The sequence below is a fragment of the Amyelois transitella genome, chromosome 23 (genome assembly GCF_032362555.1).
Source record: "Amyelois transitella isolate CPQ chromosome 23, ilAmyTran1.1, whole genome shotgun sequence".
NCBI classification, from domain to species: domain Eukaryota; kingdom Metazoa; phylum Arthropoda; class Insecta; order Lepidoptera; family Pyralidae; genus Amyelois; species Amyelois transitella.
In genome coordinates this window covers 5825313-5969491 of record NC_083526.1, presented here as the reverse complement: position 1 = coordinate 5969491, position 144179 = coordinate 5825313, and the positions used below count along the sequence as shown (strand labels likewise).

The 144179-nt window shown below is 36.1% G+C and overlaps 6 protein-coding genes across 9 annotated transcripts; 3 read left to right on the top strand and 3 right to left on the bottom strand.

Annotated features, from left to right (window-relative positions):
- Nucleotides 1-24322: 24322 nt before the first annotated feature.
- On the bottom strand, nt 24323-25515 carry LOC106130675 (uncharacterized). The gene is made up of 2 exons (XM_013329573.2): nt 25356-25515; nt 24323-24732 (listed from the first exon to the last, which is right to left on the bottom strand). Exons 1-2 carry the CDS (start codon nt 25513-25515, stop codon nt 24323-24325), a joined length of 570 nt encoding a protein of 189 aa, XP_013185027.2.
- Nucleotides 25516-26672: 1157 nt separating this feature from the next.
- On the top strand, nt 26673-32083 carry LOC106130785 (serine/threonine-protein phosphatase PP2A 65 kDa regulatory subunit). The gene is made up of 6 exons (XM_013329712.2): nt 26673-27057; nt 27785-28019; nt 28398-28584; nt 29056-29210; nt 29771-29888; nt 30401-32083. The coding sequence occupies exons 1-6, from the start codon at nt 26832-26834 to the stop codon at nt 31250-31252; spliced, it is 1773 nt and encodes a 590-aa protein (XP_013185166.1). The 5' UTR covers nt 26673-26831; the 3' UTR covers nt 31253-32083.
- A 1159-nt stretch (nt 32084-33242) lies between these two features.
- Nucleotides 33243-43043, bottom strand: LOC106130757 (V-type proton ATPase subunit B). Its single transcript, XM_013329679.2, has 11 exons — nt 42871-43043; nt 41230-41348; nt 40695-40824; nt 40346-40477; nt 39169-39293; nt 38496-38726; nt 37873-37975; nt 36966-37120; nt 35796-35933; nt 34775-34903; nt 33243-34107 (listed from the first exon to the last, which is right to left on the bottom strand). The coding sequence occupies exons 1-11, from the start codon at nt 42950-42952 to the stop codon at nt 33970-33972; spliced, it is 1482 nt and encodes a 493-aa protein (XP_013185133.1). The 5' UTR covers nt 42953-43043; the 3' UTR covers nt 33243-33969.
- Nucleotides 43044-46463: 3420 nt separating this feature from the next.
- Nucleotides 46464-68828, top strand: LOC106130725 (4-hydroxybutyrate coenzyme A transferase). Its single transcript, XM_013329628.2, has 10 exons — nt 46464-46870; nt 50696-50858; nt 59172-59310; nt 60470-60560; nt 61429-61617; nt 62026-62152; nt 62788-62876; nt 64299-64418; nt 64921-65067; nt 66139-68828. The coding sequence occupies exons 1-10, from the start codon at nt 46684-46686 to the stop codon at nt 66321-66323; spliced, it is 1437 nt and encodes a 478-aa protein (XP_013185082.1). The 5' UTR covers nt 46464-46683; the 3' UTR covers nt 66324-68828.
- A 1045-nt stretch (nt 68829-69873) lies between these two features.
- On the top strand, nt 69874-96261 carry LOC106130726 (casein kinase I). 4 transcript variants are annotated; one of them, XM_013329630.2, is made up of 9 exons: nt 69874-70190; nt 79490-79596; nt 86161-86282; nt 86806-87000; nt 88722-88821; nt 90181-90283; nt 90849-90935; nt 91262-91441; nt 91975-92944. In XM_013329630.2, the coding sequence occupies exons 1-9, from the start codon at nt 70059-70061 to the stop codon at nt 92074-92076; spliced, it is 1128 nt and encodes a 375-aa protein (XP_013185084.1). In that variant the 5' UTR covers nt 69874-70058; the 3' UTR covers nt 92077-92944. The 4 variants fall into 4 exon arrangements, with proteins under 4 accessions (XP_013185084.1, XP_013185085.1, XP_013185086.1 ...); XM_013329631.2 differs by lacking the exon at nt 69874-70190 and adding an exon at nt 71911-72181 and having other exon boundaries at nt 91975-92942; XM_013329632.2 differs by lacking the exons at nt 69874-70190; nt 91975-92944 and adding exons at nt 77212-77571; nt 93041-96261.
- A 7202-nt stretch (nt 96262-103463) lies between these two features.
- LOC106130674 (probable sodium/potassium/calcium exchanger CG1090) lies at nt 103464-140486 on the bottom strand. Its single transcript, XM_013329572.2, has 16 exons — nt 140405-140486; nt 118353-118509; nt 117533-117684; nt 116062-116160; nt 114988-115129; nt 114223-114333; nt 111331-111508; nt 110780-110932; nt 109366-109463; nt 108686-108789; nt 107372-107515; nt 106270-106354; nt 105606-105770; nt 104811-104913; nt 104147-104277; nt 103464-103663 (listed from the first exon to the last, which is right to left on the bottom strand). Exons 1-16 carry the CDS (start codon nt 140414-140416, stop codon nt 103464-103466), a joined length of 2034 nt encoding a protein of 677 aa, XP_013185026.1. The 5' UTR covers nt 140417-140486.
- Nucleotides 140487-144179: the final 3693 nt, after the last annotated feature.

Sequence of the window (144179 nt, the reverse complement as noted above, 5' to 3'; positions counted from 1 at the left end):
CAAGTATTGCAAGTTCTGAATCATCACGAGGACATTTATTTCTGCATTCTGTAATATGTAACACATATATAAAATCACACGTCTTCCCCGGAGTGTTGTCTACCCCGCAAGGGATATAGACGCGATCATATGTATGTACCTATGTATACTCGCAAACATTAATCACTCTACAAAGCCATTCAACTACTTGCGCCAGCGCATCTCAAACGCAACGTGCAACAAGCGTGTCTGCCTGTCTGTTAACAAAAGTTCAACATTAGTCAAAATCAATAAGTCTGAAATTGCATCATACATAACTCAGTGGTTAAATTACGGGACATCTTGGCAAGCCTTTTGATTTGCGCCGCTTCTGTGCCATTGACGGTTTATGTTTAGAAATGACGTTAAAATAATTTAAGCGTCTACATGTTAGCGTTATTAAAATTGAGCAAAAAACAAAGCACATTTATAGTACGTGGCCCTTTATATTTTAATTTTCAATATTTGTTGTTATAGGGTCCCGTTTTTTTTTAGGTACTGAACCAAAAAAGAATTATTTCTCTTTTAGTTTCTTTCACCCTTTGCGAGACTGTTGGCTCTGTCTACCCCGTATGGGATAAAGACATGTATATATGTATGTTTATTTCTCCTGACATTTGGCAGGGGTGAAAATGTTCTTGTTTGTTCTTTACATAACACCTCGATATAAATGACTTTAGACACATTACTGGCAGTATGATCTGTTAGAACTCGAAGACTCACCTGTTGAAGAATGTCACTTGCATCCACTATTTCTATGTGACTATTGTGATTACAGAATAACTAATTTTGCCACTGTATATATCTATACTAATATTATAAAGCTGAACAGTTTGTTTGTTTGTTTGAACGCGCTAATCTCATGAAGTACTGGTTCGAATTTAAGTTCTGTTTGCGTTGAATAGATCATTTATCGAGGAAGGCTTAAGACTATATAACATCACGCTGCAATTATAAGGGGCAAAGAAATAATGGAAAATGTGAAAAAACGGGGAAAATTAATCATCCTTGAGGGCTTCAATGATGCCCAAAATAACTGTTCCACTCGTACGTAGTCGCGGGCACAGCTAGTGAATATATATTAACTCAACAATAAAACTTTTTTCTCATAATTTCCATGTTACGTTGCAATGCAATTGCCGGGAGTTGAACCCGGGACCTCCGGTGTCACAGACAAGCGCTCTACCGCTGCGCCACTCAGGCCGTCAAGATTTAAGTTCTATGTTGATTTAAATTAGAATGTAATTTTCGAAATCGCACAAAAACAGGAAAAAGCGTAGTTTCACATTATACGAGGAAAAACGGGTTAATATTTGGATAAATTGGTCAACCCTACACAACTACATAATTTGCTAAGAACATGAATCAAAATGTCCCACACGCGGTCTAGCCATCTTCAAAGACAGATTCCAAGAAACTAGTATTACTACAATCATAGATGAAAACTAAATGGAAGATACGGCATTATGTTTCTTTAAATTTTTTTAAATAGGATTGTCTAATAAACTTGTGATTTTTCCTTGTAGGCGATGGGCTAGCAACCTGTCACTATTAGTATCTCAATTCCATTATAAAGCCATGCAGCTGAACGTGGCCTTTCGGTTTTTCATGACTGTTAACTCTGTCTACCCTGCAGGGGATATAGATGAGGCGAAGGCGACGAGGCGAGGAAAAAGGCGGGATTTTATGTTCGTAAATAAAAAAACTGTCAAGCATTTAAACAAAGAAATACCACTTGACATATCTACTTCTTTTTCATCTCAGACGCGCACTTACTAATAATAGAAAGGGCTTTACGATTTATTATTTTTACGCACGCCTGTTGGCGGAACATGTAGTTTGATTATGATTAATTAATCTAACTATTCCGCTTCAAAGCAGGTCAATGGTCTTCGTAGAATAGGTATGACAAGTATTTAAGTGGATTATGATCTTTTTTTTTTTAGAATAAATACTTTATTACAAATGATTATGATCGAATCGATCGGCTTAATGCTAGGAGCTTTATCTACCAGTCAACCATAGGGTCTAACCGAGAACTTTATGTGGGGTCAAACTTAATAAATATATTTATCTATAAGATCCTATAAGATTTAATACCGAACCCAATACAAATAAAGAAAAGTCTTTTTTTCAGGGGTAATTTGGCAACTTTTCACTGCATCTTTTTCCCAACAACCATAAACGTGGCCTCCTAGGCTTGTTACTATTGTCTCTGTCTACCCCGTAAGGAATAAAGACGTAGCTGTCAATTTATATGTATAGGTTTGTTCGTTTTGTATGTACGCTGCCACAAACAGATGCGCTTCCCGCAACAAATATAACGGTAACCTCTGTGGCGCAGCGGTAGTGCGCTTGTCTATGACACCGGAGGTCCCGGGTTCGAATCCCGGCCAGGGCATGATGAGAAAAGAACTTTTTCTGATAGACGTGGGTCTTAGATGTTTATCTATATAAGTATTTATTATAAAATATAGTATCGTTGAGTTAGTATCCCGTAACACAAGTCTCGAACTTACTTCGAGGCTGACTCAATCAATGTAATTTGTCCCGTATATATTTATTATTATTTATTTAATAACAACGTAACAATACGAATTTTCTTTCTCGGTGTGACGTCGCGAACGATATTTCATTGATTACATTTCAGAAACGGGGGTCATTCCGCTTGATTTGACGATGTTTCTATATGATATGAGATCTGTTTGTATGGTTCAGAAGTTGTTGTTTGTTTTACCAAGGGTTTCGGAAAGGTCAGGAACATAATCTGACCTTTTTACAATTTATAAAAGTGTACGTTATCAAGAAAATTGTGAACCAATACATTAAAATTTTAAGCAAACACTCGCTATATGTATGTAAAGTCAAGTCATTATGATGTAAGTGAAAAACCGCACCATTTAACTTTCTTATAATCCCGGCACCAATAAAAATTTTAGTACCACTCCATCTCGTTCCCATAAATGTCGTTAACGGCGACTAAAGGATAGGCTTATTAACTTGGGATTCTTCTTTTGGGCGATGAGCTAACAACTTGTCACTATTTGAATCCCAATTCTATCATTAAGCCAAACAGCTGAACGCGGTCTATCAATTCAAGATTTTTGGCTCTGTCTACCCCGCAAGGGATATAGACGTGATTATATGTATGTATTTATCTCGCCTACATATGACGCAGTCCCTCAAATGTGTTATATACGTATGAGTGAAGTACCTACCTATGCAAAATCAATCAAGTAGGTATGACGCAAAAAATCTTGGCTAAAAGGGACTAATATTAACCCGGTGACAGGTTGACGGATGTCCCCAGTATCAACCGGGCCAGGGTTGGGCAAACATAACCCAACTAACCAAATAAATATCAAAAGGGCCGACGCAAATATGAAGAAATCCTGTATTTTATACATTCGCTCCCTTATTTACTCAACCTTGGACCTTCTATGGGATTTATTTGTCGAAGTATTTCGTAAATATTAATATATGTATCCAGAGCCGGATTAACCTTAAGGCAGAGTAGGCAACTGCCTAGGGGCCCAGCATCGACAGGGGCCTCGCCCACTGCACTGCATTCCGAAAATATTTTTTTTTGAATTGAACGAAAATGATAATTAACAAAACTTTTCTTTCTTTTTCAACACCTGTAACACTTTATACATACAGAACCATCTAGTATCTAATATAAGAACTAATATAATCCTTCGAATCGCAACTAACTGGACTTCATGTACGTTGGGGGAATCCCCGATTTGTTGGGTGCGTTCTGTAAGCTTCCGTAGCGTGGTAATAATTTGTAGTGTAATAGTTCCGAAACTTTCAAAATACCTATAACCTACGTATCTTTAATTACAATATGTGATATGAGTTCTGCGATTGCAAGGTAAATTTTAAAAAGTTTATGTGTTCTCCGTATTTGAAGACTTACGATTTTCACATACACAAAACCAAAAGTATTTAAAACAAAAGTGTTCCCGCTATTTCGGCATTCATAGAAAGGATTATGAATTCTAAATGGTGTGAAGAAAGAAACAGAGCACATATATCTTTTATACCTACTAAAAATGAGCTTCTGATTTATAGTTATTTAAAAATTTACTGCGATAAACCTTCTGCCAGTTTTATTGGAGAGAAAAAATTGTTAAAAAGTGCAAAAAAAATATAGTTTTTGGCCAGTAAAAAATAAAAAATAAATTAGTAAAATGTAACTTAGGTAATTTTTTATTGTTCCCTACTAAAATACTATATTTATGTGCAAGGTACTATATTTTTAAAAGCTTTTCTTAAAAAATACTATATTTTGACACTAAAATGTTGGCAACCCTAGTAGAAGGCAAAAAAAATACATCACATGATTATCAGTCAGAATAGGTAAAGAAAAGGGGCCCGAAAATGGTAGTGCCTACAGGCCCATGACAGGGTTAATCCGGCTCTGTATGTATCTATAAACTTTTTGCCGTGCCGTGCCGTGTGGTTCTCGACACCAATAGAACAAAAAAGAATAGGACCACTCCATCTCTTTCCCATGGATGTCGTAAAAGGCGACTAAGGGATAGCCGTGTTAAATTGGGATTCTTCTTTTAGGCGATGGACTAGCAACCTGTCACTATTTGAATCTCAATTCTGCCTAGTTGAACATGGCCTATCAGTCTTTTCAAGACTGTCTCTGTCTACCCCGCAAGGGATGTAGACGTGATTTTATGTATGTATGTATAACATTTTTCCCTCTGAATTAGTTGACACTTTTACATTATACATATGTGTCTATTTTATTAAAAGCAATGCAAGTATGAAGTAATAATAATTCACTCAGTCTTAGGCCTTCTATGTGTTCAGTTTCCATAGATATAAGTACAATAATAACAACGCAATAATACAATACAGGATAATACAAGATCACATGGATCCTGGAGTGGGTGAGTCAGTCAGAAACGACTCCCATCTGACCTCCGCAACCTTTGCAGGGGAACCTTAACCGATCGATCATGGTTACACATCCAGTTGCCTGAATGGGCTGGTTTCCCCGTGATTTTTCCCTCACCGTAAGAGCATAAGTTAGTGTTGAAACTAATGTGCGTAACTTCGAAAATAGTCATATGTACCTACATGACTTAGCTGGGATTGGAACCTGCGCCTTTTTGCGTATCTCACATTTTAACCGGTCACTTACCGATTCGACAACCGACGCTCAAATTGTGCATTCATTTATTTGACACTAGCTGTTGCCCGCGACTTCGTCCGCGTAAATATCGAATTTTTCCGCGTAAACTTATTTGCAGGCAAACTCATGCCTTGAGTTCATTTAAATGACGATAAATTTTTTTTTTTTAGGAACCGGTTTTGATGAAACAAGCTTTAAATGTTTTTTTGAGTTAAAACAAAGCAATTGGTGAAAGTTTTAAGTATATCGGTTCAGTATTATCGAAGATAAGAGTGATCATACATACACACAGACAGACAGACAGACAATAAAATCAAAAAAAATATATATTTGCTTTCTATTATTCATTCTAAGTGTCTTCCTCTCGTCCATTTCAATCAAAAATACTAAATGTACAGACAAAATATTTTTATTTGACATTATTGTCTACATGTTTCATCCTTTCTCCTAAACTTCGCCAATTAAATACGTCATTAGTTACTCCGTCCGCTCCGCAATATGTTACGGTCGTTAAAATGACAGACACAACCATTTTATTGAGCACCTAACCTGTTTATTATAATTGCCAGACATTAGTTAGAGATTTCTCATATTTATAACAATTTACACCTGTCATTGTGCTATCTTTTTTGGCGGCAAACTAACAACACTTCACGTCTTTATCCACCACTGGATAAACAGAGCCAACTGTCTCTTGAAGACTGAAAGCCCACATTCAGGTGATGGCTTTATGACTCAGCTAATAATGATGAAATTGAGAATAAAAGAATTATTAGACATTCCCTTAATTGACTGTCCAAGTGCTATCTTAAAATTTGGTGTTATACTAAAGGCGTTATACGGCTTTATAATCCTTTCGGTAGACAGAGCCATTATCTGGAATTAGGGTGTCAAGTAATTTAAGCACTATACTTCACCGTGTGAAATAAAGGGGCAGTTAAAGAATTAATATAGGCTGACGTGTTTCAAACACTGAAAATGACATAGATATATTGAATGACCCTTACGTGTAACCTGTAGGTTTGTCAAACGATATTGCACCTTAATGGTTGAGAATAAGGTTCGGAAAGAGATTGTGAATTTTTTTTATTAAGTTGGCACTTTATTGCTGAGAACTATCACGTTGCTATCTGTAAGGCTTGTCTCCCATTATGACACAAAAAATTCTTATTTTTAGGTTTATTAACTGAATTTATGGTAAATATACTTTTTCATGACTATACATACATATCTACACATATGATATACAAGTAAACAGTCTTGAAAAGACTGAAATGCCTCGTTCAGCTATTTAGCTTTAAGATAGAATTGAGATACAAATAGTGACAGGTTGCTAGCCCATCGCCTAAAAGAAGAATCCCAAGTTTATAAGCCTATCCCTTAGTCGCCTTTAACGACCTCCATGGAAAAGAGATGGAGTGGTCCAATTCTTTTTTATATTGGTGCCGGGAACCACACGGCATGACTATCCTTATGGATTATTTCGAAAAAAGAATCTAAAAGGAGATCTCATCTAACATAGGGATTTCAAGTTCTTCTTATCTATGGTTGCTTTGTTTGTTTCGTCACCATAACACGCGCATTGCACCGATATGACTTTTTGGAAAACATTTTTGTTATAAATGTTCTTTCTGTAATTATTTAATAATTGTATTTTTGATTTTTATGAATATTATCAAAATTAAAAGACCTTATCGGACGTACCTTAACTAAATAAAGGTGTACTGGCAAAAGGTGTACCCGAAACCGCCGAGCTTGCATGAATAGCTTTAAGAACGAAACGAAAGAAGTATGTGGGGATCGGAGCAAATGAAAATGTGTAATCTCTGCCTACCCCTCCGGAAAAGTAGCGTGATTTTACGTATGTATATATGAAAACAACAACTTGCTACGACACTTACCTACTTCTTTCGTTTCGTACGCATAGCAAGTGAAAATGTGTAGTCTCTGCCTACCCCTCCGGAAAAGGAGCATGATTTCACGTTTGTATGTATGAAAACAACAGCTGTTAAAATATATACCTATACCTACAACAAATTGTCGGTGTATAATCTCTCAATGTGCGACAGACCTTACAGCGTCGGATACAAAAAACCGGACGATACATCACTCCGGTCGCCGGCGCCGACATATTTACGGCGCATCCTACAAATTACGAAAGATCTCATTATTTGGTGTGGTCCCTTTGTGTCTACACTTAATATTTGCATAATAGAGTCACCCATACTTCAACAAGTACCGGGAATTATACGGCAATAGGACCACTTCATTTATTACCCACGGAAGTCTTACAAGGCGTTTAAGGGAAAAGGCCATTCATCTAGTGCAGCTTTCACCATGATCCATTATGAGTTTGGTTGCCATGCAAAAGTTGCCAAGTTCAGATGGGAGTCGTTACGTGCCTTATCCAATTCAGGAACAACTAGTAAAAAGTCACACCCTAGTATCTTTCTCCAGAAATGTGAAGATGTAGCCGAGATAAACACCAAGTGGAAGAAATAAAATAACAGCAACACATAAGGGTATGACTCCATTTTGAGTAAGTGCCGTGTGGTTCCCGGCACTAATACAGAAAAGAATAGGACCACTCCATCTCTTTCCCATGGATGTCGTAAAAGGCGACTAAGGGATGGGCTTACAAACTTGGGATTCTTTTTTAGGCGATGGGCTAGCAACCTGTCACTATTCGAATCTCAATTCTATCATTAAGCCAAATAGCTGAACGTGGCCATTCAGTCTTTTCAAGACTGTTGGCTCTGTCTACCCCGCAAGGGACAAAGACGTGACCATATGTATGTATGTATGTTGAGTAACGTACGGTGGACTCAGGAGATAAACCTCGCCTTGATTGGAGGCCTAGATATATCCTTAGTGGTGTCGTACTACGTACTAGTATAAACTAACGTATACTTGTAAACTACTTGTACTGTACTCGTGTACCCGATCCTTATAAAGTAGACTAGTAGTAGGTAGTACCGAAATCTTTGCTGTAAGAAGCGACCAAAGAATAAAAACATCGCTATGAACTAGGATACACTGTTAAATTACTCTCTATACCTTTCTTTCTGACAAGCTTTTGGGTGGGGCTCCCCTCCCGCGGGAATTTCAATAATCAAAAGTAGCCTATGTTATTCCTGAAGGTCTATTCTATGTCTGTATCAAATTTCGTGAAAATCAGTCTAGAAGTTATTGAATTTATTCGTTACACATACACACATGGTCACGCCTATATATCCCCTGTGGGGTAGACGGAGCCAATACTCTTGAAATGACTGATCGGCCATTCGTTACAAACATACAAATCTTTATTCTTTATTATAAGTGAGGATTAAGACATAGAAATCATGTTATAAGACTACATATAAATCTCCAAATTCTATTAATAAATGGAACTAACCCGTGGACACAGAAGGAAACACATTTTCTTCTATCCGTTTCCTGAAATCGGACTCTTTTGATGTATATATCCATTCCATAAGATTTACCATCTGATGGCTGATTTAATATCAAAACTATTAAGTAACCGCTGCTAAGATTAATTAAGCTTTGGGAAATGGCTTTATTTTTGAAAGACAAAATTAAAATTAGATGGTATAGTGTGGTATTACCAAAGAAATATATTTATTTTGTTTTCTACATACATACATATGGTCACGTCTATATCCCTTGCGGGGTAGACAGAGCCAACAGTCTTGAAAAGACTGAATGGCCACGTTCAGCTATTTGGCTTAGCGATAGAATTGAGATCCAACTAGTGACAGGTTGCTAGCCCATCGCCTAAAAATGAATCCCAAGTTTGTAAGCCTATCCCTTAGTCGCTGTTTACGACATCCATAGTTGGAGTGGTCCTATTCTTTTTTGTATTGGTGCCGGGAGCCACACGGCACAGTCATATATAGTCACTATGTAAATCTCAATTCAAATATTAAGCCATACAGCTGAACATGACCTTACAGTTTTTTAAGACAGTTGGCTCTGTCTTCCGTAAGGGATTATAATGTATGAATCCAAACAATCAAGCATTTTCATATATATAAACATACATACATAAAATCACGCCTTGTTCCCAGAAAGGTAGGCAGAGACTACATCATTCGACTTGCCGCGATCACTGCATACTTCTCTCGCTTCATCCACATTCATAACTCTCTTCATGCCCGCTCGGCGGTTTCGGGTACTCTTGACCTGACCCTTTGCCAGGACGTCCCTAATCTGATCAAGATACGTTCGTCTAGGCCTTGCCACTCCGACCTAACTAAACTACATACATACATACATATAATCACGTCTATATCCCTTGCTCGTCTATAGATAGAGCTAACAGTCTTGTAAAGACTGATAGGCCACGTTCAGCTATTTGGCTTTAAGATAGAATTGAGATTCTAATAGTGACGGGTTGCTAGCCCATCGCCTAAAAGAAGAATTTCAAGTTTATAAGCCTACTCCTTAGTCGTCTTTTACGACATCCATGAGAAAGAGATGGGGTGGTCCTATTCTTTATTCTATTTGGTGCCGGGAACCATACGGCACTAAACACACCTAGCTAAACTAAGCGTTTTCAAACTAGTTATTTTCACAAAATGAGGACATTATTCCTAATTTCCTTTCTAACATATATCATGTGGACAGTATCTGAACATCCATCATTACAGACGTTAAAAGGTCCGTATCAAAGGAAATGGCGGATGATAAGGTTTCAAGTTACATGTATGTACATGTGTGAGCTCCTTTCGTAATGTACTTTGTTAGCTCTGCTTGTAAAAGGGGGTTCGAAATTACATTAAGACTCCCCAATAGGCGTGTTTGAACCTCGATTCATCATCTAACTTAAAAACTGACTGACTGACTGTCAAAGAATGCACAGCCAACGCCGCTTGGTCTAGATATTGTATATTTTAGGTTCCATACGTCTTAGGGTGCACTTAGAGAGGATTTCCCGAAATTCCCACGAGAACGGGAATTAACGGTGTTTTTCGTTTCACACGGGCGTCTTCTATTTAAGACTTAAAGCTGAATTATCGGGACTATCAGCTCTGTCTAGCCCGTGAGAAATAAAAAAGTGAAGCAAGGAAAAATGGTATCTCATTTGTTATCATCAATCTATGAGTAAGTATTCTTGACCTTAAAACACAATACATAATAGGTACGTTGCCAATTAGTGATGCCGAAGTATCGATAGTTCTAATATCGATAAATCGTATCTCTAAATACCTAATCTTCTTTTATTGATGCTTTATGGTAAAAAAAAACAAATGGATGTCTTAAAAGGCGACTAAGGTATAAGCTTCTAAACTTTGAATTCTTCTTTTAGACGATGAGCTAGTAACCTGTCACTATTTGAATCTCAATTCTATCATGCCAAACAAATGAACGTGGCCTATCAGTCTTTGCAAGATTGTTGGCTCTGTCTACCCCGTTAGGGAAAAAGACGTGATTATACATATGTTATGTAGTTAGGTATGTATAATATATTATTTTATGACTATCGATATCATATCATCACTGATAATATGACATAACTAGTATCCACTATACAAATACATATATATCTACTTTCGTTAGTTACCAAACTACATTACCCAACACAAAATGGACGCACTGACAAACAGACAAGACTCCGTTTCCCTCATTAACGTGATGTATGTCGCTACCATATATCACAGTGTCGGCTTTTACGAAATGATAATTATAGGCCGAAAAACGAAAGCGTAATGGTGTAGAAAACAGTTTTTGGCTACTTTTAGGCGAAGGGCTAGTTACTTGACACTTCCTAAATCTTAAAGCTGAACGTGACTTCAAACTAGGGTTGCCATCTCTAAAATTTGGAAAACCGGACAAGACGCGAAAGCCGGACATGTTAACAAGATCTTTTAAACATTTACAATGCAATAAAAGACATTTGATTATTAAACAACAAATCAGAACATTTTTATAGTTTAGATCTACAGCAATGTTTTTTTATTTATTTTTTATTTATTAATATTTTAAAACCCGGTCTACAAATAAAACCTTCCCCGGACGCTCCCCGGATGCCCTCTATACTAGGACAAATCCGGGGAAACCCGGACGGATGGCAACCCTACTTCAAACTAATATTACAAATGCAGAAGTAAGTACCTACTTACTATGTTCCCGTGGGATTTAAAAAAAAAACTGTACTCTTTTGTAGTTAGGTGGTTCTTCCAAATTCGTGGCGTTCAGCTGTATAGCTTAATGATGGAATCGAGATTCAAATAGTGACAGGTTACTAGCCCATCGCCGACAAGAAGAATCACAAGTCTTTCGGCTCTCCCTTAGTCGGGTTTAACAACATTCATTCTTCAAAGCTTCTTTATTAAAACCAGTTCGGAATTGTCACTATATATATATGTATCTATGATTAATAGAGTAATATAAGTATTATGTAACATGTCCGTGTGGTTTCCGGCACCTATAGAAAAAAGAATTGGACCACTCCTATCTCTCTCCCATGGATGTCGTAAAAGACTAGGACTAAGGGCTAGGCTTACAAACTTGGGATTCTTCTTTTAGGCGATGGGATGGCAACCTGTCACTATTTGAATCTCAATTCTATCACTAAGCCAAACAGCTGAACGTGGTCTATCAGTCTTTTCGGGACTGTTCGCTCTGTCTACTCCGCATGGGATGTGGACGTGATTATATATGTATGTATGTATATAACATGTCACACCTCAATCTCGGTGAAGTAGTGAATACTTCTTTTGCTTATAATACTAAATTCTTTTTACAATTTTTTATCTGTTCCACGTGTAGTGAACTTATGACAAAGTTCAAAGATCGATCCACAATACTGAGGACAATAAAAAATGGCCGAGCATTGGATTATATGTCATCATATCAACCTATATGGTGAGATTATCATAAATCTGCCATTGGGAGCCGTCGACCCGTGCGCGGGAGCCCTAAACTTGGTTGTTATAACGCGTGAATTATTATAGTTGAATTTAGGGATTATGTGTTGTTTGTCGTGAATATTGGTTCCGTATTAGAAGCTTTACGAAGTCCCAACCTAACTATACTTACATGATGTGCCGTGTGGTTCCGGGCAACAATAAAAAAAAGAATAGAACCACTCCATCTCGTTCCCATGGATGTCGTAAAGGCGACTAAGGGATAGCCTTTAAACATCTCTGACATTATTTCCTTCCTAAAGAAACCATGGCAACACTTGCTATGGCGTACATAAAGAAGGTTGCCTACGGAGTAGTCCTATTCTTTTTTTGCACATTTGTCTATTTTGAAATTTCGCACGTAAAGAGTTGGAAATACTAGGGCGGGCATATGGGTCCTTTTATCTCGGAAAAACGACTATTCCCGAGGGATTCGCGATTAATTGCTGTGTCAGTAACAGTTTTCTCCCGTGCCATCCAACCGCTTTCTTTGTTAGAAGAAAGATTGCGATATCAATTGTTCTACATTGTTACGGTATGTTGAATTTATAATTTGAAATTGTTGTTTGTGTCTATGTTTTTGTCTAGCTTGTCAATTCCTAAAAAATAAATCTGCTGGTGTCATTTTTGTTACAATAAAACTCCTGGTTATTTATTCAAATCTCGTTTATTTCTAACAGGTTATGGGCCCAGCACCTTAATCTGATTTTATTTATAATTATTCAGTAAAATAAATAAAGTGAAATTCGGTCGCCGGTCTCTAAAGAGATACGACATATTACAGCCGCCGTTGTCAAATTTTTTGTGGATGTTGTTTCACAAAATGGCTTCAAATGCTATGACTCTTATTGAAAAATTAGTTGGACGAGACAACTATAATACATGGAGATTTGCCGTGCAAACATATTTGCAACATGAAGATCTTTGGTGTTGTATCGAGAATGAAAATGTAGATCCGAAGCTCGACCTGAAAGCAAAAGCAAAAATTATATTATTAGTTGACTCGGTAAATTACATACACATTCAAGAGGCAAAAACGGCAAAAGAGGTGTGGACAAACTTACAAAAAGCGTTTGACGATAATGGGTTGACACGGCGTGTAGGGCTGCTGAAAGATTTGATAACCACGAGTTTGGATAATTGTCAGAATATAGAAGACTATATTAACAAAATAATGACGACGGCACATAAACTACGAAATATTTCGTTTGAGGTCAATGATGAGTGGTTGGGCACATTACTTCTAGCTGGTTTGCCCGAGCAATATAAACCCATGATTATGGCTCTCGAAAGTTCCGGTGTGCCCATTACAGCAGATTCCGTAAAGACTAAGCTCTTGCAGGAGATAAAGAGCTCCGAGTCTATAGCATTATATGCTGGCAAGAATAATAAAAACAAGCCAAAAATATCGGGAAATACATGGAAAGTTGGCAAAGGTCCACGTTGTTTTAAATGCAATAAATATGGACATATAAGTAAGAATTGCAGAACTAAAACGAAGGATTTTGGTAAGGAGACAGAAAAAGAAACTGGATATGTCGCAGTATTCTCAGCTACAACAAAGAAAAACGACGGTAATAGTTGGTTTGTCGATTCCGGAGCATCCATGCATCTTACCATGAGGCAGGACTGGCTGTATGCTGAATCGTCACCCCCGATTACAAGCATCCGTATCGCTAATGATAAATTGCTCACCGTGAAAAGTTGTGGAAATATTAATCTGTCTGTTACAAATAGCAAAGGGAAGAGGCAAACTATACAAGTAACAAATGTGTTATACGTACCAGAGTTAGCAAGTAATCTTCTCTCCGTAAGCCAACTTATAAAGAAGGGGTGTTCCGTACAGTTTGATAACAATGGCTGTAAAATACTCAATAATTGCAAAGAAGAAGTAGTAACTTGTGAGTTAATTAATAACATGTACAGGTTTAATGTGAATAGCCCATCAGCTTATAAATGTATTGGTCATGATGACAGTTACTTATGGCATCAAAGGATGGCACATCTTAATTTTTCTGATTTGAATAAACTCACCGAGTGTGCAGAAGGCATAACAATGAGTAAGAATAATTTGAATAAGGTGTGTGAATACTGTCAAGAAGGAAAACAGTCCAGGCTGCCGTTTCCTAAAGTAGGCTCCCGAGCAACAAAGCCGCTGGAGCTAATACATTCCGATCTATGTGGGCCTATAGAAGTGAAGTCAGTTGGCGGAGCTCAATACTTTGTTACCTTTGTGGACGACTTTACCAGGAAAGTATTTGTTTATTTTCTTAATAGCAAGTCTGAAGTCTTTAGTAAGTTCAAGAATTTCAAAGTATTGGTAGAAAATCAGCTTGATCTTAAAATAAAAAGAATGAGAACAGATAATGGGAGAGAGTATCTAAGTAATGAATTCCAAGATTACATTCAAAATTCAGGCATAATACATGAAACTTCTAATCCATATACCCCTCAGCAAAATGGGTTAGCGGAACGTATGAACCGTACTTTAATAGAGAGAGCTCGTTGCATGTTACTGAATGCTAATTTACAGAAATACTATTGGGCAGAAGCAGTAGCAGCAGCAGCATACATTACCAATCGATGTCCAACAAGATCTATTTCATACGTTACCCCTGAAGAAAAATGGTCCGGGAAGAAGCCTAATTTGAAACACATGAGAATTTTTGGATGTGAAGTAATGGTACATGTACCTGACTCTAAACGTAAGAAACTGGATAGCAAGGCAAGTAAAATGATTTTTGTTGGTTATTCAGATACTACTAAAGGATATAGATTATTAGATACTAAAGCAAGAAAGATACTTATAAGTAGAGATGTTGTATTTATGGAAAACTCGATACAAAGAAAATTCATTACGGTTCCGCTGTCTGAAAGTGAAAATAGTACTACAGTTAAAGAAAATAATGATAGTATACCGACAGAAACTTTAGAAAGTAATGAAATAAGTAAGTTATCAGAAACTTCATCTGATGATAATGATGAGTCGTTCTTTTCAAATGATGATTCCATGTATGTACCTGAAAGAGAAATAAATACAACTGAGATTAGTAATATAACAACTAGATCTAAAAGTAAAAATATTAAACAACATGAATCTAATACTTACATTTGTCAAGGTGATGACCAACAAGATGACACACCAAGAACATACCGAGAAGCAGTGTCATCTTCAGAAAAAGAAAAAGAAAAATGGGAAAATTCTATTAAAGAAGAACTGAAAGCACACGAAGTTAATGAAACATGGGAGTTGGTGAAGAAACCTGATGGTGCAAAAATTATTGGTTGTAAGTGGGTTTTTAGAATAAAAGATAATACTTCTCCACCAATCTACAAATCAAGATTATGGGCTATGGGATGTTCACAAAGATATGACATAGATTACAAGGAAACGTTTTCACCAACTGTCAGATATGATTCCGTTAGAGTGTTGCTTTCTAAAGTATGTCAAGATAATCTAAAAATGATACAGTTTGACATCAAAACAGCTTTTCTCTATGGTGATATAACTGAAAATATATATATGTCCCCACCTGAAGGTTTAGACGTACCTGAAGGAGTTGTATGTAAACTTAAAAGGTCTTTATATGGCCTAAAACAAGCACCTAGGTGCTGGAATCATAAATTTGATTCAGTATTAAAGAAGTTCGGTTTCACTAATAGTCATTCTGATAAATGTGTTTACACTGGCAACTTTGATGGGACTGAAGTATATTTATTATTATATGTAGATGACGGATTAATAATTTGTAAAGAGGAAATAATATTAGAAAAAGTTATCCATGATTTAAAGGAGAACTTTATAGTAAAAGTATGTGAAGTTAAGAATTTTGTTGGACTTCAAATAGACAGAGGAGAAGACTACATATTCTTACATCAATCCAAATATGTTGAAAAATTACTTAGCAAGTTTAATATGAGTGAAGCCAATGGAAACAGTATACCAGTAGACCCAAACACGAAGTTAGAAAAAAATACATCAGATGTAGATAAGAAAATACCATATAGAGAAGCAGTTGGGTCTTTGATGCATTTGGCTATAGTTAGTCGACCTGATATCATGTTTGGTGTGAGTTTATTAAGTCGATTTCTTGATTGTTATGACCATAGTCACTGGAATGCTGTGAAAAAGATATTTAAATATTTAAAAGAGACTAAGACATATGGTCTATGTTTTAAACCAAGTAAACAAAATGTAGTAGAATGTTACAGCGATGCTGATTTTGCAAATGATACAGAAACAAGAAAGTCTATGACGGGATATGTTTTCATCAAAAATGGTGCTGCTGTAACATGGGCGAGTCAGCGTCAACAAAGCGTAGCACTGTCAACGACAGAAGCGGAATTTATGGCTGCGTGTTGTGCAACGAAAGAAATTATTTGGTTAAAGAGGCTTTTGTTAGATATAAATGAGTATAGGCAGGATTGTTTTGTTCTTAACATAGATAATCAAAGTGCAATTTCTGTCATTAAAAATGAGAATTATCATAAACGTTGCAAACACATAGATATAAAATATAAATTTGTTAAAGAAAAATATGAAGCAAAAATTATTGATTTGAATTATATATGTAGTTCTGAACAAAGTGCTGATATATTTACGAAAGCGTTAACAAAAGTTAGATATCAGTATCTTAGAAATAAATTAGGAATTGGTCAGATGTTGTAAAAATTGTTTTAAGTCTATTGTTTTAACATATGTGTGTACTATTATTGTATTACATATTTATGAAGGTTAAGGACCGCAACAATTTGGAGAGAGTGTTGAATTTATAATTTGAAATTGTTGTTTGTGTCTATGTTTTTGTCTAGCTTGTCAATTCCTAAAAAATAAATCTGCTGGTGTCATTTTTGTTACAATAAAACTCCTGGTTATTTATTCAAATCTCGTTTATTTCTAACACGGTACGTATCAATTTGCCGTGTGGTTCCCGGCACCAATACAAAAAAGAATAGGACCATTACGTAGGCAACCTTCTTTATGTACGCCATAGCAAGTGTTGCCATGGTTTCTTTAGGAAGGAAATAATGTCAGAGATGTGTGGTTCCCGGCACCAATACAAAAAAGACTAGGACCACTCCATCTCTTTCCCATGGATGTCGTAAAAGGTTATGGGCTAGCAACCTGTCACTAGTTGAATCTCAATTCTATCATTAAGCCAAATAGCTGAACGTGGCCATTCAGTCTTTTCAAGAGTGTTGGCTCTGTCTAGCCCACAAGGGATATAGACATGACCATATGTATGTATGTATGTATTGTATAATAATGTATAAAGACGAAGTGTGTGTAACACTTAACCTTTTTTCACGACAAACTCCTGACAAACTTTGTGATTAGTTCCACAGTGTAGCGGGAACTTTGCACGTTACTCAAGCGCAGTCAGGAGTCACCGCTAGTGAGAATTTCCCGACGATTAAGAAGGCTATTCATTATATTCTTGCTCGTTTAGTTTCGATCGTACTAGTACTAGCGTGCGATTCGCCCGCGTTTTTTTTTTGTTAAACGCAAATATTATACTTACAGTATGTTTATGTGTGTCAAATTTCTCAAGACCAAGTTTGTAGAGGAGGCTTTCAAACTTATAATTAGTATGAAATAGCTATAACCCTCGACTACGTATGCTATTTAAGATATCCACTAAATGGAAAACCATTTGGTTGCATTTATCATATTTTCTTAGTAATTTTTCTATATGTTTTACACGATTTGAATTTTATGCGTTAAATATAATATATTTTTATTCTCTCGAGTGTAGTTAGACATATATCCCCAATTCATTTCGCAAAACTGAAACAAATTATAAACCAATTTCCTAAATCCCAAATGATTTCCCCCAACCAGGCTTATCAGTGTTGCCAGATGATAAATTCTCCCTCCCAAGACAACCAGTAATAGGCTGTCATTCTAACAAATGATCGGAAAGCGAAATATATCGTTTGCGCCCGCCCTAAACTGGTAAAACACGCATAAGCTTTTAATATCATTGCGTGCCATTAATATTGAATATTTTCGTCGCAGCGACACACATTTGGCACATTTGCTCGTATGGTAGGTAGGTACTAAATAACTTCATCGTATTGCAAATATTTCACATATAAGTACATGAATATAACTCCTTTGTCTCTCGTGGTTTAGTTAGAATAAAATGTCACGAAAAGATTGAATTGATTTTCATGATTTTCAAATAGTGTGTGGCGACATCTCTACGCTATAAGTCACAAAAACAAAATCAAGCTACGCTATCTGTCAAAAACAGCAAAAAGTCTAAATCGCGCAAGCAAAGATTTTACGGATTGGAGCATACCTATATACAACCACCAAAACGAATTCCCCAGGTATAACGCCTAGCCTGGCGGAAGATCTTCCCTTTGGTGGCGGTCGAGCCGAATCATTGCTCCCTTTACAAATAGCAACCCTTAGCAGATTCGACTATCTCTACTTATTATGTAGTTGTTACTTATTATACTTATAAAGAGAAGCATACACACATACATGTAGTCTCATTTATATCGCTGGCGAGGTAGACAGAGCCGGTTTGATTGACAGCTCACCATTTTACGTTTTTCGGCATTATCTTAATACGTCGCATTAAGATGGCACGTATACAATGTTTTTTTCTTGGACTGGCGTAGAATGTTTGAAATGTTATTGTCTTGTTTCATTTGTCCAGAACCAGCTTTTAAAATCCCCCCTGGAATAGGGATAGCGTAAAAACTTTTACTTTTTTCTTTGATCTTAATAATTACCCAGGTTCAACTTCTCCACTATTTTGGGGTAATTTTCTCATCAAAAAAATTCAAGCTAAACCAATCTTATAAAAAAAATAATAAGTATTTAATATTAAAATATATATTATTTTAATTGCAAAATTACGTTCATAACTAAACCAATTTCCTTCGCACCCGCCCAGAAATCTCATTTCACTTTATGTACAGTATAATTTTAACACGTCTCCTTTACAGCGGCGGCTATTACTCCGTAATCGGCATGGAATTACAAACTTAATTACGTGAAGTATAAGGAATTTCACGAATGCTTCGAAAATTCCTTGTTACGGAAAATCTACGATTATTTTTTCTGTGATTGCTCTGAATCAGTTCCTAGTTCAGTTTCTATACTGTTTCCTTTAACATATTGATTACAAAATAAAACGGTCATACATACATCACGACTTGTGCTACTCCTAAGACGTCATAAAGTAAGCAGAGAATACATCCCTGCTATCAATATTTTTCTAACATACATACATATGGTCACGTCTATATACCATGCGGGGTAGACAGAGCTAACAGTCTTGAAAAGACTGAATGGCCACGTTCAGCTATTTGGCTTAATGATATAATTGAGATTCAAATATTGACAGTTTGCTAGCCCATCGCCTAAAAAAGAATCCCAAATATGTAAGCCTATCCCTTAGTCGCCTTTTACGACATCCATGGGAAAGAGATAGAGTGGTCCTATTATTTTTTGCCGTGTGCCGAGTGCCGGGAACCACACAGCACTAAATATACTCGTAGCAGTAAAATGAACTGAAATATGTACAAGATACAAAACGTAATCATTCCATCAAATATTTAAATGAAAAGAATTTTAATTATTTTCCCCTCGAATTTTTTGTTTTTCTACGACTGAGTAAACGTCTCAATATCCGTTTCATTGACCTTGCAATCTCAGCAAAGTAAATAGACCCGTTTGGCCGAAACGCTGAATCAACTTCTGCGTACAAAGATTTACGTTGGACCCTAGTCATCTAATTGTAGAGCAACATTCCAATTTTCTATTACATTTTTGTGCACATTATGAGAGTTCATACATTCATATAATTACGTCTATATCCCTTGCAGGGTAGACAGAGCCAGCAGTCTTGAAATGCTGATAGGCCACGTTCAGCTGTTAGGCTTTTTAGAATAGAATAGATTTATTTTCAAAATTGGATAAAATGTATCATTTGTAGACATCACATCACTTAAATCTAATTATTACTACCTACTTGTGTAGAAAAGCGCATGGGTAGAAGAAGCGGCGGAACAAACTACACTGCAGCAATTTCACCAAACGTCAATTAACAAATATAGATCTCTCAATTCATTGTTAAGATTAAGTATACAAACAATAAAAACTGATAGAATAAGGAGATTTTATTAATATATAATTAAATTACCCACTTTTTATGCCGACAGTCCTTACTCCGTCAAAAGATTTGTCGGTTGCTCTTATCAATATTGGGGAAAAAACGGCAAAGCAAGTGAAATTTTCCCCGAAACGCCAATTTTCGGGCCCAAGAATTCCTAATAATTTTCCGCCATTCGGTTTACGCGGTTTTATCGACATCACTTTCCATTACTCTGTTTAACCTCTGATCCAAAAAGATGGGTTATGCATTTGAAAGGGGTTGGAGCGATTATATTGCAGTATATTTTTTCTAAAGGCTTTAATAATATGCTACGCAGAAATACAAGAATGTTTAGGTAGGGTCCCACAGGGTATGCAAACATGAAACTTCACCAAAATCTGCATATTTCTTTCGCATGATACATACATAGGTACATTCATTACTTTCTTCATAAAAACTCGTGGATTTCGGGTAGGCACATATAAATATTGTAGGTACGCCAATATCCCGTTAATTTCTGTCAATTTCTAGTAATCCTTTGGTTGTGTACTTGAGAGATTTTTTATTTTTATTAACATATACAAGACAGATAACAATCCCAAATAAGAGTGACAATGCTTAGGTCGAGACTGTTATCCACGACATGTGTGCCTAAAAGCTGAAAGTTTGAAAAAAATATATATTATTATGTAGGTACCCAAAATAAGTAGATATTTTTTTCTATATAGATATTCTAGATAGATAAAATGAATTTCAAACATGCTGTGAATGGGTTATTTCTTCTGCAGATCAATACTCGTAATGGGTCATCCTAATTTGATATTTAATGTATGTATATGTATTTATAATGTATTTTGTATGTATTTTATGTGTCTTGTATGTCCGCCTTTTGAACATTTTTGTGCAATATAGTTTTAAATAAATAAATAGACCAAAAAAGAAACCGACACGCCGAGTTTAAATATCTAGAACCAACAGTTTGGGTAGTGCGTTGATTTGTCAGGCAATCAGACAGTCAGACAGTCCACTTTTATGAAATATCTAGATAATTAAATAAAAAATAGACAATGAGCATTCGTCCACGATTCAGATTTAAAAGATCAATATTATAGCATACTAGAGGCCGCCCGCGACTTCGTCCGCATGGAAACCCTATCAATCCCGCGGGAACTCTGGGATAAAAAGTAGCCTATGTGTTATTCTGGGTCTTCAGCTACCTACATACCAAATTTCATGGTAATCGGTTCAGTAGTTTTTGCGTGAAAGAGTAACAAACATCCATATATCCATACAAACTTTCGCCTTTATAATAGTAGTAGGATCAATATACTAGCACCTAGGTCATAACTGAAAATCAGCGTATTGCTTCTACAGCAATAAATTCGTTGTTGTGACCTTTTTGTATTGCTGCAACTCACACCCTATTAATTTGTATTTCATATAAAATCGTGTGTAGCAAATCAAATAAATGAATTATCTATCTATATATCTATCTATTTGTAAATTTACGTCCGATGAAAATGCTGCAGCATAGTTTGTTCCGCCGCTTCATTCTACACATGCGCTTTGGAAGCGGTAGTAGATATAGACATTTAAGTGCTGTGACGTCAATAAGTAATAACTCGTATCCAATTTTGAAAAGAAATCTATTCTATTAACATTACCAAGACTTGACTGTAAATAAAGTAAAACAATTCTACATGAATTGTGTGTAAAGTAGTAAATCTAAACGACACGATAGCCATTTGGGTGTTGGTTACAAAAAGTGCCATCTCGATATCACAAATGGACGCGCGGGAGTGTGCAGGTGTGACTATAAGGCTTCAGTCAGATGCGATGACTTTTCTCGCATGCGCCTAATAATAATACACTAGAGGCCGCCCGCGACTTCATCCGCGTGGAATCATTCCTGCGGGGAGTCCGGTAGCCTATATGTTATTCTGGGTCTTCATCTACCTACATACCAAATTTCATCGTAATCGGTTATGTAGTTTTTGCGTGTAAGAGTAACAAACATCCATACTGACATCCTGACATACTTGACAAACTTTCGCATTTATAATATTAGTAGGATTTCTTTAGGTACGGAAATAAAGGTAAACCTGAAATGTATTTTAATATATAAATGCGTTTGTTAAATAAAGGAAAGTTAATAGCAAATATAATTACATTACGATATCGGTTGTTCATTCTTAATCAAGTATCAAGATCGTTTACCTTTATTTTATTAGACTTAAGTTTCTTTCTCTAGATTTAAGACTTAAGTCTCTCTAGTCCCTAAGGAATAAATACATGAAACATGTATAACTATGTATTCCCATCTCTATGTGCTGTACGGATTGAGATGATTTACAGTAATATAGTTTTATCAAAGAACAATGCCGCATGCGCTACTTTTATATGTGAACGAGCCCTTATCCGTCTGTCGCAACTCTATCTTTGTTCACTACTTCCCGCCAAGGCTCAGACTCAGATTTTAACGGCTTAGGAAATACTTACTCCATTACTGTGGTTACTCATAGATATACTTCTTCTTCCTCCTGGCTTTAGTCCGATTGCACCCTAATAACTCTAGAGATAGTCCAGGTCCAGTTTGCCTATTGATCCTGGATTTGGTGAGTCAGGTTTTTACAAGAAGTGACTCTTATCTGACCTTTTTCGGAATTTTGATTCAATACCACTTATAAGCGAAACAAATCTGCCAATAACCCTTACCTGACTTACTCAATCCAGGATCGTCCTTAATTATAGGTGCACATCTCCAGTGGTCAGGGCACCACTTTTTGTCCTTTGGTAGGTGCTAAGTATTAAGATGTCCGGTGAACCAGACCATATAAAAATATCGATTAGTCTCTCAGAATAATCATGATAGGACCTGACTGTATCTTCATTAATAAATAATAAGTCTTTAATATATACTCATACATATTATTATGTACACAAGCCAATGCCTTTGGTGCACCAATACAAAAAAAGAATAGGACCACTCCATCTCTTTCCCATGGATGTCGTAAAAGGCGGCTAAGGGATAGGCTTACAAACTTGGGATTCTTTTTTTAGGCGATGGGCTAGCAACCTGTCACTATTTGAATCTCAATTCTTTCATTAAGCTAAATAGCTGAACGTGGCCATTCAGTCTTTTCAAGACTGTTGGCTCTGTGTACCCCGCAAGGGATATAGACGTGACCATATGTATGTATGTATGCCAATGCCTTTCTTTATATCATGTCGTGGGCCTACTGGAAAAAAATTTTATAGAAATAACAAGTGTCCTTGTACAAAGTTTCTCCTTAGTCTAAGTTCTAGTCGTATTTTCCTTGACGTCCACAAATATACAAATAAATAGGTACCCCTCGTATTTCGTGTAGTCGGCTAACACAATTGTTGTGTGGTAAAGTAAAAGCCGACTCCCCCGGGAGGTCCTCACATTAAGCCACTCTGTGCAGAGACGCTTCGTTTCCCACTGATTGATTTGTATTGTTTTACTTTAGGCTGCCTACATACATACCTACATATAGCCACGTCTATATCCCCTGCGAGATAAAGGAGCCTACAGTCTTGAAAAAACTGAAATGCAACGTTCAGTTGCATTGCATTGAGATTTAAATAGCGACAGCTTGCTAGCCCGTCGCCTACAAGAGGAATCACAAGTTCATAAACATATCCATTAGTCGCCTTTTAAGACATCCACGGGAAAGAAAAGGACTTATTCTTTTTTTATTAGTGCCGGAAACCACACGGCGCACGAAAAACAACCAGAAAATCTTTATAAAATAATATTTTGCGTGTGACCTTTTCTTTTCTAATTGTTGTGCCCGGCAAGTATATCTTAGTAAGTATATTATAAGTTATGGAATGCATTAAATATTTAAGTATTTTACTACTCTGTCTACCCCGAAAGGGATAAAGACGTGCTTATTTGTATGTATTACCTACTAGCGGCTCACAGCGAAGACTAATTGTACACATTGTACAGTCAGCACCAAGTTAGATACTTTTCATGAAACTCTTTGACGCGAATTTGCAATGAATTAGGGTATGCTCAGGTGCCGTTGACTGTACCAATAAACAAAACAAAACTCCATGCACACATTTTTATTTAATAAACGTTAACAAATGCACATCTACCTCCTCGGCGGTGGCTCGTAATGGTACAGCCTGTACGCAAAGTACTCCATAACGGCTAACGCTATTGGATAAAAGATGGGGTGACCAGCATTAGTCGCTCCAAAATACGCCAAAAACCCCGCCAAAGCCGTATAATAACCCCAATCTCTCGAATTCTGGACAGAGAAATGTACCAGAGAGATTATATTGGCCGCTACCATTAAATTACCCAAATGCGGATTGTCCTTTCCGCTCACTGCAAGTAACATTGGAATTAATCCGGACGCCAAGTGAATGGCTACCAGGGAATCGTTGCCAGTTAGAGGCCCCCTGTACATGTCCGCCATGAGACAGGGCAGGGCGAGGTAACGCGTCGCTTTGACACTCAATTTGTAGGCTGCGCTGACATCGCTCCCAAATGCCGAACCTGAGAAGGGAAACTTTACGTTAATTATAAAATTTATAGAGAAATACAGAACTTAAGGGAGCCTGTATAGATTTTGAGTCAAGAAAGAATGCGCTGTTAGAGAACAAACTCGAGAGCGCGCTACATGGGCAGAGTGCGCTACTCCTCCCATGATTTGGCTGGTATAAAAGGAAGGTTTGGGTATGGGTTTTGTGGGACAGTGGGAATCTTATAAATAAAATTCTCGTGTCAAAATGTTCGTTCCCATTCTCCTCCGAAACAGCTTGACCGATTTTCATTGAAGTTTTGTGAGTATATTGAGTAGGTCTGAGAATAGGCCAACATCTATTTTTTAAACCCCTTAGTAATAAAGGTTATCCACCCTTAACATATTTTTTTAACTTGAAATTACTTAAAAATTGTTTATATGGCAAAACAACGTTTGCCGGGACAGCTACTAGCAGTATAGTATAAATAAATACCTACTTATAAAACTTATTGAATTGATAGATACATACACTATACACAGGTTCTCTTACTACCATAGAGTAGATCCCAACAACAACGCCAGAAGAAAGATGATAATTCTTACAACCAATAAACAAAAAGAAAGTATTAAACGCTTATAACGTCCAAAACATTACTTTGAAAGTTAATTAGTCCAAGAAGTCCGTGTATGAAGAAATTGGCGTGCATTCCTGGATGTATGAAAGACCTTGACGACCATCGGCTGATCCCTCTTCCCGCCACACAGCACAGTATAATATGCGCAAGCGACGCTTCAAGGTTTTCATCCTGACCCATATCACATCAGCATCAATAAAATTAAATTAAAAAATCATCTCGAAAATTATTAGCAAAAAAACAATGTTTTCCGTGGCATTATCCACTGACACATGTCTTTTATTTTTCATGATTCAAGAAGCAGGTAGGTATACCTTTTTCTCCCGCCTGGTATTGTAGTAAAAGTAAAAGAGCCTTAGTGTAAGCAATATTTAGTCTTCCTTCAATCCGCCAGCCTTCTGGGCACTTTACCTCAACACTTCGATCTGCCGGGACTTGCATTTTTGAAAATAAGTGTTAGTTTTATATTTGGGACTATTTATAGATTTATCTTTCAGTTTTCTTTAATTATTACTAATTCAGAAAGTTTTATTTAGAATTATTTTAGTTTTATGAAGGTGGTTTGAATATTTTAATAAATTAGATAAACCATCCGCTAATATAATACACGTATATTAATTATCTACACATATATATTGGTTGGCATTTCGCTATAAAAAATTATGCGGTTGCAATAAAAATTATTAAATAGGTATGTTTCTTTAGTCTTTTTATTGTTCTCCAATCTCAACTCGCACTATCAAACCATACGCAAGCAAAAATCCTGAGTACCAAGACTTTGAAAATTAAAAAAATAAACCATAGAGAAGTGTAGCCAACTTAGCGCTGTCGACACAAAAATTAGGGCTTTTTGGCGTCAGAGACCAAAATTCACAGTTTAATTTCAAAAATAATTAATAAGAAAATTATACAATTAAAAACAGTATAATTAATTAGTTTAAATAGTAAAAAAAATATTTTTAATTTAATTATTGTGTGTGCAAGGTTAATAATAATTAAAAATAATTTGTATTTTCTTATTGTACTTTTATGGGTCCTGTAACAACAATCTATCATCATTTTTAAATGGTTAAAGATAACAAGCAGTTTTGAATTGATTGTGCCAAAAGCGGAATAAGCAGAAGAGGCCATTAAAAGCACGTTGTTTACTTTAATTACTACCAATTTTTTACAAACCTCGACGGATGATCTTTTCTTTTTGCTCGTCAAAAACTTACAATATCATGCCTATAATGAGAGGCTTTTTTTATTTAAAAATCTTGGCAATTTGGCGCTATGTCTGTGTTCTAAGGTAGCGCCTTTTCATAAGAGACAGTTGGCAATAGTACCATAGAGTAAAAAATAATAAAAAAAGTAAATATCGTTGCTGTTGCTGCCATTTTGTGGGATTCTTTTGATTATAACTTGCGTTTTTTAGAAAAAATTGCCTGAAAATCGCAGTGTTTCGTGAAATCTAAGATTTTTAGTTGCATTTTATAATCAACACACAGTAAAATATGGCAGCAAGCGACTCCGGGACAGATGAGTCACTGTATCCCATTGCGGTACTTATTGACGAACTGAAGAACGAAGATGTCCAACTTCGCCTCAATTCCATCAAGAAACTGTCCACAATCGCCCTTGCACTGGGTGTGGAGCGTACCAGGTCCGAACTGATCCCGTTTCTGACCGAAACCATCTATGATGAAGACGAAGTATTGCTGGCTCTGGCAGAACAGTTCGGTAAGTTTTACCTCATTTTGCGCTATTGTAAGGCTTTAACGTTTTTCACAGTATTTCATTATTTCACAGATTTTCATACCATATACCGGTAACTTTATGTTAGTACATTTTACATAAAAAAACACTTCATGTAAGATTGAAGGTTACAATTCAGCAAAGATCCATTTCTCAATGATTTATAATAAATACAGACTTAGTCAGTCTTCGACCCCTTTTGTCCACTCCTACTATCTATGTATTAAAATTTTAGTAAGCTTTGTATTTTTATCTCACACAATATATTACTATCTATCAATACAATTCACCTGTATGACAAATTCATAATCTTTCAATTATCCTGACAATACAAAATGTATTTCAATTATAGCTTTTGTGTTCATATCCATACTAATAATGATTTATATTTTTGTATGTTATGAACATAAAAAATATAACTCCCTGCATCTCAAAAACAAATGGACTGAGTTTTATGAAATTAGACAGTTTTAAATTTCCCACAGGAGCAAAGCCCCTCACAAAAGCTAGGTATATTTATATGATCTGCTAATAAGGCTCTTCAATTAATTATTTTTTAACTTACACTTTAATTTTATACAAACTAATATTATAGTACCTACATCATAGAATAATTTTTTCAATTAGTATTGAACATAGTAAAAATATTTTCTTGCCACTTCACCACCTTATTATTGTTCTTAATTTTTTTATATTATTTTGTTATTCACAGGAAACTTCATCAACTTGGTTGGTGGTGGTGAATATGCCCACTGCCTACTCCCTCCCCTCGAGTCCCTGGCTACGGTCGAGGAGACCGTGGTGCGGGACAAGGCCGTGACATCTCTCCGAGCTGTGGCCGCGCACCACACTCCTCAGGCTCTGGAGCAGCATTTTGTTCCGTTGGTGCAGCGCCTGGCCGGTGGTGATTGGTTTACTTCTAGAGCCTCGGCTTGCGGACTCTTCAGGTAAAATTGCTTTATTGCAAAAATATATTTAAAGTTATTATTGCTTACACTATTTTACTATAATAGATAGTCACTTACTTCATCTGTCTTATTGGTATAAAAAAATTGCTTAAATTTTATAATGTAGTTTGCCTTAGCCCTGCTATTTTTAGAATTTAATCAGTTAAGGAAATTAATTTATTGTAAATGTCTTTTTGGCCTGATCTCAATGTATAAATAATTTTTAAAACACAAAATCACAAGTTTGTATCTTGTATTATAGGATCATTTTCCCATCTTAACCTGACCGAGACAGTTTTAAGTTAGCACTATACCAAAAGCCATTGGAATGACAGATTATCAACAGGTTGAATACTAACTTCTCTTCTACGATTCTAGCGTCTGCTACCCCCGCGTATCGGCGCCGGTCAAGGCTGAACTGCGCCAACATTTCTGCTCGCTGTGTCAAGACGACACGCCTATGGTGCGCCGCGCGGCCGCTTACAAGCTGGGAGAGTTCGCGAGGGTCGTCGAAGTGGAGTATGTGAAGAGCGATCTGATACCAATGTTCGTTAATTTGGCACAGGTAATACTTGTAACGAATATCTAATATATTTAAACGAACAATTCTTGTATATATATAATCAGGATCTCGGAAACGGCTCCAACGATTTTCATGAAAGTTACAGATTAGGGGCTTTTCGGCTCAAGGAATCGATTTATCAAGGTCCTAGGTTCGAGAAAAGCTCGGTTCCCAAGATGTATAAACATTTTCAAAACTGCGTTTTAAGAAACTATATCAGCGATCTCTGGTAGACCGAGCAAAGCTCGGTGAACCGGGTACTTGCTAATCATACTACTTGTCTTTTGTTCCTAAGGCATCCTCTCTAAAGATAGCTCATCAAGTGACTCCCATCTGAACTGCACAACCTTTTAGGGGAACCTTTTTTCTTTACTCTAATAGACACCGGATTATTTATGTGTTTGTTATGCAAATGCGTTTACAACATCAAGGGAAGTGATTATTTGACATAGTTTTTAATATTGTCCATTCCAGGATGAACAAGACTCGGTGCGCCTGCTAGCAGCGGAGGCCTGCGCTGCCGTGGCCGCCCTGCTGCCTCGCGAGGACATGGAGCAGCTCGTGATGCCCACCGTGAGGGCCAGCGCTGGGGACACATCATGGAGAGTCCGATACATGGTGGTCGACAAGTGAGTGAATTTACTGCTATGTTAACTAAATACCGCGCGGGAGGTCACCCATGCGATGGACCGACCGAATAAAGTCTATGATTGGCGGTTCACTTAACGAGTGCAGCGGGATGACTTCCAGCAGGGAGAAATGGCGTGACATCGTAAGGCGCACATTGGCGCCCGCCTCCAACACTACATGATGACCACGACCACTCTGTCAAGAGTGACACGACTAAGAAGAAGTAACTAAATATAGATAAGACAATTGATTCTGTAGAGTCATGATGAAGGGGGATGGAGAAGGTTGCTTCTAATCTTGTCACCACTGTAGCTGGGGACACGTCCTGGAGGGTCCAATACATGGTGGTCGACAAGTGAGTAGATATTTTACTGCTAACTAAATATAAATAACACTATCGCCTTAAAGAATAATCCCAAGCATATAAGACATGCTGACAACACATATTTTATTTCACCACTTTCTGTGTTCTATATTCATATAATGTATTATCCTCTTATATAGAATGATTTTAATCTTTCTTAATACTAAGGCACTAAAAATATGTATTTAATAACAGGTTTGTGGAGCTCCAACAAGCCGTGGGCCCCGAACTGACTCGCACTGATCTGGCGCAGATCTTCCAGGCTCTGTTGAAGGACACAGAGGCGGAAGTGAGGGCCGCCGCCGCCGGGAAAGTAAGTCTTCAAACTATAAACATATAATATCTCTTGCAGGGTTACAGTCAACAGTTTCGTAAAGAATGAAAGGCCACGTTCAGCTGTATGGCTCCATGATGGAATTCAAATAGTGACAGTTTGATGGCCCATCGCCTATAAGAGGAATCCCAAGTTTATAGGCCTGTCACTTAGTTGCCTTTTACGACATCCATGAGAAAGATATGTGAGTGGTTCTATTCTAAAGTGCCAGAAACTACACTGCACATAATAAATATACCAATAAACCTCATAGCGGTAATCCCGGGTACATGCTACACTAGATGATGCAATTTTCCCTTAATCGCCTTTAACGACATCTATGGGCACGTGGAGAGGTACTATTTCTAAAGAGTCGGAAACCAAACGACACCATTCGAAAATTAGAAATTATCTCAAAATTCTATTAAAAAATCATTCTCGAAATGAGATTTATCGAACTCTTTAAGCACATTCTTCTTCTATATCATTAATATGTCCTGTTTACTCTTCAGGTGAAAGACTTCTGCAAGAATCTGGACAAGGCGCACCAAGAGCACATTATAATGACAATGATCCTCCCGCAAATCAAGGATTTAGTCTGCGATCCCAACCAACACGTCAAATCTGCCCTCGCTTCAGTCATCATGGGCCTAAGTCCTATCGTAGGCCGGCAGAACACTATTGAGCATTTATTGCCATTATTCCTCACACAGTTGAAAGACGAATGCCCAGAAGTGAGACTGAATATAATTTCAAACCTGGAATGTGTCAACGAAGTCATCGGAATACAACAATTAGTCCAATCCCTCTTGCCAGCGATCGTCGAACTAGCTGAAGACACAAAATGGCGTGTACGCTTAGCTATCATCGAACATATGCCTCTATTAGCCGGACAACTTGGACAGGAATTCTTTGACGAGAAACTGACAGGATTGTGCATGTCTTGGCTCATCGATCACGTTTACGCAATCCGTGAAGCTGCAACGCTCAATTTGAAGAAGTTGGTCGAGCAGTACGGATCCCAATGGGCTGAAACCAACGTTATTCCTAAAGTACTGGCCATGTCGCGTGAACAGAACTATTTACACCGCATGACTTATTTATTCTGCATAAATGTTCTATCAGAAGTGTGCGGCAAAGATGTGACCACTAGAGTTTTGCTACCAACCGTTTTGTCTATGGCCGATGACAATGTTGCCAACGTAAGATTCAACGTGGCCAAGACGTTGCAGAAAATGGCGCCTTTCCTAGACCCGGCCGTGATCCAGCCTCAAGTGAAACCTGTTTTGGAGAAACTCAATGTGGATCCAGATGTGGACGTAAAATATTTCGCCTCCGAAGCGATTGCGGGCATAGCTGGTTAATTGCCATTAAAATAAAATATATTATCTACTTAATTAATATTTGCTAGGAACGTACTAGTTACTTTGTGTTAGAATTGTGTTGGAAAGTTGAGGTGTTATAGAAACTGCGGCTAATTTGTAAGTTCATGTCATCTTGTGGCACTGTAAAAAAATGTTGCCATCTTTGTTTCATAAAAATAAATATCTGTTCAAAATGTTGACCATCCAAGAGATAAGTAAGATTGGACTTTTTAATTTTCCAACACAATACTTTAACAGACTACCTAGCATGTTTTTAGTTCTAAAATCAAATAACAAAATTATCCTAAAAACTTAACACCCTTACATGAGCAAATTTGCTAGCATTTGAAATTATGAAATTACAGTAATTATATTTATTAAGGTTTGTAGTGCTATCAGTAAGAGCTCTATTAAAACGCACGAGGTGCAAAAATACTTGTATTTTGGGTACCGATACCACTGCCTTTCGTGATACTGAAACCATACTAGTATCAAAAAATACCGCTACTAATTAATACCAACAATGGAAAAGGCGAAATGACACCTCATGCGCAAAAGGGGTCGATACATCTTAAGGTTTAGTATCGGTACCCGAATAGTTAAAAGGAAAGTACCGGTACTTGAACTGACCAGGGTTATCCCTGTATCAAGCCCCGACCACTTGTGGTCATAATCTTGGAACCCAGTATTTTTTGTAGTGCTTTTACTATTAGAGCTACTGGTCACACTGTATGTAATTAGTGAACCGAATAAGTCGGTGTCGTAGTTATAATTTCATTCCGAAAACTTGATAATTTGTACCTCGTAATGTGAATAAAATATGAAAATCCATGACTTGACTTTTATTTACACGCTGACTATGATACATAATACACCATATTGACTAACTACACACCATTATAACCATAATTTATCTGGTTATGAAAGTCTTGTTCCACGCTTTTACGAGCTGTACAAGGTTTCTTCGCACCGGGGCATTTACGAACAAATAAAGCATTATGTTTATATTATAAACCTATATTTTAACCATATTCAAAGCCATCTCTTCCCTCTTTAAAGGGCAAAAGCGTGAAAAATGTCAACGTATGTATACAGGGTGACTTTTAATTTAACTGTTAAGTGTACTCATCTAAAGGATAATAAAATATATAATAATAAAAATATTGGTTCATATTTCAGAAAGTACGATTAAAAATAAAAGTATTAAAATCCACGATCCTAAATACGTAATATCACCCCGGTCGGCGGGAAAGCGACGCGTAAGATTCAGAGGTCAAGGATACAATTCATTCAGCTGAGCGATCTTGACAACTCTGTACTTTACTTGATCTTGATACTAGAAAAAAAAATTTTTTTCAGAAATTTTTTACATGTTTAGTTTTAATTTCTTTTTGTAGTATTGGTCTTTAATAATGCGTGTGACGTAGTTTTGAGGGTTTTTTAAATGTGAAAATGATGACGTTTAATTTAAATAAAAATAGGCTCAAACGGCTCAGAAGCATGGGTATAGTCTATGTTTAAAAGGATGCAGTTGTTTTAAATGTCACCCTGTATATTATCCTATGCTCGCTTATCAACAATACACTGATGCATCACGACATTATCATGCTCTACAGCGGTTTTTGTGAGTACTCAGAGAAGTTAAATCTATAGTAGGTAGGGCTATCTACTTAGGGCTCACATTTGGCGTCTTTCAAGCGTCGGTTCGGTTGTATTGCTAGCGCTTACGTTTACTACTGTTTTACCTCTGAGCTACCGAACCCGCGATCCAATTTACACGGTTTACACCCGCATCTGCTGCCGGGAAATCAATTTTTCACGGGAGAAAGGATTATTGCCAATTTCATAGTAGTGCATTTAATATTGAAAATAAAAAAGGTGGCAGATTGAGAAGTTTAGGCACATTTACCGCTACTTCGACGCAGCAACGACATTAGAAAACGATAAGTGCGAGGGAACTCTTACTAGAAATAGAAAAATAAAAATCAAATTAACTTTCTATACTTTATTTCCATTGAAAACAACAGTATCCTAATTTCACTTTTTTCACGGATAACTAGCGTTGAAGTGAATAGGAAATAATTTGGAATGTAACACACGTTACGGGGCAGGCGTCTACATGTTTATTTACATTATATATTTATTAGTATAACTGCTTTTTTAAATATCCATTAAGCGAATCATCACGTAAACGTACTTCTGTTAGATTACATACTTTGAACACATCTCAACAATTTGTGCAGAAAATAAATAATAAAATTTCAAAGTGGACGAAGCACCAAAAGAAAGATTGCATTAATTCAGAATATATTTAATTCTACCATTCAGGCTAAATCACACTATTTTGTAACTGGGAAATTATATACAAGACGGCAACATTTTCTTTGCAGAATCTTACCATAGACAACTTTAATAGCAACACGATTGTTTATAATTTTGTAACTTGATCGTAATACATGTAATACACATTACAATAAACTATTAACAACTTTTATTATAATAATAAACAATATTTTATTTATCTTACAAATTACCGCGGCTCGATGTTCTTAGATGTAAAAATGCAATTAATGCTACAATAGATAAATAAAAAAAAAAGAATTCAAAATTCAAGTTTGGAACGTCGAGCGGCGGGAAGCGTGAGTTGTTACTACGAAAACTCGCTCTTATTTTATCGATTGTCGATTTTTTTGCGAGTTCCGTTTCACGCGTGGGGTCTAATGGCGCGAATCCCTGGGGTAGAATTCGGCGAGGGTGGAAGCCGGGATACGTTTGAGCATCTCCTTGGGGAAGATACGGAGCAGCTGCCAGCCGATGTCGAGCGATTCGAAGATTGTGCGGTTCTCGTAGCTTCCCTGGTGGGTGCATAATATTTTAAATAAATATATGGATTATAATAAAAATATTTTTTTAATCTGACGTTTTGGGCCCAGAAGTGAGGATTATGGAGACCATCAATGACTAATTAATTTCACACATATATATTCACGTATGCATCCCTTACGTAGAATGCATATATAAAACACGCCTATTTCCCGAAAGGGTAGGCAGAGACTACATCTTTCCACCTGCCACGATCCATGCATACTTCTTCTTCATCCACATACATAACTGTCTTCATGCAAGCTCATCGGATTCAGGTAATCTTGACCTAACCTTTTGCCAGAACGTCGTCGCATGAGAAGATTAAATATCTACTACATACATGCATACATTATGTTCACGTCTATATCGGGGGGGCAGACAGAGCCCACAGTCTTGAAAAGACCGAATGGCCATGTTCAGTTATTTGACTTAATGATAGAATTGAGATTCAAATAGTGACAGGTTGCTAGCCCATCGCCTAAAAAAGAATCCCAAGTTTGTAAGCTATCCCTTAGTCGCCTTTTACGACATCCATGGGAACGACATGGAGTGGTCCTATTCTTTTTTGTTGTGGTGCCGGGAACCACACGGCACTGCCGGGAACCACATTGCACATCACACAGTGTGTGTTATTTTTTTATATTTCATATTATTTACCTGCGTGATGAAGTTCTTCTCGAACTTGGTGAGGAACTCCAGGTAGAGGAGATCGTCGGGCGTGAGCGCCTCCTCGCCAACGACGGCTTTCATCGCCTGCACGTCTTTGCCGATGGCGTAACACGCGTACTGAAAAAAAAAAGATATGTATAATTTGATGGACTAGATCATGTACTCTCTTCCCTGGATGGGGTAAGCAGACTACATCATTGTTGTCTCTGCATACGTCTATTCTATTTCAGCCTGTTCCCATCCAAAGCTGAAAGTAGGTAATCTTACCATACTCCTATTGCTCCATCAAAATTAATTTCTATTTCATGTCAGCTCTTTAGTTTAAGTTACTTTTGACCTGACCTTAACACAGATTTGATCAAGGTACATTCTCGCCAAGGTCATTTAGTGAACTTACAATATAGCGTCTGGTTCTTCTCATTATTTGGAACGAGAATCAGTAACCAAGTACCCTTTTTCAAATATGCGCGTTATCTACTAAACAAATCTTCTTGAAATTTAGCATATACATATATAATTATAAATAAATATAAATATACACGGGACAAATTACACAGATTGAGTAAGCCTCGAAGTGAGTTCGAGACTTGTGTTACGAAATACTAACACGACTATAATAAATACTTGTATAGTTATACCCAAGACCCAGGCCAATCAGAAAATCCTCGAAGTAAGTTTGAGACTTGTGTTACGAGATACTAACTCAACGATACTATATTTTTATAACAAATACTTACATAGATAAACATCCAAGACCCAGGCCAATCAGAAAAATTTCTTTTCTCATCATGCCCTGGCCGGGATTCGAACCCGGAACCTCCGGTATCACAGAGACAAGCGTACTACCGCTGCGCTACAGAGGCCGTCAATTAAGTGTCTAAAAAAGGAATAGGTTACTTTTCAACCCGGTAACAACTACAATATCCGTGGAATATTCGAAAAACCTGTACTCTTTTCTTCTATCTCTCTCTCTCTTCTCTAAATTTCTAAATATTGTAAGACACGTTACCAGCTGGTTGGAGACGTCGGAGTGGTCCTTGCGGGTCATGCCCTCGCCGATGGCGGACTTCATCAGACGCGACAGCGACGGCAGCACGTTCACCGGCGGGTAGATCTGTCTGTTGTGCAGCTGGCGGTCCACGTAGATCTGGAATGTTGATAGAAACATGTTAAGACACTGATATTAAACGTTTGAAATTTGGAATTTGAGCAGTTATAATTATATAATGACGAGGAGAATAAATGTTTTAAGATTGAATATTAATGCAATGTTCCAAATTTAAAATACTATAACAATTTTTGTTTGTTGTTTGTAAATTCTTTATTGTACATAACAAATTATAAGTAATACATAAAAAACATAAAAAATAACGACGTACAAGGGCGGACTTATCCCTGTGAGGGATTTCTTCCAGTCAACCAGGTATTTCAAAGAAATATATTATGTAAAGGGATAGTAGCTGCAGCTAGGTACAATGACAAAAAGGTAAAAAATTTTTTTATTCTAGAATTAAAGCATTTTTTTGTTTGTTATTTCTTCATCCTATGTTCTCGATCAATCTTTATTATAATCAATAATTTGGTTCAGTAGTACTGGGAAGTATGTCTTTTTCAGTACTTCTATGTGTAATTAACTTTCTTTTTTGAAATTTCTTTTAAATTCAACCTATTTGGATTTACTTGATCGATCTTTTAATAACCAGCCCTCTTTAATGTCTCTTCTTTTCCGGGGAGTATATTGACTTATAAAAATATGGACTTGGATTGAAATTCCAATCATAGATTGACGATGAGACACACATCATCATTTCTCCTGGAGAGGTCAGTATAATCATCACTTCTCATTTGGAGAGGAAAGCAGATGCAGCATGTATACTTATTTTGTTTCATCTCTTCATACAAGTCTTCAGTTTTCAAATTCAAAATTCAAAATTTTTATTCACTATTATAGGATACTTCATATCGCTTAATAATTGTCAAAACCTTTGGTTTCACAACATTGGTTGACGTCAAATAAACAACTTAAAAACTAAGTTTACTGCCGCTTCCAAGGCCAAGTCAGCGCAGAAGAAGCGGTAACAAACTGCACTGCAGCATTTTCATCGGATGTCAATTTACAAATATATCTAAATCGTGGACGAATGCACATTGTCTACAACTAACTCTTTCTCAAACTCACCTGTCCCTCGGTAATGTACCCGGTCAAATCGGGAATGGGGTGAGTGATGTCGTCGTTGGGCATCGTCAGGATGGGGATCTGAGTGATGGAGCCGTTCCTGCCCTCCACGCGGCCGGCGCGCTCGTAGATCGTCGCCAAATCCGTGTACATGTAACCTGAACGGGGAGAATTGTAATTAATTTTGTGGTCATTGAAAAAAAAAAGGGTTTATTTTTGTACTGTTCTGTTTTGGGTTTAAAAAAAATTGATTATTTTTGTATTGTTCTGTTATGGGTTATTATATTTACATTCATATAAGCGCTTATACCCCTTGCGGGGCAGACAGAACAAGCAGTCTTGAAAGACTGATAAGCCACGTTCAGCTGTTAGATTTAAAGATAAAATTTAGATTCAAATAATGACAGGTTGCTAGCCTATCGCATAAACGAAGTATCCCAAGTTAAATAAACCTATCCCTTAGTCGCCTTTAAAGACATCGATGGAAAGGGATGGAGTGGTCCTATTATTTTTTTTATATTGGTGCAAAAAACCACACTGTACATTATTTTATATTATCTTAAATTAAATAAATAAATATATATCATAGTTTCATACATATACACATCCAGTTCCCTGAATGTGCATGTTTCCTCACGATGTTTTCTCTCGCCGTAAGAGCATCGGTTAGTATTCAAACTAAAGTACGTAACTTCGAAAATAGTCATTGATACATTGCCGAGGTGGGATTTGAACCTGTGCCTTTCTGCGAATCACACATTTTAACCGGGCACCTTACCGATTCGACCACCGATACTCTAAACCGCATCAAAATCCGTTGCGTAATTTTAAAGATTTAAGCATACAGACAAACAGACTAAAATAGCGACTTTGTTTTATACTATGTAGTGATGTCAAGAGTTCTTATAACCTGGGAAACCACGTCGACCAGGCACTTCCTCGCGGGCGGCGGACACCTCACGCAGAGCTTCAGCGTACGAGGACATGTCGGTCAGGATGACCAGCACGTGTTTCTGTTCACGAAAAAAATGAACATATTAAATGTTATGTCAAAATACTAGTTCAAGGTAAGGTAAATTAAAAAAATGGTCAGAATTACAGTTTAACGGTCAAGATATTATTATGATTGAAATTGCTATGTTCGTGATATGGTCAAAAGGTGTCTTTAAGGTCAAAATCATACTATACGGTCACTTAAGGGTTGAAATGACACTATGATCAAAATACGGTCAAAGTTTAACTTTATGGTTAAACTGACACTATATGGTCACAAAATGGTCAAATTGTCACAAGATGTTTGACTTTTTGAAGAAGAAGAACAGAATAGATTCATTTTCAAAATTGAATACAAGGTACCACTTATTGACGTCACACAACTTAAATCTAATTATAACTACTACCGCTTCCAAAGCGCATGTGTAGAAGAAGCGGCGGAACAAACTACACTGCAGCATTTTCATCGGACGTCAATTTACAAATATAGATCTCTTAAATCTAAATCGTGGACATTGTCTACATTTTTCTGAGACAAACCTCGCACTGGTACGCCAAGAACTCAGCTGCGGTGAGAGCCAAGCGGGGAGTGATGATCCTCTCGATGGTGGGATCGTTGGCCAGGTTCAGGAACAGGCACACGTTCTCCATGGAGCCGTTCTCCTCGAAGTCCTGCTTGAAGAACCTGGCGGTCTCCATGTTGACGCCCATGGCGGCGAACACTATGGCGAAGTTGTCCTCGTGGTCGTCCAAAACGGACTTGCCCGGGACCTGGTTTAAAACAAAATTACATTACCTACATATAATCACGTCTATATCCCTTGCGGGGTAGACAGAGCCAACAGTCTTCAAAAGACTGATAGGCCACGTTCAGCTATTTTGCTTTAAGATAGAAGTGAGATTCAAATAGTGACAGGTTGCTAGCCCATCGCCTAAAAGAAGAATCCCAAGTATATAAGCCTACCCCTTAGTCGCCTTTTACGACATCCACGGTAGAGAGATGGAGTGGTCCTATTCTTTATTCTTTTAGTGCCGGGAACCACACGGCACAAAAAAAATTGATGATAAATATTAGTGATACTAGAGGCCGCCCGCGACTTAGTCTGCGTGGAATCAAGCCCGCGGGAACTCCAGGATAAGAAGTAGCCTATAGGCTCCTCTCCAAAGTGGGAAGGATGTATCCAGTACTAATGCCAGGAGTTAGAAGTATTACCTTGACCAGACCAGCTTGTCTACATATCTGAGCGGCAATCTCGTTGTGCGGCAGACCGGCTGCGGAGAAGATGGGGATCTTCTGGCCTCTAGCGATGGAGTTCATCACGTCAATGGCGGATATACCTGGGAATTTGACATGAATTTATTATACATACATAAAATCACGCCTCTTTCCCGGTGGGGTAGGCAGAGACTACCTCTTTCCACTTGCCACGATCTCTGCATATTTCCTTCGCTTCATCCACATTCATAACGCTCTTCATGCAAACTCGGCGGTTTCGGGTACTTTTGACCTTATTATAGCTGCTATTTTATCGATAAAGCAGTATTTGGTTGATTTCAAAGATGATGTTAATTTTAATGATATGTAAAAAAATTGGACAAACATATATGCTAAAACACTATCTAATATTACAAACCAGAATGATTGTTTTTTTTTACGCTCTCCCATCTAAACTGGATGATTATGATGAAATTTAGTATTGTAGTAGTATAATTATCTCAGGTTAAACACAAGGTTTTTTTTCTGGAAATTCTTACGGGAACAGGCATTATAAACTACAACAGGCGAGCATGGCCTTTCAGTCTTTTCAAGAACGTAGGCTCTGCCTACGCCGTAGGGATAGAGACGTGACTATATGTATCTACATGGACGTAGATGCAGGAAAAGCTAGTTATCTAAATGTGACTTAACAATATCATTTTCCCATAGAAACAGTGATTAAAGTCAAAGATTTTGACATCAGCTGATCAATCTTAATATGATAGATATGAGATAAAATTATTCATAGATAAAAAAGTGTAACTGAGATAAAAAATGAGGGACTCGAAAGAGCAGCTGAACTGCAGAAAGTATTCCTCAAATGAAAAATTTGACTACTTTTATATAGTATATTTAATATTTATATTTATCCTACTAATATTATAAATAAGTTTCTGAGTATGTCAGGATGTCAGTATAAATATAAATAAATATATTACGATGAAATTTGGTATGTGGGTAGCTAAAGACCCAGAATCACACATAGGCTACTTTTTATCCCAGAGTTTTCGCGGGATTGATAGGGTTTCCATGCGGACGAAGTCACGGGCGGCTTCTAATAATTTAATATTTCGATTTCTATAGACAACTATTCAAGATTAGAACCTGATGAAGAATATTAAAAACATCTCACCAGTCTGGATCATCTCCTCTGGGTAGATACGAGACCACGGATTGATGGGCTGTCCCTGGATGTCGAAGAAGTCCTCGGCCAAGATCGGGGGCCCCTTGTCGATTGGCTTCCCGGAGCCGTTGAAGACACGACCTTTTATGAAAAAAAGCGATTTCCTAATTAATTGTTAAGTAAATTTTTAAATGCATTTTGTGGTCTGAACTTTAATTACTCAAATGAGGTAAAGGATTACCACGTGAACCCACAAACTGACTGAGTATTTTAAAATTCCATACCCGAAAGCACTTTCAATCCAATACACGCCTGGCGTGTTATACATCTACACACCAAGTGTGTTACCAGCACTCACCCAACATATCCTCAGACACAGGCGTGCGCAGAATGTCGCCTGTGAACTCGCACAGCGTGTGTTTGGCGTCGATACCGGAAGTACCTTCGAACACCTGGACGACGGCTTTGGAGCCGCTGACCTCGAGCACCTGGGGAAAATTTAGTTTTTTTTTTTATTTATTCCCCAAAATCAAAGATATAGGTAGTTATCAAATATGTATTTTGGACTTTGCTCAAAGCTTCAGTAGTTGCGTGAAAATTTCCAGAAGAAGTAGCCTATATCACTCCTGAAAATAAATTTCCAAATCTACAAATTTCATCAGTACAGGTCCAGAATTTTTGAATTCATTTATTGAAAACAAAAATTACAAATCTTTTTAATATTAGATAGGTAAATAAAATCTTTATTGCACCATAAAAGTAAAACATACAAAACAGAGATTTATGCATATACAAAATATTATTGCTCCAGATTTCTCTAAGAAATTGATCAGATTTATTCAGAAAATTTTAGATTTATTTTTTAATTATTCAGTACAAAATGGTGAAATTACCTGTCCTGAACGGATAGTGCCATCGGCAAGCTTTAGCTGGACAATCTCGTAGTATTTGGGGAATTTCACCTCGTCCAAGATGACCAGTGGTCCGTTCACACCGGACACTGTCTTGTAAGCTGTGAACAAATTAAATTATATGAGTTTTTTTATTGTTTAAGTAATATTTTGTAGGTAATTTGGGAAATTAAGCTGTTTGGTTTCCTTCCACCCTCAGGTGACTGGAAGAGATTGCATTAGCGATAAGTCTGCCTTTGTATCATCTCTGCCTCTTTTGTACCATTTTGTATAGTTTTACTCTTATGATGCAATTATCTATCTTTTATCATATAAAAAATGCATGTGAGTTATTAGTGCCATACATTTGCTATCTTTTTTATAATTAGTGTCCTGCCTAGTTTAGTTATGTCCTTAGGACATTGAGTAAGTCATGACAATGTTTCGCTATCAGTGTATATGTTTATAATAGTAATAAAGGCAGGATCGTCTGGCTCTCTTCATGGCTCTTTCTATAAACATTTAAAATATTATATGACAGGACTTACTATTACCTATTTGCTAAATAGTTTGATATTTTTTAATATTGACAAGTTTAAATTAAGTAAAAGTTACTAAGGGGCTAGTTGGATCAGTGAGATTTGTCCCATATAATATATTTATTTATTTGTCAAATTAAAGTTGGACATATATATTTTTTAATTCTTCATATAGGTACCAAACTTCTTTTATGCATGGAGTTGTCAGATTTGATGGTAACTAGGTCATGCATATAATATTATTTATTATTCTATATTATCATAATTATTTCTATCTTATCATAATTGTGTTCTACGGCTACATTTTAACTGTAAGTATATTAATCTACTGAACAAAATTTAAGAAGTATGCAGAGATCTTGGCAAGTGTGTAGATGTAGTGTTTGCTTGTGTCCTTTTTCCTAGATGGATATTCAGGCTTGTAGTTTAGAAATTTTACATTTTTTTAAATAGGTAGATTTATTTTAGTATAGTTTACAAATTGTAATAGTCATATTTTGTCAACTATATTCACCAAATAAATATTATACTGAGGCACAGAGTTTACAGTACATGAGTGTATGTATGTATTTAGTAAATTTTAAAAAACATGGTACACCAAAGAAATTAATCAAAATGCATGAAATATTCATAAGGAAGAATCAATACTATATCCAATAAACAGATACACATGAATCTTCAATGTAGATTTAGAATAAGATTATATTATTATTATCTGTCAAAATCATACCGTCATGAAGTCATATGACCTCTTACTTGAAAAAATAAGTTGACTGAGTTTTTGATGTAGCTTTATTCTTAGCAGGTTTTATGGTTCGATAGGATAAAACTGGACTTAATAGGCTTATAAAGTGGCTAAAATTATATAAACTTGTAATCTTATTGGACAGAACACGGGCGTAGCTCGTAATTTTGGCATATAAATCATCCAAGGTAATATTGGTACAAGCAATAAAACAAGCAGATTATAGACATTTTGAGATTACAGATTGGAAAGGGCTACTACAAACAAATAGACATAAAAATGGTCATAGGAAAAATACAGCAAAATCGATATTTTCTGACATGTAACTGACGTTCAATAAAAATAATTAAAACAACTTACTCAAACGAGGCTGTGAAATAAAGTCACGGGAAACTGCCAAGGCATGCTCCCTGTTGGCCTGGGAAGCTGACATCGTCGACATTTTCGGATTCACTTTTTGGGCAGCCCGTTCAATAAAATACCAAACTACGCTGCCTCCTCGCCCGAAAACTGACGAATGGATGTTTTGTCTATGGTCCTTCACGTGCCGTCACGTGACCCATCACAAGAAAATTGTTGCCATTGTGTTTTATTTTTCTACCATATAGTAAACTAGGTACTAACAGCATCATATTCATTGATCTAATATATTTGACATAGGGCTCGTGCAGGGTGCCGCTGACTTCGTCCGACCTAGGTCTGATCTGACTGAACGTGTGTAATTAAACGACGCTAGTCGAGAAAGTCATTCGATTGAGATTTCGTGATTCCTTTACATACTTACATTAAATTATAGTCACGTCTATTTCCCTTGCGGGGTAAACATCCAATATTCTTGAAAAGACTGAACAACGTTTCTGGGCAGGTTAATACTTCTTCACTTGCCATTTTTCTGAGCTCTTCTTATCCCATAACCTGTTCCGCTTCTATGTCTATTTCTTTATGTAGGAACTTAGTCCTTCCATTATCTTACTTATTAATTTTTTGCTTTCCATTATTTTTAACTCGCATTCAGTTGCCTAAATGTATCGGTTACCTATGTATCGGTATATAAAGAGACTCAAAACGCTCGGAATCGGAAATTGCATATATTTTAAATCTACCTTTTATTTTAATTCTCCGTAAGATGGCAAGTTTTACATATCGTTTACACTTTATGAAAAAGTACTCAGAACCACAATCTAAAAAGAGATATTGCTAGTAATAATAAATGTAAGGTTTTAATTTCCATGTCTTTATTTATTTATACAATTTCGAAAGAAATAACTATGTTATTAGAAGATATATAATTCAAATTCAAAAATTTTATTAATTATTATAGGATACTTCATACTGTCATATCTTTTGGTATTACAACTTGGTTGACGTCAAATAAATTATTTAAAACTAAGTTTACTGCCGCTTCCAAAACGTCAGTGCAGATGAAGCGGTAACAAACTGCACAACAGCATTTTCTTGAACAACATCAACTTCACAACTTAGAATAGAAATGTGGACGAGAGAATAAAAGTGAACTGAGTCCGAGCGCAACTAAACACAAGGCAAATTTAAAATGAAATTCAAATTTTTATTACTCGTATCATTTAGCATTTGCATTAAATATACTACGGAATCCTTTTTCGTGACATATTTTACTAGTCAAGACTACCTACATAAAATTTATATTTTGATCTACATTTAGAGTTAGAAGTTAGAAATAAAATGATTTCGAGATTTGCCGCGGTTTCGTTGTGCCACATACAACTCGCTAGACAGGCTCAAATCTGCTCGGCTGCCCCATTTCAAAACCTAGTAAGTATTTTCGACAAAATTTTATAGGAACATGTTTTGTGTTAGCCGTTGTGAACTACTAAGTATCTTACCAGAAATTAATATGCAGGACAAAGAGAGGTATCATACCATTCATAGTATAAGCGTTTTTCTTTTTAAAGTTTTATATTACATGTTTTATAAAAAAAAACATCTTGAGACAAAAACAAGAATGACATTCTAGACCATAAAAACTATATCAAAACCTAGTAACAGCCCAGGTTTTAGATGGTAAGGTTTTAGTGATAACCCGAATTTTGGGGTACATGTCTTTCGATTCGTGTCTTCCAGCATGAGACTCGATTTCGTGACAGATGGCATGAAGGTAGTTGTTGTGGTCTCGTCTACATGCTGCTTGGACTTCAGCAGACAGTTTGTTAATAGTCCTCATGTCTGCTCCCTGAGCTTTCTTCCGACGTCTCTCTTCAACAAGAGCAAGAGTACCTTCGGTCATCCAGTGTTGCCGCTTGTGGGCCTTTGATTGCGTTTTAGACTCTGTTGCTGCCTGCTGGATAAGCTGTTTGGCCTTTTCCCACATGACGTTTGGGTTTGGCGTACCGTGTTTTGTTTCTACCCATTCCGTCCACTTATTCTCGATGGTGAAAGTGAATTTCTCTATATCTGTGACTTCAATCCTTTTTTGTTTACAAGGAGTTCTGGCATATTTGAGTTTTAATCGCATTTTCATGATCAAAAGTTCATGATCCGAGCCGCAGCAGGCACCGGGCATTGAGGACGGATGTGCGCCAACGCGATTGGATAAGGATGTAGTCTATCTGATTGCGATGTCCAGTAGGCGATGTCCAAGTATACAATCTACGAGGATGGTGCGGGAATAGATTGTTGGCCACTACCAGGTTATTTTCATCTGCGAACTGCTTAAATTTCCACCTCTCTCATTTCTCATACCAAGTCCAAAATTCCCTACTGAGTCACTGTGTTGTCGGGCGTTAGCACCAATTTTTGCATTAAAATCACCCAAAATAATAAGTAGCTCTCTGTTGGGTATTTTTTCAATGGTAATCTGCAACTGAGTATAGAACCTCTCAATATCTTGCTCTGTAGATCGGCTAGTAGGGGCATATATTTGGACGATGTTCAAGTTGACAGGTAGAGCTTTAAGTTTCATAGAGATTATGCGATCGCTTACCGGTTCGTAACCAAGTACGCAAGCAAAACAAGGCTTTAGCTCCATTAGCTACATATTTGGCTCCAACAGCTGCCCGACGCTTCGTAGGACCTGCAGGCAAGGCTCTTTTGGCCATCAACAAAGGTCTTCAAAGGTTTTCTCCATTAGCAGATCCCCTGATCCAAGGTTATGCGTTGGGTGGTTCCGGCTGGTGTATCTTTGTATACAACATTGGAGCTGATACCGAGGAGAGTGTGCTGTGGCAGCTTTTTGGCCCGTTTGGTGCCGTCCAAAGTGTTATTATAAGAGATTAAGAATTAAAAATAATATGGCGCCTGCCGGCAGCGGGGGAGAGAAGAGGTCGGGTCGAAAGTAGCGAACAGAGAATAGATATTTTAGAAACAAAAATATTGACGAAGTTCATTCTTAGTAAAAAGCCTCTTTATTATTCTAGTAACACAAGTTTTTATGTCTTACTAATTAATTAATTATTAATAATTCTTGTCCCTATTGGCCATTTCAGAACCTAGTATGTATATTTAACCATTTCAATAAACTAGTAAGTCTGTCCACTTACTAAGTTTTTGGAATGGTTTTGCGACTTACTATGTTTTGAAGTGGTTAATCGCATAAAGTTGATGCTCTTACTAGGTTTGAGACACCTTGAAACTTTTTATTGAAGCGTGCTATCGATACAGGTGTTTTTGCAATATATTGAGCCTTACTAGGTTATCGCATTAGGCTAAAAAACGAAATTTACCTTTATTGAAGACTTACTAGGTTTTGAAATGGGGCAGCCGTGCTAGTATTAAATTCCTTGTATTATTTAATTATTCAGTATACATAATATCTACCGACTACTAGCTAGTGGGTCGCTAGGTACTACGCTGAGCTGAGAGATGATGACGATGACGCCGTTGTTGACTTGTTTGATGCATGGCGGAGAAGGAAAGAAGGAGAGGGGGGGGGGGGGACGAAACGAATGATGACGTCTGCTGGTTTGACGTTTGATGTCAAAAGAAAATAGTTTGTCTCTAGCGGTGGGCGTGACTGGTGTATTGTTTACTAAAATTTTTACATATTTATATTAAATTTTATAAATATAAGGGTTTAATGTGTGTGATGAACATTTGAAGAATTAATAGTGCTTGATCAACTTTCGTAGTCATTAAGTGTAATTTGTCCATAAAGTCTCAACTTTTACCAAAATAAATTAGAATTTATTATCATTCAAAATGTCTGTCGGTAAAATTTTGCCTCATGTCTCACCGCTTAGTCGATTGGGTCGATTAAACGCTGCTATATCAAGTTCAAAAGTCAAAAGAACCTACTTTACTTACACCCAGGAGTTATCGCAGCCCTTGGATAGAAAACCCGATTACGCTTCGGCGACTGAGGTCTTTGAGAAATGCTTGAAATCTGGTACGTATCATTAGATTTTACGTGTAATATTTTACTTTCAGCTTCTTTCTAATTTAAAAGGTTCTGTATAGTTGGTTCAGCTGCTGATCAATTTATTAACTACATAATCCGTATGTATGTAGGAAACTTGGTACTATTAAAAAATATTTTAATTTACACTGCTTAACATCTTCTGACGTGGTACCAATAAATTTACTAATGTAAGGTAAATTCCCTACATTACCATATGTACATAAATCTTTTTTTCTAATAGGAATCTGAGTTGCATATAATGCACACTGCATCCCAGATGTATAAATAAGATAGAATAGATAGGAACAAACAAATCAAACTATTATGGACTATTATCTATTTGTCTATGATATGCAACTTGGGCGGCAATCAATTACAATGGTCTAAAGTTCAGGTTGTACAATGTAGGTATGTTGTTTTAAACTTTATTTGCCAAACAGTAAAGTTCAAAGTTGAGATTGTTTATTTTGGAATTATAAGCTTGCTCAACTATGTTATTTTGATATATTCCTGCATTCCTTTGTATGTTGAATATGTAATGGTATTTTATGTTTTATTAGTGTTGCCTGTGCCATCTTCTGTAAATTTTTAACACCTTTACCTTCCCCATTACCTCACATAGGTACATCAATAATTACATACATACCATCCATCACCCTGGTTTCCCATTCAGGTAGGCAGCAGGCAGAGACTGGATTTCCACTTGCAACAAGCCCTTCAGTCCTGCTTACTCCAAATTACTCTTTTCATACTTATATATACATTTGCTCACAGTTGATGAACACAAAATAAATATCCATTTGGTGATAATATCTTTATCACCAAATGGATATTTATTACTGTCAAAAAGACAAAATCTGAAGACATTATCAAAAGTTTCGCCTTCACTTTTGGACTTTTCACTTTGTTCAGTTGAAACATGGTGGCACTGAACACTTCTAAAACCATTTAGTTTATGATCATTTAAACATCACCGGTACCAAATTAAAAAAAAAAAATTATTACAGAAACAGTACAGACTTTGACTTTTGCTTTTTTATGTTCACAGATTTAATAAAAAAAATAAGTAAACTACTCACATTAAGTATACTAATTTTAGCCATAAATCAGTTTGTTAATATCCATAAGATATCTGTACACAGTGGTTTGTTTCTTACAACCACTTTTTTATTTGAATGTTCTTTCAAACCACACAACATGTTTACAATTTATTCCCTGAGTTTTATACGCACAAAATATTCACCATGAGAACCTGGTACAGGTCACTAGTTGAGTAAAAACAAAAATTATTACATGGTCAATAAAAAAAAGAACACAATATGTTTCGCCCAAGTATTTTTGGACATACATATACCTATAAGATAACATTGAGTCATTGGCAATTGGCAAGTTGCCCAACTACTTCTCTTGATATAAACTTGTTTGTAAAAATATGTCTCTATAGTATAATCCCTCATATACCATAGTAACAAGAAAATTAGGTTTTATGAATTAAAATAGTAAGTAAATTCTTTATTGTTCATTCAATAGAGCATGTAAAAACATGCCATGGCTGGCATATCTCTGAGTTGAAACTCTTCCAATCAACCTTAAATTTATTTAAACGCATACAAAATTTAGGCAAGGGTGATTCCATTAAAATATTTTATTATTATAAATACATACATACATAAAATCACACTGTTTTGCTGGAGTGGTAGGCAGAGGTCTCATCTCTCCTATGGTTACTATCTCTGCTTCTTTCGCTTTATCCACATTCATAACTCTCTTCATGCACGCTCGGCAGTTTCAGGTACTCTTGACCTAACTCTATTTTAAGAGTTAATTTTTTTTATAACTGGGTGGGGTTTTGAAATATTTATGTTTTAATACATACCTACATGGGATAATCCTGTAATACCTAGCAGTGTTTTAAGGAATTAGTACAATTGTATATACATATGTACAATTGACCTTGGTATGATATTGTATTGACACTTGCACCTGTTTAATATTGATACATACAAAGTATATAACATAATATATTTCTAGCTATCAAGGAAAGGAGAATTGTACTCAATTATAATTATTAATAAAATTAATAATTATTAAAAAAGCCATGCCTATGGTTTCCGGCACTTAAGAATAGGTCCACTTCCTCTCTTTTCCATGGATGTCGTAAATAATATGATGTCGTATACTAATAATATGAAATAGCATAACAAGATAGTGAAATGTTGGGTGTGTTCATTTTTTTTGCTATTAAGTAATATTTCTGTCATCCATAAACAAGCAAAAAAAATACAAGCACATTATCTATACCGGGTTTTTTTATTTTATTATTTACGTTTAATATGTTTTGGTTACTTTATCATATTATGAATATTTATGAAGTCTTATAAATACACAGATAAACAGACATGTAAATTACGTATTAAATTTGTTGTTTGAACAAACCCTGTTTACAACTTCGATATTTCATACAAGTTATTTTTTTACGTCTTCAAAATAAGTGGTTCTCAGTTCGACCTGTATGTATATTTGTCCTCGATTATTTATTTAGATCGCGCAATCAAAGTTTCTGCAGATTAGGCTTAGATTAAATAAAATTTATTAACTTAACATCATCTAAACAAAAGTCGTGTTTTGGAACCGCTGTTAGATGCTTTATTTATTTATTTTGTATCTCAATTCTATCATTAAGCCAGAGAAAAATTTTTTGTTAGTTAGGAACTTAAATAGAAAGTACATACATCTACAGTAAGTACCCACTACTACTACAAACGTCATGAAAATGTTGTTACAAAGATACAAGAAATTACATATACATATGTACATAGATAATAATCACGTCTACATAGACAGAGCCAACAGTCAGACTGATAGGGCACGTTCAGCTATTTGGCTTTAAGATAGAATTGTGATTCAAATAGTGATAAGGTTTATCCACCCTTAAATTTTTTTTTTTAACTAGAAGTTACTTAAAAATTATTTATGTAGGTATATGGCAAAACGACGTTTGCCGGAACAACTAAGTTATCATATCATCTTCAAAGGTCAGTAGCAATAGCAACTATCGAGTCACGGAGATCAGATTCATTTGACACCAATTGTACTTTATTTTGTTTTTTTTTTTTCTTAAAAACACTCATTAATTGTATCGATAATGGTTATATGAACTGAAAAAAAAACATGTTATTTTTTTTTTGTCATTCCAATGTAATGATTTTGCTCCGTAAAGGGTCGTACAAACATATTGATAACGTTATCTCAACATTGGGTTAACGCCATTCTTGTGTGATAAAACGAAATGTTTTATTTATTTTCTACAGTTTCCAAATAGTTGTTAAAGTTTTTACAAAATCTATTTTAAGTGGATTCTGCACTAAAGAGTATCTCATCTACCAAGAACACATCACAACTTTAGAATATTTATATGTATTACGTAGTATGTTAATTTTGACTAATTGTTGTAATAACATTTTTAACAGTTCCTCCATGTTCAGTTCAGAGACGTGAGTCGTCAGGTGTTTATTTACACTAAGCGATACCCGTCTGACCTGCGCTACTTTTGCTGGGAAACGTAATCCATATTGGAACATATTAAATGCTGGTTATGTATAAGTCTATTCCTTTAGTGGCCATTTACGACTTCCGTGGGTATGGGAGGGAGTGCTCCTAATATATTTAAGTGCCGGAAAACACACTCGCCTTTTACGACATCTATGCCAATAGTCCTATTCTGAAGTGTCCAGTACCACAAGGCACATTCTACCCTCATTATTTTAAAGAGTTTTTTTTGTATTACATTGCCACTTAACAATTCTTTTCCAGGTCAAACGGTATTCTCCCAGGGCGCCGCGGCGACACCAGCGCCGCTCCTGGACGCCATGACGGCGGTCGGGAAAGCCAAGTCTCTCCGGGATATAAAAGTAGTCCACATGCATACGGAGAAGGAAGCCGCCTATGCCGCTCCAGAGTGCAAGGACATATTCAGGTTTTTTTTTATATACGGGACAAATTACACAGATTGAGTCAGCCTCGAAGTTAGTTCGAGACTTGTGTTACGAGATACTAACTCAACGATACTATATTTTATAATAAATACTTATATAGATAAACATCCAAGACCCAGGCCAATCACAAAAAGTTCTTTTCTCATCATGCCCCGGCCGGGATTCGAACCCGGGACCCCCGGTGTCACAGACAAGCGTACTACCGCTGCGCCACAGAGGCCGTTGGTTTTAAAAAATGGGAGGAAATCCTTAAATGGACTAGCTGGAGTAGGGAGATGCCACGAGGGAGACTGGACTGTGACGTTAGGTTTCGCTTTGTACAGAATAGACCGTGCTTTACCTCTAGTCTTGCATTCTTCATTCGTGTTCCTGATAAGTATGTAGAGAGTACAATAATACATATTTAGTTATGTCTATACCCCATGCGGGGTAGACAGAGCCAACAGTCTCGAAGACTGAAGCTGAAGCTGTATGGCTTCATGATGGAATTGAGATTCAAATAGTGTAATCCCAAGTTTATAACCTGTCATTTAGTCGCCTTTCACTGTAATAATAATTATGAAGAAAAAATAAAATATAAGTAAATGTGCTGGGTTAGGTTACTAAGTAATATCGCAAATAGTAGACGGTAGTTAGTAGTGCGTTCTTTCTCACGTAGAGGATGAATTTCAACAGGACCAACCATGTGGTCTTCTGATAACGTTTCTGATCTGTTTTCAAGGTAGTTACTCTATCAGTTTGAAGCGCTATGTGTACTCCCCCAAACAGGGGCGTATTTTAAGATTGCGCGCTCCGGGCTCCTGCAGCTTTCCGTCCCATCAAGGAATGAAAGAAAACAAAAAAAAAGTTATCGATTTGATATTTTACATTTTTTTTCTGTGGACAAAATTTTTGACAAATTCGTTTATTACATCGTCATAATCAATTTTATTTGTTAAATCGGCTTCGATGTTCAAAATTGCCAAATTATTAAGCCGTTCTTCGATAAGACGCGATCTTAAATAGTTTTTTAACCGTTTGAGTACCGAAAATGAGCGTTCTGCACTACAATTCGTTACTGCAGTACAAAGAAATATGCGCAACGCAATTTCAATGTAAGGAAACGCCACTTTCAGATCCTTTTTATTAATTAATAAGTTTAGTTCGCGTAAACTTGTTTCAGTTTCTTGTCCCTGAGACGGCAAAAAATTCTTTAATAGTATGCATTTATCCTTTAAATCATCCGCAAGATCAGTAGGATAAGACTTTTGGAGTGATAATGCGTTCAATTTAATTTCCGCCTCAGATAGTGTAATTAAATTGGATAGAAATGCAAATTTTGCGGTTACAGCGTCATAGGATGTTTTACGCCTCCTTAACTCGCCCAACAATTGGTCGCATATTGGCAAAAAAGTATTCACTTTGAAATAGTCCCGTCCTTGTAAAATTACTTCTCCTTCGCGTTGCTCATCGTCTCGTTTTTTTCTTTTTGTTATCCTTTTCCGGCTATCTTTGTAATCTTCAGTACACTTTTCTTTTCCAGCTTTTTCAAATGCATCGAATAATTCGCGTTGATTTTTCACAAAAGTAATCAGGGAATCGTAAAGGTTGGAGACTACCTCAACGTTTGTGTCCACACCTTGCAAAACTTTAGAAACGGTATTAAATTGTTTTAGAACTGATCCCCAGAATTCCGATAATATCGCTGTTTCTAAGGAATTCAGTTGAGCCAATAAACCTGTAGCTTCATTTTTGATTAAGGCTTTTTGTTGCGAAGAGTTACTTTTTATTGTTTCCAGAGCTTTAATTATTATTTGTTCCCAATTTTTATTCAGGCTCGAGCAAGCATCATCTCTTGCCGACCACCGCGTATGTGACAAACTTTTAACGGTTGCATTTTCAGGTTCCGTTAAAAATGTTTGCAATATTTTTGTACGTTCCGTTGATCCTGTAAAAAATACGTACAGATTTTGCAGTACTCCAAAAAACTTTGTAGCTTCTGGGCAACACTCAGCTGCTGAGGATCCGATCAAATTTAAGGAATGTGCGGCGCAAGGTATATATGTTGCATACTGGCATTTTTCTTTAATCTTTGCCTGCAGGCCGTTATACTGCCCCGACATGTTGCTTGCATTATCATAAGACTGACCTCTACAATTGGCAATATCGATATTTAGTTTGTCAAAAGTCTTCAAAATTGCTTGCAACATGTCTTCTGCTTTGTGACCAGTATTTGGCAGAAAGCAAAGGAAACGTTCAACTGGTTCTGCATTATCTTGAACAAATCGCACAATTAAAGAAAGTTGATCTTCATGGGTTATGTCCGGAGTAGAATCAACACTAAAAGAAAAGTATTTGGCTTTTTGTAGTTGCTCAATTATTGTTTCGGTAACTTTGTCAGCCATAATTTTAATAATTTTTTCATATGTTGCAAATGATAAGTAAGAGGTGCTGCCCTTTTTAGAACTTCTAGAAATTAACTTGCTTTTAGAACTTCTAGAAATTAACTTGCGCAAGGCGACTTAGGCTAAATACTAAAATTATTTTTTTTGCTTCAGACTTGCTTCAGACATAAAATAAAAAAACCGAGGCGGAAAAAAATAGACGGTTCAACCGGTTCAGGAAAGAACAAGGGGCGGCTTGCATACTTCAATTAATTTCGAATTTCTCCAGACATGATATCCACGCACAAGACAAGGGGCGGCTTTCATACTTTAATTGAATTTCAAATTTCTTCAGACATTAAATCAACATGTGGAAAGGTGGCTCAGGGGCGTTCTAGGCTTAAGTCTGAAAATATTTTTTTTATTTTTTCAAACTTCCAAACCAAAGCCCTAGCCCTGGGCCGCCCCTCGCGGCCTGCCGCCCCGGGCTATAACCCTTCTGGCCCTAGGGTAAATACACCCCTGCCCCCAAATCAACTATGATTTCAGCGAGTTCGCAAGAGTATCGATTTTTTTTTCATCTCTTTTTTTCTCTAAGGATTTCACCATTACGTCGCCAATAAAGTTAAATCCATATGATTCTATTTATGTAAGCATTATCTCAAGCGCAAAGTCCGCTAAAAGGTCATCAGACCCAACACTTGACCAGGCGCCACGTCGAGCATAGAGTAGCCTAGCTACGGAGAACAAGAATCATACTCACACATTTTCTGTCTTAATTTTTCCTCTTTATAGAAACTGCGGTCGTTATGCGGTCTGTGATTATTCTTCTTCCTCCTGGCGTTAGTCCCGGTTATAATATCCTTACTTTTATTTATTTTCTAGCTGTTGCCCGCGACTTCGTCCGCGTAAATTTCTAAATTTCAAATTCTTCCGTGTAAACTTAAATTTCAATTTTTCAATTTCAAACTCATGCCTTGAGTTCATTCAAATGACGATAACTTTTTTTTAGTGAACCGATTTTGATGAAACAAACTTTAAATGTTTTGTTCTGAGTTAAAACAAAGCAATTTGTGAAAGTTTTAAGTAAATCGGTTCAGTACTTTCGGTGATAAGCGTGATTACACATACAGACAGACAGACAAAAAAAAAATTTGTTTTCTATTATTCATTCAAAGTGTCCCTCTATCCATTTCAGTCAAAAATACTAAATGTTCAGACAAAATATTTTTATTGTTTTATTTTATGTATAGATTTATGTAGGTACACAAAATTATATAACAGTAGCATTTTATACAGTAATTCGAGTACAAAGGTGCTACTTATTTCAATTGAAATCTCTTCCAGTAGACCCGTGAGAGAATAGATGAATTTGATGAATTAAACTCATATTGGATCATGGTTATTATATGATGGTTATAATACTATTATTATATAAAATAATGAAAAAGTCAGATAATTACGTGAAGCGACTGCCGTCTTATCTCCGCTACTCATTTGAAAATGAAAAAATAAACAATAAGACATAATTAATAATGTTTAATGACTGTGTGAAATTTTGTTATAATGATTAATTATAAATTAATGTTTTATTGATTCATGATAGTTCAATGATTTGTGATAATTTTCCGTAGTTAGCTTATTAAGTAATGATAATTTAATGCTGATAAGATGTAAAGTTATTTTTATGTTATTCCCCGTGAAACTTCTTAGCCTTATTCTTGTGTATTTTTGATAAATTACCCACTACAAGCAACGTTCTTTGGCTCATTGATAGATTTGAGATTCAAATAGTGACATTTCAAAAGTCAAAAGGTCAAAAGTGCCCGAAACCGCCGAGCTTGCATGAAGAGAGTTATGAATGTGGATGAAGCAAAGGAAGTATGCAGGGATCGTGGCAAGTGGAAAGAGGTAGTCTCTGCCTACCCCTCCGGGAAAGAGGCGTGAGTTTATGTATGTATGTATGTATAGTGACATTTCAATAGTGGTATTCAAATATGACTGTCACATCTCATATTTGTTCGCTCATATTTAAATACATACGGATTATGCAACCAACAATGCTACAAACACAAACAAATATACATACATATATATGGTCACGTCTATATACCATGCGGGGTAGACAAAGCCAACAGCCTTGAAAAGACTGATAGGCCACGCTCAGCTATTTGGCTTAATGATAGAATTGAGATTCAAATAGTGACAGGTTTCTAGCCCATCGCCTAAAAAAAGAATCCCAAGTTTGTAAGCCTATCCCTTAGTCGCTTTTTACGACATCCATAGGAAAGAGATGGAGTGGTCCTAGTCTTTTTTGTACTGGTGCCGGGAACCACACGGCATCAAAACAAATATAACAATAACAAATCCTTAAAACTAACAAAGGCGTGCTGTAGCAAGTCGAAATGGTCGTAACTCATACATACTATACTCATACTTATACATGCACATCACATAAATTATGAAAGAAGGATGGACACTTTAACAGTCTAGAGAACAGATTCTTTCTAGTCCGTTTTCCTCAATTCACAATACCATTCTAAATGAAAAATACCGCCAGCAAAAGCAATGAGATAAACGTATGCACACGACTTTACAAGTTGTATGAGGCATACCTATCTACCATAAAAAAATCTTGGGCAACTATCAATTTGAAGCCCCTTAGATGAACGCTAAAATAAAAACCTTTTTTTAAACTTTTTAAACCGGATTTTAATTTAATTATTAACCAATAATATAAAATAATTAATACACAAATCATGCCTCTTCCTGGAGCAGAACAGAGCCATCTTTCCATAGTTTGTTTTTTTAAGCAAAATAGGCTTAAAATATTTTAAGTTATATGGAAAAAGAATAGAATGAATACATACATATAAACGTTGACTGGTAGATAATGCTTCTAGCATTAAGTCCGCCAATTGTGCTATACATTTGTATCTTGTGCAATGAAGTTTAAAAAAATAAATAAATAAACATAAATTCACGCGTCTTTCCCATAGGGTAGGTAGGCAGAGAGGTAGACAAAGACTACATATATCCACTTGCCATGATCTCTGCATTGTCGCTTCATCCACATTCATTATGGTTTCGGATATGTAAAGTAATGTGGAATGGTCTTATTACATACATACATATAGTGTCCTATATCCTCTGCCAGTTTTGAAAAGACAGAAAAGCCACGGTCAGCTGTATGGCTTTATGGTGGAATTGAGATTCAAATAATGGCAGATTGCTAGCCCATCGCCTACAAGATGAATCCCAAGTTTATAAAGCTATCCCTTAGTCGCCTCTTGCGACGTCCATGGGAAAGATATGGAGTGGTTAGATTCTACAGTTCCCGTAACCGCACAGCATTTACGCGGAAAAACATACAGTAAAAACAAGTAAATAATAAATTAACATCTGCCAAAGCGTAGTAGGGGCGCCGAAAGGAACACCCGCCCTTGATCAAGATCTAAATACAACGTATCTAGTTCCACCGCTGAATGTTTAACTACTAATGGATGATAACGATGTGGGACCTTCACAATATTCTAAACGTTTCAAAGCAAACTGAATAAACTATGTCAATAGAGGTAACAACACGTAATTTTGTATTCATTGTGAAGGTGAACGCTTAGTCTTGCATGTTTAATAATCATCTAGTACCGTTTTAGTCGCCGATGTATCTATATAGGTTTAATTATATTATAGTTTTAATTTTAATACAAACTTACAACCATAAAGTCACGACTTTTTTACTTAAGGGATAGTCATTTTAGTATTACTTGCATTACAAGGCAATGTAATAATGTTTATATTAATAAATTGAATTGATTGAAATATCATTTCGAAAAGACTTAAATAACGAGAGTTTTAAATATATTTTACAAAATCATTGTGTATCAATAATCAGTTTAAAATATGTTGACAAAGTAAACTAGCTTTGATTATTAATAACTTATTCTTTTCTATTAGCATATTTATTTATAAGCTGTAACTTTTAAAAATGTTGCCAACTTTTGATGCATTATTATGTACGGCATTTCCCTCATACTCGTACTATTTTTCTCCGAGCTTTGCAAAAAAGAATTTAGTCCGTCTACATTATGTCGTTTTTAGATAATTTTTACATTTTACACATAATCAGTTTAGTGACAGTTGCAAAATCAGCTTATCATCACAGTAATACAATCTTATCATTTGACACATAACTGGCATATCGTATAAGAAAACGCTCTAAGACTCTTGATTATATAAACATTATGTTATTTAGAGATGTCTGAATAATTCAGACACGCCCGTCAACCTCTTAACGCCATCCAAACAACCTTGACCTAACCTTAAGCAGGTCCCGCCTTAAGTCGGTCCAAGTCAATAGAGTGCCTAGCCGTGAACAGGTCCCGCCTTAAGTCGGTCCAAGTCAATAGAGGGCCTAGCCTTGAACAGGTCCCGCCTTAAGTCAGTCCAAGTCAATAGAGGGCCTAGCCTTGAACAGGTCCCGCCTTAAGTCAGTCCAAGTCAATAGAGGGCCTAGCCTTGAACAGGTCCCGCCTTAAGTCGGTCCAAGTCAATAGAGGGCCTAGCCTTGAACAGGTCCCGCCTTAAGTCGGTCCAAGTCAATAAGAGGGCCTATCCTTGAACAGGTCCCGCCTTAAGTCGGTCCAAGTCAATAGAGGGCCTAGCCTTGAACAGGTCCCGCCTTAAGTCGGTCCAAGTCAATAAGAGGGCCTAGCCTTGAACAGGTCCCGCCTTAAGTCGGTCCAAGTCAATAGAGGGCCTAGCCTTGAACAGGTCCCGCCTTAAGTCAGTCCAAGTCAATAGAGGGCCTAGCCTTGCACAGGTCTCGCCTTAAGTCGGTCCAAGTCAATAAGAGGGCCTAGCCTTGAACAGGTCCCGCCTTAAGTCGGTCCAAGTCAATAGAGGGCCTAGCCTTGAACAGGTCCCGCCTTAAGTCGGTCCAAGTCAATAAGAGGGCCTAGCCTTGAACAGGTCCCGCCTTAAGTCGGTCCAAGTCAATAGAGGGCCTAGCCTTGAACAGGTCCCGCCTTAAGTCGGTCAAAGCTGACCCAGAGCCCGAAACTCGCCACAAAGGACTGGGAGAGGAGAGATTCATACATACATATAATAACGCCTCTTTTCCAGAGGGGTTAGCAGAGACTACATCTTTCCACTAGCCACGATCCCTGCATACTCTTCATGCAAGCTCGTTGGTTTCGGGTACTCTTGACCTGACCTTTTCCTAGAATGTCCCCGATTTGATAATTCGTCTAGGTCTACCTACTCCAACATTCCCAGTCACACTGCAAGTTTTACACTACTTATGTGATTAAAATTAAAAAGATAATATGAATATATTTGTCAGCTTCACTATTTAAATCTCAATCCTACCATTAGGCTATACAACTGAACGTGGCCTTTTCGTTCTTTCGAACTGTTCCCGCTGACCCCGAAAGGCATGAAGATGTGATTAAAAGTATATTTGTATACTTTTTACTTACACATACATACATACATACATATGGTCACCGCTATATCCCTTGCGGGGTAGACAGAGCCAACAGTCTTGAAAAAACTGAATGGCCACGTTCAGCTATTTGGCTTAATGATAGAATTGAGATAAATAGTGACAGGTTGCTAGCCCATCGCCTAAAAGAAGAAACCCAAGTTTTTAAGCCTATCCCTTAGTCGCCTTTTACGACATCCATGGGAAAGAGATGGAGTGGTCCTGTTCTTTTTTGTATTGGTGCCGGGAACCACACGGCACTTACAACTTACTCATCTTTTTCCCAAACTAGCGACCGGTAGAATAAAACAAAGCATTACAAATAGTAACAAAATCCGTCCACAATTTTCCAAGATCAGCGCATGCATACATAGGCAGAGATAATAGGGAGACTTTTTAATATGTATGTACATACTTCACTGATCATCAATTTTCATCATTTCCAGGTCGTGTTCCCTGTTCATGGCGGCCAACGTCCGGAAAGCGGTGGCTGAGGGCCGCTCTGACGCCATCCCCATCTTCCTACAGGACATTCCCAAGCTGTTCCATAGGAAGATCATACAACCCGACATTGCTGTCATCCAGGTATTTAGCCATTTAGGTTTTAGAGCTGTTGACTTGAGATTGCCTTGGAACGGGTACCGAAAACACCGGTTCTGTACCGGTATTTGTAGGTTTTTTTCATTTCGGTACCTGGGTACCTGTTTCAGATGAGTATCGGCTCGTAATTTAGGTAATCCATTACTTGAGAATACCTTAGTTCATTTTTGTGAATGATGACTACATACACAACGACACAAAGACAACGCTGATCGTTTGAGTCCAAATATCATCATATAATAGTACCTATGTTAACTAGTTTTAGTACGCGGCTCTGTTCACGTGAAAAGTACCCTATGTTCTTTTCCGTACTCCACGCTATATGTTTGCAAAATTTCATGGATATCGGTTTAGAGGTTTAACAGTGAAAAGTTAACAAATAAACATATTTTCGTATTTATGAACTTAGTTGGTGTCATAGTTAACTTGTAAATGGTGTTTCACTGTGGTCATTGAACAGCGTTCTATTTGCATACTAATTTATATGTAAACTAAGCACACAGTGTATAAAATAACATGTGAATCTTCGTGATCTCGTTAAATAAAACTACATGTAGTGTACATATTTTGTGTTAAAACAAATTTTTTGTGTAATTTACATTCATGCATGGCAACCATGATAAAACTCTGCAATTACTTCACGATACCTAACCGTATTATGCAAAAATACGAGTTTCTCAGTAAAGTTATGACTCATGTCAAGATGTAAAATATTCTTCTCAGATTGACCTAGAGTTTAGATGTTTATTTCTTGTACACGGTGTATTTAAAAAGGGGTTAATAAACCACACAGGATTGATTCATGAAACTGAACAAATTTCCTCAAATACAGAAACAAAATGTTCTCCCATAGAAAATGATCAGCTGATGGACAGCTGGATCTTTTATATGGGAAATCAAATTTTTTGTTATAATTTTACCCCATGCTCCTTGGGAAAAGTTGTTCGATTTAATTGGCCGCTTCGATCTTATGCGGATTGATACCTCCTTTACGTTACACCCTGTATATTCTAGTGTCGTCGCATTAGTCCAGTTATACCAGTGTCGAACTTTACAGCTAGCAAAATCTGTGTGAATTGTCCATAATAAACTTGTATTAAATAATCGCTTAAGCCTCGTGTTAACACCCCGCTTTGCTCGCAAGGTGTCTCCGCCGGACCACCACGGGTACTGCAGTCTCGGTACTTCGGTGGACTGCGTACGCGCAGCGTTGGTGAATTCTAAGATTATAATCGGTGAGTAAGCTTTAATGCATTGTTTAGGGATATCATATGTGTTTTGTTTTTTGTATATACACAGTGATTGCGTTGAAATTTTCTCGAATAAGAAATAAATTATTTTTTATTAAACTTAGTTGCAACACACAAATGGCTCACACAACACTAGACAAAAACCCTATTCTATTGTAGTCAATATTGGATTATAAAAAAAATTTAGTTAATATTAAATTTCGCGTGACAATGGGAATTTAAATTTATTTCACGCACGTTCTACCCAGGCACATATTCTTTAATGAGCAATATCATTTTTCATTCTCAACAATTTGATGGTGTCCTTCCGCGTTTTAAAATTGTTGTTAAGTTAAAACTATGATAATTACTTTGACAAAAACTTTGATAAAGACGTGTCCGCTTATGATAACAATCCAGTAGTGGGTAAGGTATACTAAAATTAAAATTTAATATATTTTACAAAAGATATAATACAAACAACATACCTAAGCCGATTTATTCTTCAATTTATTGATTCAGTGATAGATCTACGAGTAGGTGTCTTATTTAGAAATTAAACATTGAGTTTTAGATGTTATACTTGTGCCGTGTGGTTCCCAGCAAAAATTACGAAAAAGAATAAGACCACTCCATCTCTTTCCCATGGATGTCGTAAAGGGCTACTAAGGGATAGGCTTACAAACTTGGGATTCTTTTTTAGGCGATGGGCTAGCAACCTGTCACTATTTGAATCTCAATTCTATCATTAAGCCAAATTGCTGAACGTGGCCATTAAGTCTTTTCTAGACTGTTGGCTCTGTATACCCCGCAAGGGATATAGACGTGACCATATGTATGTATGTATGTAATACTTCATTCTATTGAATTCCAGCCCAAGTGAACGTGAACATGCCTCGAACATTCGGCGATGCGATTATTCACATGTCGCATATCGATTATGCGGTGGAAGATAACACACCGTTACCAGACCACGGTTCGAAGCCGCCGAGTCCCGAGGAAGCGAAGATTGGACAGTTGATCGGTGATAATTTGGTTGAAGATGGCGCCACTTTGCAAATGGGTGAGTGTAAGGGATAGAAAATGTTGTGGATAGAATAGAATAGAATATTTTTAAAATTGGATACAAGGTATCACTTATTGACGTCACATCACTTAAATCTAATTATAACTGCTACCGCTTCCAAACCGCATGTGTAGAAGCTGCGGTACAAACTACACTGCAGCGTTTTCACCGGACGTCAATTTACAAATATATGTAGATCTCTTAAATCTAAATCGTGGACGAGTGCACATTGTCCATAGTTGTGGGAGGGGGTCGTAGAAAATAACACATATTTGCCAGAACAAGAGAAGTGTGATGTTGATGACCTACGTCCGTGGAATTACATATTTTAAACAGTCCTAACTAATAAATTTACAGATAAGAAACAAGTTTTAACTGTATGTGATTTCTTTGTCTCTTCACCAGGTATCGGCAGCATTCCAGACGCTGTGTTATCAGCTCTGAAGAACCATAAAGATCTCGGCATACACTCGGAGATGTTCAGCGTCGGGGTCATCGACCTCGTGAAGCGGGGTTGCGTCACTAACAATAAGTAAGTTTGCATTCTCTAGTAGTAAATTCAAGTGAAACTTCATGAAAAAGAACCATTCATTGGTAAGATGGTTCTGCTATTTTTGATAGGTTTTAGGAAACCTGAAAATAAGAACAAAACAGGTTCAAAATGGCCGCCGCCACAAAATGTCCGGTGATAAATTTTGTCTCGACTTCGCTGAGTGAAATAGTACACACACTTTTAGAAATTGCGTCCGAGCATTTCAAGTGTTTAATTAAATGTTATACATACATACATATGGTCAGGTCTATATCCCTTGTGGGGTAGACAGAGCCAACAGTCTTGAAAAGACTGATAGGCCAGGCTCAGCTATCTGGCTCAATAATAGAATTGAGACTCAAATATTGACAGGTTGCTAGTCCATCGCCTAAAAAAAGAATCCCTAGTTTGTAAGCCTATCTCCTTAGTCGCCTTTTACGACATCCATAGGAAAGAGATGGAGTGGTCCTATTATTTTTGATACTTTACTTTTCTTTACTACTTCGGGACTATTGGCTCTGTCTACCCCGTAAGGGATATAGAAGTGACTATATATATATGTATGTATGTATGTGTACTTTACTGGTGCCGGGAACCACACGGCACTGAATGTTCTATTATATTTATTTTTTCAGGAAGAAAATGCACAAAGGTCGCATCGTTGGCAGTTTTCTAGTTGGCAACCGACAGCTGTATGACTTCGTGGACAACAATCCATTCATTGGTAAACACCACCATTTTCTTCTCAATTCTCATTATTTTCAAGAATGTCGGCTCTGTCTACCCCGCAATGGATATAGACGTGATTATTTGTATGTATGTAAGCTTTCACCCGTAATTTCGCCCGCGCAATTTTAGCGCTACCTACAAAAGAATATAGGTTTTTCGCAAATCCCGCGGGTACTATAGTTTTTACCGGGATGTAAATTATCCAGTGTCCTTCTCCTGGCTTTTAGTTATATGTTAATTTATTAACATGTAATTAATAAATAATATATACCTAATTAAGTTTAAATAATACATATTACCTGTGAGATTTGGATACAAAATTACATGATCGGTTCGGTAGATAATCCGTAAACAAAAAAAAACTGAAAGGCCACATTAAGCTTTTTGGCTTAATGACAGAATTGAGATTCAAATAGTGACAGGTTGCTGGCCCATCGCCTAAAACAGGAATCCCAAGTTTACAAGCCCATCCCTTAGTCGCCCGTCTTATTCTTGAGGCTAGTATTAATATTACTATAATAATATAATCCTTTATTTTCCACCACAATAACAATACCTTTACATGTAAAACAATAGTATGACTTCTGTTACATAATTATACTGTGGAGAACTGGAGCCTATACTAGGTCCCAGAAGAACCTGTGTTACAGGTCACCAGGTCTCCCCCATTAATAGATAGCTTAGATGTAATAATTAAAGATCGGAATAGGTAGATCGTAATCTCAATTCTATCATTAAGGCAAATAGCTGAACGTGGCCATTCAGTCTTTTCAAGATTGTTGGCTCTGTCTACCCCGCAAGGGATATAGACGTGACTATATGTATGTATGTAATAGGTAGATTGAATTGGGGTCAATGAACTGAAATGTACATACATACATATGGTCACGTATATATCCCTTGTGGGGTAGACAGAGCCAACAGTCTTGAAAAGACTGAATGGCCACGTTTAGCTATTTGGCTTAATGATAGAATTGAGATTCAACTAGTGACAGGTTGCTAGCCCATCGCCTAAAAAAGAATCCCAACTTTGTCAGCCTATCCCTTAGTCGCCTAACTGAAATGTATATATTAATATGGACATGCCTCCGTCCGGGATTGCGGGATTTATAAATTGTTAAGATTTTTTCCGGATTTTTACAAGTGGGATGAAGAATATATTAGTGGTAGCTGTTTTCCCCGACTTCGTTCACGTAAATTGTAGTCCTATGTTACCCGCGGACAATGTAGTTTACTGTACATGTAAGTACTGAAATGGAATCCCGGGAAAGAGGCTTATCCAGATTATGCTTTCTATGGTAATTCATGATGCAAGTACATAAAATCAATCTACCTATTCCGATCTCTGGTAATAATACAGTGAGTAGGTGGTATTACTATTCGTTAGTATGTTTACAAAGTGTTAATTTCATTGCAGAAATGTTGGAGATCGACTATGTGAACAACACTCACATAGTGTCGCTACAGCCCACGATGACCGCTATCAACTCTTGCATAGAGATCGATTTGACCGGTCAAGTGTGTGCCGACTCCATCGGTGAGTTTGTGGAAAAAAAATTACATTAAAAAAAAAAAATTAACCCCCTTCAAAATCGGGTGGTTCTCAGTTTGACATGTACGTGTATATGTTTGTTTGTTTGTCCGCGAATTCGTTCGGACGCGATTCGTCGGACCGATTTTGGTGCGGTTTTCAGGAAAGTCTTTGTTGCACTTAGGAAATGGTGTTAGAATTAACATATTTTTTTTTTGTTTTTAACCGACTTCAAAAAAGGAGGATATAGATTGGAGGCGAGCCAGTTTCTGAGAGCCTCAGTATAATAATAGGGATGATGACATGGCCTTAAAACAATATAAATTAGTTAATAACATGAAAGAATCCTACACGTAATTAAATATATGTTACTTGCATTTTTAGTTTTAATTTCGACGCCATACACATTTTATATTAATTAAAACTAAACTAAATAAACACCCAAACGTAATAACATAGGTATTTTTTTCTTTTAGAATTAAACGTGGGTTTTTTTTTTTCAAAACAGGTACTCGAATGTTCTCCGGTTTCGGCGGTCAGGTGGACTTCATCCGCGGCGCGGCCGAGGCGGTGGACGGCCGCGGGAAGCCCATCATCGCGATCGTGTCCCACACCAAGAGGGGCGAGAGCAAGATTGTGCCCACGCTCAAAGTTGGTGAGTCATCAGCGTATACAGGGTGACTTTTAATTCAACTGCATAAATTTAACTGTTAATTGTACTCATCTAAAGGATATTTAAAAACGTTAAAAGAAAAATATCGGTTCATATTTCAGAAAGTACGAAAAAAAAATAAAAGTATCAAAATCCACGATCCTAAATACGTCATATCACCCCGGCCGGTGGAAAAGCGACGCGTAAGATTCAGAGGTCAACGACACAATTCATTCAGCTGAGCGATCTCGACAACTCTGTACTTTACTTGATCTTGATACTAGAAAAATAATTTATTTTTCAGACATTTATTTACATGTTTAGTTTTAATTTCTTTTTGTAGTATTGGTCTTTAATAAAGCGTGTGACGTAGTTTTTGAGGGTTTTTTAAATGTGAAAATGATGACGTTTAATTTAAATAAAAATAGGCTCGAACAGCTCAGAAACATGGGTATAGTCTATGTTTAAAAGGATGCAGTTGTTTTAAATGTCACTGTGTTGATATCGAGGACACCGTGTGCCTCTTTAGAAGGAAACCACGATAAAATAGAAGATTAACCTATAAACGGTCCAAGAGACGCCAATACAAAGAAACTCGTACTCGCTATGGTACTTCTAGATAGAAAACTGGGTGTCAGTTATAGGGAGAAACCAAAAAAAAAACAAAAAGGACGAAACTTGTGGAGAGCGAAATTGTGCAAATTAGTTATTATTAGTTAATTTTGTGGAAGTCCTTCAGTCCCCTTATATTTATTTATAACTTTATTGCACAAAAAATGTACAAAGGGCGGACTTGATATGGTTCCGGAGAGCCAAATGGTGGGAACCAGAGAGGAATCGTAACAAAGAAGAAGAGAAGAATGAGTGTGTGGCGGTGATAGAAAATTAAAAAAATCTTTGGCAGACATCTTAACCTATATTACATACATGTTATAAAATCTTTATCCCTAACGGAGTAGCAGAACCAACAATGTTGATAATAAAGTCTTTACAGCTGACTTTAGACCTTATGGCTACTGAGATACAGTTACAGAGACAAATAGTGACTTAACCTTAAATCGTACCTTATTTCAGGTGCCGGTGTGGTGACTAGCCGCGCCCACGTGAACTACGTAGTGACCGAGCAAGGGATCGCGAACCTATTCGGGAAGACGCTGCGCCAGCGCGCTTACGAATTGATCAAGATCGCCCATCCCGACCATCGCGAGTCCCTGGAGAAGGCCGCCTTTGAAAGGCTCAAGTGCATGCCCGCGCCTTAAGAAAGAATAATTGTTTTAGCCAATAGAAGAGGAGTTTCACAGAAATCGACCAATCAGCTGGCCCGAAGTGCTGTAATCAACCAATGAGATTTATCATCGTAAATAAACTGACCCATAGGGATGCAAAGAAAGTTGTCATCATTGAATGCAAAATCATACATACATACATACATAAAATCACGCCTCTTTCCCGGAGGGGTAGGCAGAGACTACCTCTTTCCACTTGCCACGATCCCTGCATACTTCCTTTGCTTCATCCACATTCATAACTCTCTTCATGCAAGCTCGGCGGTTTCGGGCACTTTTGACCTGACCCTTCACCAGGATGATGCAAAATCACGGTAGAAAAAATTATTTCAACTCAATGAATGTATGTACCCCATGTAACGGAGCGCTGTGATTGGCTAATTTCGCGAAACTCCACTTCTATGGGCATCGTAAAGTAGGAGATCCTAGAGTGATCCCATTTCTGAATATTATCGGAATCGTCATCAGAAGTGGGATTGTCATTTAACATACGTATCTAGGACTGGCCTAAAGGGCTATTCGCGAACGTTAATAAGACAAAGGACTTAAGCCTTATCAACTTCTGTGAACAAGCCCTACTGTTATTTAAATCTATTCGATAAGCAAAAAGTTTAGAACTTCACTTTTTATGAACCGTTTTCTAGAATAAAACGAATTGAGTATTCGAATGATATAGCGACTGAGCCATTATCGAATCAATTGCCACTCCGGTAGTTCTAGTGTTTAATATGTAGCGTTCAAGTATTAACCGATTATCATTCTTATTGCAAAACTCGCACTGCCCATAATGGCATGTTATTATTTGGGTCCGTATTCGATCGGTTAAATTTTAATGGCATGATTGTGTTATTACCTTCATAATCTTTGTTTCGCATAATTTTGACTATGATTATGATGTAAAGTTAATGCAGTTTTGATGCCATTTAAATTTATGGGAACTATATTATGGGACCTTTGTTTTGTAAGTACAGATGTTTTAAATCACAACTTCATTTAGTTTTAAATAAAAAGCAATCATGGGTCGTAATTATTTCATCAATGTATTTTTTTGCAACAATTCGAATTTATTTTTTTCTTTATTTTGGTACTATATTTTATTTTATTTTATTTTTTATGCTGTATTGCTTTATTTATTTTTTATCAATCAGAGAAAATGATGTTTTAATAGATGCAGTATTTTTCTAAAAGACTGGTTGTTGGTTGGGCCGTACTATTGTTGGTTTTTTTTTATAGAAAATATATACGTTATGATTGTGAAATAAAATATCTGTAGAATATTCCAATTTAGATGCATTTTATTGGCCTACTGTTACAATAGACTGCTAGGAGAGTTTGTTCGTTGGATCAGAGCCCACGCCATATTGGTTTTGAAAGAACTAAGGTATAAAAAAGATGTAATATTTATGATAAAAAGAAACTGAGGTTTTTTAATTAATATAAATAATTTCAGATAAGTAAAATTGCCAATAAACCTATTACAAATTATTTCTGTCACCAGTTATGTTATGAAGGGCAAGTAAATCCATCATTAGGCATGTCCTGTTGTATGCTCAAGCAAAAGCTGCCTGTCACGGATATGGAAATGTTTTGAATTTTCATTTTGAAGTATTCTATGGTAGTATAGAAGCGCGCGAAAATTGTATCGTAAAGTTTAAAAAAAGAATTTGACGAAGCATGATTTTTTTTAATGTGTTGTGGTAGTGAGCTCTGACCTGAAGCCTAGTCGTTTTAGTCAAATGCCTTATAGATCAATAGCGTAGATATAAACACAAGTGCGCAAAAATTAAGTAAAAATATTAAGAGGGCGGGTAATATATCTTTATAAATTTTTTTATTAAAAAATGCCAGCATTATAGGAATTAGGTCAAACCGATTTTAAAAGTAATTATTTACTTATGGGAATTATTTTTCTGTTACCTATCTTACCTTAAATATTTGCACTTAATTTTTACTGACCTTATATTCTGGGGTTTTAACCCCAGCATGTTGTTTTCGCTTGGTCGATAAATTATCATAAAATAAAGATCAGAAAGGAATACAAAAACATAATTTAAAAAACTGTCATATGTATAAAACGCATCCAATGATTTATCATTATTTTAAAAAGATGTTTAATTCATTAGACATACCGATAATGTTCAAAGTACTGTTTTTGTCTGTTCCAAAAAGAATTTATTTATTATTTAATAAATCGATCGAGCGAAATTGATATAAACTTACGATTTAGCTGCAATGTAAGTTAAAATAATATTGACTTTTATCCAAAATTTATTTCGAATTTATAAATAAACGGAACAAGGTATAACAATTTCTGATTACTTTATTTTTAACACAAGTATATAATTTTTTGTCATTAACACTCGTTTTGTTATATTTTGTTTAATTGTGTAAAAATATATATGCTTTAGTAACTTTTTAATAAGTCGAAAGATACATGTTTTTGTATCAATTAGAATTAAACGTACATTTTTATTAATATTAGTTGTTTTATTATTAACCTTGTTCTTTTTGTTAATCCCGATAAAATTATTTCACTCTTGGGAAGAACCCGATCGAGCCTTTGGGCCATTATCCAACACAGGGATACTGTAGATTATATATTTCAAATCCCATCTCGGCCATGTACCAATGTCAAAGTTATGTACATTTGTTTTATACTTTTAATGCCAGGGTTACCAACCGAGCACGAGCTGCTCAAAATCTCGTATTTTGGTTTTCAAACCTCGTACATTCAATAAAAGGTTGTAAAACCGAAATAATTTAAATTTAGGACATATCACACAATAAAATATACTGTTTCAAGTTATCTACTAATTAAAATATCATTTGTAGGTAATAAAAATAATATTTAATCACAAATCGACTCATTTTACTTTACCTAATGCCTCTGTCTAAATTTTCTCTTTAAACGGAATAATTAAGGTAGCTGCCATACAAAATGACGCGAACAAGAAACTCATGTGTGACGTCACACTTGAGTAGCGTTTTGTAAGGAGCGCTTTGGACTCGTCCAAATAATGTGTTAAGTTACTTCGTATATCTCAGGTAGTTAATTGTTTATTGATGCCCTTATTTTGACCAATGCTAAAAACTATATTTATACCAAAACAAAAAAAATAATAATTGTCATTATGCCTATTGAACTAGATACGAAAAAAGAAGAAATTATGAGAAAAAAATATATCATTAAATTGTTTTCAACTTGTGGACTGTGGCTTTCCGTTGTTATTTCTGTTTTCTATCCTTTCTTGTTGCTTAGTTGTAAGTCTACCTAAATTATCAATAAATAATTAAATAAGATAGGTAAGACATCCAGTTTAAAAAAGGATTTCTGTACTTTGTAGATAGCAAACATGGGAACGTCACTCACGTTCAGTGTTGCCCACTAAGCGCTTCTAGCACTAAATCTGGCGCTCTTAAAGCCACGCGACCAAAGTTTGGAGTTTTATTCATGCGATTTGGCAATCTGGCGTTTTTTGAGGACTATCTGGCGCATTCGTCGAAGACAGTTAGAAACACTGCTCACGTCAGTTCAGTCATGTCAAGTCATAAAGTCAAAACCATTCATTTTTGTTTTATCCACAAATTTACAAAATAAAAGTTATGTTAGCGTGTCAGGACCTGTTTCGGTGTTTATTTGTTATTTCTGTGTGACACGTTAAATTCGGTTTATCACTTTTTTGGATTTTACTATCATTATCATTGAAAATGAGTTCGTTTGAACACATGTTGGCTTTTCGTGGGGAACTGTTGATCATAGGAAAGTACAGAATAATCAGAAGAATAGGTGGTGGTTCCTTCGGAGATATCTACTTAGGAATAAACATTTCCAATGGCGAGGTAAGTCCTTTACTAACCTTAAGAGCATGTCAAAAATGACCTGGTTGACTCTCAAAAGTTTATGGTTGTGAAATCTGGTTACGGAATTGTCCAAATGGCAACCTAGTTATTGGGCTGACACATGCAAAATATGAAAATATTATTATAAATACATAAAACACTTTGTTATTAATACAAAGAGTATAACTTTTCTGTTATACTTGTTTGTTGACAAAAACAAAAGTTGAAGTTTTGAGATAGGTGTTATCAGCTGATCGTTTTGTATTTAGTCGTGTTTTGTACGTAGTTCTGATAATTTTCATGTTTTTGGCTTCTTATCTAAGTTTTAACATTAAAAACTAATATTAAACTTGTGTTTGGTTTAGTTCATGTGGGTTTATTTCAAAAATTAATAAATATTATAATGTAACATCATTCAGATTGAGCTAGCCCTAAAGTAAGTTGGATACATGTGTTATTTAAAGGACTTAATTTGAAAAGACAGGCAGTTTGCTTTGAAAAAAAAATTTTTTTTTCACCTACATACATACATTCTTAGTATTTTATTCAAAGTTGGGTAGTTTTGCTGTGAGAGTGTTACTTTTGAGGATGCTTTTATTTAATTTTGTATGAATTGCTGAACTTTGAAGAAAATTTAACCGAAAGTGCTTAAAAATATGCAAGAAATTAATGTGAAACTTCTTAGTTTTCTTCTTTTTGTTCTCCTGGTCAAAGGCATTTTTATGGCACTGTATGTTACTATAAATGCTTTTAGTTACATACATATTCCTTTTGGAAAAGACAGAGCCAACAGTGTCAAAGACACTTAATAGCCATATTCAGCAAGGCCTTATAATGCTTTTACTTATGTATAAACATAGATTTTCTTAAGCCATACCTTTTAAAACAGGCTTTTATATAAAATATTTTTTGCAGCATTTGACAGTATTGAAAAATTCATAATTATGCAAAATAATAATATTTTGGGCAAGATATTATATATTATATATATTTTGAAGTAAGATAGAGAGGTGATAACACACTATTGTACACTGTTATTGGTTCCTTTATGTAACAGAATTGTGTGATTGTGTTTTGTGTAATTTTGAATCCAATTCAAGCTGATGTAGCAATTTAATATTTCACTGTAAAAACTGTTTGGTAGGTTCCTATCTCTTTTTATAACCTATTTTGGTGTATGAGTTTATCTTGTTCTTTAGTAATACATAATTATGTATTAAATTTCTGTTGTAAACTTAATTTTTTTTAATACTCTTAGCCAGTAATAATGCACTATGAAATTGGGCGGGAAATTTTTTTCTACACGAGTTCAAGGTATTCTTTAGAATTCGATTTTTCTTTACTATAATTTGGTAGATACGGCTGCCTGTTAATCAAAAAGCTTGAACATCATGCAATCCATAACCTCGTAATACAGGTATCTTAAATAAATTTAAGAGATCTAAGATGCTGCCACGTTTTAATTTTCTACTAAACATTGAAAATTCGTTCTAATGGCAACAAAAGAAAAGATCGAAATCGAAGCGTCGTCGTTCAGAAATCAGTGGCAAATGAATAATCAAAAAATGTCAGCTTATAATTCTCGTCTTTTTGTTTCGAGTCTGTGTGTTTTATGCTTATCTTAAATCTTTTTATTTACACAAGTATTGTCTAGTGCATATTTAAAAACCTCATTTTCTCTTCGATCTTGTTTTGCAAGGAAATTACTGTAATCCACTATCGGATCTATTTTTGAACGTGTACGTCGTCCATTCAGTCAGATTCCTAAAATGTAGCCGTGAATTTATTGTTGTTTTTATTTCTCCCGTGCGTAAATTCGTGGGATCAATTACTTCATTCATTATCTTCGCGGTCGTATAACAAAATCCACAAAAATGTCGTCGAGTATTATAAAAGAAGTTGTTTTCACGGGAAAATACAAGGTGATGAAAAAGATTGGTTTTGGTTCGTTTGGAGATATTTATTTGGCGATCAACATTGCAAACGGCGAGGTAATTACTGCAATTTTAGTTTCTATATTTCTTTCAACAAAATAACACGTTTCGTATGCTTAAATACGATATCGATGGTGCGTATGTCCCGCGCGAAATGGTGGGGGAACGTGTTGATTATTCTGAATGACGTACATATTTGTAGAAAATTATGCGACGTTTCGTCGTTGTAATATCTATAATCTCTAGGTCACTGGAGTTTCCTTGACTAATCGATAACTCTTTGATGGCTCGCATCTATTTTCATCTTAATTTCCTTGTTACATTCAATATTCATTTTTGTCTAGAGCTTCACTATTGTGGTACTTTTTTAGTACCTGATTATCTGAAATTTTCTAATATATATCATAAACTTTCTATCCGGTGCTTTTGCGACATTAAGTTAGAGGTAAAAGGTCTCAATTTCGAATTATGTTTTCCTAACTATCAAAAGTTAGTCAAGTTTTTGTTACATTTATTACTATTCTTAATGTATGCATTATTAACTGTGTCATTGTTATTGTCAGTTTCAAAAACACTGTTACCTGTTTATTCCTTAACATTAACACTTCTATACTATCCATACTAATATTATTACATTCTTTACTTCAAAACCACTGAACAGATCACCATGAAATTTTGTTTATCAAGAAGGACATATCCGTGGCGCGCGGGAAGATCTTGACAACTAGACCTACATGTTTTTTTTTTTATTGGTCCAAACGCTTTCTAATCCTATTATTCACCTTGTCAAAAAAAAACAGCCAGATTGGTAGAATAATTGCGGAGATATTGCATTTGGTAGTATGTGGATAACTCGATAATTAGGGATTTTTTCTTGACAAGACTATATATCAATTTTCGAATTCTCAGAACTTTTGTGAAAATTATTACAAGTTGTTTTATCAACTTACGATCTGAAAACAAATGAGGTTCCTAATCTGATATGTGAATTTGTTCCTTTAGAAATTGTACCTCCTTCCCCGATGTAAACTGATAAAACGAATTAATCGGTTATACTCGATTTATATCATACGTACGTTACTTAATATTTTGATTAATACATTTAAAATTTATTTATTGTTTTACATAGTAAATTGATATATTCAGATAATAAGTTAATCTTACGCAAGTATAATTGTTTTCTAGTTTGGTAGGTACATAACTTTGATCAATCTCACAATATTTTTATATTTTAATAAATATTGTCTTTCGTACTAGCTGTTGTCCAAAGCTTCGCCTGCGTAAAAAGTAACTCACATCAGGCTCCATCGAATACAATATACAATAAAAAGGTTTTTACATTTGTAAGCATTTTGTCACTAGCTTTTATTTTTAAGGAATATAAAAAAGGAAAGACTTGGTTAAGAAAGCTGTGATTAGAAAGAAAGAAGAGTATAAAGAGGAATTTGATAAAAGGCTATCAGAAGACTTTCAGTCAAATTTGAAAGTATTCTGGAAATCCGTAAGGTCAGCCCGAGGAAAAACTATAACCAGAGAGCTGACTAGGATCCGATGCCAGGATGGTAGCGTTGTGAAAGGAGAAGAATGTGTGCTAAAGATATAGAAGGAATATTTTAAAAGTTTATTTGAAAAAAAGGAAGGACATAATAACGATTTCTGCTATAGCGAAGAAAAAGAGAATGAGATGAAAGGCCAAATTGAAATTTTCGAAATTGTGGAAGCACTTAAGAGTATGAAAGCGGGTAAGGCTGCTGGGTATGATAGAGTGTCGGTCGAGATGCTAAAAGCAGGAAAAGGCGTAGTAGCTAGTCAGTTGTACTGCCTTTTCAATTTGTGTTGGAGAAGCGGCCGAGTACCAACCAAAAGATTGGTGTAAGGCTGTTATCGTACCACTTTACAAAAGAAAAGGGTCACAACTGGACTGCAAAAATTATCGTGGTATAAGCCTGCTTAGCGTCGTCGGCAAATTGTATGCTAAGGTATTGATTAATAGAGTCAGGAATGAAACTGATGATAAAATATGGGATGCTCAAGCGGGATTTTGAACGGGAATGGGATGTACTGATCAGGTCTTTTCTTTGCGGTGCATAGCCGAAAAGTTTTTGGCCAAGAGTCAAAAAGTCTATTGCACATTCGTAGATCTGGAAAAGGCCTATGACAGAGTTGTGAGGAATGAATTGTGGTCAGCACTTTCTATGCATGGGGTGAGCAGTCTCTCAATACGAGCACTGAAATCCTTATATGAGGATTCGAGTGCTTGTTTAAGGATAAACGGAGCGCACACTGAGTGGTTTAAGATTGAGAAAGGCGTTAGGCAAGGATGTGTTGCGTCACCGTGGCTGTTCCACCTATTTATGGATAGTTGTTTGACAGATTTGAAAGAGTCTGAAAGTGGATTAAGGATGAATGAGTTACTCGTCAAATGTCTGCTCTATGCCGACGATCAGGTTATACTGGCGTCATCAGCGGAGAAGTTACAAGAGATGGTAAACTGTATGCATGAAGCTTTAAAGGAGAAAGGAATGAAAGTGAACGTACGTAAAACTAAAACACTGGTTTTTGAAATGGAGAAAGAAATGACAGCATATAATATTTTTATTGGAGGAGAAAAAGTTGAGCAAGTGAAAGAGTTTGTATATCTAGGATCAAAGTTAACATCAGATGGCAAGTGTGATAGTGATATTGAAAGGAGAGTGAACACGGGGAACATGGTAAATGGAGCTTTGCATGCCTTTATGAGCAGTCAGAAACTATCCAAAAAGGCTCGACTGGCTGTGCATGGCGTGTTCGTCCCGACATTAATGTATGGAAGTGAAAGTTGGGTATGGCAAAAGAAGCACGAAAGCAGAATAAATGCAGTGGAAATGAGAGCGTTAAGGAGTATGATGGGTGTGAAATAGAGTGACCGGATAAGGAACAGCGTGATAAGGGAATGTTGTGATGTGAAAGAAGATGTAGTTACAGGAATAGAAAAGGGTATGTTAAGATGGTTCGGTCATGTGGAGAGGATGAATGAAAGCAGGTTGACTAAGCAGATATACAAGGAGAGTGTGGAGGGAAAGGTCGGAGTGGGAAGACCTAGACGAACGTATCTTGATCAAATTAAGGACGTCCTGGTAAAGGGTCAGGTCAAAAGTATCCGAAACCGCCGAGCTTGCATGAAGAGAGTTATGAATGTGGATGAAGCGATGGAAGTATGCGGAGATCGTGGCAATTGGAAAGAGGTAGTCTTTGCCTACCCCTCCGGGAAAGAGGCGTGATTTTATGTATGTACATATGTAGTAATAGAAATATGATGATAGTAATAGAAAATAATGTTCTGGGGGTACATTTTTAATAATGGCGGCCCAGTTTTCGCAAGCAAGTCAAGGTCGCAAAGTATGCAGATGAAGTTGCTGCCCATCCACCAAGGATTTTAATAACAGTTTCGGTTTAAAATTGTTGTTTACTACAAAAAAGACGAAATATAATAGGTGAAAAACTTGATAACTCATCTTTACATTCTGGAAAATATATTGATAAATGGATTAGTCACTTGATAAGTCGTCGGTACGCATATTGACATGTCGATTATTTCAAAAACTAAGAAAAATTATGCAAATTACTGTACGATATTCGAATCATCGTAAAAAGTTTACCTTAGATAAAGTATAAGTTATAAATGTAACAAACAATTGCATTTTCCAGAGAAAGCCAAAGTTTAAAATGGCTGCCCTGTAAAATTGCTTTTTTCAACATGTCAAATTCTTCCCGCGGGGCACGGATATTCTCATGACAGATTTCATCTGTCAGTGTAAGCTTGTAATAAAAGAGAAAAGATATGTATATTTTGTTTTACGTACATACATATAATCACGTCTACATCCCTTGCGGGGTAGACAGAGCAAGAGACTCAAAGGCCAGAAGTCGCTGGATATTTAATAAGGGGTCCATCCAATAAGGCAAATACTTCAATGATGGAATTGTGATTCAGAGAAAACAGGTTGCTAACCCAACTCACAAATGAAGAATAGGTACTATGTTCATGTAGCTTTAGAGTGGTGTATGGTTAACGGCACTTTTAAATAGAACCACTACATATGTTTGTTTTTTATTAAATATTGGATTAGGCATTTGTTATCCATCGCACCTGATGGTTTGTGACAATGAAGACAAAAATGTTACGTGTCTATCCAAGAGATACCCGTTTATTCTACTATTGAATATTCACAGACAAAACTTGTCTGAGAGTACAGGTTTTGGCATTTTTTCCATGTCATAAAATGTCATAAAAAGCAACTAAGAAAAAGTCTAACAAAGTTGGGATTCTTCTTGTAGGTGTTAGGCTAGCAACCAGTCACTTTTTGAATCTCCATCTTAAGCCAAACAGTTGAACATGCCGTTTTAGTCTCTTAAGGGATGTAGATATAATTTTATGTATCTCTCAAACTGAAAATATTTATTGCATAACTACTTGTAGCCTTAGCTCTCAAACTAAACATGATCAAAATTAATAATGGTGATTTTATTTTTAATTATTAATTCATTATAAATAGAAAACTTAAATAAATGAATTCAAATCTATACTAATATTATAAAGCTGAAGCGTTTGTTTGTTTGTTTGAATGAGCTTATATCAGGAACTACTGGTTCTATTTGAAAAATTTTGCGTTGAATAGATCATTTATTGAGGAAGGCTTTAGGCTATATAACATCACACTGCAACTATAAGGAGCAAAGAAATAATGGAAAATGTGAAAAAAAAACAGGGAAATTATTCATCCTTGAGGGCTTCAATGTTGCCCAAAATAACTATTCCACGCGGACGAAGTCGCGAGCACAGCTAGTTAAAACTAAAGCTAAAAATACTAATAAAAAGGGATTTTTTTTTATTAAAAACAAAAATTTTATTTAATTTACAAATTGTACACTCCTTGCATAGCATTTCATAATTAAACTGGGTATTTCTAAGTGATAAATAATTTAAAAAAATTACTTAGAAATATCTAGTGTTACGTTGTGGTTTAGATTTTTTATTTTATAACATAGTAATTATTTACTTTATGATTATGGTAACATTTGTACCAAGTTTTTATAGTAGAATCAATACCGACCACTGGCAACACTGCCATTGTGACGTCACGTAAAATAGGCTGACGACATCTTTTTAGACTTCGTATTAAAATGATTTTCACTAGTTTTTCGTAGTGTTTCTACGTTTTATTGTGTTTTTGAACAATAATAGACGCTAAATTTCATTAGTGTAGTGTAAATTAAGCTCAGTGGAATGGGCATTTTTTAATTTTTGTGACTGCAAGTGATGAAGGTAAAAGAAAATGGCTACCTTCGAACGCATGTTGTTGACCAGGAAACGGGTGATAATAGCCGAGAAATACAACGTTATTCGCAAAATCGGCGGTGGAAGCTTTGGGGATATCTTCTTAGCGATAAACATCCATGATGGAGAGGTAAATTCCACTTCAGAAATGTATTTTCCCTTTACTGTTCATCTCGCTTGACGATACTCTTGCGTCAAGGGGGCCATGTATTTCGGGAATTTAGTTGTTGAAAATGGCGTCTGGGCGTATTCATCATGAATTACTAGTTTTCTTGAATACTATGAACTTGTATGGTCAATTTTGGCGATCCTCTTTTCATTTAATCAGTTTTACGTAATGGTACATACTGCGAAATAATATGGTTACAAATTGAAACTGTGAAAGTATAGATCCTTTGTCATGTCCTTCTCATGATTATCCAATTATACTATGTACCCTTTTATATTTTCTCTAGGTTTCAAGTCTGTTTCTTATTGTAATAGGAAATACTTTTTTTTTTCAATATTTAGGTCACCTGTTCAAAGTTACATTATGTTTTACATTAATTAATATTTTAAAGTTTTTTTTTATTTAGATAATAATAAATTTCCCAAGTTTTGTATCAAGAGAAACCCTAACTAGATAATCTCTGTAGTTTTTACAGTAGATTTATTTGTAAGAAGTTTATTTATTTAATCATCGAAACCTTTACTCTTCAGTATTAACAATATTAATCTCAATTACATCATATTTAATAAACATAGAAATTCACATCAATTGGTCAATGGATGGGTTAAACCGCAAAATGCCAATAATCACCTCTGTCATGGGCATTCCAGGAAATTCTCTCTCTTTGAACATCATGTGGCGAGTGGCGTAGAGATGTCGCGACATCTCTACGCCACTCGCCACACATCACATAACATCGAACACAAAAGGAACCTTTATGCAAAATTTCAATTAAAGAGCTGTTTCTATTCTGTGGTCCTACCTATTTGGTTATGAAGTGGGTGAAGCTGAGCATTTTACAAAAAGCTTTATCTGTAAAATTGACTATTTAGGATTGTTTTTATAAGTGAAAGCAATTAATAAATCTTGACATTTTGCCCTTGGGTCTTGGGTTCCCTGTAAAAACATGAAAGAAAAGCAGGAGAGACTGGACTGAAATTGCATAAAGTCTCGAGATCTCTCACCCTCTCAGATCTATTTGTGGTGTAACCATCAGTTGCCACACCAGATCTTACCATTTTAAAAGTGTGATACCAAATTCCGAGGCTCCTACAATTTAGATGAAGAGAGGAATGTGACCTTAATGTTCTTGAATAAAATTATCATGAATCAGAAAGAAAGGAAAAGTCAGGACAGTCAGTCAGCGAAAGAAGTATGCAGGGTTCATAGCCAGTGGAGAGATGTAGTCTCTGCCTATCTCTCTGACAACGAGGCGAGATTTATGAATAACAATAGCCTCATTGATTGTGCTTTTCAGTCCACCTTTGTGCTAAAATAGATTAGGTATTCACCATCATATCATTTAAATGAGTCATTGAAGGTGACTGTATCAACCAAATTTTATTATCAGGGAATTTTTATTTGTAAACATGTTATATAATGGAGAGTCAGCTGTAAGATGTATGTGTATTGCTTCAAAACATGTTTTGAGCATTGGCCTCAATTTTTGTATTCAACCTACAAACTTATTTGCCATTGCCTATTTTTTCTTCTTCTGTTTGTTATTAAAACAGCTATTGCGTATAAATAAGATATATCTTATATAGGTAGGTATACTTAGTTATTATTTATCTTATTTGTATTATTTTAGGCTAAGTGTTGGTTTAAATAGAGTTATTTATTAAATAAAGTTTAATACATAAAGTTCACTCTTTGTAACAGACATGACATTATATATTTTAATATATTTTAATATATTGGACAAGCTGGAAGTTAGTTTGGTGCAACATAAGATTGTCCATATTCAATATATATCTGCTTAGTTGCAAATCCTGTAACAAACACTAATATAAAAAAAAATTAAAGATAGTATGCACAAAAAAATATATTTTTGTTACAGGAGGTAGCAGTAAAAGTCGAATCTATAAAGGCGCGCCACCCGCAGCTCCTCTATGAGAGCAGAGTGTATAAGATGCTCCAAGGGGGCATCGGAATACCACACATAAGGTATGAATGTTCTCTTACTATTATTATGTATGCAAAGAAATGAAAGAGGGAATAGGATACTAAAGGCTTAGAAACTTGGGATTCTTTTTTAGGTGATGGGCTGGCAACCTGTCACTAGTTGAATCTCAATTCTATTGTTAAGCCAAATAGCTGAACGTGGACATTCAGTCTTTTCAAAACTGTTGGCTCTGTCTACCTCGCAAGGGAGATAGACGTGACCATATGTATGTATGTAGGAATGAATGAAGAAATGAACCCTGATGCACGGGATATGGCTCTATGTTACAATAACACAAACAAGTGGAAGGCGCGCACGGAAGCTAGTATACCATGGTTACAATTTTAAATTAATAGTTTTCTGTGATTTGATAGGTTTGAAAGGTATATGTAGTATATAGTTATTACCTAGTAAGTTTCTTGCCTAAGTTATTAAAATAAATTGAGTACTCACCCCAAACCCGTAAATAGCATGGCTCACCACGTAATTTGATCAAATCGAGGATGTCTTGGCGAAAAGTCAGGTCAAGTGTGCCCTTAATTTAAAAAGTGGAAGTGGAAAAATGTAGGCTCGCTTTGCCTACCCCACTGGGAAAAAGGGGGGAATTTGTTATGTAAAGCTGGCTCTTTTCAAAAACTGCTGATGCTGATGAGGCATAATATTATGTTGTCAGTCCAGATATTGTCCCTACGGAATATATTTTTATGTTTATCGTGTTTCAAAGATTCTACATAGATATAAGTATGGCTGCTATGAAAATAGAAGGCAGGAATGCAGCCGCGCACTGAAGCGGAACGCGGTGTCGCTTGCCATGTATTTTCTTTGTAAAAGGAAAACCCGAATTGATTTCAATGTTGTGTTCGTTTGATTAGATTTTGTAAGATTACACTTTTATCTTTTCCATTTTTAATTATACTCAAAAAATATTATAGTTTAGTTTGTTTCCATACTATACGTAAGCGCAGACGCTTGCAAAATCCATAAATAATAAGAGTAATTCCATAAAACAATACCGAAGCAAATTTTTTTTAAATTCGGTTTTAAATTTTCTGAAATCTTTCATATTATTAGATGTGTTGCTCCCGTGGGAATGTCTGCAAAGAGTCTGTAGGTTTTAGTATTATTCGTAGTGGCAATCATTTTATGATTGTACTTTTTTGGATTTTCTTATTTTCTAAGAGTTGTTTCCCGTACCCATGGGAATTTTGGGATGTTATCTCTTTTTGCTCCTCTTACTCAATAATACCACAATTAAAACAAGGAACGGACATGGCAAAATTAAGCTTACTAAGCCTTATGACGTCTGCGCCCCACGTTCTATCTTAGTACCTAAGCTATTCTCTGTATAGCAATAAGATTTTTGTTTTATGATGGTTCTCATTCGCCTCACCTTAATCCCAATGATTATGGTACGGATAAATGTTGAACCATAAATTCTTATCATAATTTAAAAGTGTATTAATTTTCTAATATGAAACTGAATGCAACAAAATCGTTATTACATTTTTTATTTCAATTCTCTTCCTGTAATTATAAATTATAAAAGATGATTATGATAAACTTCATGCAGTCCTCAAATTATGCCGTTGAACTTTATTTATAGTGCCTTTCTAACCGAATGAATGCTAAGCACGTTTTCATTGATATTTTGCAGAAGCGTGGCACGAAACGTGTCCGGCTGAAGGGCCACTGGTCAGAGGAGATTCTTTTGTTAGATATTTTATTGTTTTATTGAGACGATCAAAATACCCTGCTGTTAAGAAATATGAGAATCTGATTAACTTGAACGAAATGAATGTAGATGAAACAGAAGTAGACAGGTAGGTATGCAGAGATCTGGCAATTAAAGGTGCCGCCTCTGCCTACTTTTCTGAGAAAGTTTATTTGTTGTTAAGTGCTTTTCACGGTTCATAGAATAAAAAACTAAAATTTATTCTAAATTCAAAACTTAAAACAAATTTTTCCTACATTCTAAACGTCAACTTAAAATTCAAGAATTAAACAAACAGAGGGCTTATCGCGGAAACGGATCTCTTATGAGTCAACCGTTGTGATGTAGATAACGACACATAAAAAAAATACCATAGACATGCCACGACTTGTCTATGGCTCCGACGTTATTGACCCGTTGTCTCTGACTCATGGGAGGTATCGAGAACGGTCTGCGTTGTTTTTTTTTTATTCCGACCAAACAGGTCCAACTTGCGAGTTTACAAATGATTGGGTAACTTTATTCCCGATAACCAAGTTGATGCATTAATAATATTGTCGCATCACTATTTGACATCGACACGTACTTGACAATATAAATATTTTGGGTTAACGACAGGATTTTTCTAGTCAACCTGGTGAATTTCATAACTTTCTCTAGTCTTTAAACAGTCATTTCAAGGCATCAACAAGGCCCATATGAACCAAATAGCGCCAGCTGTTATCGACGTTAACAATACTGACAAGGTTCATTTAAATAAAATAGAATATACTTTGTTTTCATTAAAGATCAGCTTGCTTGAAGATTTCGTTTAAAAATTTAGGTACTTTCTATGAAGATTGCATTTATGTTTAACACAAAAAAAAAATATTGAATTTTATGTTCAGTTTTGAATAGAATTTTGGCATTGATGCAACAAAAAGGCTCTATTATGCAATGACCTTGTTGGATTCGGGTAAGGCTGCTAAATCTATGGACAATTTCATTGAACAGTCTCATGTGTCAACGCCTACTTGAGTCAAATTATACCTACAACAATTACTGTTAATCCTACTTCCTACTAATATTATAAATGCGTACGGATGTGTGTTTGTTGCTTCTTACACTGTCACGCAAAAACTACAGAACGGATTTTTATGAAACTTTGCAGTAATAATATAGCTTACATTGGAATAACATAAGAGAATTGAAGTAGTGGGCAACAGTAAGTATAAAAAGTAAATAGTTCTACATTCATTCATGTTTTTTAATGTAGACAATGTGCATTCGTCAACGATTTAGATTTAAGAGATCTATATGTATTTGTAAATTGACGTCCGATGAAAATGCTGCAGTGTAGTTTGTTCCGCCGCTTCTTCTACACATGCGCTTTGGAAGCGGTAGTAGTTATAATTAGATTTAAGTTATGTGACGTCAATAAGTGAAGAATCTAGGGAAGACTTGGAGCGACATAAAACGCGAGGATGGCGACGCACTGTGGATGCCCTCTGCCCCAGCTAGGGGACATAGGACCTTAAGTAAGACGTCAATAAGTGATACCTTGTATCCAATTTTGAAAATAAATCTATTCTATTCTATTTAAAATAATTGAGAAAGAAACCACTGTTGTCGTGACTACCCAAAGTAGTAGTGATTCGACCTTCCAAAAACCAACGGTTACAAGGTTTGAATGCCTACCAAAATGTGTCGCCGGGCACAATTCATTCGCCACAGAAACAAATTGTTTGCAAAGAAACATGTGCAATTTTTGTTTGTTTTTTTTTCACGAACACGTTTTCAAACCTAACTGGTTTGTTTGGAGATTTGCAGACTTTTGTGGAACAACTTTTATTGTTAAAACCAAAGATCCCGTTAACTTGCGTTCCTGCGGGAATTTTGGGAAATCCTCTCCAAGTGCGCCCCTAGGCACAATAAGATAAAATTAATAGAGATTTAAGGCGTATTAAGTCGCTGGCAACTGTTGTAAAAAAAAAATGGTACCATTTTGAGAATTACAGTTTAATTACAGACTTGGAATATCCGCATCTTCCTTTATTGAAAAATTAATTATTCAAATACCTTAATAAATATTGATTCTTTTATTTTCACTTCTCTTTATTACTCTCGTTTAGTCATCAAGTTCAATACACTAATCGCTTCATCGAGGCGAAACTAATAGTTTTCCAGTTCGGGTTAAACTGTTAATCTGTCACGGAAGCGTTTTGCGAGTGAAAATGGGAATTAAAATCGTGCCGTCTCGTATCTTGTAATAGTTTACGCATTCGGTTATGTAATAATAACTTATGGTAGGCACAATCGGAGCAATGTATGTGACGTCGAAGGTGTGAATAACTTGATTGTCCATCAAGAGTGATGTTTCCGTGCTTTACAGAGCATGTAATGAGCGAAACTACTTTTACAACTTAATTTAACAATGGTGTGCTGGACGGACAGATGTAGCAATAGCAACGTACAGAAATCCTTAAGATTTTTTTTTGTCTCGTAGTTGAGCAAGGTCCCCCTAAAACCCTTATAACATTGAAAGGTTACAATATGCCGTTAGTATGATTATAGACATTCACTTCAGTAATCAAAATACCTTATCTTTTTGGATGTGGTCCCCGACAGCGTTAACGAAGCCGGGGGGCGACTATAAGTTAGGGTTTTACCCAAAGGAGATTCTTTTGTTAGATATTTATATTGTTTTATTGAGACGATCAAAATACCCTGTTGTTAAGAAATAACAGAATCTGATTAACTTGAAAGAAATGAATGTAGATGAAACAGAAGTAGCCAGTAGGTATGCAGAGATCTGGCAATTAAAGGTGCCGCCTTTGCCTACTTTTCTGAGAAAGTGGCGTCATTATTTGTTGTTAAGTGCTTTTCACGGTTCGAAGAGAACTCGAGAGTGTTTCGAAGGGATTCGTCTGACTTCCACAACCTTTGCAGGGAAAACTAACCCATATTAGATCATTGTTACTTTTGGCCCTAAATATCGGGTTAATTCGCATTTGTCACTTAATTAGAAATTTACAAATTTTCTTGATTAATTATGAGAAACTAATATGGCGTGTAGTTAGTGTGATATTTAAATATCGACCTTGACTCCACTAGACTCATGAATCGGTTTGCTTGGTCCAAGCGTGGGTTGCAGTTGAACGGTCAACCGACCTCGATAGCTTGATAACTGCCTCCCGACTTTACTTATCATCATCACTTCAGCCGTAGGACGTCCACTGCTGAACATGGGCCTCCCCAAATAACTTTCACTTCGCTTTGTTGAAGCGACTTGCATCCAACTTTTCCACTCTGATTTCACCAAATCATCTCGTGGGGGCGAGATGAACCGATTACGTGCTCGAGAACGTTTGACCCGGCTGACTAACTTTAGTGAGGATAATGCCATCTGACTTGGGTGAGGATAATGTGTAATCGAGTGTCGGACCCAGGGCTCCGAAGCTTGCAACTTAACACGCAAAGAAGACAGAATCTAATCAAGCGACAAAGACTTGCTTGCACGCAGTTTTCTGCGCAGTTGTAAAAGCTGACAAATATCAATATGTAAATGTTATAGTGTCAAAATATCACTCGAGATGACTCATCACAATGGTAAACAAGTACCAGTACTGGTTTACAATTTCTATAGTCTTAATATTATTCAGAATCCTATGCGTGCAACCATTATAGAACTTTGATAGTTAATCGGTAAAAAATCAGTGTCTTTATTCACGCGGCCGAAGTCGCGGTTAAGGGCTAGTTTAAAATAATATGAAGTGATAGACATATTTATCGCATCCTTATCAAATGCAGGCGACATATGTTTCTATCGACTAGTGCCAGCACTAAGGTTTTTCTTATCGCACGCGCTTTTTGTCACGTAGTACCAGTTTTAATTAAGAAAGTCGGGGTAAAGTATATCGTGCCTAGTATATTTTACTAAAGTTGTAGAAAAAGTGATGGCCTGTTTGAAATTTAAATATTTTGACAGAAAAATAATAAAACATTGAAGACTTAAAGCACTATTTTATCTATTATTATAGTCTTTATTATATCTATACTATCGTCTAAATGTACGTTATTTACTATTTACATGTACTAGGTAAGGTCAACAGGATTATTTTACAATCAAGACTTCTAAGCAATTACTTTGTTTTATTTTATAGGTTTTTTTTGTATATAATATCAGCTTTTAATACCAATCAAATTGTTGCATCTTGTAGTATTTTTAAAATATGCTTTATACTCGAACATTTTGTATAGTAAACAATTGCAGTTTTGAGGACATTCATTGCGATATTTGTCATTTCGTTGTGAAATTTAGGCATGTCTCCTTTGAGACCCACTTTTTGGCGGCTCTCGCGATTCTTATTTGCATTCACGAATTATATGAAGCCATTGTGTTTCGCTTTTTTATAGTATAGCTTTGTAACAATTCTAATTTGCCTATATTATCATTTTTTGAGTTTTATACTCAAAAAATGGTTTTTTGATCTGAATTAAAATATTTTTTAAATGACTTTGAAAAAAATCCTATTTTCAACTAGTAAATTGAACCATACAAATCGGAATAAGACAAAAAAAATCATCATTGTACAGTAGGAAAATTAACTAAATAAAGATTGAAACTATAGAAATTACTTTTATCTTGCATTTGTTAACTTGTCAATCAAATCGACATGCAAGATCAGCTCAATTATATCGGTCTACCCAAATACTGCAAATTCGCCTCTATAACCGCGTCACCGAGTTTTTATTTTATATATTATAATATATAACTTTTACTACAGTCTACTATATGCGGACTACTTGTACTATAGTCTCAAATTCCAAATTAAATTTATAAATGAAAAATTTACATAACCTATCTTTGTTGCAGATGGTACGGCTACGAGAAAGACCACAATATCCTCGTGATGGACCTGCTCGGTCCGTCGCTGGAGGACCTCTTCAATTTCTGCTCGCGCCAGTTCACCATCAAGACGGTTCTCATGCTTGCAGGTGGGTTTTAAACTCGATACTTACTGTCCTACTTGCCTCGCTTCTTGGTAGAAACTTGCTTATTTATGGTAGTTTTTTTTTAAAGGGTTTATTCTTAAAGTCGGTGGAGCTAACATCATTTTGATACAATGATTTTGTTTTAATCAAAATTCAGTCTACTTACTTGAAAACAGTACTAATTTATATTGCAGTCATTTAGTATTCAAGCAAATTAAAGGAATTTCTACAACTGCAATTGATTATTGTATAATAAAAGTTTGGTTTAATCTGAGCAAAGTGACTCAAAAATTATCTGGGAAATTGTTATCATACCTTCCCTAATGCGAAGATTTGACATTATCACAGCACAATTAGCTTCTGAATAAAAGGTTCTTGAGGAAGGTAAAAAATACATAGTTTAAGTAAAAAAAAAATATTTATTAATTTTTTTTTCCTACCAGATCACGGTTCGCGCGCGCAACTAAACTACGCAAGAATACGGTCCCCCCTAAACGTATTATTCATGCGCCACCCATCCTTTCAGATCAAATGCTGGGCCGCGTGGAGTTCATCCATTGCAAGTGTTTCATCCACCGTGACATCAAACCAGACAACTTTCTGATGGGCATCGGCCGCCATTGCAACAAGCTTTACATGATTGACTTCGGCCTCGCCAAAAAGTATAGGGACCTGCGCACGAGAGCGCACATCTCCTATCGCGAGGACAAGAATTTGACTGGTGAGTTTTGTAGGCCAATGTACTGTTTAACATACATACATAAAATCACGCCTCTTTCCCGGAGGGGTAGGCAGAGACTACCTCTTTCCACTTGCCACGATCTCTGCATACTTCCTTCGCTTCATCCACATTCATAACTCTCTTCATGCAAGCTCGGCGGCTTCGGGTACTTTTGACCTGACTCTTTACCAGGACGTCCTTAATTTGATCAAGATACGTTCGTTTAGGTCTTCCCACTCCGACCTTTCCCTCCACACTCTCCTTGTACAGGGTGGGGCAGGAATTAGTTAACATTTTAAAAAATCATTAAAAAAAAAACTATTACATTTACATTAAAAATTATTTATTTAAGAGATAGCTTATAAAATGGAAATTACTTTTTTTTTAAATAATATCATTTAAATAGCCACCATCACGGCGTTGGCATTCCTCTAAACGAGCACGAAAATTTTCGAATACTCGCCGTAATAAAGATCGTGGGATCGCTGACATTTCGTCTCTAATTGAAGAAATGTCTTTGGTTTGTGGGTATAGACACGATGTTTTAGATATCCCCAACGTAAAAAATCGGCTGGTGTTAGGTCAGGGCTCCTAGGTGGCCACGGAATGTCACCTCTTCGGGAAATGAGCTTTTCTGGGAACATTTCTTTGACGACCGGTAGGGATTCATTAGACGTGTGGCAAGTCGCTCCATCTTGCTGAAACCACGTCTGCCGATTGTAGCCGGCAAATTCTTGCAGCTGTGGTGTCAAAAATTCTCTCAGCAGCTTCACATACTCGGAGGAGTTTACTGTGATCGTACGGCCACGAAAATCCTCAAAAAAATAAGGTCCAATGATTCCTGTAGCTGAAATGGCTGCCCATACAGTGACCTTAGGGGAATGAAGAGGCCTTTGATGTTTAGCCCTGGGATTTTAGCTGCTCCAATATCTGTAATTTTGTTTATTGACGTGCCCATTGAGATGGAAGTTGGCTTCGTCAGAGAACAAGATGTTGTCAAAGTTACGGAAGCGATCCGACATTGTTTCAGCATATGTTTTGCGTAAAATCAAATCATTAGGCTTTAGTTCTTGCACTAATTGAATCTTATATGGATGTTATTTTAAATCACATTTCAAAATGCGGCGTAAAGACGTGAGAGATATGCCTAATTCAGCCGAGCGTTTGCGCGTCGACAAATTTGGATCGCGCCGAACTGAAGCTGAAACTCTCTGCACGTTCTCATCACTCCGTGAAGTCCGTGGGCCGCCGGTTTGCTTCACATTTAGCGTCGATCCGGTCTCTTCAAATTTGTTTACCCATTTCTTTATTAAAACTGAGCTTGGGCACTCATTTAGGTCGTGTAAATGGAATTCCACGCGAAATAGACGCCGCACAGTGATGAGCGAACTATTGTTTAAATAAAATTGCTTTACGCAAAAGGCACGCTGCGGTCCCGTGAAGCGATCCATGTCAACTAAATTTCCAAGAACTGAGCTAGCTGTTAGACCTCTCCCCGCACCACGCCCCTCTGCTGTTTGCGCGCGAAGTCAAATTCAAATGTAAACAAATTCATGGCCCACCCTGTATATCTGCTTAGTCAACCTGTTTTCATTCATCCTCTCCACATGACTGTTTAAGCAAAAACATTTTAATGGTTTTAGCGATTATACAATCTTATTGCCTAAATACAGCCTGCTAGTTTGGGAATAAATAAAATACGATTGTCATATGTTTTGCAGGTACGGCGCGTTACGCGTCGATCAACGCTCACCTTGGCATCGAACAGTCGCGGCGGGACGACATGGAGTCGCTGGGCTATGTACTTATGTACTTTAACAGGTGAGCACATTTTTTTAGGTGAGCACATTCTTTTTTTAAATTTTACGTTCATGGATACATGTAGCACATGTAGCTTTTAGAGAAAAACCTTCAGTAATAGCAAAATCCTAAGTTGCAGTCATGAAAATCTTACATGTACGTTTTCTCATTGCTTAAATCTCGCTGTGCCACAGACTCGTCTATATACAAACTAGGATAATGCAATGATTATATGAGTAGTTGAAACTATTAATTTCTATGCGAATGTTATTATGATTTGGACATAAGTGCTTGTGATTCATAGGTCAGACGCTTAATATTCCAATACGTCATGCCATTGTGACGTTTTGTGAGTCAATGAAGGGGACAAGTCTATATGATGCAGACAAGTAAATAAAAACAGACAAACAGATTTAACTAGAAATGAATATATTATTGTTTTTCAGTTCGAATATGTATTTTTTTTTAAATAAAAAGCACCTCATTTCTTCCTGTGCTCAGTGTGCTCTTTGCTCTATGTACGGTGTAAAGAGTTGTTAAGAAGAGTTTTAGTTTTAATTCGATGAATCTTGTAGAGACAACATTCTACATAAGTAATATAAAAAGTCACTTTTGCTTGTTAGTTTTTGATATTAGCTGGGATTCTGTTCCATCAGTCCCATTGTATGTAATCGTCATTAACGAATTCCACGGAAACAGATAATTTTCCATTTAAAAGGCACCTTTCTGAATACTCTTTCTTTTATTCCCATTTTATTGTAATTCAACGCACACTGATCGGGTTTCCCTCGCGTGTGGCTAATCTAAGTGTGTCGGTATGTGACGATGATACGTCTAAACTGAATGTGTGTTAACCACATTAGTTATATTGAAGTGGCGTAAACTAGGTCGCACTAATATATTATATTTATTTAGTGTGTATAGAAAGAATCCATAATTCATACTTAACTAATCATTGAATCTTCCTCCTGGCAGTCCCGGTTGCATCCTTGCCTCTCTGGAGAGAAGCCTTTGAATACTAACCGATGCTCTTACGGTGTACCTATGGGAGTCGCTTTGTGTAAAAACCTGACTCGCCCAATCTAGGATCGATGGTCAAAGGCATACCTCGGGCTCCTCTTCAGAGTGGTGAAGATGCAACCGAGATTAAAGCCGCGCGAAAAACAATCGCTGTCCCGTTCCACGTCATAATAATAAGCGACACAGCCCGTTTTTCGCGCGATAAAAACGGCGTCGCGCGTGCCTTGCTACGAAGGTTGGGGGAAGAAGATATTGTAAACGCGAAAGTCTTATCTGGCTTCTTGTGGTTATGCTTTCACAATTTAACTTATGAATTTTGAAATGCCTTTATATTAATTGACTATTTTATTTGTTTTGCAGAGGTTCACTGCCGTGGCAAGGGCTTAAAGCCATCACGAAAAAACAGAAGTACGAGCGCATTAGCGAGAAGAAAATGTCCACACCCGTCGAAGTGCTTTGCAAAGTATGTATTTTGTTGTTTTCATATTAAATTTCATCATATGTTTCACCTACTGTTAATTATCATCCGGTTTGATAAAAGTATTACACGAGAGAATGGATTATAATTTATTTTTTTAGGCAAATCTGCTAAAAACCTGTAACTATTCCATCATTTTAACAGCTGAATGTTTTTTCACATTCAGCTGTTTTAAGACTTTCAGTCACAGTTTTCAAGACTGCTAGCTTTGTCTTCACCACAAGGGATATAGACGTGATTATATAAATGAAAGAATGATTAAATCTTGTATCAACTCATTAGATATATGTATGTACGCCCAAGTAAATTTTAAAATACCGGTAACTACCGATTCCGCGGGAATTTCGGAAAATCCTTTGAAAACACTCCCCACAGAATATTTATACCAAATGGCTTCTTATCTAGACCATAAAAGGAACAAGCCAAATTTCAAATCTGTAGACCGAACGGTCTCGGCTGTACGTTGTCAGTCACTCACTCACTCGCTCAGTAATGGAAGAGTTTTAAATAAATTTATGTAATTCTAACAATTTCTTTGCTTTTGTTATAGGGATTCCCGGCTGAGTTCGCGATGTATCTAAATTATTGCCGCGGTCTCACTTTCGACGAGCCGCCAGACTACATGTATCTCAGACAGGTGAGTATAGTCGAAGTTTGAAATTTAATTTTCCTTGTTCAGTTGAGCTAAATCAGATCAAATCAGTAATTAGGTAGATTTTACATATTTCATGAGACAATTTATTTACATAGCTTGGAATCATCCTGTCATATTTTTTTAGGGTACTCTTTATTCGATTTTTTATTATTTAACGTGGTCTTTTAATGACTGTTGTCTCTGTATACCCTGCAAGACCTGAATATATGTTATGTTATATGTACAAATGCGGACTTTTCCCAATTGTGATCTCTTCCACCTAACCAAATTTGTATGATGACAATTGATTAGAATTGTAATCCCAACAGTTGTTCCGTATCCTGTTCCGCACGATGAACTACCAATACGACTACACGTTCGACTGGACGATCCTCCGGCAGCACAAGCAGCACAAGCAGCACATGGAGGGCGCGGCCGCCGCCGACCGCCGCTCGCCGTCCGTGCAGCGCCGCGCCAACCAGCCGCCGCAGCCGCCCAACAACAACGAGGTACTGTACCTGTTTCTGCAGGGTAAAACGGAGTGCCGTGCCCGCTTTGTTTGGTACTATGTATATGAATAAAATGTTGTCTTTTCTAGTGTATTCTGGCTACTATAGGGTGGGTCATTTTAGGTTCGAAGACGGAGATGTCATACCCCAAATCAAGGCAATAATTAATCAATTTAACTACAAATCGGCGCTCGCTTTGTCAAAATTTATTAAGTTATTAGTATATACTTTCTTTGTTATATTATGGCAGCAGGAAGCAAGGTGATTCTAAGTTTCATTGCTAGGTACACTCCATACGACGATGGTACTCGAAATCTATTCACGAAGCCACACTATTGATTCTTAAATTGTTTTTTTATTCCATCTCTTTCTAACCTTTCCCATACCAGTAGGCGGAGAGTACGTCATTACCACGGTCATTACGTGTTACTTTTGCTTCATACGACAACGTAAAGGTCGTTTCAGGATACTCTTGTCCTAACCATCCAGCCCCGTTTACATCCCATCCCATTAAACTCCAATCTCCTTTCTAGGTAAAATCAGTGAACGCGACCAACGATTCAGCTGCCAAACAAGCGATCAAGCCCCACCAGTCAGTCAGTCAGTTGAAGAAGAAACTCACTGCGATCTCCTAAACGAACCTATGATCCCTCGAATTAGGCGGTCACATGACTTAAATTTAAGCCAAATTACTCGCGCGGTTTTTCTTTTAGCATAGTTACCCGTGAAAACGACAAAATCATTCGGTAGAATATAAAAAAAAAACAGTCTATGGTTTCAAAACTCGTCCCGCTCAAAAAGGAATAGTTTCTCTATTAAAATAAAAAGTATTATTTTATAATTATAGTAAGGGATTAGATCTCTGTGATGTTATTGTGTGTGTTGTGTAAATTTCTACTTTATAAGGTGTAAAGATGATTCGCACGCAATAAGCATGTGGGCTGATATGACAATATATCTATCTATATATAATCTTTTAGAATTATTGCATTATTGTACTTAAAAAATTGTATAAAGAAAAAAATTGGTCGTTGATGGTCAAAAATAGGACGCCGCTGAGATAATAACATCGGTAGTGGCGCAGCTGTGTGAATTTTGTGTAAATTTATTAAAAAAATTACAAATAAATCATGTCTTTTATACTCTGAAGTTTAATTTTTTTTTGGGATTAAATATAAAGGTTAGTTGGGGATCATTGAGGAGATCTTTGAAGGATTGAAACGGTAAAAAGAAATATTTGTTGGTATTATATTAAAAAAAAAAAATAGTCTTCTGTTGAGCGTAGGATTTGTATTGTAATTAAAGGTGGTATTGGAATTTAATGGTATGATCAAAACATTCCATGTAGGTATTTAACAGGTTATATTTGGGACCACATATATTTTCATGAATAGTTATCAGAAAAATCATTCAAGTTGTAATAAGTGTTGGAGAATTAAGCTTTATTTTTATATAGATTATTTTATATAGGTTATATCTTTGGTGCAATATACATAGTATTGTCAATTAGCTTTAGGAAACTGTCATAACAATTTTTGAAATATTTTATCTTTGTTTTTACACAGATTAATGAATAACAATACTATCTCTTGTCCGTAGTGAAAGAAATTACGGCGTTCGGCAGCCACGGGTGGTCCGGCTAAGAAGAGGGCGCGATAGCGAGTGAAGTGTGTGTGTTTATGTGACGTTGTGTCGGGAACCCGGACGCCGCGCGTGCGTCGCCTAAAATTGGACTTTAATACAGTGATAGCTCGCCCTGAAAGTGGCGACACGACATGATATGAACTAAAATTATTTATGAAGCGACTAAGTCTTTGGTAAGTCAATAGATATTTGTGTTTTTGTAAATTATTTGTTGCACAGAACATTATCCCGGCCTCGGATCAAGCTGGTTTAGCCTAGGTTTAGTGTTTTCCGATGAAACGTCGTGAGAAAACCTGGATATAATGTGTATCTATGATCCAAGTTAAGTTTGCAGTCGTTTGACTAGACTGTGGTCATAGTAGAATCCCATTTAATTCTCTGGGAAAACCAGCACAAACCGATAATCCTAATTTCAAATTTCAGCTAAATATTCTGGGCTACATATATATTTTTCCTTTTCCATAAAAAAAATCTGATTTACATCAAGTCGTGTCGCTAATGTGTTTATATTAATATGGCGATTAACACGCCATGCATTGATTGATTTGAAACCTTATCAATGTTCAAGGTTGAAGAAACCACTGCCCGAGAAGGGCTTGAATAGACCTCTTGATTTAACGGTCAAAGTGAATTTCTATGTCTATCCGTATGTCGGGTCGGCGGATTCCATTTACCTCCAAATTCGTAACTAGCGAAGAGGTGTCATGTATGAAATAACTCGCCGATGTGTAGAGACCTTTATACTCCAATGTTTCCAACATTCATGCCAAATTTGATTTCCAAATGTTAAGAGTTTTAAGTGGTTTCTGCGGGAAAACAACTTAAAACTGATGTACTGTAGAAACTAGTCATAAAACTAAAGGTTTTGGCGAAATTTCATCAAAATCTTATCATTCGGAAATAAAACTTGAGCATACAAGTGTGTTACAGTGAACTTCGGTAATGTAACTTTATTTGTAGCAAAAACAGAGATGACTAACGTAAGATTTTCGTTACACAAATTTTATATCATTTAGGATCCATCATTTAATCATTTTTTTTTCCGTTTTTATTCAATTCAATGTAATAAATTAATTGGTGTAACATGTAAACTCGGTGGAAATCCGTTGTAGTTGTAATATGATTAGTTTTTGATGTTAGTTTTCTAATAAGTGCTGTCGATTGGCTAATAGGATGTTAATAAGAACATTGTCATGTCAACTTTTTATTTAAAGATGGATGTCGTGATTGATGAGATAATGTTTCTAAACAGGTCTCTATTTGATTTCGTATTGTGGCGCAATCTACAAGGGAGAATGTGAGACAGTAGCAAGTTGAACTACGTATGTTTAATTTTGAAGTAAATTTTCACCATTAGAAATTATAAAAGCAATTCTCAAAGATACTGTCTAAATGCATATATGTCAAAAAGTTCCCAAGGAACAGATGTATTAAACTTAAATTATATTTACAATAAGGATTTTAATTAAATGGACAAAGATTTAGATAAAATTTAAATTTCATAATAAAAGTAGATGATGTTTTATGTTTTAAATTGGCGTCTTATTGGTCGATTGGTATTAACTCCATTAGAGGAATATTAATATAAGCGCCTATTGTCCGCTCGGTCACACTAATATTGTAATATTTGCATAGTGTGAGTGAGAGAGCAATAGATGCCCCCATCTTTTTCTCTCCCATTCTTTTGTGATAGATGTTATTATTATATGAATTAAATTGTTTTTTTCTATCGAGCTACAGCAATCTATTGTAAATATACGGGATTGCTTTAGCAAATGTGACTATCTCTTGAACGCTATAATATGATATTTGTTTAAAAGTTCATTAAAAATTACTGATTACTAATGTAAGTAGGTTTTCTGTAATAAAAGAGAAAATGTAAAAAAAAATGAAAATGTTTAGTTGTAAAATCTGATTTCCGTTTCTTGGGATAGCGTTATCTGCGCGTCCCCAGCTAGATATAGGCTATTTTTTTTATTTCGGCAAACTAAAAGCGCATATAAAATTGTACATAAATTATCATTAAGCGCAGGCAATGCTACCCGAAGAATGTCGGTACATATGTATCGCGTATTTTAAAATATAGAAATATTATTATAATTGTAAATAGAAAAGTGTTCATTGTGTTTATTTTTTTAAGGAACAGTAAAATTTTTGGGTTAACTAAGCGACGGCGCCCCGGCACACTGCAATAAAATTCATGTGAACTTGCACCGACCGGGTGGATTTTTTGGGTGTTGTCAGTGTAGTGTAGGCATGTGTCAAATAAATTAACTAATCAAATTCAAGTACGATGATTTAGAGCCTAAAATAAATGTTAAAGGGTATGGGAAGTTACGCAATGCGCATATTAGACGCGAATTTATTTATATGCACACGCCTTGATTAACGTTGGAAGTACCAAAAAGCCTAGTGTTTTTTTTTTAACACAGAACAAATTATCCAAATTCTTATACGGCAAGCGTAACAGTTTTTAGTTTAATTTGTTCAGATATTCTTCTTGTACACGCTGACAACACACATAATGTTTGGTAGACAATAGTATTTCGCTACAATGCTTCCAGGATTCGAGACAAGGAAAGCGGGGTGCCGCTTCTATGTATGTAATTAAGTGTATGTGAGTGAATGGGGTTGTGAGGGTAGCCGGTCAAGATTACTGCGCTGTGCTGTGCATGGTTGATTTAATAGCTACATACATATATAGTTAGAAATAACAAGCTTAAGGTACTATTAGACGTAGACACCGCGTCCACAAAGTTTTTGTTAAGATATTTAACAATTTGTCAGTAGATTTTTTTTTACAAAGACAAACAGTGAATGAAATTAATAAGGGTGGGTAGTTTGAAACTGAACGCGATCGTGACAAAAACTCCATAAGACAGTTTTTTTTAAATAATGGCAACACTTATGCCAGTGTGCTGTGTACAGCACAGCACAGTATTTCCAAACCCGATTAGTCCACGTGTGTTTGATCAATTGGGGACAAAATGTGTGAAAAGGCATTGACAATGGAATTTGTGACCTAATTTGTGATAAAACAGATCTCATATTCCTTTTTTTTACACAACAATGTTGCGTGAAAACCGCAGGCGAGCATATTTTTGTCCCCGCTTGAATGAGTTTACTCAATGTATGCACTTTTAACTTTAAATTAATAAATATTAAATAAACAATTATCGTTTTGTTTCATTTTTGACGTCTAAACCCACAATAGTAACCTAACTACCTATTATATCAGTGATTAGCAAATTTAAAGCGGAAAATTCAAAATAATTTATTATGAGCGATTAGAAAATAAATGATAATAATACTCGTATGGACAGTGGTTCAAGAGCACTGAAGAATTAGTTCATTGATACGTACCTACTTGCCAATTGTGAACCACGATGTTTTCCAACCATACATTTTAAAGGAAGCTAATCAATTTAAAATTAACTTTAATTACTCCCGGTACAAGTTATCCCGTTTTCCTAATTTATATCTGTCATCCAAGTAGAGTTAGGGAATAATGCGATAGACTGAAAATGTATGTATTCCTGATGGCAACACCATCATTGCGTTGCGATTGAGAAGACTAAGAATTATTTCTTTTTGGAAAATAATATGGAACAGGGACTATTACTCCACTAAACATTTCTTGTGGCGCGGCCAGAAAGTGACATGAACCTATCATTAATATCGTGACTATATTTAATTCCAACTAACATGTATTATAAATGCGAAAGTAAGTTTGTTGTTTTTTATCCTACCCAACTATTGCTCCCTTCTCTACCCCAAAGATGCCCTAGTTCAACATACGACCTACTGTTAATAGATGCACTTCCTTACCAGCTGAATCAATTTTCTGAAAATTTCGCGTATATATAAATAAATAATATATGGGACAAATTACACAGATTAAGCTAGCCTCGAAGTAAGTTCGACAATTGTGTTACGAGATACTAACAACGATACTATATTTTATAATAAATACTTATATGGATAAACATCCAAGACCCAGACCAATCAGAGAAAGTGCGTTCCTCATCATGCCCTGGCCGGGATTCGAACCCGGGACCTCCGGTGTCACAGACAAGCGCACTACCGCTGCGCCACAGAGCCCGTCAATATATACCTAAATAAAGACTCTTCAGAAGGTCAAAGGGCAGGTACTTTTATCCCCGGTATTTTACCCCAGTAAAAACTAGTTCCCGTGGGATTTGCGAAAAACCTGTATTTCTTAGTAGGTGGCGCAAACAGGTGGTGCTTAATACTAGTCCTGTACAATATGGAAGGAGCCACAAATACTACGCTTTCATACCCGCTGGAATATTTTGGTTCCTATAATTTTATCATAACAAAATTTACCGCCAGTTATTATTAAATTGATTAAAAATAAATCACATATTCTTAACGCTGGACAGAAATAAAAGAAGTTCGACATTGTCATACTTTATTTAACATCATCTTCATATAACTTATAGTAATTAACAATATATTCATGTTTGTTCGACTCGCTTTATCGAGTCGTGAACACCTAAACTACTTGACATTTTAAAAACACCGACTTCAACAAATTGGATACATAGATAATACTGTATAGTGGGAAACACTGAAATTCTAACGAGTATAAAATTTTAAACATATTTGTCGATAAATGCCGAATTGGCGAAATTACCACGTAAAAATTATAAGTACCTTATCATGAAAAATATCTTGGCCTAAGCACATAAAGCTCTGTTCACGCACTATAGAAAAATTAACACTTCAAGAAAATTAAAAAACTGATTTTTTAGGGATATTCTGTTTGATTAATATTTCAGGAATTATTCGCAAATTTGGCATTAGTCGATTAAACGTATATAACAAATAATCGATTCCTACATGGTTGATAGACAAATCAGATGACACACTTGCACGAATATTATTTGAAAATACAACAGGTGAATTTATGACTAGGTCCTAGTAATTTAATTACGGCCAACTACGTATAATATAAGGTGTCTTTTAATTACCTACTACACACATACAAAAAAAAAATTCGGGCTCGAAATATACTTAGTGTACAGATAAAGCACAAGAGAGGTGTACTATAAAGGAAAAACAATTATAATCAGGGATAAAGAAGCGTTCAATATCTTAATGATTTTATTTAATCTTATTTCGCAAAGAAATATACACTAAAATTACAGAAGATTATTTCAGAAGGATTTAAATAACGAGTTTTTTTTAATTAAGGATAAATACAATTCGTTTTTCGATGATTGAATTCGACAATTCTAATCGCCCTTCACTTTGGTCATATTATAGAAATATAACTAGCGGTACAAAGTTATACCTAGTCTGACATCTAGTCAGTCCAAAAGCGTAAAGATAGTTCAAATTTTTACTGATAACAATCCTGCTACGTTTCAGTCCTACAGAATTTTAAATTCTACCAGGTTTTGGGTAAAAAAGCTAGTGATATTATTTTTAGGGTAACTAGGTACTAGGCTAGGGAATTTCTGCCTACCCTTAAAGGGTAACTTTTTTACGGTTTGCATAAAGATGTATGGGGGGTCTCTATATTATTATTTACGAACGTGAATAGACACGGTAAGTCAAAAAAATAAAAACTTAAAATAGCAGTATTCCAAGTTCCATAAAATCTAATTTAAAAAAAATTGGTAATTATGTATGGAAAAAGTATCGCTTGTGTTTTCTACTAAGTAGGAAAATAAGTTGTGATCTACAACTTTGACTTAAACATTATTCTAATAAATGGTCCTTTTGTTCACATGAGTTTAAACAAGATCAATAAGTATATAAAAATGAATGACATTTTAGATAATTTACAATATTAAATAGGTAGGTAATTTGAAATTGAAACATACAATTTTTTATATTTATCATAAGCATTAGGACCTAATAACATTTAGGTAACATGGGTTACAATTAATTTATTATAGGTAACTCCAAATTGACAATTTAATTGAGGGGTTTGGTAGAACAATTTTCATAAAATTTACAAATGCGCCACCAAATTAATTAATCAATATTAAAAGATATTAACTTCGTGTCAATTATTTCATCAAAAAGTACTAATTTAAGCACATTTACTATTAGTGCAAATAAATTAGGCATATCAGCTAAGTCGTAGCAATAATTCTTTGCATTAATTACGAACAAATATTTACAAAGTTTAATCAAAAAACTATACAAAAATCTATAAATCTTTAAAAGCTATTCCTTACAATGCTTACTTTTAATTACTTATAAATATTTAATTCTAATTAATGCGAGTCAGCGCTACGACAGCAGGTTATATATACTTAGTGTAACACTAACAATATAATAAGATTATTATACAAATAAAAAATAGAAATAAAAATCGAGCTAGTTCCAAAATAAGTTTCAAAGATTTTTAAAATAACAGATGAACGTCAAGACTAATTTTTTAAGTAAGATATTTATCTATCACCTAGTAGATTTTTTTTTCTGATCATGTCAATTAATTATTTAAACTGTCAGAATTGTTTGTATTTGTATCGTAAATAATATCAAAAGTCTACAAAGCCCAATAATAAACACTATGTTGGTATTTATAAGATATAATAATAATAATGAAAATAGGTTAGCTATGTTCTTAAACCTACATCGTTTTAGTATAGAAGATAGGTACTTTCACCGATTTTTAATACTTACCTTTAGGGAATATAAATAGGGTAGGTGTAAATAAGGTAACGAAAAAGTTAAGGTATAAATATTGTATGGGACTTACAATAGAATACATAACACGTATAATTTTAACTTTGATAATAATTAACTCTAAAACAGAGAGTAGGTTAATAATTAATAACCATTTATTTAATTACTTAATTAATAATTAAGTAACATTACAGGTTTATTTTTCGTTAGGAATAAATATTTAGATTATGTTCATTAAGCATAACGTATTGGATTTGGCAAGTTATTCATGTCGCTCTTAAGACCACTCAAATGAATTATTGTCATAGGCCCAAATTAAATATACTAAGATATTTTAATTGACTAATCGTACTTTTTCGTATTTGTACACATTATTCTTTATATAGGGGCCATTCCCAATATTTGCCTTGTAAGATAATAGGAATCTGAATAACTTCTATTTAAAATGCAACATGTAATATAATATCTAGAATAACAAAATGGTAGTTTCGAAAAATGATTTCACTATGTGAATAAATACTAGGTAATATTAATTGACACTTAATTCCACATTTTGGTTGGAAAAAGCAATGGTTTGGTACACACTCAAACTCAAATATTTATTTAAGTATTATAAACTTTATGGAATGTTTAAGTCAGCTTCATCAAGATGTCTAACTCTATATTAGATCCAAGCAATGAAGATGCTACCGCTGAAGCGGCTGCTTTGCCTGTTTAAATAAAAAAACCTTTTAAATAAAAAAATTGAAATTCTAATTTTTTGAATGTTATACGAACTTATCACGTAGTGATTTTCTTTTTGGTATTACAAGATCTTGCCTGTATAGAAACGAAAGCTGCTTTTCAATGAGGAAAAGTAATTGATGATGTATATAGAAGTAGGTATCTAAATACAAGTATAGGTAGATATTATACATTTTTGTTCTTCGTCTAGCAAAATACCTTAGTATGTTGTTGTTATAGGCATTTAGTACATACCTTTTTAATTTTTTGGTAAATTACAGACACCTCTAAAGGTAGGTATTCCTATTTTTTACCACGCAGAGTTGAATTTCTTTACTGAAGAACGCCATCAAACACTATTACCTCGGTTAGACCGAGATTTAGATTATAATTATAATTTAAATTTAACATTAAATTTTATTACATTAATTAAACGCGACATTCATCCATTATATTTATTAAGATATAAGCTAAACAGATCACAGAATCGGAATGGGTTTAGTGAATTATCACTCAGTTCAATAGAAGAAGGAACTAAATTTTCGGGGAATAATGTAATTTAATTTGAGGTATATTGAAATTGAAACTGAAGATCAGTAATTCATATGAATGGAAGATCAAGGAATACAAATTTTTATCTTATCGAATACTTACAAACACATCTATGTTTAATGTAGATACCTATTTGATTGCTATTATTATATTCCTGTAGAAAATGTGTAAACGCTATTAAAACTGTTCCATCTATGTGTGTAATTCGTAATTTTATCGATGTACTATTTAAACTTTTAAGGACAACTAAATAAATCTGTATTTACGTTTTTCTAATACACTATCTAAGTAAAAATTAATGTGTGTAGCAAGAATATTTATTAATTTAAAATATTCAGTGTAAACAATAGGTATTATAAAAAAGACAATTTTTCATTGTGCTTGAAAAAAATGATTAATCGCACAAGCGTTCGTGACCCATGTTTCATATGTGATTAATAAATTTTCTCAAGCACAATGTAAAATTGTTAATCTCGTATTATTATTCAAACTGGATATTCTATAAATACCCATGCTTCAAGTGTGAAATATTTTACACATAAAAACTAGCATATTATCACAAATTATAAATGAAGCTAGATAGCTAAAACTACATAAATTCATAAGATATTTGAAACACTCAAGCATTCAAATAAGTCTGCAATATGATCTGAGCCTGGACGTACATTCCATCTGCTATTATTTTATACATACATACTCGTACATAAAATCACGCCTTTTTCCCAGAGGGGTAGGCAGAGACTACATCTATTATTATTTTATATCCGTAATTGATGTGCGAATTGCGCGCCCAAAGTATAGCTATTAGTAGGTATATTCTTTACAATTTTTATTATATATATAGCACTTTCTAAGATATACATAAGTAAATAATAAATTACTGAAAATATTTTTCATAATTTGTTACAAAATTAATTCTTTACCTGCACTGGTAGAAGAATAGATACCTAGAGGCATATACATATATTACTTTTATTTGATCTATATACCTTTTGTATCATTGAAGTTGCGTGACACTACAAATTTAAAAAAAAATAATAGAGGGAGAGATAAATAATTTTACATCTTGGCACTCAATGTGCACAGTTAAATTAATAATTATTGAATTATAAAAAATATTCAATAAAAAATTCACGATAGTTATATGGGTACCTAAATATTGTATTTGAATTACTATTTTTGTAGGTTAGAAGAGACAAATGCATATACGAATTCTTGTTAATTGTGTAACTATAAAATAAAAAAAAAAGTTTCTTGCTGTGATTTTTTAAAGAGTGACAAAATGGTCTACGGGTCAAGCAGTCATAAAAATTCGGCAGTTGAATGTAGGAGCTACATACACCTGGGCCTTCGATGCAAGTACTCGACTAGTTTTTACTTTGATTAACAAATAATTTGATTAATTAATTAATTTATTGTAATTTAAAAATAATCCATTAAACTTAATATATTTTTTTTGAATTTAATTAATGACCTCATTTTAATGTAATCTATTATATTTATTAAAAAATATGATTTTTTTAAATCAGATCTCACATAATTAAAATTATACAATGTAATTTACAATTCTAACATCGATGCTTGTATTAATCATAAGATCATGTCAAGAAATATACCGTAACACTACGATCAAGTTAACATTATGAATTTTCAGTAAGAACTATTATTATATGGACACGAAATTTAAATAGGAACAAAAATACAAGTTAATATTAATCGCTATATCTATAAACACCATAGTATCGATACAGATAAATTGCATTTATTACAAAAATAAATAACTTATTTATTTTAAAGCTTCAAATTATTACAAATAAATATTGGAAATCGAATATTTTTTTTTAACAAACAATAATATTTCAACACCTAGAGAGCTAACTCGTACAATTTAATTCCAATGAAAATTTAATTCGATAAATTCACTTTTTGAACTATGATTTTTTTTTTCTCTGAAAGGAAAACCGTATCAATTTGACCCTTTATAACTTTTCGATGATTCATAAAATTTTTCATAAATAAATGATAATTCTAATTTTATCGTCATTACGCTAAGGATATTGTGTCAATAACCTTGGCTTCATTATAATAGGAACGAGCCGTGTATGTTTCAAAAAGGCACGGAATTGAAACGTCAGAAAAACATTTAACATGAAAAAAATTACGATCGAATCGTCCCGTCCCTAATTCCAAATTATGTTAATAAACTAAACGCATTTATTTAAATTTTTACACGAATTAGAGACAAGATTATTATAAATTTTTTTTTATAAAAAAGTATACTGTGTAAATCACACGTAACATTATAAGTTTTTCCTATCAGAGACAAAAAAAAAAACAATATTTCGAAAAGCGAACTAAGCTAATCCCTTCGCATGTTCACTACGTCGCACAAACGCCATAAGCAACAACTGTTGTTGAACTAACTTGAACCTTATCTTTAATAGGCGGAGATGCAGTCTGGCTTGTTGAACTCGCCGAAGACGTTCAGCTCGTACAGACTTGCGAACGTGATGAAGAGTATGTACCACACCATCAGGACCGCTCCGTACTTGCGGTCCAGTTTCCAGCCGTTCGCGTGGGTGGCTACCACCAGGAACACCACAGTGGAGAATAAAGACAGGGTCGAGTAGATCAGACCTGTTGAGAAACAATCAATTTTAAAAACCAAAATACTTTACTTACTTTTTTTGGTTTATTATTAAGGTATGTTTAATAAAAAAAGGAAAACATGGTGAGGAGATTTGAACATTATATAATGTCCCAAAGTTGACTGAGGGTGTGACAAGGCTTCCTGGGTAGATAATGGCAGTCCAAATGAACCAGGCGAGCCTCAGGCAGACCAGTATATGAATAGTGACATTCCATTTTACAAGAGCCAGCTCACATCAATATAAGAGGGGGATATACCCACTTATTTCATAAGAGGGATGTACTTACCCTTACCGATTGACCGAGGGTGTAACATGGCTTCCTGGGTAGATAATGGCAGTCCAAATGAACCAGGCGAGCCTCAGGCAGACCAGCAAATGAATAGTGACAGCATTCCATTATACAAGAGCAAACTCACATCATTATAAGAGGGGGATATCCCCACTTATTTTATTAGAGGGATGAACTTACCCTTGCTGATGACATTGACATGGCTTCCAGGGTGGATGATGGCGGTCTGTATGAACCAGGGGAGCCCGAGGCAGACCAGGATGTCGAACACGTTGGACCCCACAGCATTAGATACAGCCATGTCACCGTACCTGAAGATATATAGAAATCATATTTACATACATACATATGGTCACGTCTATATCCCTTACGGTGTAGACAGAGCCAACAGTCTTGAAAAGACCACGAATGGCCACGTTCAGCTATTTAGCTTAATGATAGAATTGAGATTCAAATAGTGACAGGTTGCTAAAACATCGCCTAAAAAAGAATCCCAAGTTTGTAAGCCTATCTCTTAGTCGCCTTTTACGACATCCATGTGAAAGAGATGGAGTGGTCCTATTCTTTTTCGTATTGGTGCCGGGAACCACACCGCACAAAAAAAACATATTTATTTCACAGAAAATGAATCTTTGCGTAGGTACTCCTCCGTGAAAGAGGCATTGTTTGTATGTGAGTATAATATGAACATCTGAGATTCAGATCAATATGTCAACGATTATTTTTCACCTTTTGCTGACCGGTGATTGAATTTTGAAAAGCGATTGTGAGGTAACACTTAACCTCTGCACCGTTAAGTCATTGTCGAGCAAATGTTTGTTATTTTACTTTAAGTCACGCGTACCCTTCTTTGATGACGGCGAGTGATGACAGCGCGTCAGGAACTGACACCCCAGCCGCGACGAATGTCAGTCCCATAACCGTGTCCGGGATACCCAGGGTGTAACCTGATACAAATAGAAAACTATTTATTACTCGGGTTAAAGCCTTTAAAATTACATTAGAAAAACTGATGGTTTAATGAGCGTGTAGCGGGTGCGATGATTCGGCTCGACCGCCACCAAAGGGAAGATCTTCCGCCAGGCTGGGTGTTATGCCTGGGGAACCGCGGCTCCGACGATGTTGTGTCGGAGGTTGTATATATAGCTCCAATCCATGAAATCTTTGAAATCGCGATTTGGATTCCTCGCTACTATTGGCTGAGCGCGTCAATTTCTTCGCGATGATTGACAGTTGTCGTGTAATTGCATGTTGTGACGAGTGGCGTAGAGATGTCGCCACAAGCGTTTAAAGCGCATACTCATATTAACCTACCCAAAATTGTTAGCACAAGTTTTTTCTAACTTCTGTCTGTTCCAAAGTTAACATGTTTAAAATAGGAATTTATGTAGAACTAGGGACCGCCCGCGACTTCCGTCCGCGTGGAAGCAATCCTGCGGGAAGTTCGAGATAAAAAGTAGCCTATATGTCATTCTGGATCTTCAGCTACCTACATACCAAATTTCATCGTAATCAGTTCAGTAGTTTTTGCGTGAAAGATTAACAAACATCCATACTGACATCCTGACATATTCACCAACTTTATAATATCAGTAGGATAATGTATAAAAGGCAGGAGACGGTTGGCTGTAAAACTCACCGATGATGGTGATCATCCAGACCATGAAGTAGGAGTAGAAGGAGATCCAAAGCATGGAGATGATGAAGGTGATGGGGTACCAGCGGCCGCGGCAGTCGGGCATGGTGTGCCGGCACGCCCAGTGGACGGGGAACGCGACGTACCAACAGCACAGTTGGAACGGATCTGTGTACAGAACGAACACATACATTGTAGAAAGTATAGTTATAAAGTAAGTTATACGTACAGAAGATAGAAGGAGAAAAGATGAGAAAATAATCAGTTTAAAATGTCTATATTATTCAAAGTAAAAATGAAGAATATTTATTTGACAATAAAAAATATTTTGACATAATCTCCAACAAACAAAATCATGGCTGTCTCCTTTTCATCAGTTTTCTTGTTGTCTGGATATTGGCAGCATTATGTTTTAAGTCCATTGCAATGTCAAGCGAATGTTTTTTGTGTGTTCAATTATTATTCTACTTTAGACCTCAGTATGTTACAAACATGGCCGGACGCTTTAAGTAAGTTATTTTTCTCCACACAAAGATCAATGAATTTATTAAAGGAAATCTTTCAAGAAATTAACAATATTGGTTCGATACTAGGCAATATGCCTGGCCAGTGGTCAGCATTGATCCATTTCAAGTCGTACCTATTAGAATTATAAACGGTTACTTACTTGCGCCTATTGGTTTGACAAGTGGGTCGACAGCAGTCTCAGGGTTGTATTCCTTTGCCTTGTAGTAGGCGGGGGCGACTGGCTGCTTGAAAAAAAAAAGTCCTGTCGTTAAATTGATTAAATTAATATAAAGGCGGGAGGATGTTGTGAACTATTTTTATAACAACCTTTTTTGTATAATGTTTGCTTTTATTTTTTATGTCTGTCACTAATGTCAAATAAAAATTACCAATTCGACTGTTCACAAGTTTTTCTCATTTTTCATAAAAATAATCAATTTTATTTAATCTAATCATACAGTCCACCTTTTCACAAAAAAAAACCATGGGAAATCGTTGTTATTATAATTCTCTGGCCTCTGTGGCGCAGCGGTAGTACGCTTGTCTGTAACATCGGAGGTCCCAGGTTCGAATCTCGGCCAGGGCATGATGAGAAATGAACTTTTTCTGACTGGCCTGGGTCTTGGATGTTTATCTATATAAGTATTTATTATAAAATGTAGTATCGTTAAGTTAGTATCTCGTAACACAAGTCTCGAACTTACTTCGAGGCTAACTCAATCAGTGTACATAATTTGTCCCGTATATATTTATATTTAATTGACAGGATTTAAATTTAACATTGTAGGTCGAGCGATCTCTTCCAGTTAACCTGTAAATGATGTATAAAAATTCACCCAGAGAAAAGATTAGCAGGTGGCACTGAGTTAACTTGTAGCCTATTGTCAATATACCTAGATAAACATACCTAAGTTAAATCACATGCCTAAAATGAACACTGAATCGAAGCTAAAAGTGAGAAGTTACGAACAAAGATAAGGGAACCTTCATATCCTTATTCACTTCGTTGGTGGTTGTTGAATAAGAAAAGAATAGGACCACTCCATCTCTTTCCCATGGATGTCGTAAAAGTCGACTAAGGGATAGGCTTATAAACTTGGGATTATTTTTTAGGCGATAGGCTAGCAACCTGCCACTATTTGAATCTCAATTCTATCATTAAGCCAAATAGCTGAACGTGGCCATTCGGTCTTTTCAAGACTATTGGCTCTGTCTGCCCCGCAAGGTATATAGACGTGACCATATGTATGTTTGTATCAAACCTGTGTTTGTTGAGGAGCAGGTTGTTGTTGAGCTTGCGGCGACTGTACCGTCTGCTGTGGAGGTTGCTGTTGCTGTTGCTGTACCGGCTGCTGGCTGTAGTCTCCCCAGCCTGTCGATGCTGGCGCTTGCTGTGTTTGTGGTTGCTGAGAAAAAAAAATATAAATTTTATTTACCTATTTTCCATTCATACATTTATATAATTACGTTTATATTATTAGTATACCTCTAGGTTTGGAGAGATGTACTAATTAAACAGAGTAGTGGTTTTTGAAATAACGGAGCACTTGGTAGAATAAAAGATATTTTATTTTTTAAGATATATATAGGATGAGAGGCAGAGACATGACATGTATAATAAAACAAAATCTATCATAAAATAGAATTAAATCAAAGATGAATTTAGAAGAAGAAAAAACATCTTACACTCTAAAGAGGTTTGTCTCTTCAACATATATCCCTTGTGGGGTAGATAGAGCCAGCAGTCTTGACAGACTGATAGGCCGCGTTCAGCTGTTAGGCTTAATGATAGAATTGGGATTCAAATAGTGAAAGCCCATCGCCTAAAAAAGAATCCCAAGTTTATAAGTCTATCCCTTAGTGGCCTTTAATGACATCCAAGGGAAAGAGATGGTTCTATTCTTTTCATTTATTTATTTATTTAACATAAATTTATTAAAATGGTATGGGATATTATTTGAATAATATTCATGATAGAAAACCAATGATAGGTCTTCACATATAAACACACACTAAAAAGTCAATTATATCGAGTTGGAGCCAAACCAACAAAAATATAAGAAAATAGTTTACTGACAACTTATCATCATAATATTAAAAGAAAATTAACTATCCTGATCTCATTGTTAGTAATATTGGCAACACTGAAGTCTATGATTGACTATTTCTAAGTTATTGTTTGTCCGTGGTCTTTCTCTTCTCTGCCCAAGACTCAACATGGCGAAATGTGTTCTTACTCTATTTTGTAGTAACACAGTTAAATAATAAAGAATGACAGAACTACGACTTTTATTAAACAACTAGCGACCCGCCCCGGCTTCGCACGGGTGCAAAATTCGGAAAAAATTATACATAAAAACCTTCCTCTTGAATCACTCTACCTGTTACAAAAAACCGCATCAAAATCCGTTGCGTAATTTTAAAGATTTAAGCATACAGACAAAGAGACTAAAATAGCGAATTTGTTTTATACTATGTAGTGATTATAACACTCATATCTGACCAAAAGTTATCCATGAATTCGGCGGCATTATTTCGCTGTGTAAGGAGTCATAGTAAAACCATTCATCACTCACATCACTCCAAGCCTGGTCGGGATCCCACGTGGTGTTGGGGTCCCACGCCTGCGCTGGCTCGGCGTTGTAAGCCACGTTGTCGTAAGCACCATCCGGATTGTACGCTGTTAAAAGTATACATTTGTTACTTGTAGCGTTATTATTTAATAGATACATATAGTCACGTCTATATCCCTAGCGGGGTAGTCTGAGCCAACAATCATGAAAAGACTGATGGGCCACGATCTGCTATTGAGCTTAATGATAGAATTGAGAGTCCAATAGCGTCAGGTTGCTAAAAGAAGAATCCCAAGTTTATAAACCAATGCCTTATTCGCCTTTCTCCTTCCTTTAATTCCACTTTTTCCATTCACCAAAAAAAATCTGTTAAAATATACTGCGAGGTTAGTTGAATACATACATACGGGCACGTCTATATCCCTTGCGGGGTAGACAGAGCCAACAGCCTTGAAAAGACTGAATGGCCACGTTCAGCTATTTGGCTTAATGATACAATTGAGATTCAAATAGTGACAGGTTGCTAACCCATCGCCCAAAAAAGAATCCCAAGTTTGTAAGCCTATCCCTTAGTCGCTTTTTACGACATCCATGGGTAAGAGATGGAGTGGTCCTATTCTTTTTTTTTTTGTATTGGTGCCGGGAACCACACGGCACTGGTTAGTTAAATGTTGGTTTTTAACCTGTATTCTGCAATGGAGTCTCTTTGGTCTGCCCTTCCACTTGCGTGTACTGGCCTTCTGCGGCCGCCGCTGTCGCCGGGAGTTGGCCACCAGCGCTTCTGTAAGTCAATAAGTACACATTTAATGGTATTTTAGAGACGAGTAATAAAAGAGATACTTCTGGAGTGGCTGGGCATGCATTCAGGTATTCTCCAAAATGTAAAAGTATCCACAATTACATACATACATACATATGTTCACGTCTATATCCCTTGCGGGGTAGAGAGAGCCAACAGTCTTGAAAGGGCTGAATGGCCACGTTCAGCTATTTGGCTTAATGATAGAATTGAGATTCAAATAGTGACAGGTTGCTAGCCCATCGCCTAAAAAAGAATCCCAAGTTTGTAAGCCTATCCCTTAGTCGCCTTTTACGACATCCATGGGAAGAGATGGAGTGGTCCTATTCTTTTTTGTATTGGTGCCGGGAACCACACGGCTCCAAATTATAAATAACAAAGACGGACAAATAAAAGATAAAAATTTCGAACAGCGGCCTTCGAAGCTCGTCTCCGAAGATTCCAATGGAAAAGCAAAGATGAGACAGAGAGATAATGGTTTGATAAACATTCCATGGAATTTGTCTCAGTGGGAGGATCAAGGCGACCACGATCCGGGAATAGAAACATCACCAGAAGCGTTTGTCCTCTATAACCCTATACCAGAAGAACCTAACAAAGAGAAACATAACATAACATAAAATCACGCCTCTTTCCCGGAGGGGTAGGCAGAGACTACCTCTTTCCACTTGCCACGATCTCTGCATATTTCCTTCGCTTCATCCACATTCATAACTCTCTTCATGCAAGCTGGGAAAGAGAAACTTGTTTGTTTAGTTGAAAAAAATGCTGCAGTGCAGTTGGTTACCGCTTCTTCTGCACTGACGCCTTGGAAGCGGCAGTAAACTTAGTTTTAAGTAATTTATTTGACGTCAACCAATGTTGTTAAACTATACATTTTGACAATTATTAAGCGATATATAGTATCCTATAGTAATGAATAAAAATTTTGGACGCTTACGGAATTTTGTATTTAAGTAAATAAAAAAATATATTATATACTTAATATATATGTAAGTCAATTATAAATAATTATTACATATAATAAAACAGTTAATTACATATAATAAAACAGTAAAAATAATTTGTCTGTACATTTAGTATTTTTGACTGACTGTTCTCGTCAGCGAGATTTGAGTGCAATGTTGATATAAAATAAGTATAAAAATTTGGTTTGCTTGCAAAAGCGGGACATTTTTGCTCTCGCTGTGGACAGCGGAACAGACAGCCTGAAAGCGGGACAATTCCGCCGAAAGCGGGACGTATGGTCACTTTATCTATGACCCTATACAAGAAGAATCTTACAAAGAGAAACTGACCTGTATGTAACCAAAGCCGCCTGTTCCTCCCTCGTGGGCAGCTTGAAGGGCATCTTGTACAGGATGGAGATGGCCCACTGCTCCAAGACCGTGTTGAACCTCAAAGCGATGCAGTATACGCCGTACATGATCAGCATGAACAGGGCTTCGGGCCTGGAATCACAAAGAGATTATAAGAAAACGCAAATACTGTTGGAGACGAGAGTTCGCTCTGGACTCATGATATCTGCCGCTTCATCCAGGGGCATCGGACATAATTTATTTTTTGGAATAGCTATGATGACACAAGCTGTTTTCTGGCATTTTTGTTGTCTATGTTTATTGATTAATTTTCATAAAGCGGCTACTGACGGATCAACATAATGAAAACATTAGAAGAAGTAATTAGTAAAACAAAATAAGGCTTACCAAGTGATGTACCCATTGAGGATCGTGATTAAAAAGAGCAGATGGCTTTGGCACGCATTATGTTCCATGTTGACAGTAACGAAGCAGTTTATAATACAGATAGATAAGAGAGATAGATAGAGAGATAATATAAGATAACTTACCAAGAAACGTAGCCGTTAGCAATGGTGCACAGCATGACCAAGATGGAGAGGGCGTAGAAGAAGCAATCTCTGCAAAGTGGCCACCAGTTGAGGTGGGAGACGGTGCCGGCGCAGAGGGCACACACAGATATCACGAACATTATGTTAAACACCGCTGAGCCGATGACGCCGGACACACCTAGAAACACAAAAACATACATACATATATTTAATCACGTCTATATCCCTTGCGGGGTAGACAGAGCCTACAGTCTTGTAAAGACTGATAGGCCACGTTCAGCTGTTTGGCTTTAAGATAGAATTGAGATTCAAATAGTGACAGGTTGCTAGCCCATCGCCTAAAAGAAGAATCCCAAGTTTATAAGCCTACCCCTTGGTCGCCTTTTACGACATCCATGGGAAAGAGATGAAGTGGTCCTATTCTTTTTTGTATTGGTGCAGGTAACCACACGGCACAAAAACAAAAACATCTTTTATAAAAAAAAGCGTAACCCGTATACCGTATAGTCATTCATTGCACATCTCACTAGAACAATACTTTTTTTTGGAGCTGAAGATCTTCCACATCCCAGGAGTTCTTGGGCTGTGTGAATGCAAAATTCAAAAAGTGGTTATAAAAAACGAAGGGTAACAACATTTTTAATATAATTTTTTGATATTTGAAATTTTTTTTTTTATAATTACCAGATCTTTATTATTGCAAATCTTTGGTTAGTTGATATTTTCTAACGTGACAGACAGTCTTCCATTTCAACTAGCAGATAAGCGTTAGAGTGACCGAACAATTCATACAAAACTCATTGAATTATTACAGTTATTGCTAGTCATAACAATTTAATAAACCATCGTTACACTGGCTCAAACTAATATAATGCAGCGTTAACAATGTAAAATCTGGGTAAAGTCATAAAACTGAACCGGGTTTACAATCGGGTTACAATTGAGAATTTATTACGTTTCGTCACATCGCAACTTAACGAGGGCATTAAATCTTGAGAGCGCTCAATCGATTCAGTAATAAGGGCTTCTCGACTCGACTATAAAAACCTGACAGTATAAATGTGGAGGGTCATCGAGGAGGCGGGAAATTAGATTAATAAGCCCTTGTTTTATTGTGAGCTGTTATAAATCGATATATTTAAGTGATGGATCTTTGTCTAAAAAGAAAGAATAATATAATATTCGGGCGCTTTCTAGTTTCTTGTATAGATTATTATTACTACGAAATTTTGTGAAATAACATGTTCATGTAGTTACTGAAAACGCTGCAGTGTAGTTTGTAACGCCGCTTTTTTCTTTAGATTCGGAAGCACTAGTAACGTAAATCAAGTGGTTGTGTGAGTTATGTTTTCCATAAGAGTATCGGTGAGTATTCAGAGCAGGGATGTTACGGAGCTTCGACTCCGGTTGCGTTAAGTCGGAACTTTCGATAATTATTGCACCTTCAGTTCCGACTTCGGCTCCGACACTTTTAAATCGAAGGTTTTACTCGGAGGTCAAAGCTTAACATAGCGGCGGCGGCGGCCTGTGTCGACTGTTGTGAACAGGTTCATACATGATCCGTTATTGTGGTGGAAAGTGAATGGAAATACAAAATTCCAGCCGCTTCAATCAATTGCCCGCCATTATTTATCGTGTCCACCAGGCTCGGTAGCGAGCGAATAACTTTTTAGTGATGCTGGCCTTATTTACGACTCATTAAGAAATGGAATAGACTTTCTGATCCTTCCTCCGACTCCGATAAAGCAAATTTGAAAACTCCGACTCCGCCTTCTGTTCCGGTAAAACTACCTCCGTTACATCCCTGATTCAGAGATGCCCGCAATTTAGATGAGCGGATCTTTGTAGACCAGTTTTCAAGTTGAACAAAACCGCAACCCACATTGAAATCGGTACAATAGTTTTCGCACAAACATACAGACAAATATCCAAAAAAAACATGTCACTCAAATATATCGATTTTTCACCAATATCTCTCAAGTATTATTAGCTGAACACAGAGCCAACAGTCTTTTCAACACTGTTGGCTCTGTCTACCCTGCAGGGGATATAGACGTGATATGTGTATCTATCATTCAAGTAGTATATTTATTATAGGCCAGCTATCATGTTTGCAAGGTTTTATTTCTGAATAAATATTCTGGTCTGTATTTATTATCGGCGAGTTATCTACTATTAGATTGTATGCATATCTGAATTAGTATTCATACGTTTATATCAGACTGATCTACCAACTTTTGACCCACTGGTCCAAAAGGTGATCAGTAGGGTAGAACGAAAACTTTCCTTCATAAAGATTTTTTTTTCACCAATCCATCTCTTACCGATGGATATTATAAAGACGACCAACGGAAAAGACAAACAAAATTGAAATTCTTTTAGTCGACGGGCTAGCAACGTAGTCTTTCATTTTTGCGAGACTGTTAATTCTGTGTGATTTATAACATAACATAAAAATCACGCCTCTTTCCCGGAGGGCAAGGCAGAGACCGCCTCTTTCCACTTGCCACGATCACTGCATACTTCCATCGCTTCATCCACATTCATAACTCTCTTCATGCAAGCTCGGCGGTTTCGGGTACTTTTGACCTGACCCTTTACCGATTTATAAAGATACTAGCTGTCCCGGCAAACGTTGTTTGGCCATATAAATATTTTTTAAGTAAATTCTAGGTAAAAAAAAATGTCAAGTGTGGACAATCCTTATCAATAAGAGGTATGAAAAATAGATGTTAGCCGATTCTCAGACCTACTGAATATGCATGCAAAATTTGGTTAAAATCGGTAAAGCCGTTTCGGAGGAGTACGGAGACAAACATTGTGACACGAGAATTTTATATATAAGATGATTTTATGTATGTTTGTATGTATGTATAAACATATGAAACTCACCGATATCATCCTGAGCGCAGAATACTCCAATGACTACGGTGGCCAGTTCAGGTGCCGAGCTGCCCGCCGCCATGAAGGTGGCTCCGGCCACGTCTGGCGCCAACTTCAGTTCTGGGCAAAGAAAACTAATAATTAGGTATTCTGAGAAAACTCCATCTCTTTCCCATGGAGTGCCGTATGGTTCCCGGCACCATTAAAAAAAAGAATAGGACCACTCCATCTCTTTCCCATGGATGTCTTAAAAGGCGACTAAGGGTTAGGCTTATAAACTTGGGATTCTTCGTTTGGGCTAGCAACCTGTCACTAATTGAATCTCTCATCAATCATTAAGCCAATTAGCTGAACGTGGCCTATCAGTCTTTTCATGACTGTGTGCTCTGTCTACCCCGCAACGACTATAGACGTGATTATATGTATGTATGTAAAATATTTTATATTTTCGATGCACATAGGTATTTATAAATTTATAAATATACAATAGAATAATAAAACCTCTTTTTTTGCGTGCGAATGGAACGCCGCAACACATATAGCTAAACCAAGGACATGTCATGAATATAGTTGTTATACATCTCAAATTTCTTTGAACATATGTATGACACTGAGAGAGCCCAGCTTGTATGAAGAGAGTTATGAATGTGGATGAAGCGAAGGAAGTATGCAGAGATCGTGGCAAGTGGAAAGAGGTAGTCTCTGCCTACCCCTCCGGGAAAGAGGCGTGATTTTATGTATGTATGTATGTATATATATATATATCACAGTTACCTTCACAGATTCTATCAAGGCTGGAGACGAAGTACTCGTCGCAGACTATAGCCAGACCGATGAAGGTGAACACGGCCACCAGGATGTGCAGGATCAATCCGCCGTGCTTGCGGGCGTTCTGCCCCATCAACGGCCGGGGGAACTGTGTGGAGAAATTGTGTGAATAATTAAATACCTTAATAGAATGCCGTGTGGGCACCAATAAAAAAAAAAGAATAGGACCACTCCATCTCTTTCCCATGGATGTCCTAAAAGGCGACTAAGGGATAGGCTTACAAACTTGGGATTCTTTTTTAGGCGACAGGCTAGCAACCTATCACTATTTGAATCTCAATTCTATCATTAAGCCAAATAGCTGAGCGTGGCCTATCAGTCTTTTTAAGACTGTTGGCTCTGTCTATCCCACAAGTGATATAGACGTGACCATATGTATGTATGTATGTATAAAACAAAAAAAATAAGAATATACCATCAGAATCCCACATCATTTGTCATCCATCAAATTAATCTTAATATAAAGTCTCCTGTAGAAGATATTTTTTTTCTCACCAAACAAGTCATGGCAACTACCGCTGTGGCATACCTACATATGCCAGCTAGCTTTGCCTGTTAGTATTTATATACAATAAATAATTAAATATAATTAAAGAAGGTTGCTTACACCCAATTGTCACTATCTGAAAATTGTGTACTGATTTTGTTAGTTTGAAATGTTGGAATAAGGATTTTCAGAGGAAGTTTTATATGTATAACTTTAATTACGGCCTTTATGGCGCAGCGGTAGTGAGCTTGTCTGTGTCACCGGAGGTCCCGGGTTCGAATCCCGGCCAGGGCATGATGAGAAACGAACTTTCTCTGACTGGCCTGGGTCTTGGATGTTTATCTATGTATATAAGTATTTATTCTAAAATATATTAAGTATCGTTGAGTTAGTATCTCGTAACACAAGTTTCGAACTAACTTCGAGGCTAACTCAATCTGTGTAATTTGTCCCGTATATACATATTTATTTATTTATAAATGCTACCCGTGCGCAGCCGGAGTTGGTCGCTAGTTTGCCATAAATTCACTTACTTGCTCAATAGCTGGCGGGGTGCAGTTGTCTCTGATGGGGTGAACGGTTGGGATCAAATCCTTTTGTTCCTTTTCTCGAAGTTTGGTCTCGTTTACGGTCTGTGAAATAATATAATTTTTAAATTTAAGTAGGTAGGTAAATAAACATAAATTGTTTTGTATCCCTTTGAATCGATAATTATTGAGTGGACATCAGTGATACACAAAACTACTATTTACTATTTTCTTGTTACTGTGTAAATACATACATACATACATATGGTCACGTCTATATCCCTTGCGGGGTAGACAGAGCCAACAGTCTTGAAAAGAATGAATGGCCACGTTCAGCTATTTGGCTTAATGACATAATTGAGATTCAAATAGTGACAGGTTGCTAGCCCATCGCCTAAAAAAGAATCCCAAGTTTGTAAGCCAATCCCTTAGTCGCCTTTTACGACACCCATAGGAAAGAGATGGGGTGGTCTTATTCTTTTTTGTATTGGTGCCGGGAACCACACGGCACTGTGTCTACTGTGTAAATTTCTATGCAATAAAGATATTAAAAACAAACAAACTAATTGGATTTTATGAACGTTGACTCGAAAAGAAGGTTAATGTTTTTTTATTTTTGTTCTTACTTTCAAAACATCAGTGTAATGAGACATCAGCGATCAATTTAATATAGAAGTATTGAATACCGATAAATTTAATATAGAATAAGGATGTCTAGACTCTTGGCAACTGTCACTATCACGCTGCTGATACGAGTAGATACCTTATAAGAGGGCTTGGAGTCTTTTGGCATTTGTGGAGATTAATATTTGTTCTTTTTTCTGCCACTAAGGTCAACTATTAACAATTTTTATCTATAAAAATTTTTAAGGTATTTATTGACGTCCATCACTTAAATCCAATTATATCTACTACCGCTCCCAAAGCGCATGTGTAGAAGAAGCGGCGGAACAAAGTATACTGCAGCTTTTTCCTGGACTGGACTTAGATCTCTCAAATCTTAAATTTGGACGAATGATTGAACATTCTTAACATAATAATAACCTGCATCCCAAAATGAATATGGTTTAGTGACCGCAAGTGTTTTAATATAAATTATTTCAGATTTTACCTTGCATGAAGAGAGTTATGAATGTGGATGCAGTTAAGGAAGTATGCAGAGATCGTTGCAAGTGGAACATTTTCATTCGACTAATTTTTTTTGCCTTATTTTTGTTTGGCATAACGAGTTACGCATACTATTTTTTGTCATAATAGTTTTTTGGCATAATTGGTTTTGGCATACTATTTCAATAGGCATAAATATAGTTATGAAAAGTTATGCCAAATAATATTATGCGTAACAATTATTAGGCTAAACAAAGGTATGCCATGTAAAATTATGACACAAAATTTTATGCTAATAGATAGAGAACCTCATTTTATGTATGTTTATATATATGCATGTTAACCTTGTTATCAAAAGACGATAACTAACCTCTTTGTAGCCTGCGTCCTTTAATTCTTTCTTGGGTGACTCTTCCACTGACGGATCAGTGGTTTCTTTATCTTCTTCTTCCGCTTCATTTTCTTCTCCACTACTCGGATTTGGCGTTGTGATCTTCTTAAGAATCTCCTCTTTTGGTTTATCTGCAATTTTACATTGTCGTTATGAAAAAGAAAGTATTAACGCGTCAAAACTATTTGATGTTACCTACCATAAATGAATAAAATGTTGTCATTACAATATAATAAGCCCGCTACGTCTTTTTTGGGTATATCATACGAGGCGATTGAAAAAAAAAACAATACCATCTAATATTATAAATGAGAAAGTAAGTTAACCGTGTGGTTCCCAGCTCCAATAGAAAAATGAATAGGACCACTTCATCTCCTTCCCATTGATGTCGTAAAAGGCGACTAATGGATTGGCTTATGAACTTGGGATTCTTCTGGTACGCGAGGGGTTGGAACCTGTCACTATTTGAATCTCAATTCTACCATTAAGCCAAACAGTTGAACGTGGCCAATCAGTCTTTTCAAGACAGTTGGCTCTGTCTACCCCGCGGGGGATATAGACGTGATCTTGTGTATGTATGTAGGTATACTAATTGAACGGGCCGAGGGTCTGCTAGGTCTTTGTCTAAATAAAACAGACTTTTGGCTGTTCAAGATGTTGTCTTATCGTCGTCTTGTCTTAGTCTCGATTGTTCTGTTTTTCATAAGTCAGTCAGTCGGTTTTGGTCATCTAACTTGTTAAGTCAAAGAGTCTGTTTGTCCATGGAGGCTGAACGGCCGCTACACTAATATAAAGTTACCATTTTCATTCGGCTGATAATCACGATCCCGCCATATATCATTTTCCGGATGTTGGTCCGTCGCTTTGGATGCCGTCATCATCGAGTGGAACACGGAGTACGCTATGAAGAACACCGACAATGTGAGCCACCGGTGGCGGCGAGGACGCCTCATCCTCTGGAACAAGAACATACAAACATACATACAAATACAAATTATCTTTATTGCCCACAAAAAAATATATATATGTAGTAGAAACACACATTATGAATATGTTGAGCAAAGGCGGACTTATCGCTAAGCAATCACTTTCAGCCAACCTTAGCGTACATACACATACTCACTTACTTATATACTTAATGACATACTTACTTTCATACTTATTTACATACTTACTTACATAATTACTTACATACTTACTTACATACTTGCTTACATACTTACTTACATACTTGCTTACATACTTACTTACATACTTGCTTACATACTTACTTACATACTTGCTTACATACTTACTTACATACTTACTTACATACTTGCTTACATACTTACTTACATACTTGCTTACATACTTACATACATACTTACTTACATACTTGCTTACATACTTACTTACATACTTGCTTACATAATTACTTACATACTTGCTTACATACTTACTTACATACTTGCTTACATACTTACTTACATACTTGCTTACATACTTACTTACATACTTGCTTACATACTTACTTACATACTTGCTTACATACTTACTTACATACTTGCTTACATACTTACTTACATACTTGCTTACATACTTACTTACATACTTGCTTGCATACTTACTTACATACTTGCTTACATACTTACTTACATACTTGCTTACATACTTACTTACATACTTGCTTACATACTTACTTACATACTTGCTTACATACTTACTTACATACTTGCTTACTTACTTACTTACAAACTTACTTACATACTCACTTACATACAAACTTAAATACATACATTAATCATGCCTCTTGCCCGGAGGGATAGGCAGAGACTACATATTGCCACTTGCCACGATCCCTGCATAATTCTTACACTTCGTCCACATTCATAACTCTGTTATTCGGGTACTCTCTACTTGACCTTTAGCTAGAACACCTCCGATTTGATGAAGGTACCTACGTGAAACAAGAAAGAAGGAATTTTTATCACACATCCACATATTAAACGTCCTGGTAAAGGGTCAGGTCAAGAGCACCCGAAACCGCCGACCTTGCATGAAGAGCGTTATGAATGTGGATGAAGCGAAGGAAGTATGCAGAGATCGTGGCAAGTGGAAAGAGGTAGTCTCTGCCTACCCCTCTGGGAAAGAGGCGTGATTTTATGTATGTATCCATATATTACATGTCTATATCATTAAAAGTGCCATGCGGTTTCCGGCACTTTTGAAGACGGCACTCTTTTCACAGATATCGTAAAAGGCGACTAAAGGTTGACTTATAAACCTGGGATTCTTGTCTTGTAGGCAACGGGTTAGCAATTTCATTTTCACAGGTGAACGTGCCCTTTCAGTCTTTTGATTCTGACTTTTGGCTCTGTCTACCCCGCAAGAGATATAAACGTGATTATATGTTATGTTTTCTAAGCCTTGAAAGAACTTTCTCTAACACATTTCAGTAAAGCCATATAAAAAGTTTAACCCAAAGGTCATTCCTAAAGAATTACCTACAGATTATTCCTATTTCTAAAGAATACCTACAGTTGACATAAAAAATGAAAAGAGTCCCTGTTAAATCACAGGTTAACCTGTAAACATGTTTATCTTTGTGAACACGCCAACCAAAAGGTTACTTACCGAACTTAGTCAAACACAAGCCTCAAATATGCAAACGCCTTGTGTCAACATGGCGGGGTAAACAGAGCCGAATTCACCTACAATTTACCCGTAATCCCACATCGTCAACGCATTTGTAAATCTTCAAAGCTTTGCCAAGTTATTGAAAGTTTGATTAAGTTAGATATTTCTATTTTTCAAGTCAATATTTCTATTAAGCTTTTCAAAATGTCCAATCGTCCCACGGGAAAAAAACCTAAGGGATACACAATTTTTGTGTTTTTGAGCAAAAAAACTTTATTCGAAGTACATATAACGTTCACTACGCTATAATGTCTTTCTTTCTTTTCTATATTATGGCTTCCACCGAAATTTCGGTGATTCTGCCAATGTCATGGTTTGAAGAGACACGAAGTTACGAAATTGGACGGTATACAATCTGAAAGAAAAAGGTTAACATTTTTGGTGCTTACAGTGCTATGATAATTTCTGTCAGGTTGTCGGGAATGACTTTAATCATTTTAATTGATACGATGATAAAGAAAAAGCAAGAACGAAAAGAAGAGCTGTAACATTCTGATATAAAATCTCATTGATGTTATCATATGTTAATAAATAAGTATGTTTTTGTTATCATCTTATAAAAAAATTCTCGTGTCACAATGTTCGTTTCTAAACTCCTCCGAAAGGGCTTGATCGATTCTCATGAAATTTTGTGAGCATATTTAGTAGGTCTGTTGGCCGAAGCCAACATCTATTTTTCATACCCCTAAGTGATAAGGGTTGTCCACCCTTAACATTTATTTTTAACTTAAAAATTACTAAAACAACGGTTACCGGGACAGCTAGTATAATATAATACTTATCTGATTCTGATCTGAGTATCACACATAATTTCAACCGAATAAACATCAGAGGTTAAAGAGTGTGAGTGAGAGGGGAGATGATAAGCCCATACATACATATGTTCACGTCTATATCCCTTGCGGGCTAGACAGAGCCAACAGCCTTGAAAGGACTGAATGGCCACGTTCAGCTATTTGGCTTAATGATAGAATTGAGATTCAAATAGTGACAGGTTGCTAGCCCATCGCCTAAAAAATAATCCCAAGATTGTAAGCCTATCCCTTAGTCGCCTTTTACGACATCCATGGGAAAGAGATGGAGTGGTCCTATTCTTTTTTGTATTGGTACCGAGAACCACACGGCACCAATAAGCCCAAGTAATAAAATTTGGTACTAAACAAGATTTAAGAATGTTTTAGATCATGCTACGCCATCTATGGAGAACCTTAGTTCTCCATATTCGTTGTTTCGACATTGTTCTTATGTTTTGATCGATATGGGCATACAGGAAGTTTCAGAACTAATATAATTAACTTACTCGAAAAAAAATGTAGAATGACTTTAAATAAGTTTCGAATATAAGCGCCTTGTTACTGATACGTTTCCAAGTCGGACACTTTAACCGCTCCTCCATTAGCTCCCGACGAATTAATTTCCTTTGATCTGCTTTAACAAGCCCGTAAGAAGCCGAAGGACATTGCTGCGCATGTCTCGATATCCGATATCAAAGCTTTACGAAGTCTTAATCAATCAACTTGACAAGGCCGCTGATTTCTTAACTTAATGGAACATACTAGTTTTAGCCCGGAGCTACGTTTCCGTGGGAATTTTTAGATTTAAAAGATTAACTATATAAAATCAAAAAAAAATTATTTGAAAAAATATACCTAACGGGGTCGATAGAGTCAATAGTAACGCTAGGCTAGATGGCTATCTAATAATGAAATTGAAATTCAGATAGTGACCGGTTGTTAGTCCAATCGCCAAAAAGATTTCCCTTGATTGCTTCCTACGTTCTGGGCAGGAATACATTCCCGGAGGACAAAATGAGAGACAATATTCTCTATAACTCAACTTTGGAACTAAACAATGAAAAAAGATTTTATTACATTTCTATGGATGTTGTAAAAGACGACTAATAGATAGGCTTACAAACTCGGGATTCTTCTTTTAGGCGATGGGCTAGCAACCTGTCACTATTTGAATCTCAATTCTATTATTAAGCCAAACAACTAAACGTGGCCAATAAGTATTTTCAAGACTGTTGGCTCTGTCCGCCTCGCAAGGAATATAGACGTGTTAATATATATACATATAATTGTACGAAGTCTGTTAAAGTGTCCAGCAAGGCACGCGCGACTTCGTTTTTATCGCGCGATAAACTATCGCTGTCCCCTTTTCACGTCATAATAAGAAGCGAAACAGCGATAGTCCATCGCGCGATAAGAACGTCGCCGCGCATTGAAAGGCATTTAATCACTTTATGAGCACTTGCAAATACCGGCAATACATTTAAAGTGAGCGTCGATTGAGATACGAAGCCAATGAAATGTACGCTATTTGCCTGAGATGGCGTCAGTACGCTGCTAGGCCGATGGAATTGAGTATTTGTAGGATTCCCGTACACTTGTAGGCAATAAAAAATACAACTTGTCAAATTATATTATTTTTTTTGCTTTGCGCAGTCAGATTCGAGAGCCAATGTATTGTAGTCATTAAGTATCTTCATTTCTCAAGAAGAGTTTTATTTTTTACAAAATTATACATATCTCAAAAACAATTTTACCGATTGTTGTGCTTCATTAACTAACTACTATCAGATCATACATACATAAATTTTCTATTTCAGCAAAATCAGACCAGCGGTTCGAAAGTTATCCCGTTACAAACATACATTCATAGTTATTATAGTTCGCGGCGAACGACGTTGTAATCAGTTGATTTTCACAAAATACAAGCCACAAATTACCAGTTAAATGGGTCAAGAAAAACGCATCAACCAAAATTAAAAATAACATACCATATAATCACGTCTATATCCCTTGCGGGGTAGACAGACCCAACAGACTTCAAAAGACTGAAAGGCCACGTTCAGCTGTTTGGCTCAACGATAGAATTGAGATTCAAATAGAGACAGGTTGCTAGCCCATCGCCTAAAAAGAATCTCAAGTTTGTAAGCCTACCCCTTAGTCCCCTTTTACGACATTCATGGGAAAGAGATGGAGTGGTCCTATTCTTTTTTTTTAAACGGTTTTATTTAGCTCATTTCTATTGGTGCCGGGAATCACACGGCACTATCAAATTAAGGTGATCCTAATATAATCCACCTATATTTTAACGAACAGTAATTGTTTCGAATAGTAATTGATGTCGATTAAATAAATGTTGTCCGTCTTTTGTGTCACACCTTTCGTCTTTTGTGTGTTTGGTTCTAATAGAAAAAGAAAAGGACCACTCCAACTCTCTCCCATGGATGTAGTAAAAGGCGACTAAGGGGTAGGCTTACAAACTTGGGATTCATCTTTTAGGCGATGGGCTAGCAACTTCTCACTATTTGAATCTCATTTCTATCTTAAAGCCAAATAGCTGAACGTGGCCTATCAGTCTTTTCAAGACTGTTGGATTTGTTTACCCCGCAAGGGACATAGACGTGATTATATGTATGCCGTGCGGTTCCCGGCACCAATACAAAAAGCATAGGACCACTCCATCTCTTTCCCATGGATGTCGTAAAAGGCGACTAAGGGGTAGGCTTATAAACTTGGGATTCTTCTTTTAGGCGATGGGCTAGCAACCTGTCACTATTTGAATCTCAATTCTTAATCTTAAAGCCAAATAGCTGAACGTGGCCTATCAGTCTTTTCAAGACTGTTGGCTCTGTCTACCCCGCATGAGATATAGACGTGATTATATGTATGTATGTACTTTCTAAGCCCGCCAGTGTACACCGTAACATGAACGAGCACATCTCCCATGGGAGCGATACTAGTTCAAACTCCAGAAATCCAACCGCCTTTTTTGTTATCCCCTGTTTATAAAGGCAAGGGTTTGTTTACTGCCGCCCCATAAAGGGAATGAAAAAATAATAATGTGCAGAGATCGTGTCAAGTGGAAAGAGGTAGTCTCTGCCTACCCCTCCGGGAAATAGGCGTGATTTTATGTATGTATAAAGGGAATGAACAAGGATTGAGGTCGGTGACTGACAAAATATTGGTACCTCTTTCAGTTCTCTGTGTAAATTTACACGCTTAGGTTTATTAAATCGATTATTTTTAATATTCGGTTTTTAAAGACTTTCATGGAATGAATCAATTTCACGACCCGTATATATTTTTATTATTTATATTTATACCTATTCTGTGGGAAATAGCAGAATAAACATTTTTCTTTATACAACTGTAAGTTCAAAGCCCAAACATCAAACATCCACCGATTTCACTCACACACTCACTGGCGATCAATAATTTAACATTACGGATAAAAACCTCATTCAACATTCAATCTTAATAATGAAGCACAAAGGTCCATAATAAAATGGGATTGACAGTTTGACTACATTCCTCATACAAAATTCAACCTTAATTTACAAGTGAATAGGTTTATAATAAGACAAATTGCTTGAAGGACCGTGTTTTTCGAGGATTTTGTATCCATTACCGATTCCATCTTTAAGGGATAACATGCGATTGTCAGCTTTATAACTTAAGGAGTAAGATCGTAGGTTTCTTTAGGATTTTTATCAAAAGATTTCCGAGATTCGGTGAAAATCTTCGCCCGTTCCTTTTGTGTATCTTTTCTTTAATATTTTTGGGTTTGAGAGGTTATGGTAAATTTATTTATGGCTTCAAACGTTATACTGGTTGCTTAGATAGATAGGTATGTATGTTTTTTATTTGTTACTACAAAACACACACACATTAACAAGGCTTTTAAACTGTAGGTATGTTTTAAAAAAGAACTTCCGAGGTAGCACTTCGGGGTAGATTTCAGATAATTGTTAGTCCTGAAATGAGCGACTTTCTTAGTTTAGACGCTAAGAAGCTTAGCAAAGAAAGCTTAGTTTCTTAGCTTAAGCTTAGCTAAGCTCCATACACCTTTGAACCTTAAATTTTAAATATGTATATTTCCGTACAGCGGCCTTTCAGTCTTTGTGAGATTGTTGGCTCTGTCTACCCCGTAAGGGATAGAGATGTGATATGTATCATATATATATGTTTGTAATTTAGTGGTGGGAATACTTTTACCTTTACTTTCACTTCTTTTTAAGCAGTCGCCTAAAACGTTATATAAAAGTTAATAAACAATAGCCTATTTTAGAAAGACCTTAAACTTTTATATAAAAATACTTGACGTATTAACTAAAAATATTTAAATTCAATGTGACATTTTTAGCTTCGATACAAAAATAAAGTCATTCATAAACCTTATTATAAGAACGCCCACGTGAACCATTTGAGTGCCACGTAAAGCGCTGGCCTCACCAAGAGCGGTTGGGTCTATTAAAAGTTTAGTTTAGTTGTTTTTACTTGATTATAAATTTGTGGCGACATCTCTACGCCACACGGCACAACATCCAATCACAAAACAACTGTCAATCATCACGAAGCAATTGACCAATAGCAGCGAGGAATCTAAGTCGCCCAAACAAAGCCTGACGGAAGATCTTCCCTTTGATAGCGGTCGAGCCGAATCATCGCTCCCGCTACAAATTTATAGCAAAATAATGCTGGCTAGAAGCGAAACGATTCAACAAGAAAAATCCATATAAAACATAATATCTTTTAGTGATTTATTTGAAACTAAAAATTGTTTGTTTTTAAATTTATGTAATCGTAAAACAATAAACATATGATTGTGTTGACTACAAACATGTATGAAATAAGGAATAGGAATTTAAAATAATTTTTGTGTGGCAATTGTAATAAAGTTAGTTATACATACCTAGAGTGCCGTGTGGTTCCCGGCGCCAATACAAAAAAGAATAGGACCACTCCATCTCTTTCCCATGGATGTTGTAAAAGGCGACTAAGGGGTAGGCTTATAAACTTGGGATTCTTCTTTTAGGCGATGGGCTGGCAACCTGTCACTATTTGAATCCTATCTTAAAGCCAAATAGCTGAACGTGGCCTATCAGTCTTTAAAAGACTGTACACTCTGTCTACCCCGCAAGGGATATAGACGTGATTATATGTAAATATGTATGTATGTATATATACCTATACGTATTTATCCTTTACGAAGTCAACAGAGCCAACAGTCACGAAAAAACCTAAAGGTCACGTTCAGCTGTATGACATCATGGAATTGATATTCAAATTGTGACCGGTTGCTAGCCCATCACCTACAAGAAGAATCCCATGTTCCTCCTTTAGCCGCCTTTTATAACATCCATGAGAAAGACAAGGAGCAGTCCTATTTAAAAGGAACCACACAGTTGATCGACAACATTTAAAAGAATAAAAATAACTAATAACACGAAGTGAGAAATCGATTGAGTCGCCTTCGGTGTGGCCTGCGCTTTATAAGGGTCGCATGTTTTGTTCGTGAATTTATATTTCAGGCCCATTTAAGAAGCTTCATACATTAATATATGTGTGAACATAACCAACTTATGGGTACTTAACATGCTTTTTTTTTTAAATGTTGAAATTAAAAAGTAAACGTACTACAATTATGTATGTAGAATATTTCAATTTGGTTAAGTCACTATGATCAATTCTTCGTAGTAAAGCAAATAAAAGTATCTTTTCTTTCATAAGCATGTGGTACAGCGTGGTTAAAGCTATCGCATCAGTTGCTACACCATCGTAGCCGATGCTTCAGTCTTTCGTAGCATGTGCTACAGCTATCTTATCAGATGCTACACCATCGTAGCCGATGCTTCAGTCTTTCGTAGCATGTGCTACAGCTATCTTATCAGATGCTACACCATCGTAGCCGATACTTCAATCTTTCGTAGCATGTGCTACAGCTACCGTATCAGATGCTACACCGTCGTAACAGATGCTTCAGACTTTCGTAGCATTTTTATTATTTATTTATTTATTTACGCCAAAAATACAACGGTAGTAGTACACCTCTTACAGTATTTGGCAAGGAATTCTTATAAGTATAACAAAATAAAATAAAACCTTGACAGTCTTCACAACTAAAAGGACAAATAATAAGTACCTATACTATGGGTATGAAACAAAGAAGTAACTTACAGAAACAAACAAGTTGAAGTAGTTTCACCTTTCTCACAAAATAACAAAAAATTTCTTATAATCATATTCCATCCATCCACATAAATATCACAATCAGGATGTTGATTTAAGAATGCGTTAAGGCTCGTGAGCATGCGACAGAGAGGGGATTGCGCATGCGATATGGTGCGCGTGGTCGGAGGTGCAAACAAACGTTGCGGCTGACTTGCCCGCTGCAGTAATCGTCGATTTGGTACAGATAGACGATTAATTAAGTTATGGAGCTGAATGTCGTTAAAATAACCTCGTATTATTTTTAAGGATATGATTAATTGACCTAGATCTCTACGTACTTTTAATGAATTCAAGCCTAAAATACCTAGAAGAAATAATGTGGGATATAAAAATGGATAGTATCCATGCAAACGTTTATAAAAGTAACGCAGGAAAGCCTTCTGAACTTTTTCAATCATAAGTGTGTAGTAGTCTTCATGTGGATTCCATACACAGCTACTTGACTCAAGCTTACTACGTACAAGTGCAAAATACAAAAGTTTTATTGCATGTGGATTTTGTAAATCTCTCGAATTTCTTAAAACAAATCCAAGACGCCTGAAACTTTCTTTAACCAAAGATGAAATATGGTTGTGAAAAGTTAATTTGGTGTCAAATGTTACACCAAGGTCTTTAATAGAATCTACACGTCTGATTTCATTGTTGTTTAAAGTATAACCAAAATGTGTTTTTATCATTTTTCTACTAAATGTCATAACACTGCATTTACTGATATTAAAGGCCATTTTATTTTTAATACTCCATCTTTGGACTGCATCAATATCTTCTTGTAGCCGATGAAAGTCTGAGTCAGTTTTAATTTCTAAAGCTAACTTAAGATCATCAGCATATATAACACATTTGGCATATTTAACAACTTTAGTTAAATCGTTAATCATTATAAGAAACAGTAAAGGTCCTAATATGGATCCTTGACTGACCCCAGAGCGTGTTGGATAAGGTTCTGAAATATAAACATCAAATTTCACATACTGTTGACGATCACAGAGATAATCAGAAAATAGTTTAAGCATACGTGAAGAAAAGCCTATAGCTTTAAGTTTAGCTAACAGCTTGTCGTTGTCCACTTTATCAAAGGCTTTGGTGTAATCGAAATAAATAACATCAACTTCATGTCCTTTGTCTAAGCTACTTGAAATATAGTTTACTATTGTTAATAAATTAGTATCTACTGATCTTCCTTTTCTAAACCCATGCTGTTCATCACATAAAATTGTTTTTAATTGGGTGTAAATTTCTTTGTGAAATAATCGCTCGGAGACTTTTGCTGGGGCCGAAAGCACCGCTACAGGTCGATGGTTGTCGACGAAAAGATTGTCAGATGATTTGGGAATAGGGGTAACACGAGACAACTTCCATAGACTTGGGTATGTTCCAGTGCGAATTGCAATATTAATAATGTGACGTAGAGGAGCTGCGACATAATCTTGAAATATTTTTAAAAATAAAGAGGGTACGCTATCTGGGCCTATAGATGAATTGGACTTTAATTTGTTGATTGCCCATTTTATATCACTGTCATTGAAATTAATTATATCTATATAAGTACTATCTGGAATGATTTCGTGAATAACTTCTATTTTATCAGGGTTAAGAGTGGGTGTTTCAGTCAAAAATACACTTCCAAAATATTTTGCAAAAGCTTCTGCTGCATCGACGCCACTGTAAGTGAAACCATTATAAGATACACTAGAATTCAAAGTTCGTCGAGATTTTAAGTTCGAAATATGCTTCCAAAAATATTTAGGATTCGTTTTAAGTCTATTTTCTATATTCTGAATGTAGGATTTATAGGCACCGTATCAGATGCTACAGCTACCGTATCAGATGCTACACCATCGTAGCCGATGCTCCAATCTTTCGTAGCATGTGCTACAAACATCGTCCTATCAAATATTTTTACACAGATATAAAATGTGTACGAAAATACTCTATAAACAAATAGAAACTTTACCAGTCTTCCATGGGCCTACGAGACGAGGACGGAAATTTCATCTTTTTGATCATTCATTCATTCATTCTATGAACACGTCTATATTCCTTGCGGGGTTTTAAGAGCCGCGAAAAGACCAAAAGGCCACGTTCAGCTGTATAGCACAATGGTGACCTTGATATTCACTGTATAAGGGACCACAAAAATCAATTTCGAGTCTAATTTGATTGAAATCTAATTCGGTCGGAGTTGCTTTCAATCTGTGTCCTCATTTATTATGCACGAGATCCAAACCGGGTGAATTTTTGAAGGAAACTTCCTCACGTATTGAATTTGTGGACGTTTTGTGATGGGGGAGTACAAATCAAAGGCAATCTTACGTCGAGACTGTTTTTTTTAATTACTTTTATTTTGGAGTCCGAAAACACATATGTACATACATATTAGACAAGGGATATTTGTGGTGTAGTCCGAGTCAAAAGTTTTGAAAATACTGAAAACCACGTTTTGCTGTATGGCTTAATGTTGGAACTGAGATTCAAATAGTGACATCGTCTAATAGGACGAAAAAGAGGTCATACTCTTAATAATTTCTGTTTATATTTATAAAAAAACTAGAGGCCGCCCGCGACTTCGTACGCGTGGAATCAATCCTGGAACTATTAAGATATAGGCTACTTTTTATCCCGGAGTTATTATGGGTCTTCAGCTACTTACATACCAAATTTCATCGTAACTGAATAAATATCTATACTGACATACTCACAAACTTTCGCATTTATAATATTAGTAGGATTCTACCCGTTCGAAACCGGGGCAGGTCGTATACTCATATTATATCTTATCCCATCTTATGTTGTAATCGTTCAGAAACTTTACGTGCAAACCAAGGCATGAGTGCTTCTTACGTTTCATAATTGCGAGTCCGCTTTGCCAAGTGGGTCGCGAAAATTCCAGCTGGGTGCAGTGACCCGATTAATGCTATCTGCAGGCCAGAAGATATCTTAATCCATCTACATTAGAATCTTTTATCAATTTTTTGATAACAATTGGTCAAGAGTACTATAGAAACCGCCGAGCTTGCGTGAGGAAGTTATAAATGTGGATGAAGAGACTAGAGACCTGTTACTATTTGAATCTCAATTCCATCATGGACCCATACAGCGGAACGTGGCCTATCACTTTGTAATTGTATGCTAATACATACATATGGTCACGTCTATATCCCTTGTGGGGTAGACAGAGCCAACAGTCTTGAAAAGACTGATAGGCCACGTTCAGCTATTCGGCTTTAAGATAGAATTGAGATTCAAATAGTGACAGGTTGCTAGCCCATCGCCTAAAAATAGAATCCCAAGTTTATATCACAGATCCTATAATTTTATGATTGCTGACAAGTTTATATGAGTACGAGTATAATAAAATGCGTTAAACAGAAAATTACGTCAGTACGAGACTGCTATATAAATCGTCGGTTTATAGGTCAGCCAGTAAACAGTTTAATGTATTGAATAAAAGTCGCAAACGTTAGCTATTTAGTGCCGTGTGGTTCCCGGCACCATTACAAAAAAGAATAGGACCACTCAATCTATTTACCACGGATGTCGTAAACGGCGACTAAGGGATAAGCTTATAAACTTGGGATTCTTTTTTTAGGCGATGGGCTAGCAACCTGTCACTATTAGAATCTCAATTCTATCAATAAGCCAAATAGCTGAACGTGGCCATTCAGTCTATTCGAGACTGTTGGCTCTGTCTACCCCACAAGGGATATAGACGTGACCATATGTATGTACGTATGTATACTAGTACAAAGGTGCTAATTATTTCAAAATAAATCTCTTCCAGTAGACCCATGAGAGTGGAAATGAATTTTTTAGCGGTATGCATCCTATCAAACTGAACGTCGCCTTTCAGTCTATTCGAGACTGTTGGCTCTGTCTATTCCGTATGGTACAAAGACGTGATAAGTGTATGTATGTGCATCATATTTACACATTAATGGTTTATTAGACAGTTTGTAAACAAGCCGTGTGGTTCCCGGCACCAATACAAAAAATAATAATAGGACCACTCCATCTCTTTCCCATGGATGTCGTAAAAGGCGACTAAGGGATGGGCTTACAAACTTGGGATTCTTTTTTAGGCGATGGGTTAGCAATCTGTCACTATTTGAATCTCAATTCTATCATAAAGTCAAAAAGCTGAACGTCACCATTCAGTCTTTCCAAGACTGTTGGCTCTGTCTACCCCGCAAGGGATATAGACGTGACCATATGTATGTATGTATGCAAACTGAACGTCGCCTTTCAGTCTATTCGAGACTGTTGGCTCTGTCTATTCCATATGGTACAAAAACGTGATAAGTGTATGTATGTATGTGCATCATATTTACACATAAACGGTTTATTAGACAATTAGTAAACAAGCCTGTAATTAATGTGAAAAGTAAATGAGTTGAACGCCAAGCAAGATTGATATATGACGTCCACGAAGCTATTAGGGCACTGCATTGACCTTTATTGTACTAAATATTATGCTGGACGAGTCGTGAAATAAAATTATTTATGTTTTCAGTACTATTATGACATTTTCAACATTATGTTTGCCTTATTGGCGCCATGTAAGAATAGTATGCAATTAATTTGCAAATGTTTTTATGTCAATCAATCAATGACATAATTCGTTTGTAAATTTATAATAATAAGAGTTCAAACACAAAAATCGATGCAGGAGCGACTTTTTCTATTATTTCTAGGACTATTTGTTTTTTTTTAAAGATATGGAATTCAATAAAACCGTAAAATAAAAATATATTTCTGTGATTTTAACTTTTTATTAACCAATTTGTAAGACTTTATAGGCACTGTGAATACTTTTTCTTTTTTCCAACAATCATGAAACACGTCAAAAGGAATTTTTAATGAAATTAAAACTGAATATAACTTCCGAAATCTCCCTATTAAGTATGTCCCTTGTTTTGCATAACTTTTATACCTTACACACTCACTACACATTATAATCATTAACTTGTCTTCTCTTTTACTAACAATACCTACTTGTTGTGTTTGCCTTTTAGTGTTTGTACATTTGTTAACCTTCTCCTTTCAGATTGTATACCGTCCATTTTTGTAACTTCGTGTCTCTTCAAACCATGACATTGGCAGAATCACCGAAAGTCCGGTGGAAGCCATAATATAGAAAAGAAAGAAAAAGAAAACTGAATATGCGCTCTGTAATAGACTCTATGGTTGGTAATAACTGTAATTTCGTGTCATTTCCTAGCAAATGTAACCAAACAATAAAACTGGTTGTAACACAGTATTGATGTCGTGAGCATGAAATAAATCCATTAATTCTAGCAATCAATTATGTAAATGTTAATTGAAATTGGTATTTCTTTTTTAATATTATTTTGTACATCACGGAAAAAAAAATTGACTAAAGAGAAACTTTTTTTTTTTAGTTACCTTTCAGTCTTTTCGAAACTGAAGGCTCTGTCTACCTAGCGATGGAAATAGACTTGATTATATGTTATATTCACACATACATATAGTCACGTCTATATCCCTTGCGGGGTAGACAGAGTTGACCGTCTCGAAAAGGCTAAAAGGTCAGCTGTTCGGCTTCATGATGGAAACGAGATTCAAATAGTCACTATTAGTTGCTGGCCCATCGCCAATAAGAGGAATCCTAAGTTTATAAGCCTATCTCTTAATCGTCTTTTGTTATATTTTTAGTTACACTGAATAAACTTGGCTTATAAACTTGGAATTCTTCTTTTAGGCGATATGCTAGCAACCTGTCACTATTTGAATCTCAATACCATCATTAAGCCATACCCCTGAATGTGGGCTATCAGTCTTTTCAAAACCGTTCGCTCTGTCTACCACGCAAGGGATATAGACATGATTATATGTATGCACACAGAAAACAAACTGCCTACAAATAAGTTTCTTCAGTCGAGTAGTTACTACAATTTAACGTCAACGTTGTTATATAAATGACTATAAATTATGCAAAGGCCCAAGTGCAACTGCACAGGCCAGTCATTTGTTGGAGCTTAATTTGGGTTTTTCGAAATAGATCCCTATTTGGTAGAACCCAAATTAAGCTCCGACAAATTATTAATTAAATATATTATTCAGATATACAAAGAGCGTGTGGAGGGAAAGGTCGGAGTGAGAAGACCTAGACGAACGTATCTTGATCAAATTAAGGACGTCCTGGTAAAGGGTCAGGTCAAAAGTACCCGAAACCGCCGAGCTTGCATGAAGAGAGTTATGAATGTGGATGAAGCGAAGGAAGTATGCAGAGATCGTGGCAAGTGGAAAGAGGTATTTAGGTGATTTTATGTATGTATTATTCATTAATTAAGTAGGTATGTATAGTTATAAATGTTAGAGGCGATGTTCGTCATTTTCCATAACAACATGTAAGTACGTGTGATTGAAATTTTCTTGACTTCCACTTGGCAAGAATCCCGGTTACGTTTTGAACTCTCTGGAGCCCAGGGTGCGCTTTTTGACCATGATTTTGGATGAGGTGACCTTTGCAGGGGAGCCAAACCTTTGGGTCATTCCTAAAATATTATTCCGTCTGAGAATTTTGAGTTATTTGTTTTTGGAAAATACCCAAATAGGTTTTGTGTTTATTTGTTACGATAACGAAACAAAAATAACAAATATCTTTTCTGTTTATGATATTAATGTTATTGGATATAGGTCATATCATAAAGATTTGTTGCGAAACATTTATATGTTATGACTACAGCAGGTTCTCGAGTAAGTTAATAATTATACATTATATGATATTTATATGATATTTAAATCCTTATATGAGGATTCGAGTGCTTGTGTCAGGATAAACGGAGCGCACACTGAGTGGTTTAAGATTGAGAAAGGCGTTAGGCAAGGATGTGTTGCGTCACCGTGGCTGTTCAACCTATTTATGGATAGCTGTTTGACAGATTTGAAAGAGTCTAAAAGTGGATTAAGGATGAATGAGTAACTCGTCAAATGTCTGCTCTATGCCGACGATCAGGTTATACTGGCGTCATCAGCGGAGGAGTTACAGGAGATGGTAAACTGTATGCATGAAGCTTTAAAAGAGAAAGGAATGAAAGTGAACGTAAGTAAAACTAAAACACTGGTTTTTGAAATGGAGAAAGAAATGACAGCATGTAATATTTTGATTGGAGGAGAAAAAGTGGAGCAAGTGAAAGAGTTTGTATATCTAGGATCAAAGTTTACATCAGATGGCAAGTATGATAGTGATATTGAAAGGAGAGTGAACGCGGGGAACATGGTGAATGGAGCTTTGCATGCCTTTATGAGCAGTCAGAAACTATCCAAAAAGGCTCGACTGGCTGTGCACAGGGGCGTGTTGGTCCCGACATTAATGTATGGGAGTGAAAGTTGGGTATGGCAAAAGAAGCATGAAAGCAGAATAAATGCAGTGGAAATGAGAGCGTTAAGGAGTATGATGGGTGTGAAATTGAGTGACAGGATAAGGAACAGCGTGATAAGGGAATGTTGTGATGTGAAAGAAGATGTAGTTACAGGAATAGAAAAGGGTATGTTAAGATGGTTCGGTCATGTGGAGAGGATGAATGAAAGCAGGTTGACTAAGCAGATATACAAGGAGAGTGTGGAGGGAAAGGTCGGAGTGGGAAGACCTAGACGAACGTATCTTGATCAAATTAAGGACGTCCTGGTAAAGGGTCAGGTCAAAAGTACCCGAAACCGCCGAGCTTGTATGAAGAGAGTTATGAATGTGGACGAAGCGAAAGAAGTATGCAGAGATCGTGGCAAGTGGAAAGAGGTAGTCTCTGCCTACCCCTCCGGGAAAGAGGCGTGATTTTATGTATGTATGTATGTATATGATATTTATTTAGCAGCTATACAAGGAGAGTGTGGAGGGAAAGGTTGGAGTGGGAAGACGTAGACGAACGTATCTTTATCAAATTAAGGACACCTGGTAAAAAGTCAGGTCAAAAGTACCCGAAACCGCCGAGCTTGCATGAAGTGAGTTATGAATGTGGATGAAGCGAAGGAAGTATGCAGAGATCGTGGCAAGTGGAAAGAGGTAGTCTCTGCCTACCCCTCCGGGAAAGAGGCGTGATTTTATGTATGTATGTATGTATATGATATTTAGGTGTATTGTATGTTAAGACTTAGATACTCAAGTGAGACGATACTTATACATATATATAAACATCTATATTTATGTCTGTGCCTCTGGCGTCTTCGTGTCTAGACCGTTTGGCATAATTTCTTCCATTTGTAATTTATTATAGCATAACTTTACGACTGCCATATTTAAATTAAGTGTCCAAAACGAAGCCAGGATTGAACTTGGTATAGTTAGTAATATATATCATGTTTTGTATTTGTATACATCTACCACAGATAAAACAACAATATAGGTCTCTGGTAACCACACTTCAGTAGACTACGATGAGGCTACAAAAGCTAATTATAACTGTCATTTGTACCAAGTGGCCATAATTAGTAAAACCAACCAAAATCCGGCAGAGTTCAGCGTGTCAACTAGGCATTAGTGTCGTATTACGTGGAGTTAGCGTTGGTGGTCGAATAGATAAGGTCTGATAAAAAAAACGCTTCTTACGCGTATGGTAGAACAGGTTCAAATCCTAACTCGGCCATGAATATTTTTTTCAATTATGTACATTAGTTTGAGTGTTAACCGATGCTCTTACGGTGAGGGAAAATTTGGTGAGGTAACCGAATGTGCACATTTGGTTAACTGAATGTGCACGTTGTAAAGCGGACCCTTGGCTCCTTAGTTTGCCTGAGATTGTTTTGTGATTAGGTACACCCTTATAAGATTACAATACTGATAAGATACACATCTATACTAATATTATAAAGCTGAAGAGTTTGTCTGTTTGATCGCGCTAATCTCAGGAACTACTGGTTCGAATTGAAAAATTATTTTTGTGATGAATAGACCATTTATCAAGGTAGGCTTAAGGCTATATACCATCACGCTGCAACTATTAGGAGCGAAGAAATTATCATAATCATTTATTCCTCGAATATGGTTACAATGTTGGTCTTAGTATTTAGGTACAGTTTCTGTGAACACATATTCTACCTCTTAAGGCGTCGGAATTATATACATATATTTTAAATAGTCAAACCTTTCCATTCACTATTTCCTTATACATTTGCTTAGTCAACCTGCTTTCATTCATCCTCTCCACATACTATCTTCATACATACATACATATGGTCACGTCTATATCCCTTGCGGGGTAGACAGAGCCAACAGTCTTGAAAAGACTGAATGGCCACGTTCAGCTGTTTGGCTCAAGGATAGAATTGAGATTCAAATAGTGACAGGTTGCTAACCCAACGCCTAAAAAAGAATCGCAACTTTGTAAGCCTATCCCTTGGTCACCTTTTACGACATCCATGGGAAAGAGATGGCGTGGTCCTATTCTTTTTTGTATTGGTGCCTGGAACCACACGGCACATACCACTGCCACATACTATTTAATGCTGCTTCTTCTTCTACACTTTGCGCTTTGGAAGCGGTAGTAGTTATAATTAGATTTAAGTGATGTGACGTCAATAAGTGATACCTTGTATCCAATTTTGAAAATAAATCTATTCTATTCTATTTTAATGGCTACATAACAGAGAGAGATATCAACAGCGGACCCGGGACTCCTGACCACAAAACAGTAAGGAACAAAACCACGCCGAGTTGAGAGAGAGAGAGAGAGAGAATTAAGCGGCCCCCAAAGCCGATGTAACGAAGAGATCTGTCAACATAAACAATGGTTAGGTTCAAATCCGATCGCTGTCGACCCCGGCACGTTTCCTCGGAGACGTACAATCATCAACATTAATATGTTATCACTTTTAAAAACAGTTGTAAAAAAACAACCGTGTGCCGTGTGGTACCAATTAAAAAAAAAAAAGGATCACTCCATCTCGTTCCCATGGATGTTGTAAAAGGCGACTAAGGGATAGGCTTATATACTTGGGATCCTTCTTAATATATAATAGTAATTCTCATCTCTCAACATTCAATCTCAACAAGTTTATGTTTCACTCAAAATAAGATAAGTACCTACAAGATAATTAATTACTCATTACATTAGTTGAAGGCTCTTTTTTCAAAATCGTTATGATATCCACAGATCACAGAATCAAAAGAGTAGAAATGGTTCTATTTTCAAGAAGCACTGCACAGCAAAATTTAATTTCTATTTCACAATCAGTCTCTTACAGTCTTCGAGAGTTGAATGTAATTTATTCACCCCTTAAGGCTTCAATACCCCAGATTAGGTGCTTAAACCGTAATCCGATTGAAATAATTGATAAAAGGGTCATGTTTCCCAAACTGTTGGAGATCTTTGATGGTTCTATCAAAATTTTGATCTATTTATAAGTGGATTAAGTTAAAAGATGATGCCGTGTTCCCGACACCAATAGGAAAAGAATAGGACCACTCCATCTCGTACCCATGGATTTCGTAAAAGGCGACTGACGATTATGAACTAGGGTTCTTCTTTTAGGCAATGGGCTAGCAACCTGTCACTATTTGAATCTAAATTTTATTATTGAGTGAAATAGCTGAAGGTGGCCTTCTAGTCTTTTCAAGACTGTTGGCTCTGTCTACCCCTCGTAAGTAAATTTATGTATTTATGCATTTATAATTAATAAATACATAAATATACCTAAGTATATATGGGAAAAACGGGAGCTATCCCCAAAGTAAGTTCGAAACATATATTTGAACTTTGAACTCAACGATACTATATGTTACATAGATAAACATCCAAGACCCAAGACAAACAAAAAAAAAGTTATCTTCCCACCAGGACGTAACCGGGAATCAAACCTAGAACTTTTGGCGAAAATCTGACAACTGAGACAAATATGCTCAGCAATATTAGCAAGTGAATCCCCACAGATAATAACATAAGCATTTATGCCAATTAGTTAATGAGAACAATGTAAATAACAAATCACCAACCATTATCGTAACGTGACTGTAAACATTTGAGATTGAATTACATACAATTCGTAAGAGCATGTTTCTTTTACCAACGGGTAACATCACAAATGTAGGATAGGACATACACACATACATATAATGATGTCTATATCTCTGGCGGGGTAGACAGAGCCAACAGTCTTGAAAAGACTAAATGGCCACGTTCAGCTATTTGGCTTAATGATAGAATGGAGATTCAAATAGTGACAGGTTGCTATCCCATCGCCTATAGAATCCCAAGTTTGTAAGCATATCCCTTAGGACATACACACATACATATAATCACGTCTATATCCCTAGCGGGGTAGACAGAGTCCTGAAAAGACTGATAGGCCACGCTCAGCTTGGCTTAGTGATAGAATTGAGGTTCAAATTGCGCCTAAAAGAAGAATCCCAAAAGCCTATCTCCTATTCGCCTTTTACGACAACCGTGGTAAAATAGATGGAGTGGTCCTAATTCCTTTTTTCAATTGGTGGCGGTGGTGAACCACATAATTACTTACTATATTACATAATATACTCTTAATTCGAATTAGTTATGATTTAGCATATACATACATATATAGGGCGATGGGCTAGCAACCTGTCAATATTTGAATCTCAGTTCTATCATTAGGCCAAACTGCTTATTATGAATTAATTTATTTCTTATTGTGAACAGAATAAATATTAAAACTGAACTTATAAACGACCCAATAAGTCTTACAATTAATTGAAATATAAAGTTAAAAAGAGTTTGTTAATTTGTAACTCTAACCATATAAAGATAAGCTTTTTTATCAACAACCTCTGACATGCAACCATTTAGGCATTAATAAGTATTAAAATACAAGCAGATAACTTTACCTAGGTACTCATTTTTTTTATATCTGGATAACGATGACCCTGGGAATTTATCAAAGACCTGTGAATACTTATTTATATCAAAAAGTTTTTAAACAAATATAAAGCGATAATTTAATCAGCAGGAAACTAAGCAGAAAAATTTACTACAGGGGAATTTAAATATACTTTTAGTCCTTATGAAATACCCTGAGTCTTACTTTTTTATATAAATCTAGATAAGTGTTAAGAAAATGAAATACCCTGAGTCTTACTTTTTTATATAAATCTAGATAAGTGTTAAGAAATTATTTTTAAAAGAACCTAAAAGTTCCATACGTAATTCAAAACAAGAAAAAAAAATGTCTTTAAAAAAGTAATCATCTTTTTAATCCAGCGCAAATATTATAATTATTTCAGCAAAGTTCCTACAATAAGCGTATTTTTTTTTAATTATAATGCTTATTCCTATGATTTTTCGACGATGTTGAAATGTCACTTTGTACTAATTCAGTCTGTAATTTGGTCAAAATAAGTTGATTTTAACTGATTTTGCGTTGTAGAATTTGTTTGTGTTATTAATAAGTTATATCGGGTAGTTTAATCGAAATGGTAGTTATAATACGTACCGTGTGGTTCCCGGTACTAATTGAAAAAAAAGAATAGGACCACTTCATCTCGTTCCTATGGATGTCGTAAAAGGTGACTAATGGATTACCTTATAAAGTTGGGATTCTTTTTTTAGGCGATGGGCTAGCAACCTGTCACTAATTGAATTTAAATTCTATAATAAACAGCTGAACGTGGTCTATTAGCCTTTTCAAGACTATTGGCTCTGTCTAGCCTGCAAGGGATGTAGACGTGATTATATGTATGTATATAATACGCAGAAATAGAAGTTAAGGGAGACGTCAAAGGTGAAAAATATTCATTCCATTTTCTTATCTTTACTTAATTGAAACCTGACTATACTTACCTATTTATATTGTTTAACAAATGACTGATTCACATAAAAGTGTCCTTATCATAAAGGTAATGATGATATAACTAAAACATTTTATCATTTATCCCTAATACCTTGTTACTCAAGAGCTGTAAGCGGCTTAACTCCACCGCCAATGAAATAACTCAAAGAAGAATATAATACTTCTCACATAAGTATCAAGAAAAACAAAGAAAGGATTATTATTATTTAACAATTTATTTTAGTACATAGATAATTTTGTGTGGAGAAAAAAGGGCAGATTATAAATTCCAAATTGCGGCTCATATCAAAAGAAATTTCTTTTAGTAGAACCTTGAGTTAGAAAAGTACAAATTAATATGTCCCATATAATATCCCTGTAAAGCTGGAAATGATCTTACCGTAGGTTGCATGTTCCCTGGCTAGCGGCCAGCTGTTCTCAATCAAAGGTCTCTATTTATACGCCCGGGATATCGATTTTGGCCGGAACAGTTACGTAACTTCGAACATACAACTGGCTGGCGCGGAAAAAGGTTGCGCGCCACTGGCGTCAAACACAACCGAATCACTTTAAAAATAAAAAATAAATATAAAAAAAAAAAAATACTTCTCACAAACTGGCCTGTAACACTTTTTTTAAAAATGGAAGGCGGGAATTGACAACGGTCGGGTTTGGGGTTTTGGTCGCGGAATTGACTGAAATATCGGAGTCCCGATGAGGGTGTGGGAGACAACCGTGCGCAGTGGCGCCGCCGAGCTGACTGGTGGCGGCTTCTGGCGACTGCGCGGTGGAAAACGCATACTGAACTAACGTGTACACATTCCTTTTATTATTTTCGACTCTATTTCACATCTGATAACGTTTTTATTACTTTGTCTCAGTTTAAGACAGTCCGAAGGCAATCTTTTCAGTAGATTTCGACCTTAATTTAGTGTGTTAATGTTGAGTTTTGTTTGAGAGGGTAATGAGGGTAAAACGGTGATGTAAGGCATTGTTTCAGCATTGACGGAAGTAGAGACATGGTGGCGACAATTTTTCATTCATTTTCCCGAGTCGTTAGCAATTTGTTTAATGTTTTCCGCCATTGTTTGAGCAGCGATGATCTTGTAATGATTGGAACCAATTTCAAATCAATTAATCATCTTTTATAAAAAAATACTGACTGACTGATTGACTGATATATCAATGCACAGCTCAAATCACTGTGTCAAGAGTTAAACTTTTCCGAATATCGTATGCGAAGATGATATTAAATTATTTATTAATTTAATTTAATTATTAATTTCTTACTTTAAAATTACTTTAGAACACAACCACTCCCTAACTTTCCCATGGATGTAGTAAAACGTGGCTAAGGAATATGCTTATAAACTTTGAATTCCTCTTGTTGGCGATTGGCTAGCAACTTGCCACTATTTGAATCTCAAGTCCATCATAAAATCGTGAGAAGTCGTGAAAGAACGTGACCTTTCAGTCTTTTCGAGACTGTTGGCTCTGTCTTCCCCGAAAGGGACATAGACGTGACTATGACGTACGTATGATATTATACATTATTAGTCGATCTGTCACTGAACTGCATTCCAATTTCAGAAATATCGGATTCGATTGCATGTGTTAGGTCAATCTAGCAACTAAGAATTCCTAGATATAGAAAGAGCCTAAAAGATATATGTTACTTTTAAACATCTTGCTTATATTTGTGACAAATCCACTAAAATTGATCGATTCAGTTTTTAAGTCGATAAATATAATACAACATTTTTACAAAAATAATAACAATTTTTTTAGAAATACAGATAAAAATCATTATTAAGAAATACAAAAAATACAGTCGTAGCGTAGTGATCGTTTCTCGTAGCGCTACGATGCGATGACGTCACGCTACGGCGTAGCACCGGCGTAGGGCATCTACGCCAAACCGCTGCATTTAGTATAAGAATATTGAGTGGTTTTCTCCGGAAGTGTAGATATATTTATTGATGAAAAAAAGTTGTCTCTGCCTACCCTTCTGGGAAAGAGGCGTGATTTTATGAATATAATTACATACATATGATCACGTCTATATCCCTTGCGGGGTAGACAGAGCCAATATTCTTGAAAAGACTGAATGGCCACATTCAGCTATTTGGCTTAATGATAGAATTGAGATTCAAATAGGTTGCTAGCCCATCGCCTAAAAGAAGAATCCCAAGCCTCTAAGCCTATCCCTTAGTCGCCTTTTACGACATCCATGGGAAGGAGATAGATTGGTTGTATTCTTTTTTTCAATGGTGCCGGAAATCACACGGCACCGTATATATATATGTATATATATGTTTATTTTTCACGGAAACGTGAAAAATAAATGAATATAATTATTTATTTATTTTCCACGTTTCGTTCTTAGATTGTACAAGGGAATCAGGGGAATGGGTTAGAAATTATATTTACAAATTACATACATACATAATCGCGCGTCTTTCCCGGAGGAGTAGGCAGAGACTACATTAGTTACTCTATCACGCAAAATCTCCTGGACCGCTTTTGATATATACCCATTTGTAAACTAGTACAATATAACCTGGAATAACAAAACTTTTTATTACTAAATTCCCACGGTAGCGAAGCCCCGGGGCGAAGCTAGTCACAACATATTATAAAGTCCCGATCGTTTTCTCTGTCTGTCTGTACGTCTGCGCTGATCTCGAAAAGTTGTGAACAGATTTTTCCTGTTTGAAATGTTGGAAAGAGGGTTTTCTGAGGAAGGATTAGGTACCTATTTGTATATCTTATATATAAAATTCTCGTGTCACAGTGTTCGTTCCCGTACTCCTCCGAAACGGCTTGACGGATTCTCATGAAATTTTGTGAGCATATTGAGTAGGTCTGAGAATCGGCCAACATCTATATTTCATACCCCTTAGTGATAAGGGTCGTCCACCCTTAACATTTTTTTAACTAGAAATTACGTAAAAAATATTTATATGGCAAAACAGCGTTTGCCGAGACAGCTAGTAGGTATATGTATAAACGTTACCTATGCGATGCCCTTACGTACTTAGAATTACATAAAAAAAAAACAATTATTACTTCAGTAAGAAAAATAATATTACAATAATGGAACATTCAGGTTCTAATTAGATTATCGTGAGTTTTTAAGTGATAATTCTATACTTATAGGATCACGATTTTCTCATACGAATTTCAGTTTATTGAAAAGCATAGCAAGTTCGACGCTAGCGCCATCTATTGAAGGGTAGCGTGAGTTATCTATAACGTCGAGCATAGTTGAATTAAAAAGTTTCTCTATTTTGAGTATAGATGTCACTATATTATAAGGAACTTTGTAACATCTTAACTCATTTTTGGACATACAAATGGCGTGTGGCAGAATCGAAAATATACATACATATAATTATGTCCCTCACGGGGTAGGCGAAGTTGAGTGAAGAAAAAAGTAAAGTAAAAAGAATTTATTCGTAAAACCAAATTAATTATCTTTTCCCTTACGACATTCACAGAAAAGATATGGAGTGGTCTTAATACCTATTAAATGACGTGTGGTTCCCGGCACCAATAAAAAAAGAAAAGGACGACTCCTTTCTCATGGATATCCTAAAAAGCGACTAAGGGATAAGCTTGGGATTCTTCTTTTGGGTGCGCGATGGGCCAGCAACCTGTCACTATTTGAATCTCAATTCTATCATCAAGCCAAAAAGTTGAACTTGGCCTATCAGTCTTTGGCTTTATCTACCCCGCAAAGGCAAAAAGACGTGACTATACGTATGTATGTCTAATATTTACTGCAAATCATTGATTCCCACAGTAACATTTTATTAATAATTCAGCGGTAGCGGTGCAAAGTTTAATCGTCCGCAATTGTTACAGGGGTGTCAACAGACAGACACACAAACTGTTTGGGAGTGGCGGAACAGATGTGTGGCGGGAACACAGAACACAATAGATAAATGCTTTAGAGGTTACGCAATAAACTGTCATTCTACACTTGAACAATATCTATTACTATAGGTATAATAATAATAACATTTTACAAAAACAATGAATTTAATTCTTTATTTTTTGTATCCGACTTGGGCGGAATACATACATACATATGGTCACGTCTATATCCCTTGCGGGGTAGACAGAGCCAACAGTCTTGAAAAGACTGCATGGCCACGTTCAGCTATTTTTTT

Coding starts and splice junctions, on each gene's coding strand:
- LOC106130675 (XM_013329573.2), bottom strand. CDS start 25,515: ATGGGTCAGGATGAAAACCTTGAAGCGTCGCTTGCGCATATTATACTG. Junction 24,733..25,355: donor TGGACTAATTAACTTTCAAA/GTAATGTTTTGG, acceptor TTCCCTTCTCAG/GTTCGGCATTTGGGAGCGAT.
- LOC106130785 (XM_013329712.2), top strand. CDS start 26,832: ATGGCAGCAAGCGACTCCGGGACAGATGAGTCACTGTATCCCATTGCG. Junction 28,585..29,055: donor TGTTCGTTAATTTGGCACAG/GTAATACTTGTA, acceptor TGTCCATTCCAG/GATGAACAAGACTCGGTGCG. Junction 29,889..30,400: donor GGGCCGCCGCCGCCGGGAAA/GTAAGTCTTCAA, acceptor TTTACTCTTCAG/GTGAAAGACTTCTGCAAGAA.
- LOC106130757 (XM_013329679.2), bottom strand. CDS start 42,952: ATGTCGACGATGTCAGCTTCCCAGGCCAACAGGGAGCATGCCTTGGCA. Junction 40,478..40,694: donor TGTGTCTGAGGATATGTTGG/GTGAGTGCTGGT, acceptor TTTTCATAAAAG/GTCGTGTCTTCAACGGCTCC. Junction 35,934..36,965: donor GGTACATTACCGAGGGACAG/GTGAGTTTGAGA, acceptor TCAACATTCCAG/ATCTACGTGGACCGCCAGCT.
- LOC106130725 (XM_013329628.2), top strand. CDS start 46,684: ATGTCTGTCGGTAAAATTTTGCCTCATGTCTCACCGCTTAGTCGATTG. Junction 46,871..50,695: donor TGAGAAATGCTTGAAATCTG/GTACGTATCATT, acceptor ATTCTTTTCCAG/GTCAAACGGTATTCTCCCAG. Junction 62,153..62,787: donor GGTTGCGTCACTAACAATAA/GTAAGTTTGCAT, acceptor TTATTTTTTCAG/GAAGAAAATGCACAAAGGTC.
- LOC106130726 (XM_013329630.2), top strand. CDS start 70,059: ATGAGTTCGTTTGAACACATGTTGGCTTTTCGTGGGGAACTGTTGATC. Junction 88,822..90,180: donor GTACTTATGTACTTTAACAG/GTGAGCACATTT, acceptor TTTGTTTTGCAG/AGGTTCACTGCCGTGGCAAG. Junction 90,284..90,848: donor CCGTCGAAGTGCTTTGCAAA/GTATGTATTTTG, acceptor CTTTTGTTATAG/GGATTCCCGGCTGAGTTCGC.
- LOC106130674 (XM_013329572.2), bottom strand. Junction 117,685..118,352: donor TTATCAGCCGAATGAAAATG/GTAACTTTATAT, acceptor GTAAAATTGCAG/ATAAACCAAAAGAGGAGATT. Junction 103,664..104,146: donor TGTCAATGTCATCAGCAAGG/GTAAGTTCATCC, acceptor GTTTCTCAACAG/GTCTGATCTACTCGACCCTG.